This window comes from Copadichromis virginalis, linkage group LG18, assembly GCF_057382275.1.
Source record: "Copadichromis virginalis isolate Kocher_CV1m ecotype Utaka linkage group LG18, C_Virginalis_male_GT1.1, whole genome shotgun sequence".
Lineage (NCBI taxonomy): Eukaryota > Metazoa > Chordata > Actinopteri > Cichliformes > Cichlidae > Copadichromis > Copadichromis virginalis.
In genome coordinates, this window is record NC_140635.1 from 28790921 (window position 1) to 28934519 (window position 143599).

Below are 143599 nucleotides of genomic sequence, written 5' to 3' on the forward strand. Positions count from 1 at the left end.
TGCATCTAACAGAGCATGCTCAGAGGTCGTGTTGTGTTCTCAGTGAGCTGGCCTCACGTTGACACTGAATCTTTGCTTGTTCAAAAACAACCCGGCCCTTTGTCCTCACAGGACCTGAGGATAAATAAAGACACCCACTTTGGAAGATGAGAGGAGTTCTCCACACACTAACCAGCACATGCCGAACGCTCTCGTAAAAAAAAACGGACAATGCTGAAAGGAAGGATTCAGATGCTCTTTGCTTTAAATTGTAAATCTTTTTATTGGGACATGAGTCACAGTTAGACAAGGAGGGTGAGAACCTCTTACTAATAGCCTATAAGAGACAATAAAACATGAGCTTGAGGGTAAAAGCCTATAAAGAAGTATTTATGTAGTGTTACATCCCCCAGGAGGATGTCTCTTCTCCCTATTAACCCTTTGTTTTGTCCAGGCTCCACCTCCTCTGTCCTGATTGGATGCTGTGCAGAGTCCGGCTGATTGGTAATCAGCAGAGCACTATTTAAGGCCTGTGGAGCTGTGCTTCTGGGTCCTCCGGCCATTTTGGTTGCCATACTGGTGCAGGCTTGCATGCCTTTGTATTTTGTGTGAGCATTATTGTTTCATGTTCAGACTGCTTGTAGGGGAGAGCTGCCTTTTGTTTTGACACCCTGTTTTCTCCTGTTTATGTGTTGTTAGGTAGGTTATGGTTATAGGTTGTATATTTTGTTTCTTTGGAGTTAGGTAAGTTTCTTTTATTTCTACGTCAGGGATGTTTTGTTTGTTATGTTGGCCTTGGCTCTCCCTGACGTTACACCTCGGTCTGAACCCACGTCCCATCACCAGTATTAAATAAACCTTTTAAATTTACCATCTTGGCTCCTCCTTCTCTATCCACATTTATGTTCGTCCCTTCAACCCCCTAGACTAGCCAGGGGACGTAACAGTAGACTACTTAAAATAAGAGGCAGTTGAGTTGGAGTTTTAGGGCTATTTTTTTAAAGACTCTTGAAAAAAAATCTCAAAAATACAGCTATGACTCTTTATTTCACATTACTTGAAATATCTGTAAAAGAAAAAAATTGTGGGCTTGACAAAATAGCATCGAATTTGCATATTTAAACTAATAACCAGGATAATTGAAAGCACTTTAAATAATATTAATCAATAGGAAAGTTTTCTGATGTTACCTATCAAACCTTTGTTTTTTGTTTTTTTTAAACCGCTAAATTATTTTTACAAAAGTACAAATGTATGGAGTGCAGAGAGATCTGTTTATGCAGCACTTACAGCCTGACTTGTAAGAATATGAAAACAACTGTGCAGAAAATGTACTATTTTCATCTACTTATGGTGATCTCTGTTTGGTTTTTTTTATCCTGTTTACTTGTTGCATCCCCTGATTTATGCAATATTTTTCACTTGACATTATTTATAATTTATAAAGCGCTTTGAGTGCTCAGAGTAGAAAAGCGCTATATAAGAACCAGTCCATTTACCATCACTTGTGAGATTGTGATATTACTTAAACAAGTAATTTCATTGTTTCCCTAATTATTCAAAGGTAGAGTTAACAAGTCATGCCACTTATCATTTAATTTATTATCACCACCCAAGCTCTGCCACCTCCTAACTGTCAGTTCCTTCCCTCAACCTCAATCTGTGTGAGTCCTGGTAGTGGTACCGTGGGGTAAACTGTGAAAGCAAGCCAAGTAAGCACAACATTCATCTAAGTCAATTTGGAAATGAGCAGGAGTGTGTTCTTTGTGGTATCTAACCAACTGTGATCAGGGGACTGCATATGCGAAAACCCTCCTCACATGCCCATTAGAAAATAAGCTGGCAACCTCCTGACAGCAAGAACAAGAACTCCTTTATTTATTGTGTTTGGCTCAACATGAGAAGGTCACAAAGAAACAAAACGGAGTGTTCAATGACTTAAAAGTGATAAAACCTAACATGTGTGATACAGTGTAGAAATATTCCCTTTGTATATGTTTCTCCTGTAATGGGTTTAAATTGTATTTTATGGTTCATTGTTTTTTAATGGCTAATTTAACTTCGGCCCAAGAGCTGGGAAAGGAAGGGAAGTCTAAAGTCCAGTCACGGTAAAAAAAAAAAAAAACAAACAAATGATTTTTTTTTCTGCCAGTTTGAACAAAAACTAAGCCAAAATGCAACATTAGTGTGTAAAAAACACAATTCATGAGTCTTTTTCAGTCATTCCGTTCTAGATTTACAGCTGTTTTCAAACTCATTTAACTGTGGCAAGACCAAAATTGGGCTAAGCTTTGGCTGTTAAACAGACGGCCTCACATTTGACCCTAGAACACTTTGGTATACCGAGCAGTTCATGGTCGACTCAGTGACTGCAAGATGTCCAAGTTCTGTAGCTGCAAAAGAAACCCAAATCATCAGCCCTCCACCACCGTGCTTGACAGATGGTATGAGGTGCTTGTGCTGATATGCTATGTTTGGTTTTCACAAAACATGCCACTGTGCATTGTGGCCAAATATCCACTTTGGCCTCGTCTGTCCAAAGTAAATTGTTCTACAAGTTTTGTGTTTTTATTCAAATGTAACACTTTTTTAGAGGCTTTCTCTCTGCAACCTTTCCAAACAAGAATTTTGTCATGAACTTTAACATTCAGCATACCAACTAAGGATATGTGAAAGTGAGTGTATTTTCTATTTACCATGGTCCCTCTAACATCTTAAAAATTGAGACTTATCCAATAATTGTCAGTTACCGTGTTCACTTCACACAGGGTATCACTCAATCAATATTTAACCAGATCGGGGGTTTTTTGGGTTTTTTTTTTTAGAAATTAATAAAGAAGTGGAGGAGTGACATAACATGTTTATCCTTGTTAAAGAGAAAAAGCAAAAACAGCCGGTGCAAATGGGCTGATATCAGCATAGGATGGAGGGTTTGGGTGGGAGCGACACACAGATGCACATAACTGATAAGTAGCTACTTAAACAGACAAATTTAAAAAATAATAGGTTCAACCACTAAAACTGGAGCACAAGCTTCTCACACGGTCTGTGCCTTACAGCAAGTCACATTACTTACCATATAATTACATGTAATTACATGAAAATGCTCCGAAAGCCACAAACACCATAAACAAGGTCAAGAAGTCATGTTGAGTGACTCGTGTAAGTGGAAGTAAGGCCTAGTATGTCTATCAACAAAAACATGTCAATCAAAGCAGCCACACCTTCAACTTTATCCTTTAACAAAATCCAAACGGCTGAGCCACAAAAAATTATGAAAGGGGTACAATATCAGAACTAAATACTTTTTGTACATTTGTACATGTCAATGTGGAACAACTTGCTTTAGGTCTCATGTGGCCACTCCAGGAACTCTGGGAATTTTTCACAGATGGAAGTTGGCCCATGGTGGCAATATCAAGACTGGTATCAAAAGGTGTCATACAGACAGTGGTTTTATAAGACTACTAGCAACATCTTTATCTCATCTTTACCCTCAACCCATCAGGATGGTGTTTAAATGTGACAAAATTTAACTTAAAACATAGAACTACTGATCTTAAAGTTCAAACTGATATTAAAATACTTTGTTTTGGACACTAAATTACTTTATTATGTGTAAACGTGTGTGGCAGTTCTCAACAAATTTCACTGGTGAAAGTTTGAGACTCGTGGAACCATTTTTTGGAGTTTGTGTGCAGACTCTTAGCTGTCTGATAGTATGACAGGAATATAACTGTTGGGGACATATATTAAATGAAATACCTTCATGTCAGATATTGATAACTTGCACAGTTAGAGGAGAAATCGTTTAAACAGGCCAGATAAAACTGTGATGGTGAACCTCTGTAGGAATCCTAATGAATGTATTTTTTATTGTGAGACATAAACTACCACAAAACCACAGCGTGAACAGTTCACTCCTGTGAACTGATTTTACCACGTTTCTTTCATTAATGCTGGTGCACTTTGATGAATAACGTGAACATCCTGCCTATCTTCCCTCACTCCCTCCTCTAAATAAAAAGAGGAGGGGTTGGGGGTTGCGGGGTGTGGAGGAGTGGGGCAGGGATCAACCCTGCAGACTCTTGAGTGTACACCCAGACTCAGCGCAGTACTGGAGAGGAGAGCACAAGTAGAACTGCTGACTGGAGCCACTGAGTCACACAACTGTAAGTTTTTTCATTAACTTTGGCCCCAGTGACAGAGAGGACTGCTGCTGTTGGAGATGACTGAACTGTCACTGTTGGAACAATATTCCTCTGCTTTAGGAAATGTTCTCTGTTCTGAGAGCCTGAGAGTTACTGAGGAACTTTAAACTAAGAGACGCAGATATCGGAGAATTCCCACTTCAGAGTTTGGTAAGTAAGAACTTTAACAAGAGCAACTGGAGAGCATTAACTGACTCATTTAGGGACTGTGTTAAATTAACTGTTTAATCGATAAAAAGGGGGAAACCTACAGCCTTAGTCCGTTGTTAATTGAATAATCTAACAGTTGTATTTTCCTTGTTCAGGGTAGGAATTCTAAAAACAGCCTTGTAATTTACCCCTGAACATTTAGTACAATGATGCACAAACATCCACGAGAAGTGAAACTAACCAAAAGGCATTTTTGAATCTAAGGGGACGTTGACATCCTTCTACATTAGATACAAAGGTAAGCTGAAATAAAAACTCTCTCTCTCTCTCTCTCTCTCTCTCTCTCTCTCACTCTCTCTCTCTCTCTCAAAAAAAAAAAAAATGGAAAAAAAATGGAAATAAAAATGATCCTTTAGCCAAAGTTAAAATGTGGTGTGGCCCCACTGGTAGGGTGCAGAGCCCCTGAAGTTGGGGTGCCAGATGAAAAATATGAAGTAAAAATGATTTGAATTATTAATTCATTAAGGGGTTTTTTTTAGGGGGAATTTAAAAAAAACCACACACACACAAATTTTTTAAAATTAATTTCTGATCAAAGAAAAACTTGAGGGGTGTGGAGTGCAAACTGTTTTCAGCTTCTGAATGCCAAAAAAAAGTCTAAGAACTGCTGCTGTAGTTCAACACCAGGCCTGTTCACAGTGTTTCTAATCTGTGTTCCAGGAGCTCTAAAGAAGATCAGCTGCAGGCTGTTTCTTGAATAAAATCCACAGTCAAAATCAAAGGATGAGGACTCATCTCCTCTGCTTGGAGCTACTCGCTTTGGCAGTCCACATACTTGTGGCCAGTGGACAGCTGGAGCCAAAGAAACAAGTGCCCCAGGAGCCTCTCACCGTTACCCAGAAACAAGGGCTCGTGGAACGAGATGTGCAGGGTGCGGTGCGGCCCAACAGCACCATGCCCCGCCGCCGCCTGCCACCCATGTGCACCGGACCCACAGAAATCCGAGACACTTTCAAGTACATCAACACAGTGGTGTCCTGCCTGGTTTTCGTTGTCGGTATTATTGGGAATTCCACTCTTCTGAGGATCATCTATAAGAATAAGTGTATGCATAACGGGCCAAATATACTGATCGGCAGCCTGGCACTTGGAGACCTGCTACATATCATCATCGCCATTCCCATTAATGTTTATAAGGTGAGAAAAACTGCAGAATAGCATAGGAACAGTACTTAAGTCATAGGAAAGCATGAGCTGCTTAACATTATTTTTACTTAACTGTAACTTTGTGAGGTCATGCACAAATATTTAGCTACATCCCAGACAAGTACTCAAATATTCCTATTAAACTCGTGAGCACACATACACACACATGCTTGTAAAAGCAGGCTTCCACATAATTTTCAAAATGTTATTACCTTACTTAATTCTGAGCCCCTCCATATCCCCTTATGTCTCTGGTATGTTTTAATCTGTTGGGCTCCTTTTGTGTGAGTGAGTGAGTGAGTGAGTGAGTGAGTGAGTGAGAGAGACAGAACCAAGAGCGTCTGTATATTTGGGTAAGGGGGCAAGCATGTTAAAACAACTGGTCACAGCCGCATACCATAGCAATGACAGGACAGACGGGGTGGTACGGAGAGAAACATGTTCACATCTGATTTTAATAGGTTTTCAATCACATTCCAGACACCCATCCAAAGACAGCATGAAAGGTTCCATATCTTTCATGCTTAGCAGAGTTTTCTTCTTCTCTGCGAGTGTTCTCACTAGGTCACATTGCCTGGAGTTTAAACCGAGGCAAACAGGACTCGTGGTTTTAGGGAAAAGACCAAAATGTTAAACCTGGCAAGAAAAGAACGATAAGTTCAGGTTCACACATGCCTGGCCTGCACTGGATGCCTGAGGCTAAGTAAAAATGGGGGATAGTAAATTTGCTTCCTTTCCTACCATGGTTTAAGTCTGTCATCAACTCTTTCTCTCTCTATACAGCTCCTGGCGGAGGATTGGCCATTCGGGGTGACTCTGTGCAAGCTGGTGCCATTTGTGCAGAAATCCTCAGTGGGGATTACAGTGCTGAGTCTGTGTGCGTTGAGTATTGACAGGTAAGCATGAAGCCATGGCAAATGAACAACAATCTTTGCTTTTTTGTTTTTTGTTTTTTCAATGCTGCAACTGCAATTAAAAAGCAGTGACTTTTTATCCTCACTTTTTCTCTTGTTCCCACTGGCTGCTGTCTACTTTGATGCATTAGTAAACTGACATTTTGTTAATGCCATTATTGAACGGTGAACATAAAAAGGGCTCAAATAAACCAAAACAAAAAAAAAGTGTATGAAAGACACCTTGGTGATAAATCCACAATTTTTCTTTTAAATTGCAAAAACAAAGGAATTAAAACAGTAACTTATGTCACACTGTATCGCAGTCACCATGGCGATGGTTTCTGGACTACTGTTTGGAAGCCTCAGGTTTAGCATTTTTGCCATTACAAGTAAGCAAGTTCATGTGAGCAAGCTGCAAACATATTTGTGTGTCATACAGATACAGACAGTGCTAAGCACAGACCTAATGGGTAGATCACTTAACTACACAGGAAGCCACTGTGTTTCTGTTAAAAATGCCAACACTAAAAATGTGGTTGAAAGACCCAGTTTAGTGGTGGACCTACCTGAGGTAAGGCTAACAGGTAGCAAGTGGCTCTAGCTGCATGAGTCATGCACTTCTAATGCAAAACTTTAAGAATAAATACATTTTAAACAGATGAGTTTTTATAATTGCTTTATTGTACAATGTAGTCACCATGTAAATATACCAGTGATAGCCATCTTATGAGCTGCCTCTCAATAAAAATACAACTAAGTACATTTCCCGAGCCATCAAACTCTTCCATTAACTAACTGACTCCACATGTCACACATCTTCCAGGTATCGTGCCGTGGCCTCATGGAGCCGTATCAAAGGGATCGGAGTTCCAAAATGGATGGCTATCGAGATAGCGCTCATCTGGATAATATCCATCATCCTGGCTGTGCCAGAGGCGATAGCCTTCGACATGATCACCATGAACTACAAAGGAGAACATTTGAGGATCTGCTTGCTGCACCCCGTGCAGAAAACCGAATTCATGAGGGTGAGCTGTAACACACCGACTTTTAAAGGCCTGTGGTTCGCTGTGCAGAAAAATAGTACGTGTTGACATAGCTGTATGTCGTATAACACATACTTATATGGACAGAGACGCAGAGGTGAATGTGTACATGTGTGTGCATACGCTTATACGTACACTTAAAACCACAAGCACTCGTAATCAGACTGTGACAGCTTCCCCGCTAGATCGGGGTTAGGAAGAGTTCCCAGAAATGAAACACTGTCAAAAAGAAAAAAAGTCATGGATCATAAGAATTAGAACATCCCCCACTTGGGTGACAGAAAACACTACAGCGGTTGATTATGTGTAGCGTAATAGCTAATGGATTAATATAATGTATTTGCCATTACATTCGTCTATCTTCATGTAAAAAGAATAATACATTTATTCCCACTGGGGCCTTATGATAAATTGATTTGTAAAACCATGTCAACAGCAACTTGAAACACACCCTAGAGTCAACCCGGTCAGACCGTGGTTACACACCATTAAAATCCATCTGCTTCTGACATACTTCACCTTTAACTAAAGATTTCCAGCACAGATGTTTGTGCCTAATCCAGTGCAGTCCTGCTATGTTCTCTGTGCAGTTTTATAAATCAGCAAAGGACTGGTGGCTGTTCAGTGTGTATTTCTGCCTGCCGTTGGCCTGCACTGCCATTTTCTACACCCTGATGACCTGTGAGATGCTGAGGAAGAAGAATGGCATGCAGATTGCGCTCAGCGACCACTTAAAACAGGTAAGATGGTGAAAACTCACTTTATTAGGCCTGTTTGTTGACGACATATTTAGTTGAGTTAAAGTGATATTTTTCCTGATGTAATAGGACGATAAACAGACAATGCTATTAAAGTAATGTTCTGCACTGTTTTCGGCCTAATTTGCAACTCCCATTTCCTACTGAATTCAATTTGATTCCTGATAACAAATGTTTTACATTTTGAGGGGAAAACATGTTTCCAATGATGCCTAATTCCTTTAAGGCTTAAGTTTCACCACAGCTACTTCGGTGCCAAACTGTAATTTATGTGTTTTTGTGTGTGTTCAGCGGAGGGAGGTGGCGAAGACAGTGTTTTGTCTGGTTTTAGTCTTTGCTCTGTGCTGGCTGCCTCTCCACCTCAGCCGTATCCTGAAGCTCACCATCTATGATGAAAAGGATCCAAACCGGTGTGAATTGCTCAGGTATGGAGGGGAAGTCATGATAATTTAGTAGATAAAAAAAACTTGCCTCGAAGACAGTGTGAAGTGGAAGACTAATATACCACTGTGACATATTTTAGTTTCTTTTTGGTGTTGGACTACATTGGCATCAACATGGCATCTGTCAACTCCTGTATCAACCCCATCGCCCTCTACATGGTCAGCAAGCGCTTCAAGAACTGCTTCAGGGTAAAGTGTAACTCACTCAAAAAAGGCTTTACTTTTTGGTTATTGTGCTAATGTATTTTGTTTATTGGTGTTAAACTGCACCCACACAGGAAGTGATTCACATTGACTTCCGAAATGTGAAGTGACTAAAGGCAAAAAAGATTCTGGTACCTCAAAGTAGGCAGGTCCCGAAATAAAATATTCTCAACATAGAGACAAGCAACTGAAGCAACTACCAATGAGTGTGCAGAGCCCCTTTTCCAGTAGTACCTACTCAGATGGACTCAACTTGGAACACCTGGTTTTCCATTACAATCTAGTACCATGGTCATCATTATAGCAACGCGGCCGAGCCTCCCATAACACGAACGCTACAACAAAGGCGGACACCGAGGCAACAATATACCTGCTGCTCGATCTGTGGCTTTTCGTCAGACTCGTGGGAGTTGCTTTCTGTAACCAATTCCCTCGATGTCGGATATCAAAAATGGCAGTTTTGATTTCTGTGAACGAGACTCTCTCAGAACTGACCAGCCATTCGGTGGCATGCAGTCTGACAATGTCACATTTTAGTACATGGTCAGATTGCTTTGAACTCCATCTGAGCAGGTACCATTTTAGTACCTGATACCAGGTACTATCACTTAATGGAAAACCCTGAAAAAACCTGATCTGAGTAGGTACAAATGGAAAAGGAGCTTAGGATACCAGTGATCACTACATCCTAGCCAATCGACCATCAGCTCGAAAGCAATGCACAATGAACTAATTGCTCCCCGTGTGGACACAGATTTTTGTCTTTACAACACAAAATTAAGCCATCTGTTAGGCTACGTTCACACTGCAGGCAAAAGCGCATCAAATCCAATTTTTTTTGACCCTATATCCATATCCGATCATGGTATGACAGTGTGAACGGCACAAATCCGATATTTTCAAATCCGACCTGGGTCACTTTCGTATGTGGTACTGAACCCGATACATATCCGATGTTTTAGAAAACGACTGCTGTTTGAATGGTCAAGTCGCATTAAATCCGTCTTTTACGTCACTGACACGAGACAGACGCCAATTATCAGCTCCCGAGAAGCACCCGATAAGACATCGCAAACGCTTCCTGGCCATCCAGCGTAGATGTTAGTGAAACTGTTGGGAAGAAAACGTTGGAGAAACGTGAATATTTTATTTATACTGTATAATCTGCAGATTCTGACAGAAATCTGCAACTATCCTTTGAAGCACCGCTCCTCTCTAAAACAACAATAAGGATAATTATTAGGTTATTTTTACATTATTATGTAAATAACAAAAAAACTTAAAGCAAAAATTGGGAAACGTAAAGTCCGAAGTCTTTATATTAAGGGCCATCAGTCAAACAATACTGTTTGGTCTGGGTCTAAACAGAGCGCGTTGTGTGTGACGTCTTCTTTTGCACATGTGGGCCGCTTTGAGGGTTCACACCAGAGCGCGTTTGCTGTCGCATTTTATTTGTAGTGTGAAAAAGCAAACAAAAAATCGGATTTGATCAAAAAATCGGAATTGAGCATTAAGACCTGCAGTGTGAACGTAGCCTTAGTTAAGTGATGACATATCACTCATAGTCATTTTTGGCCTCTTCTTACTGCTATATGATGCTGTTTGTCTCAGCCCACCAGATATCCTCAGTATGAACTTTTACTGAAAATAGTTTAATCCTCATGCTACATCTTTACAGTAGTATTGTATTTATTTTAGCTTAACCATAGCTCTAAGGCTAGCCACCAGATAGCACACTATTATATATCAACTAACCCAACTTCACAAACCCTCTGAATGATGTTCATGTTTATTTTTCTGCTTTTGTTTACTTCCAATGTTATACAGGTGTGTGTTTTAATTTTTTGTTTTTTCAGAAAAAAATTCATTCAGAAAATGTTATTTCATATTTAAGTGGAAACCTGCTCTGCCTAACCTTCCACTAGAAGGATGGCTACACTGATCATTTTATTGGAGATGAAAGAGCATTTAGTGATTTTAACTCTCAGTGACGCCTCAGTGTTTGGTCCCAGAAATTTTTCTTAATTTTTACTAACTTGGACTATTTCTAGACAAGGCTTACATTTCTGTGCCAAGCTAACTAGCTGCTGGCTTTAGCTCTACCATAAAGAAAGTAGTAGTGATACAACAAAAAGAGAATAAGCTTATTTCTTACAGTGATGAAATATTTCTAAGGCTGCAACAAAAAAAGGCTGTAAGAATCAGTCACTATTTTGTCAAAGTGCGAACAGTGTTCACACTCTTCCTCTTTTCTCGCAGCCTAAGCCTCACAGTTTCTTTTCTTCTTTAGTCCTGTCTGTGCTCCTGGTGCGTAACGACAGAGATGTTAATGGACGAAAAGCAGTCGTGCATGAAGCTTAAAGTCAGCGACCGAGGCTCCGAACAGAGCAACTCTCGCATGACCAACAAGTCCTCGACAGCCTGAGGAGAGGCCCAGAAGTGAGAAACAACCAAAAAACATCGAAGTATGCCTGCGTAAATGAGGACAGGGACCCATTTGTTTTTATCTACAGCATAATATGAAATGTCCTTAAACTCTTAAGATCTATTACATACCGCCGGAAATCAGCTCTCACTGCAACTCAATCTAACCTGAAACTTTTAGCACTTATCATGGAGTGCCACACTCATTCTGTCCAAGAATGAAGTGTCAGCACACCTCCAAAGCTGCACTCTTGGATAGGAAGTATCAAATTTATACAGGCATGAATAACATTAAAAATGGAGAACTGAACAGGAGCAAAGTTCAACTATGTTGTGTAAAATTGGGGGTTAAGGGTTGATAAGCTAAGACAGCTTGCCAGGCTTGCAGCCTGGATAGTGTATGCATTGTAGTGTATTTGTTACATACTTCAGCATCTTGTAAAACAGCCATTAGAGCAGGGCGATATGGCCAAAAATATTTATCACGATATATATTTGAAAATTTGCGATAACGATATAACCGACGATATAATTGATGCGAGACAAAATACAACTCCACAACATTACTAGTGCAAAAAGACAACCTTCCATTTATTTTCACTTAAACAAGAAGCTGGTTTTTATGTACATTAAAGCTTTATAAAAATGTAACAGTGCAAATGCAAATTCCTTGCTGAAAGTTTAACCAAAAGGCATTTCCAGTAGAAATGGGCTGACATATCCTGAGCATAACCATGTATAATATCCACTGAAGTTAAAAAGAGGTGCTTTGCAACATTAAACTGCAGTGTGCAGTACACATTTTTCGGACCATAAGGTGCACAGGATTATAAGGCACATTAAGCGAAACAAAGCAGTCAGATAAATCAAACTTTATTAAACTCATTCTTCTTGCTTCCTCCACTTCTGTAACATTGATTCATTAATGTTGAATTCTCTGCAGCTGCTCTATTCCCATGTTGTTGCAGTATATTAATAACTAACCTCGTATTGTGGATGGATTATCTCAGTTGTTCTCCTGACTGAAGTTTGGTCCGTTTACAGCATCCTGCCATGCGATTGCATTTGTCTCTAACCATGAAGAACCTTCACGTTAACTTTTATAAGTGGAAAAGTGTTAGTGTTTGTCCTCCAGCTTCACTGCTTATGTTATGCTAACATAGCTGTGTCGCTAGCGATCACGTAGCACATCATTATATACCAGCTAGCCCAACTTCAGTAACCCTACAAACGTCACTGCTGTTTAGTTTCCTGTCTTCATTTATGTTGGAAGTGATAGCAGAGCTGTACGTTTGATTTTTTTTCAGAAATCTCTCAGTCAGAACATGCAATATCATGCTTAGGTAACTAGCGAAACTAGCGAGCTAACTTCCGCTAGCTTCCTGCTAACTTCTAACTCCGTTAAATGTAATAACTTTTGTTTTCATGGATGCCTGGAAGTTAAACTTTATAGTTACACCTGGTAAAGCAGCAATGCTGATCGTTTTATTAAAGATGAAAGAATTTAGACAGTTTTTAACTCTTAAGTGATGCTGCAGTGTTGTTTGACATGAAGCATACGGAGCTTAGGACCCAGATTACTCCCAGATTTAAGCGCATCTTAGTCCGACAAATACGACAATAACGATGGCCGCTTGCATGTTCTGCAAAAAAATGTGCTTTGCTGTGTATCTGACGGACAAACACCAAACCAGTTCCACATCACTGAAGTTGCACCATTTTTACAAACCAATTCTGGTTCATCTGTTTCACTCAACAATCGGCCATGTGCGTATGAAAACAAAGGCACTGCGCATGCGCGTTTTACTCCCATTCTATCGCGATATTTCATTTTCCTATCGTTGCCTAACATTATACCGGTATTATCGTGAACGGTATAATATGGCCCAGCCCTAACAGCCATTTGGGGATTTTGCATGTTTTTTCTGTAAAAAAAATGAATGTACATGAGCATTTTACATGCTTTTGCATACTTGTTAATGCTTTGAAATTTATTTTCTTTGTGTATTCTCACTAGCAACAAAACTACTGACGCTGTGTGACTTCAGCTGTGATACCGTCAGCTATTGTATCATATTGTTCCATACTTGGCCTGTTCCTGAGGCTTTATGCATTTTGTCATTATATTAGTGCCTGATTATCTTAATTTGACTCCTTACCTTTGATGTAGGGTTTCTTTTTTCAATAAATATAACACATAAAATCATGACTATATTACAAAAAGAAAACAGTAAATTATTTTTATATTAATTTTTAAAGATTTCTTTTTAGGTCTGTCTGCTGTTGGCTTAAGTGTATGGTGTATTCTGTGTTTGTGGGAGTGTGTGTGTGTTAGTGTATGTGGGAGGGTGTTTGAGCATGTGGCCTCGATTTAAGTGTGACAGCAGGCAGCATCATGTGATGGCGAGTGCCAACACAGAACATTACTGTGATCTCTCTGTTTTTCTCCCCACTTCTTTGCCCCAAACACACACATACAAACACACACACACATTTCTGACCTGGGAATGTTGCTTGAGGCTAAACCAGTGTCACGCATGTCACATTAGCTGTCAAAGAAGCTCTCTGTCCTCTGATCTCTCACCACCCTTCCTTGTTTCATTTCTTTATCCACTCTCCTTGCCATCACTGTCTTTTTTATGTCTGTTTTTCTCATCTTTTTTACTACTTCTTTGTCCTCTCCCTTACTTTTTACTTCCTTATCTCTGCACATTCCTGTTTCGTCTCTCTGCCATAACCTTTCTGCCTTTGTTCCTCCAGCAAGTCTTCAAACAATCCAGTGTGGTTTGACATCAAATCAAACCCACCACTCCTGTAACTAGCCCTAACTGAACATAATCACATTCAGTACATTCCTCTTTGAATTACTTTTTCATCTGTTTCAAACAGAGGGTAAACTGATTTATCTGGTTTTGGATAATGCTGGCCCTCTTACTGGTGTGATTGATCACCTCCTAGATCAGTGCTACATAAAAAAATAAATAATTAAATAATCTGCTACACAACTTGGATAACAGAGCGAATTTTGTTCAGTGAGCTACTTATCCAATATTCTATAATCAAACCACAAAAGTACTGTTTAAAACTCATTTATTGACCCAGGCAAGTTTATTTTGGTAGTTCAAGAAGCTGTAAGAAAAGCTGTAAATGTAGATTTATGTGTCAAATTAGAAGTAGTCTGGTACTGCCCAGTGGTAAAAGAATCCTTTCCACACATTTTTTTTACATTTGTACAAAAAGGGTTCTAAAAGGGTGTAGCTGTACAAAAGCCTATATGAATATCCCCTGGTGAGCTATAGCTTAATGTAATGTATTGCTTTTCTTTTTTAGCTGGTTGGCTTTTTACAAATTCTTCCAGCTTCTGGGGGTGGATGGGGGAATGAAGCTACTAAGTGCCGTAAATATAGTTCCAATACTCCTTACCTTGTACCATAATGTCGTGTGTGTGTGTGTGTGTGTGTCTATATATATATATATATATATACATGTATATTACAGATGGGTAAATTTTTTAACTGGAGCCCTAAGTTATATGTAATCTAAGACCTGGCTATCTTAAAGGACTAACAGGTATAACGTTTTATAAGTTTTCCAAAATAACACACTAAGGAGTTGGCCATTTAGTTTTTTAACTTTCTCCAGTAATTTACCCAGAAACTTTTTGATTTAAGCCTGTTGTGCTCTAACCAAAATTAGCATTTTATTTAAAATACCTCGCTAACCAAGCTGCTAGCCACCAATAGAATTAGTTGATCATTTCCCACCATTTGCTCATCCAAATAAACATCAAGGAGGGGACAGTCAAAATAACAAACCTGACATACTCTACAACCAATCCAGTCTTTAAGTGATGACGTATGAACTCTGCTTCCAGGTCCAAACTACTCTACCTTTATTAAGGTGTTGTGTTTTTAACATGTTGTATTGTATCTTGTTCTATTTAATCTGAACACGCTCCTAAAAAAAGGCAGTGATCACTGTCAGCTCTTTCAGTTTTTATTATCACTATTCATTTTAAAGCTCAGTTTTAAAACCTTACGATGTAATTACAGTCCAGCCCATGCAGCAGTAAATTAATGACTAACCTTGTATTGTGGATGGTTTATCTCAGTTCTTATCCTGACTGAAGTTTGATCTGTTTACAGCATCCTAAAATGCAATTACATTTGTCCCTAACCCTCATGTTAACTTTTATCGAGTGGAAAAAAGCGTTCATCCTCCAGCTTCACTGTGCTAATGTGTTTTATTATGCTAACCATAGCTGTGTAGCTAGCCACCACATAGCACATCATCATAGCCCAACATCAGTAACCCCACAAATGTCACTGCTATTTAGTTTCCTGTCTTTATTTATGTTGGAAGTGATAGCAGAGCTGTACGTTTTAAATTTTTCAGAAATCCCTCAGTCAGAACATGGTATATCATGTTTAGGTAGAAACTATCGAGCTGTTTTCATGGATGCCTGAAAACTTAATTGTTACACCTGGTAGAGCAGCAACGCTGATCATTTTATTAATGATAAAATAATTTAGACAGTTTGTAGCTCTCAGTGATGCCACAGTGTTCGTTTGACTTTGGGACCTGAAGCGAAGTTTGGACCCGGAAACGGCTAATGACCTCAGACTTAAAGATGACATCATTAGCTGTAGATAGATGATGTCACAGGGACTACATCATAAACAGTGGCTTTAAGGTGTATCAGGATTTATCATGTTCTTCACTCTAAATGTGTGCATAATTTGCAATAAGAATTGCTACTGTACATTGTAAGATAAAGCCCTTACAAATTAAAACAAGCTATTGAGTCCATCACCCAATAGCTTGAAGAAGGATTCTGGGAAGTAGCTAGCCGGTCGTCACGGCAAAGCTACGAGAGCGTCTCTCAGCATGGGCCCGAAAAAAGTTCTGTCAGCCGAGGAAGGAGACGATATTAAGAAGTCGCTGGAGTTTATGACAGAGGAGATTTCTACTGTCAAACTGCAGCAGAAAGCCATCCTGGACCTGGTCGAGGAAGTTAAGGCTCTCCGCATCCAGAACGCCGAGAAGGATCGGCGGCTGGCGTACCTGGAGAACAGAGTGGCGGATTTGGAGCAGTACACCCGGATGAACGATGTTATCATCACGGGGTTTCGCATCAAACCCCGGTCATACGCCCGGGCGGTCGCCACTGACAATGTAGGAGGGCCAGGAGAGGAAGATGTCAACTCCACGGAGCATCAAGTGGTTACCTTTCTACGGTCCAAAGGTGTGGAAGTGGATTATAACAACATTGAGGCTTGCCACCCTCTACCCCGAAAAAATGACAGTAACAAACCAGCCATCATTGTGAGATTTGCAAACAGAAAACAGAAAACAGCACTGTTAAAACAAGGAAGGAAACTGAAAGGATCCGATGTCTTCATGAACGAACATCTGATAAAAAGAAATGTGGACATTGCCAGGAAAGCACGTTACTTGAGGAAACAGGGAAAAATTCAAAATACATGGACCACCAACTGCAAAGTATTCATTAAACTCAATGGAACACCGGAACAAGCCAAAGTGTTGGTCATCAGAAATATGGAGGAGCTGGACAAATACTGAGGTCAACTTACTCTGGAGGTATGAATACACATGTGACGTGACACACAACACAACACATGGCACAGTCCAAAAGAACTTCATCTGCATCCGGCAACAATATCAACATGACTCATTGGAATTCTCTTTATGATAATCTGGAACTGAGAACATTTCGATACACAGACCATAATGTTCTAGACTTAGAAAAGGATATAGACCCGGAAAATAATTTCTTCTACAACATCAGCTGTAACTGCTGCTACTTCACTGATGAAAAGTTTAAGCACACCATCAACACGGAAAATAAATTATCAATAATCCATTTTAATAGCAGAAGTCTGTATGCCAACTTCAACAATATAAAGGAATATCTAAATGAGTTGACAAATCCATTTGGAATTATTGCCATTTCTGAAACATGGATCAATGCGGAGAAAGGAATGGACTTTGGACTGGAGGGATATGAAGTGAATTTTGTAAATAGAAGGAACAAGAGTGGAGGGGGAGTAGCTGTGTATGTGGATAAAAACCTAAACTACAAGGTGGTAGAAAGTATGACAACTGTAATTGATAATTTACTAGAATGTATAACAATTGAAATTTATAAGGAAAAAGAAAAAAATGTAATAATTAGCTGTATATATAGAACACCTGGCTCTAGTATTCAAGTATTTAATGACTTCATAGAGGAAATATTCTCTAAAACAAATCAAAAAGTTATGTTTATCTGTGGTGATTTTAATATTGACCTGTTGAATCCAAAAAAGCATAAAATGACCGACGAATTCCTAAACACTATGTACAGTTTGAGTTTACATCCTAAAATAACCAGGCCTAGCAGAATTACACCACATTGTGCCACCGTACTTGACAATATTTTCACTAACAATATGGAAAACAACATTGTGAGCGGAATATTAATTAATGACATCAGTGATCACCTACCAGTTTTTGCAGTTTATGACACTAATTATAAGAAAAATCAGCATGAAGAACAACTGAGATACAGACGTGTAAGGACAGAAGAAACTATGACTGCATTTAAGAACGATCTATTAAATCAGGACTGGGACAAGGTGTACAAAGAAGCTGATATTGATATTGCATATGGCATATTTTTAAGAATATTCATGGAGTTGTACGATAAAAACTGTCCAACAATAAAATACAACAGAAAGCACAAATATTCAGATAGACCATGGCTCACTAAGGGTTTACAAAATGCATGTAAAAAGAAAAATACACTCTATAGGGAATACCTAAAACAAAGAACAAAAGAAGCTGAAAATAAATATAAAAAATACAAAAATAAGTTGACCAATATTATACGTGTATGTAGAAAGGAGTATTATAGTAAAATATTGAACAACAATAAACATAATATGAAAGGAATATGGGATGTTTTAAACGGTATCATTAAAAATAATTCTGGACAACAAAGTTATCCACAATACTTTATCGATAATGGCAATATTATGGAAAACACTGCTGATAAGGTCAACAGCTTTAATCATTATTTTGTAAATATTGGACCAAAACTGGCAGAACAAATTCCTGAGTCACTGCCATCAGTAGAATGTAGTGAAAACCTGATTGATAGGAACCCTAACTCAATGTTCCTTACATCAGTGGAGGAAAAAGAAATAATTGACATTGTACACATGTGTAAATATAAAACATCCACTGATTGTAATGATATTGACATGAAAATCGTCAAGAAGGTCATTGAAGGAATTGTAGGACCTCTAACATATATTTGCAACTTATCATTTCAGACGGGAAAAGTGCCAAACAAAATGAAAATAGCTAAAGTTGTGCCGCTGTATAAAACCGGGGATAGACGCCACTTCACAAATTACAGGCCTGTTTCTTTACTACCACAATTCTCCAAAATCCTAGAAAACCTGTTTAATAAACGATTAGACAAATTCTTAGATAAATATAAATTACTCTCTGACAGTCAATATGGATTCAGATCAAAAAGATCAACATCTCTGGCATTAATCGAATCAATTGAGGAGATTACGAATGCTATAGATCAGAAACAGTATGCAGCTGGAGTATTTCTGGATCTCAAGAAAGCATTCGACACAATCAATCATGACATATTAATTAATAAACTGGAACGGTATGGGATTAGGGGGGTTGTACTGCAATGGGTGAAAAATTATTTAAGTGACCGGAAACAATTTGTGAAGCTGGGTGTCCATTCCTCATCATGCTTGGACATTGCTTGTGGTGTTCCACAAGGCTCTGTACTGGGTCCAAAATTATTTATTATTTATATAAATGATATTTGTAAGGCATCTGATATATTAAAATTAGTATTATTTGCAGATGACACAAATATTTTTTGTTCTGGGGGGAATCTAAAGGAGCTGCTGGATACAATTACTTCAGAAATGTGCAAAATTAAAAAATGGTTTAACAGGAACAAACTATCGCTAAATCTAAGTAAAACTAAAATTATCTTATTTGGGAATTCCCTTAGAAATGCACAAGTGCAGATTCATGTAGATGGTGTGGAAATTGAAAGAGTACTTGAACATAAGTTTCTTGGTGTGATTATAGATGATAAATTAAACTGGAAGTCTCATATAAATCATATACATAACAAAATTTCAAGAAGTGTCTCAATCTTGAGTAAAGTAAAACACATTCTGGACCACAAATCACTCCACATTCTCTATTGTTCCCTGATTGCACCGTATTTGAATTACTGTGCAGAGGTTTGGGGCAATACTTACAAATGTTCGCTATCATCAATCTTTATATTACAAAAAAGGGCCATAAGGATAATCCATAAAACTGGTTACAGAGATCATACAAATCCACTATTCTTAAAATCAAAAATTCAAAAATTCACAGATCTGGTTCATTTTCTCACAGCACAAATTATATATAAAGCAATAAATAACCTGCTTCCTGACAATATTCTAAAAATGTTTTCTAAAAGGGAACGGGGATACAATTTGAGGGGGGAATTAAATTTAAAACATCCTCGTATCCGTACAACATTAAAAAGTTTTTGCATCTCTGTGTGTGGAGTGAAGCTGTGGAACAGACTAAGTAAAGATATGAAGCAATGTCCAAGCATGGCGCAGTTTAAAAAGCGGTTTAAGGATATGGTTTTTACAGGGTACAGGGAAAAGGTAGAGATTTGATAGGGTGTTCTTGTCTAATATTTTCATGTGTGTGCGCATGCACGGGTTTGTTGGTATGGGTATATATGTATGTGTATATGTATGTATATGTATGTATGTATGTATGCATGTATATATATATATGTATATATATATATATATATATGTATATATATATGTGTATGTGTGTGTATGTATGTGTGTATATATATATATATATATATATATATATATATATATATATATATATATTATATATATATTATATATATATTATATATATATATATATATATATATATATATATATATATATATATTATATATATATTAAATATATATAAAATTGTAGGTTGTGTATCCTTCAGGTGTTAATGGGGTTATTGAAAATGTGTATATGTGCGTATGTGTGTATATACGTAGGTATGGATAGATAGAAACATATATGTGTATATATTAAAAAAATAAAAATAAATAAAAATAAATAAATTACACATAACATATAATGTAATTACAAGGAGGTATTTCTGTAGTCTATTGATACTAGATAGTGGAAAAGGGGTGGGATTAAATAAGCTTATGCTTCTTCCTGCTCCTTTTTGAACATGGACGTTATTTGGAGTTGTGGTTGCTCGTTTTCCTTTTGTTTGCTTTGTTCATTTGTCTCTTTTAATTCTATTTTTTTTTTTTTATACTTTTTCAACATGTTCAAAATAAAGATTCAATCAATCAATCAATCAAAATGTGTTTACTGTTCTAAAGTAAGAATTGGGGTCATTTTCTTTATACACTGAGTTACGTCAACTGGCTATGAGAAAGACTGCTTTAAAATAGTGGTTTCACTTTTCAGATCCAGAGGTTTTATAATATTCAGGTTGATCAGACAACATAAATGTGGTTGTGTTTGTTTGTAAGACAGATTGTTTTTAACCATTAGATAAGGCCAAGGTAGTTGTTCCCCCGTGCAAATTCTTAAACATCTTTATTTCCAAGAAAGACAGCTTCATGAAATACGTTCACACATATACAGAGTAAATGTGGACACCAAATAATCATAATCAAACCTACACATACCAGTGCAGTTTGTCCTTTTCTCTCCACAGTGTGTTGGATTGCAGACTTTATTGTTTCGAGTCTGGCTCTCAAGGGCTGGGGTGTGAATAAATCTGATCTGGTCCGTCTCTGTTGTTTTTTTCCCCTCCAAACATTCTTTTGCATTTTTCTACCCAATTCCATTCGCCGTTGTGCATATTTACACAGCATGTTCAGCAAGACTGCGCCAGCGAACTGCATTCAGAAACAATTAGGAGCATTTATATGATCATGATGTTTTGACTTCACTTTCAAATGTTTGAGAAGAGAAGCTTTTTGGCAAATTCTGGCCTGAGAGTATGGCAAACATCACTGCTTGGCACTTTTCAAGAATTTGAACCCATATAGGCATTTTCATCCAGAGCTGTCATACACAGCTTCTGACAGATGTCTAATAATCTAAAGGTGTATTCACACTTCTTGATGTATATGTCTTGCTGGCCTCCTTCTTAGTCATCTAATATTTGTTCAGGATTTATAGCACAGGGAGGAGAGCTTTCAGTCTGGTACAGATTCTGCAAACATTTGGGCAGAACAAATAAAATATGCTTTTGTTGTGAGTGTGAAAACGTGTGTGCAGTTGGAGCCATGGAAGTACTTCAAGGGAAAAATGTTAAACCAAGTGCAAACTGAGACCCCCGTGCTGGCTGCGAGAACACAAAACGAAGATATGTGAGTAAGCACGTGCATAAAAACAAAACAAAAATGCTTTCTGCACTTTTTTTTACATTTGATATCTCTTTTGGTCGCACACCACTGACTTTGCACTTCAAGGAATGGCTGATAAATGACACAAAAACGCAACTCATCAGTCACTTTCACATGTCACACACTTGAGCACATGCATAGACAACACAAGCACGCCGAGCAACAGAAGACGCGGCAGAAGGTGAGCAGACGTGGCCAGCAGAAGGAATTCATCAGACTGACGTTCCATGGACTCTGGAGCTTTTCTTTCCTTCTATTTCCTCCTCAGTTCTACATCAGGGGACATTCAAGCGTTGTGTCACAGTCTCTCACTGTTAGCACACTTCCCCCCCTCTATTTTTTTTTTTGCTTGTCTGACAACGTGATGACAAATCCATGGGGCTAGAGTACATGATAAAGAACGATTCATCAGTCACAGATACGCATATGGCGAGCAGGTTGGATTCCAAATGCTGGAAAAGTGAAAGTTGTCAGTGCGCAGCTCACATCAGATAAATCTGCAAATATAGTATACTGGGGTCACTGGGCTACAATTTATAAACCATAATTGAGTCTATACAGTGTGGTTAGCACTGTCACCTCACGGCAAAACGCCCCTGGGTTCAGATCTGCTGGGTTGTTTCCGTTTCAAGTTTGTAAGGTCACCGTACATTTCTCTCCGAGTACTCCGGCGCCCTCTCAAAAACAATCATGTTAGTTTAATTGTTTTTTCTAAATGGACCATAGGTGTGAATGACTGTCTCCATTTGTTATTTAATGTTGATATGATCCACAAGAGGATCAAATAACCTTCCTTTTAAATAAAAGGAATATACGGCCTCTTATCCAGCCCTCTTAAAATGTCCATTAAACTCTAAATGAATTATTGGCAGTCTAGCTGGACTGTGGGTAATGTATACACTGCATTTTAAGAGCAATGCTTGAAATAAAACAGAGGATATCCATGTTTAGGCTGCATTCCTGCACACATGCTCATGTGTCCGTGGTTTTCTTGCTAATTTTTCCTTAAGTTAAAAATGTCAAAATGTTCTTTTTTTAATCAGTCTGTGTCGTGCTCGTTTAAAATCCTAAAAATCTAATGTGCATCACCCCTAAAAACAAACAAAAAAATGAAGCAAAAACAATGGAAACATTTCTTGAACCCAATATTTGAGATTCAGTGCATTAACTGTCAGTGACAATAACAATGACCCCTCCTCTCCCCGGTCTTTCACACAGATAAACACAAACCCATATTGTAATAATCAAATCGTGTGCTCTACTACTTTACAAAAACATTATGGGAGTGAACCTCGTTTTTCAGCCAAACCAGCACATTCCTCACGAAGCTGCCCGCCGTTGCAGAAGTTGGGAAACTGAGTGAAGAAATAATGGAATGAAAGAGAGGCCTGATTTATTCCATCTTATCAGTCCAACCAAACCCAGCCCTGTGAAAGGTATAAAATGTCCTGACATGTGAAAAAAAATAATTAATTTAAAGAAGGCAGCTGTACTGTGTAAAATGGGGTGGGGGGGGGGGGGGGGGGGTGTCATTCTCCAATCTTGAAAGCAGTGGCACAGTCAGTGGGACTGGGTGCAGAAGGCCGCCATCCTCAAGAGAAAACACACTGCCAGCAATGGTGAGCCTCACTCACAGATTTATAGGCTACAAGCTGTCTCTGTTGCCGTTGTTGTGTATTAACAAAAAAGAAAGGGCGGGAAGGAAATGAAAATGTGGATCAGATGGGTTTTTTATTTTGAAGGCTGCTGATGCTGAGTTTAACCACTGGGGAGCGTCTGGGACTGGATAAAGTAGCTATAACAACCCCCTTGTTTAAACTCTATTATTCAGACTACTTTTCACTGGGATGTTATTATTAACTGCACAAAGCAACAGGTAATAATAATCTGAGGTCAAATTTAGTGATATCATCAGCACACACATATGCCCTCTGCGTCCACACAGCTGTTGCAGATTGGTTGCTTGGCTCTCTGCTGCTTTACATTGCAAATACACCCGTGTTTACATTTGCTCTGCACTGACAATGGTCACTATGGGTTACCTTGACTCACAACACAGGTAACCAATGAGATCTCGCAGCATGGGAGGGGAGGGAGGGGTGCGTGTGTTTGGGGGTGGGGGGGGGGGGGGGGGGGGAGGGTGCTCAGTTCTCTGGAAAAAAGAAAAGAGGAAGCGTGAACTGACAACGACTAGAAAAAGAAGAAAAAAAATCACCATGATCTACGCTGATCTGTGATCTCACGTCTGCGTGACGCACTCTCTCTGGTGGCTAGACACTGACAGGAGGGAACTGATCCCACGCCTGTAAGCAGATGAAGGTTCTGTGTTTGCCAAAAGTAATGAGAACAATTTCCGTTTCCCTCTTGGATCTTGCAGGCAGCTGCTGCTCTGTCACATACAGGCACGAGCTGTAAACACAAAGGTAAGCAGACTGCTTCTTATTCCATACAACAGGCCTACTACTCTGTATAGTATAGAAAGGAGACACAGAAAAAAGACCAAAAGAAAAAAAGAACTAAATATAACAAAAGAAAATGTTAGAAGACGTTTGGGTGTATGACTGTATGCTGCATGACATGTGCTGAAGAGAAAGTGAAAGTACTTTTCAGAGAGTGTAGGGTTTTGAGCGCGGCTGTTTGACTCTCTATAAATGCTGTGCCAGAAAATGTAGATTAAAAGAAAGAAAGAAAGAAAGAAAGAAATACCTTTCCAATGATTTACTTTCAGTGACGGCTAAACCACTCACGTTTGCACGCGAGAGAGATTGTAAAAACAGTATTGCGACCACCTCTGCTGTTCTCTGGCAGACCATATTTTACTGCATTCATTTAACAAGGCCTGGTTACCCCAAGCAACAAGAGGGGCTTATCAGCTGCTGCCTCTCTTACCATGCTGTTATCAGCCTGGCCTAGTTCACGCACACACATATATATAACACTGCTCCTTTCTGTCAAACACACCCGCACGCTTTCTATCTCAGTCTCTGACTCTCTCTCATGCGCACACACACGTAAACTGGGGAATGAATGTTATGGGGGGCTTATCAGTGTCCTTAGGGGCCTGGCAGCCACTTCACAGACTCAGATCCCAGTGCAGAGGCCACAGAGACAAACCTATGTGACCAGAGTGCTGATGAACACCACATACTGTGAGAGACTGCAGGCTGCAGGGCACGGTAACAATGAACGTATACATGTGGCAGCACAAAGGCAAGGCCCTGGTGGCTACTACTAAAAAAAAAATAAAGAGAGGAAGGGACAAATGTTTCTTTTAATGTGTTCTGTTGGGGTGTGACGAGTGAAACTTCACCGCCTTGTTTACTTCAATAGAACAGAAAATGCAAGCTGCAGTCTTCATGTTTTGTACTTTGCACTTGTATTCACTGGAACTACGCAAGCATGGCAACTTGCCATGCTGTATAACCAGAGCAGACTTGCAGGTTAGGACGTACAAAAAAGCCATTAGTTATGTTCATTATGCAGTTTAGCTTGGCTACAAAAGGCAAAAAAAAAAAAAATGTAAAAAAAACTAATCATAGTAATAATAATTTGAAAATAAAACCATCTTGAAATATGTTAGAGAATGACTAATTCAACTCGCCATTAACTACATTGCATACTAAAATGTCCATTATCAAAAAAACATTAACTTACATCAACTATATTACTAATATATGTCATAATAGGACATTAAACTCTATTTATTCTGCTTAAAATGATATTAAACACAATGGAAATGTTATTTATAAATGGCATTATTTTAGACTGTTACTCTGTTATTCTGCTAATTTACAGTATAAAATTATAGCACCGAGTGCTACAAATGTCTGTTCAAAGTAATTGTTAATTTAGTCATCTTACAAGTCAACAGCACATGCTATGCAACCATTAGATGGCTTAGTGATCAAAGACACAGCAAGCTTCTAAGATAATATTGAAATGAGGCTTAATGCTATTGCAATTGTGTTTGCATAAAAAACTATCTGATAACAAAATTTGTATTGGTAACTTTGCCAAGACGTAACACTATAATAAAACAGGATACCACAGTCAAATCCAGACCTCAAAGTATCATATTATTGCTGTTCTCACACTGCAGGCTTACTTGTGGTTCCTACAGGTTTGATGTAATGAGCATTTCTTCTTCACTCACCTCTTTCCTCACCCTGAGATGAGTGCATTTAATCTAAAATTAATGCATTCAAATAATTAAAATATTATTAAACTCTGGCACTTTCCACCATAGTCTGTCTCTTGCGCTCTCTTTTCTCTTTCCCCTCATCCAGTTGTTCCAGATGGCTGCCCTTCATTGCCGGAGGTTTCTTCCTGTCAAAAGGGAGTTTTTTGTTTCCAGTGTTGCCAAGTGCTTGCCACTAGGGGGTTGTATGATTGCTGGGATTTCTTTCTAATGCTGTAGGGTCCTTAAATTACAGGACAGAGTGCCTTGAGGTGACTGTTGTTGTAATTTGCTCCTATATGAATAAACTTGGATTGAATTGAACTGAAATGAACTCAGGCACGGTCATTAAAAAGCCACAACAACATACCATGTATGATTTACTGTAGGAAAAACACAGTACTAAAATTTTTTTACAATTCACAGAGTGATACTGGTGATATTAATTTTTTGTTACTAAACTGCTGGTTCCAGCCCTAACATCAAGTGATGCATATTACATATGAACAAAAAAGGACTACTTTTCCTTGCTGACTTCTTCTTGAACTTCTCTTGGTTTTGGGAGTAAACTATCCCCCAGTTTGCTAATGTCCCACCTAAATCATTGAGTGCCAAGTGGCTGCAAACATCACAGGAAATCGAAAATGAGAGGACCACTGCTGGCAAAGACATGCTGGCAGTGGTTTGGCGCAGGAACTCAGGAAGCGGTGCCTCCTAACTGAGCTGTGCTTCCTGCGTGATAACTGACCCAAACATATTTTGCCTCTATCTCTCACACGCATACACCAAGACAAAGAAAACCCACACGCTCTCCATCTATTTAAAAAGGAAAAAGAAAAAAAAAAAGGACCTGCGATACTATTTAGGTTACAGAGGATTTACAGGGTTAGAATGTTTAGAATGGATTATCTTTGAAGCCATTTGGTCACAGTGCCACAAAACCTAAATGTTGGGATGATCTTCAAAACAATGATGCTGAAGGTAAGTGACGGAGTGGCAACAGTGTTCGGAGCCCACGGTAGAATTTTGCAGGAGGAGGCAGCTGTACTGCTAAATTCGCTTAAAGGTTAACCGAAACTTGGGAATTATTAAACAGCGAGTACTGAAGAGAAGGGGTGGCATTAGAAGCAAAGGGAAGACAAAGGAATTCAAGGGAATTAACAATGTTGTGATGGCCAGATACAAGAGGAGGGACAGAAAAACAAGCAACTGGGAGAGAATGAGAGGGAGTAATGCAAAGGAGTTGAGTGGGGGGTTGCAATTTTGTGCTAAACGTCCCCTTCACGGTCATGTCGTGAGGAATGTGCACAAAATGGCCCTGAAAGCCAAAAGCTGAACATTGTGCAAAGACATGATGTTGTCACCCACCCAACCAACCCCCTCGACTCACACCGCACACACAGCCCAGACACACATTTCACTGCAAACGCTTCCTTCCTGTTGCTGGTTTAGCCCAGTTTAGAAGACAGATAAGAGCAAAAGAATGAGACGTGTGACAGAGGGGGGAAGCAAATTACGATGTTCATTTCTCTGCATCTGAGACCAGAGACATTTCAAACACATAAATAAATAAATGTTCGGCAATGCCCAAAAAAGTAAAATTGTTCACAGCCTAATTTTAGCGTCTGCAGGTGTGGTCATGGTGTTTGTTTTTGACTCTAACAGCTCTTCAACTCCCCCACCTCACCCACATATTTTTGTGTGTGCCTCTCTGTTCTTCTCTGGCAGGTTCAGTCAGACCACAGGACAGTTTAGCACTTCCTCATTGAGAGCCGGTGCAGAGTGAGCGGGTGAGCGCTTCCTGTGACGCCTCTGCATCTCTGGTCAATAATTACACTCACATCACTCTACCACTACCAAGCCTCGCTGCATGGAAGGACGCAGGCTGCATCCCATCCAGGGGGAAGTTCTCTGACAAGTTATCTGCGTGTTCATCGGAAGGATTGTCTCCAGAAACGGGACCTGCCTTGATTCGACAACACATCAGACCTCTTCACTTCTTACCAGACTTCAAGGAGACGCTGTGATGCTATCCTCGCCCAGTTAAGAGTTTGTACGTGTGCTTTGGGACATTCAGCCATGCTGCAACAGTCAGAGCTCATCTTTGACTTTGCCAGTGACCACTTTAACATGTCACAGGTGAGTCAGAGCTAGACGGTGATGAACTTCTTTGTGTGGAATTGCTGGCAAACTTCTGATGTCGTCTAATTTCATGCCGTTTTTGTGTCCTGCAGCTGGGGGGTTTCACAGATTGCCCTGCGGTGATTGTAGAGCAGGTTCCACATTCACACCTGTTTTCATATACAGGTCTAGCGTGTGAACAGTCACAGGATCACCAGCAGCTGGTCAAAGGTCAGCACACACACACACACACGAAGACATACGCACTCACTTCAGCCTTTCTTTACCTGTCAGGCTCACATTTCATGATAGAAGATCCCCTGTCGTCTGCGACACGGTGCAATTCTTTTTTTTTCTTTACAAAAAGAAAACGAAAGTTTCTATTCAAATTTTATTTAAAAAAATTAAAAGTAATTCGCGGTTTTGAAAAAAAAAAAAAAACAGCCTTGCTTTGCACATGCGTATTCTGCCCCTCGCGCACATGGACCACCCTCCGCTGAAATTCAGGAAGTAAAAAAAGAAAACATTCCTGGCTTGTTCCTGGGGGGGAAACAACAGTTAAATGAATCATATTAGGATGTAGACGTGGTCAAAGCGAGCTACAGCACACATGCTATAGCTTGTTCCTCACACGAACATTTGAAAAGTAAGTGATATCGCCGTGTCGGGTTATATTTCCGTCAGTGTTCAGGTTGGAGGGAGCAGCTGAATCGACGCATGGCGAGGAGGAGGCTCGGTTAACTTTAGCTCACAGTAACAGCAGCACTTGTGGATAATTTACAGACACTTTACTTGAACGTTACAACCGTTTTGGGACAGCAGCCCATCTCGTATGTTTCTCTAAACGTGGCGGTTTGTTGTGACAGGCTGTGGGTTTGCTTCTCCCGACGGCAGAAAGTGTTTTCGAGTCCACGACAAAACAGCTGTTAGCTAGCAGATGTTTTCTAGCTCACTGCTTCTTCACGGGCAGCTCATCACACACACAAACAAGATGCGCATAAAAAAACACACACGCAGATTCCCTTTTGATCATGTTTAGCCTCGAGGACATGCACGTGGGGAGATGTAAGCTGTTAGACAGCACAGCGTCGTTGTGAAGCTAACAAGCACCCGAATATGAGTCTGTCAGTGTTATTTACCTGGACGGAAAGCACTTGAGGTCAAACTGCTTGGAGTCGGTGACCGAGACTCTGTGTCATTGAGTTTACTCAAGAGCTGCACTTCACTAAGCTCTTTGTTGTCTGTAAGAATTCCAGCTTACTCTGTGCTCTTCCATCCGGCTGTGTTTTGGAGGCAAATATTCTTTGGACTTCTATTCTAGTTTTTTTTTTTAAATTAATTATAGAATTGGCTTCATTTGCTACTGATGTGAACATTAATGAAAGTGAACTAATGCTGGAAGAGCTTGTAGCATCTGCATAATAATTAAATGTATTTGTGTTTTTCTTCTTCTTTTTTCATTCCCAAAAGAAGGGAAGTGTAAAACAGAGTGCAATTATTTGCTGTCACGTAAGCCTTTTTTTATTTAACTGAAATCAGCATAGCAAAAACAAGCCAGATGTTTGTTTTTATCCAGCCATCACACATAAGCAGCACATATAAACTATAAACTTTGTGTACTAAGTCATGACTTGGCTTGAGCATAAGCAGTACTTATATGTACCCATGCTGCATTCTGCTCATTAAATATATTTTACCCTGCAAAAGGAAGCAAATGAATAAATACATATAAACATCATCAAAATTATTCACATCAGTACAGCTCAATAAATAGCTTATATTTGGATAACCAAATGCGAATTACGCAGTTCGAAATGTTGTCTTTCATAATTTACCCTCAAAATTAGATATACATCTATTATATATAGCATATATAACCATCACTCATGCATTAAAAATCTCTGTAAACATTCTGCGAGTGTTTAGAATTCACTCTAAATGTTATTGTTGTTGTTTTTTATTTGTTTGGAAAATGAAATTTGATAAAGGATTTCAGCAGTTTGATGCCTGTGTTGTATTTTAAAATGTATTCAGATGTTTTAATGGATGGTGGGTCTGGACTGCAGACGGGCCTGTTTAACAGCCACCCTCTTTTACTAGTGATCCACGCTGTTGTAACATGTGAAGAACATTGTCTGGATTGTCTCGGTGAAACAAAAATTGTTAGTCATCATGTTGTCCTTCAAAACCTGTTTATCTGACTCAGCGTTAGTGATGCCCTTGCAGATGTGCTGGTTTTTGTTGTCATGTCACAGAGGTGACTGTAGCTCAGAAGGTAGTTTTCCACTAATTGGAAGGTTGACAGTTTGATTCCTGGCTGCTCCAGTCTGGTTGCCAAAGTACCCTTGTGCAAGATACTGAACCTGAAGTTGTTGTCTGTCCAGCTAAGTATGAATGCGTGTGAATGTTAGACAGAATGCACTTTGCCATAGAAAAAAATACTTGTGTGAATGAGACATGTATGTATAAAGTGCTCTACTAGAGTAAAAAAGCCCTATGTAGGAGTAAGCTTGAACCAGAGAGCGGAAGCCTTTCTAAAATTTGCTAATATGTTGAGGGTTTTTATATATAAATATATATATATATATATGCATGGTGGTTTTAACCTTTGTGGCTAGAAAGCAGTTGAGTTTACTGACAACAGTTTCAAGTGTCCAAAAGCACATGTTTCGACTTCTACCACAGAACTGTCCAGTCTGTTTTTAATGCCGTGATGTTCATATTCATTTATGCCAAATTTCTAAACGTTATAATTGTTGCTAAACTTTGCCTGTTTAGTTTTATCTCAATAACGTTTTTGATGCCTCTCCCAACAATAAGAAAAAAAAACCCTAATAGTTTGTAAATAGAAACTACATCTGCAGTTACTAAGGAGAACCTGGAAACGCTGTTTAGTAGCTCACTGTTATATAGTTGTAACTATTTGCATTGGACACACTCCAATTTTACATCAACAAAAACAAGTTTTACTCTTTGATAATTCTTTGTGGTTGTTATTTTTTGTAGTGGAGCCATGTGAAAGTGGGGAGGAAGAGACCATGGAGACGCTTGTCTCTCCTGACTCGTTACTCAACATGGAGTGTGCTGACACCCTCTCCCTGGAACACTACTGTAAGCACGGCTGTGTTCACCTCGAGCATGCTGTTTCCTGATTATTTTGGTGCAAGATTTTATTTTTAGGCATTACAGTGCTGCTGTTTTTTTTTAGCAAATCTGTTTCTGAACCCCTGCAGCGCAGACCTTCTTACCATCGCTTGGCGATGTCATCACTACTCCTGTTGTGGGGGAGGAGCTTGTGGGAACTGTCAATCAGTCAGAGTGGTTGTCGTTGCACAGAAACAAGCCTGCGTCGCAGCTGCGGTCCAAAAAGAAAAGTCAGTAACTTTCCTGCTCAGCTTCTTGTACGGCTAGAATTTCGAGGGTAAAATGTTTGTGACTGACTTTGGACTGCTTGTGTGTGCAGGCAGGAAACCTCGACATCGAAGAGCAGAGTCTCCCACGCCAGAAATTACAGTAAAGAAGGACAAATACAACAAAGGTATTGTCAAACAGAGCAAGACCTTGTTCCCTATAAAGCCACAGCACAAGTCACCTGACTGCACCTGAAATGATATAAATGTGTGTGCACCTCACCCCTACCAAGTTCTGCAAGTAAAATTATGCAACTGTGCTTGTTTTGGGGAAGCGTGCTATGAAAGTAGGTCTTCACCAAAGTGATTTAACCCAAATCTCATCTGTTGTTTTTCTTTTTCGTTCATGCGCTTTAGGCGGAAACACCCTTTACTTGTGGCAGTTCCTGATGGAGTTGCTGCAAGATAGACAAGTCTGCCCTCGTTACATCAAATGGACTAATCCTCAAGCGGGGATCTTCAAGCTGGTCAACTCAAAAGCAGTGGCCAGGCTGTGGGGCAAACACAAAAACAAACCAGATATGAATTATGAGACAATGGGCAGAGCACTCAGGTACAACACGGCAGCTCCCAGATAGAATTGTAATGTTCTTTGAAATTTCTCTCTCTGTAATTTGAAAAAATAAATAAATAATAATAATAATAATGAACAATCATAGATGTCAAAAGTGCCTTTTAAGGTCATTTATGCTAATTTTCCTACATTTTAACTCGGGGGGGTTTTATTAAGCACAACTTGAAAGCAAAGACATAAACAGCCATTAATACGTTTCCTAGCTTTGGCTTTGTACAAGTAATGGCACATTTAAGAGTGTGAAGTAATCATTCAGTTTACAATGTTTAACAAATTTATTAGAATACCACTAAATTAGCAGTATTGTTAATTAGCAAAATTATTTTTTAATGTTTGTGTTTTAATGTTAGTCTATGAGCACACACAAGCATTAAAGCATTAAAAATGATATTTTTAATGCTGAAATACAATAATTGTTGTTAGTCATGAATTTTCAACAGAGCACAATGTTGTTACTTTTTGATTAAGATGCCAAATAATGCTTATTTACTTACATTCCTGAACATAAATAATAGTTTTAGTGCTTGAGCAATATGCCTGATTCGTTCCCGGCTTCTCAGAAAAGTCCGGTGTGTTGCCCCAAATTTGGGTATAAAAAGGTGAATTGAGTTTGCTGTTTGTCTAACACGTAACAATATCATTTGTAGTTTTAAACAAACTTTTGGCAGATTTCAAAATATTTGTGTTTTCTTGTTTTTGTGACAGGTCTAATAAATAGTAGTGCTTAATAAAATCAAATGGAAGCTTATTGTACAGTCTACTCGAGTTTGATCCTGCTTGTCAGTACTAATTTAACCTTTTTTCATTTTTAAACCAGTTTAACTCATTTAACTTTTAATTTATGCATGTAAATGCAACTGTTTATCCAATCTAGGCTAGTAAGAAAGGGGCAGGTATGGAACCTAATCACAGTACACCAAGAAAACGGTATTCTGTATTCAGTAAGACAGGATTAAAATGCATCGATAAAAAGTCAAAAATATATTTTTGACAAAAAACAAAAGGGTTTTTTTGTCATTTTAATTTGAGATTTTACAAATGAGACGTGAATAATTAAAAACTGTAGCAGGTTTGAAAGCTGTCGGTTTCTGCTTTTTCCATGCAGGTACTACTACCAGAGAGGCATACTGAATAAGGTTGAAGGCCAGCGCCTCGTTTACCAGTTCACCTCTCTCCCCAAAGACATGATTTACATCACCGATGGAGATGGCATCAAAGAGGAAGACGACGAGGACCACGATGACAACAGCGTCAACGACGAAGGCTTGAGCGACGACTCTGACAGTACCGTATCGTCTAGTGACCATTCAGCGGAGGAGCAGGAAGATTCTCAGCCACCGCCAAAGAAATCGTCCCCCGTCTCCGGCCGCACTCCCGCTTCACAGCGCACCAGGCCCGCTCCCAGGCCCTCAGCTCAGCGCGACACCGTCCTGCGTCCCACCAGCTCCAGTTTGATCCAGGAACAGCATCTGCCTATCGTGTCGGCTGAGATGCTACGCACGCTCCAGAACCTGCAAAAGGTCCAGTCTCTCAAACCCGCCGGTCATGCGTCAGTCTTCAAAACGGCTCAGCTGATGGGGAGTCTGTGCGAGCGGCAGGCCGCTGCCTCTGCCGAGGTAGCCATAGGGAGAAAAGGTGCGCCGGAGATGCCCGAGAAAAAGTCGCACCCAGGACCAAAAACTCCACAGCTTATGCCTCTGATTAGCTCTGACCAATACAAATAACAGGTGCCCACTTTCTATTGAACACACAGATGCCTGTACACTCCAATGACTCAGGACCACTTACAGGGCTGCACTTTGCTATGACAATGCTGATTTAAAAACAAAGGGACTTTTGATGTAGAATATTATTTTAGATCATAAGTACAGATCAGTGCTTTCTCGCAGCGCTGACAGGAACCAAAATCTCACAGCAGTTTACCTTCTCAGCTTTGAAATCTGATCATTTCGCCTTATTGTCATTCTGTGTAGCCCTTTGTTAAACCAACACCAAAGACAGACATGCACTGGAATCTCTGGCCTCTCTGCACTGCCTGCAGACACTTTCTCTGCTTGCACTTCAGCTCCAGTGTCCTGGAAGCAATTATCTTATCACCACACTGTGCCCTTCGTCTCTGCCTTTTGCTCTCACTTTCTCCTACGTTGTTTAGTTTTGTGTCTTTATGCTATCACGTGCTGAAGCATTCCTTTGCCTTAAAAGTGGCTTTGCACTAATGTTTACCTCTGCTGTATATTTCTTCTGAAGTGCCTGAAGATGTCAGTCCATCCTATTCCTGGTAATCATAAGGGAAAACATTCCATATTGTTATTGTTATTATTATTGTTGTTGTTTTTTAAGATTGCTGCCTTTTTTTGTCTGCATTGTGAAATGTTGAAAACAAGGGATCACTGTTATTTTTTTCAAAGTAGTACTTTAGCACTTGCGCTGTTTATTATTTGTTTATTGACACCATTGGACTCTTTTTTTCTATTTTCTTCATGACAATCACCAGTGAAGTGGCCTTGTAGCCACCCTGCCTCCTGTAAAATGACAGTGCTACTATTTAGCTTTTCCCTTGTGCACTAGCTATCCATATATGAGTGCATATATTAAACTCAGAATCCTCTATCTGTATGCGTCTATTACGCACTGTAGGGCCTCAACATTAAAACCACTGTGCTGGCTGAAGTGAACATTGGTCATTTCGTTACAGTGCAATGTTTGGCTGGCATTCACGTGGGTTTAGCATCGAGCTCAGCGTTGCAGAAGGCGCCAGCAGCGGCATCTCTGCACAAAGCAGACCTACATATTACCAGGCTGGTGGTTTTAATGTTTTGGCTGATCTTTGTGTACTGTATACCTGTGAAAGCGCCTGACTTGTTCTTTTGATGCCATTTTTTTTCCTTCCCTCAGGTTTATAAAGCATTTTTGTGCTGCACATATTATGTACTCTATGCAAGAAGTAAAAGTGAAATTGTTAGTTTATTATTTTCTCTTTGGCCGGTCTTAGCGTAGGCTCACGAAGCTGGCTTACAAACTTCACCTCACTCCAAATTAAAAAAAAAAGCGACTGAAAGTTAGGCTGGCTTTTTGAGAGGCTAAACTTGGCAAAGAGATGCTTATAAAGTAACTGTGCCTGCAGGGAACTCTTATGCAGAACTATTTTCACTTTGTTAAACCATGTTTGTTTGTTTTGGGGTTTTTTGCCCCTTGCTTTTCAGTGTGTGTCCTGGTAATGTCTTACCTTAATAGATTTGTAAGCTTGTAGCAGAGTGAGCTCTGCTACAAGCTCCCTCCATGGAGCTTGTTTTTTTTTATGCTGTATTGTGTTTGCTTTCATGCAGTCCAGTGATGTTAAAGCTAATCGTCTATTATATGAAATAAATTTACATTTGTCATTGTGTGAAATCCATCATTGTTCCTTTGAAAGACTCGGAGCATCAGTAGACATGATGAGTGTATATGTCACATTTGAGCAGTGCGTTCGACTGCTGCTTTATTAGTAAAGGCCTAATGCAATGATACAGATCTGCCAGAACTACTTCTACAGAATTCTGACACGATCAGTTTGTTTTTCTTTTTTTTTTGCTGTTGTCAGAAAGGTGTTAATTCTATTTCTGATTTGGCGAAGTTGTTTTTTGGCTTAACACATTAACACTGAACAAGCTGATGTAGGTTTTTCCAACTGATACCATAGTTTGCATCTCTGTTACCTTGTCAGAGGTCAAGCTCTGTGAAAATCTTGTGAATAAAGTAACTGAAGAAAAATGTCACATAGGCTTTTCAAATTGATACCATTGAGGAGATTGTAGGTGGCTTAGGGGTAGCAAATGGCGACCACCAGTCTTTTTAACATACCAATGGTGCTAATCTGAGGTGGCAGAAGTGCAGATACCTCTGTTAAAAAGTGCTCTGGTAAAAGTTAAAGTACTGATTTGACTTCTTTACTCAAGTAGAAGTGAAAAGTACAGGCTCTGAAATGTACTCAAAGTAAAGTAGCTCTTTGGAGGACATTTCTAAACCAGATATTTTTGTGCAAAGCTAACTGAGCTATAGTAATATAATAAAGTGACAGTAGTACATGGCAATGCAGTCTTTATTATATAATTCCTGATCTAAATTTTATTTCTAATGAATGTATTCAACTTGAATCAAGTATGCAGAACATGAACATAGAAAAAGAAGAAGTTTATTTTGTGTTGCCTGCAGTGTAGAGGGTGACTTTTCCTCTAAACAAGAAAATGTGTACAGTCAGGGGTTAACCCTCTCAGGCTCAAATTAAACTTTTTGTTGCTAATGCACAACCAAGTCCTGCAGTGGTACTTCTGAGTAAAAAAAACTCATAAAATGTGTATGTGGGGTAATCAGGTTGTTAGTTTTTAACTGTTTCAAATTGGCACTGCCTGCCTCGAGAGGGTTAAAGTGGATTCTGCACATGGGGAAACCCCAAAATCCACTGTAGAGGTTTAGTGTGGGGAAAAGAATGAGAACTCACAATAATTTCTTCTGTGAGCTCCAGCAGATTTTCTTAGTGTACCGGCTGTGATCAGTTGACCTGCTGGTCTTTGTGGACATACGCAACAGGATGTTACATGTTACACATACATAAAGCATGTACAAGGATAGATAACACTAAATACTTAAAATGTCCCAGGGAAGAGGAGTATTCTTCCGTCCAAATGTTTTCCTCCTCCTGAGATCAGCAACAATATTTTTAAACACATGCAGTGTAACTGGTAGTTATCTTTTGATCAAATAGCTACTTTACCCCTTGTTTTCCAGATGTGAACGTTAATAATGCACACGACTACCTAGAATGGATGTCTTTTACAGTCTTGCATTATTTCCTTAAAGAGACGTGCAACACAAATTTGTCAACATTACAACCCACAGCCGATTCTCTGTCTTATTTCCGTTGTTCTCTGTCTGATTACAGATCCAGCTGATGTTGGAGCATTTCATCCTCCCAATGAATCACTGGACATTTTTGTGCTCACATAATAGGTTCATTGTACCACAGCTCTCACAGGAAGTCTGACTGAAGTCTGACTGAGTTTAGCCATGTCTCCGTAATTCTTTGATATATTGTATCATTTATGTGTCCTGACAGTCTGAGAAAGTCTTAGTCTTTTGTGTTTATATTATATTAACCCCATTTTTATTTTCATTAATGGTATTATAAATTTGTTGGTGGCTGACCGTACCCAGTTTCAATTTAAACGTTTCTATTCTTTGACAGATCTGCGGCCTAATTCGCTGTCCAGAAAATCGTCTCCTTAAAAAAACAAAAAAACAAACAAAAAGAAGTTATCGCTATTTTGCAATAACTCCTCCGGGCCTTTAGGGGGAGTAGAGGCAGTATGAGCTGTGCGCAGCCGGATGTTGACAGGCTCTCTGCTGTGTTTGAGCTGTAACTGTTACCGCTATCACGTTTCTCGTAGTCTCCACATCTAGAACTTTCCTGTCACTCCAGAAACAGTGCACATCCACAGAAGCAGATGGCAACCGAACGGTAAGTTCATCGAAATCTATCAATGAACTGTTCTTATAGCAGCAGACATTTCTTTTCTTTCGGTTATTTAACGCTAACTTGCTTTTTTGTTGCTTTTAGCAGCTTCCCCGATAGCTTCATTGACGAAGATCCACAGAAAGCTCTGCAGGTAAAACACTAGTCTCAGTTAGCCACAAACAAGTTTGCGCGATGCACGGTGGCTCTTGCAGGATGTCCATTTAACGTTAAATTCAGTGGACTTACTCTAGAAAGGAAATTGAGCAATACCCGTGGTGTTTGTGTTTCTGATATTACCAACAAGCTAGCGAAGTTAGCCAACGTGTTTGCTAGCCCTATTTAGTTATGAATAAAAGTAATCCCAGAATCGCTTCGTTATCATATCAAACGGTCACCTGTTTCTTTAATACCATTAAGAATTAAATATGTCTCATGCGTGAGGAGGTATTACTACATAACGTTAGCTCGAAATAGTCTGCTTGCTGGATACTAGCCCTGTCATCCTGACATGAAGTTGTGTCAACTGTGAACAGACTAAACCAGTGAAGTTTATTTCTGCTGTTTTAAAAGCCTCTGGTGAATCTGCGGTTATTTATGTGACTAACCGGGGCAGTATTATGAAAATCATTACAGTTTGCAGGAATAACACAGATTCGAATAGATTTACGGAGAACTGCTTGTTCTGTAAAGATATCCGACTGCGAAAGTGAAAGTTGCAGATGCATAACAGCGCTACTTTCGATTTAAGCATTTTCTAGAAGTTTTTTTCTTTCCACAATTCTTGAAGCTGAAAACACGATTTTAAGCCCTTTATACAATAATAGCAACCTCGTTATTATTTTCAGGAGCTTAACGAGGCCTTACAAGGAGACTCAGACAACGCTGAGTGGTTTTGTCAGCGTGCCTATGCCCACATACTGCTCAAGAACTACAGCTGTAAGTCTGCACAGCACATGTGGAAACAGACCACACTAATAGCATTTTTGATGTATTATGAAGTGCATGAACATTATGTGAGCATTACAAATACCTGTTGTTTAGCTTTTGAGGTTTTACATTGCATGTGACTTAGCCTGGACATATGCACTGCATAAAGAAACATAGTAATTTTTTTATTTTTGTTTTGTGTCCACAGGTGCTGCTGATGACGCCAAGAAAGCACAACAGCTAAAACCCAGCCTCTCCCTTGCTTTCATGCGCACAGGGTATGGACTGTGAAATGCACGCCTTTACATAGCAGTTTTCTAGCCTGACTGACCACCCATAGGGTCAAATTTTCTAAAAGGGGCAAAATGGCAAGTGAGGACAATCCCCAAATAGTGCTCGCAGGTGTGGTTAGTTTTAAAAGCAATGTACAAATATACTTTACACTACAAGAAAAGCTTAAAAAACACTGTGGGCCTTCCTCACATCCATGGCCTATTCAGAATAACCAACCTAACCCACAGGGGTCCACCCTGGCATGCAGATGTTTAGCTCAGTTTAGACTGCACTTCATTCACCGTTTGATATGTTCATCTCACCACTTTAAAAAAAAAAAAAGTAAATTAACAAAAATAATAATTAAAACATATAGTTTAATTGATTAAAAAATTATCCCTTCTGACACAAACGCACAGCCAGCTTTATTGACAAGATGGGATATAACATGCTGTGTATGGCTCATGTTTCTGATGTTATCTGACGGTTGTCACAAAATGTCTTTCAGCTCAGTGATTTCAATTCTGAAGGCCTTTTGTTCAGTGCTCCCCCCACACCCCAAACCTGACCTCTAACATAAAGGAAAATTTTGAAAACCTGTCCTCGTCCATCAAACAAACTTCAGTTAAAGCTTTGTTTTGACACACAAGTCACCAAGGTCGTACTGTCGTGCTTTTTCACATTCTTCATGTCAAGCGGGCCTTGGAGGAGTCATCTTGGCCTTCGTCTCATCATGTTTGAACTATTGTAATCCACTCTACTCGGGTCTCAGACAAAATTCAGTCACCCGCCTTCATCTCATTCAAAACAAATTCACAGAGACAAGACAAAGTGATTTAAAGTTGAGCTGATTTGAAGCTTTTATTAAAGTTGTATTTGTTGTTACTTTAAAACCATGCATGGGCTAATCCTACCCGCACTGTCGATTTAGTTGGTTGGTATTAATTGAGCGACTGGCTGCGTTTGTCGGGTCAGACAATTCTAACGGTTCCCACAATACCCTCATTACATAGGTGTTTGAGTGTTTTCATAGAAAATCTATTTTTACTGCCCCTTTATTATTTCTTTTTGTTGTGTTTATTCACCTGTTATTCACACAGCATGTTCAGATTTTATGCCTTGTTTTAATTTGTTGCCTCTTTGTTTCTATATATTTATCATGTTTTGTAAAGCAATTTGTAACTATGTTTTATATTTTTTTTCTTTATTGTTCTTATTACGTGGTCACAATATAAGTTTGGTGTGGTTGCATTATGTAAAACTTAACGTTTTACGCCTTGCAATGTAAGAATTGTCGGAAACTTTTAAAGTTATACTAGTAAAAAGTCTGATTTCTGCGCTTCCTCAGAAGTTAATCCACAAAAACTACCAAAACATTTTGCTTTAACACGGTAAATCATACAGATGTTGTTTGTCAGATAAAGCTGCGTTTATTTTTCCAAGATTGTCTGATCTAAGTTCATGTGGCATGTTTTTCTCGCCCAACTGCAGAATAGCCGAATATCACCTGAACAACTATGAGTCAGCGCATGCAGCCTTCACTCAGGGACACCAACTGGACGGTGAGTGCAGCTCATTTTGGCCTCAAGTGCAGGTTCCTTAATTTCACTGTGTACCAACTACTGTTCGCAGCAGTGTCCTGTCCACTTTGCTCTCCTCATTGTTTTCATGGCTAAATTTTGGGCCTTATCTTTAGGGCTTTTTTTTTATTTTTATGACTTACACAGTGACGACCACCTTAGCCAAAGGCATTATGTTTTTGGACATCTTACATCCATGCGTCACATTCTGGAGAACAAACCTTTTTTTTTTTTCCTTTTTTTTTTCTCTCGTATTTGGCACAGATGATCACTTGGTCTTATGGATGAACTGCATAGGTTTTGGTCATCTGAGGTCAAGGTTACTGTAATCTTACCATAACAGCAGCATTATTTTGCGGTTTGTGACAGACAGTTATGAAACTGTGACAGTTTCATACAGATAAAATAACAAAGTGATGACCATTTGAATACAGAATGTCAAGTCTGAGTAGGCTTGGATGTAGACTGTAATTCGATGATGTGGTCAAACTCCCCGCTCTCCATTCAGTTTTTACATTAGAAAAGCCTCTGTGTCCTTCACATGTGTGTAGTTGGTGCTTGGGTAGTTCAACATATTTGCAGATGCATTGCTCCAAATCTTTGCATGTCGTTACCACATGGAGAGCAGTGGAATAGTTGGAAACCATTAGCATTAACAGGCATTACAGTGGTATCACCTGTGCTTGCCCAACGCAGTAAATCAAATGAAAACCCACCATGAGAACTGTATTAGTGCTACGTATTAGTGCTGTGAATGGCGTCTGACGGTTGTCCTTAACACACAGTACTGGGCTTTTTTTTTCCTTCTTTTTTTCTTTTTTCAGTCTCAGGGGCTTCTAGACCAATACACCATCTTAAAGAGGTGTACATACAGGAGGTGACTACACAGACCACAGACAGTCAGTGTCAGTGACATCCAGTAACTTAAAGCCATGGCTGGTGAAATAACTGCTGGCAACATGAGGTGGCTTGTCCTGTGTTAAACTATTCTCAACTTTAAGGCAACAGATCGAATAACAAAGGATCCCGTTGATGGACATATGACAGATTAGTAATAAATTTAGGGGTTACCTTGATGACCAGTACCTGGAATGACTGCTAGTGACCAAACGTCAGCTACAAGGCATACTTCACAGGCCAAACATTTCCTGTTTGGATCCTCCTTTAGAAGTCTTAAAGCAAGTGTACTTCACTGTCTCAGGTTTGTCTTTTTTAAATCTAAATCTAACATGTCCTCAGAGTTGTGGTGTATTTTTTTTTTTCCAAATTCCAGTATTGCAATAATCCCACTAACACTGTTCCAAAAGAGTGCTTGAACATTTTGGGAATTGGATCGGCTGCACATTATTTTACAAGTATTTTCCCAGTACTTGGTGACAAATGTATAACAGGACTATATGTTTAGCTGTCTCTCATTTTATGAATGAACTCGGTGCCTTCAGTTGGACTTCATATGAAAAAAAAAAAAAAATTAAATTATGCTAAACTCAGTCGCCAGTCGGCCACTATTGATTTAGCTGGTCACCCCACGCAAGTAAAGTCTTTACATGGGAAGGAATGTTCCAGAATAATTAAACTTCTCCAGCATACAGTCAGTTAAGTATAGCTGGCCTGCATAGTGTGAATAAAGTGATACTAAAGCATTAATGTTAGTTAGGCTTCAGTGTTTGATAAGCACATTGTACACAAATATTTCCTTGCAGTACAAGCTGTCATTGTGCTTCTCACAGGTGAAATTATGGAGCATTGACTGATTAGGGCTTTAGTGGCAGTTTGGCAAGTTGCCCGAGTGTCTTCAAGGAGCAGTTAGTGAATTTGTTTTTAGAAGTAAATCAGTGGGAGATGAAGAAAGACTTAAAATAATGCACAGTTAAAAACAAACAAAAAACAAACAAACATTGCTGTGATGCAAGAACTTTATTTTCCAACTACCTTCTTCGGGCATGTACAGTGTTTTTGGACATCTGCTTACCAGGTCAGATTATGAGTGATTTCCTGATTTAGATGAAATGCCTTGAAACGAATACCTTCAACCTTGACTGGCCTTAACTTCAAGGGGACATGAAATGCTACACACATAAAGGCTAATTTAACTCACGGAGCCCTGCTCTCAAAAACTGACATAGATGTAACTCTGTCTGTTAAGCTGGATTTAAGAAATAAGTGCTTAAAGTTAAAGTTTTGAGAACACGTGTAGCGCCATCCTCAGTCAGTACGAAACGTTATGTCACGTGGTTGGTTTGGTGCGGCTAATAGACTTAGTTTATGTTAACTAACAGGTGACGGAATTGATGGCTCAGAGGAAAATAAGGACACTAACAATAAAAATCATTTTAAGGGATTACATACAGCACCAAGGGCGGATAGCACAAAAGTGATCGGGAAAGTCCACCTGTTAGCTGTAATGTTCAGTTTTGTAAAGCACTTTATGAATGAGGACTGTGATATAAAGTAGCCTTTGTATGTGTTGTGTTTCATGTCCTCTTTAAAGCACTTGAGACTTGAGTAACCAGCTACTGATGCAGTTATGTGTTTTCGTAATGACTTTTCAAATCAAATCAAATCAAATCACTTTTATTGTCACATCACACGTGCAGGCACACTGGCACAGCACATGCGAGTGAAATTCTTGTGTGCGAGCCCCACAAGCAACAGAGATGTGCAAACACAACAACACAAACGAGCAAAATACAAGAATGGCCAACCTGAAACTAATAAATATATGTACAATATATAATAGTATATGCATTTCTGGATGTGTATACTAAATATTTTCCTACGTGTGTGTGTGTGTGTGTGTGTGTGTGTGTGTGTGTACACATTTTTACAAATTAAATAGTAAAAAAAAAATAAATAAATAATAATAATAATAAAATATATAAAATATACAGAGTTGAATATGTGCAAAACAAGTGGCATTTATATACAGTGTGGAGTGCATAGTGTTGCAGTTCCCATAGTGAAGCTGAGGTGTCTATGAAGTGTTCAGCAGTCTGATGGCCTGATGGAAAAAGCTGTCTCTCAGTCTGCTGGTACGGGACCAGATGCTGCAGAACCTCCTTCCTGATGGAAGCAGTCTGAACAGTTTATGGCTGGGGTGACTGGAGTCCTTGATGATCCTCCCCGCTTTCCTCAGGCAGCGCTTCCTGTAGATGTCTTGGAGGGAGGGAAGCTCACCTCCAATTATCCGTTCAGAGCACCGCACTACTCGCTGGAGAGCTTTGCAGTTGTAGGCGGTGCTGTTGCCATACCAGGTGGTGATGCATCCAGTGAGGATGCTCTCAATGGCACAGTGATAGAAGGTCCTGAGGATGCGGGGGCTCATGCCGAATCTTTTCAGTCTCCTGAGAAAGAAGAGGCGCTGCTGCGCCTTCTTCACTGTTTTGTTTGTGTGTACTGACCACGTAAGATCCTCAGCCAGATGTACTCCAAGGAACCGGAAGCTGCTCACTCTCTCCACAGCAGCGCCGTTGATGGTGATGGGGGTGTGTACTTCTCTGCACCTCCGGAAGTCCACTATCAACTCCTTTGTCTTTGCGACGTTGAGGGTGAGATGGTTGTCTTGACACCAGTGGGTCAGGGCGCTGACCTCCTCCCTGTAAGCCGTCTCATCACTGTTGGTGATAAGACGGTGATGAGACGGCTTAACCAGCTACTGATGCAGTTATGATGCAGTTATGTGTTTTCGTAATGACTTTTTGTGTTGCAGTGTTTACTTAGTGTTAAACATGTAAAAGTGTTTATTCTTTTTTTGCAGATTCTGACAAAACCTTTGAGGTCTGGATCAAGCGGTGTGAGGAGATGATGGAAAGTAAGTAGCTCTCTCTGTACTGTGCAAAAGTCTTAATCCAGCCATTGTTTGCAATGGCTCATCAGGCTTTCTGAAAGTCTTTCAAAGTTTCTCTTTGGACATTGGCTACTTTTTCACTCATTTTCAGTCCACTCCTTGTACCTAACAATTTTCAGAAGAATCAGGTTTTATTCTTTCAAGCTAACACTTGACCAGTGAATCTTTTACACATGCAAAATGCATCTAAATCAAGGGATGAAGCAGTGACATATCTACACATAACAGACAACTTGGCAAAGAGCAATTTTAACCCCACAGCCAAAAAAGGCTGATGGGGTTTGTCGTCACCCCGGTGGGCGGGTGGCATGAGCACCCAAGATTGTGAACACAATAACTCGAGAATGAGGCAATATAGGATTTTCAAATTGATATTATAGGTGCATCGTCTAAGAGGCTGAGGGATAGCACTGGTCACTGCAAGTATTTTTAATTGTCTGTAGTAGGGCTGCCATGATTAGTCGACTAGTCACGATTACGTCGACTATCAAAATCGTCGACGACTGATTTAATAGTCGACGCGTCGTTTGAAGCTTTGTAAGATCACAAAGGATGCAGGAATGAGTAGTAGGATTTAAGAGTGTAATAACGGACTGAAACAGAAGATGGCAGCACTGCATGTACAAGGATGCCAGCTGCCATTAAACCCCGAAGAAGAAGCAGCTGTGTCCCAGAATTCATGGCGCGGCCCAGCTCAGTTTCCAACAATGGCGGCAGCTAGTTAGTTTTAATATTACTCTTATTATTCTTTCTGGGTCACAAAATAAACGTTTAACATATTTTCAGGCGAGAATGTAGCTGTGTAAACCTCAAATATCTGCTCAGTTTATCAAGACACCACATATTTTCAAAAGCGCTCCGACGTTTTCAGAGACGTCTGTTACCCACTAGCTCGATAGCGAGCCGGGGGCAAGGCTCGCTAGCGCCGTGAGAACACCGGACTCTCAGAAAATCGTTTTCAAACCCACCGCCGTCTTTCGCTTCTCAGGTTAAATATATATAAGTCACTTAGATAACTTAAAAATGTTATTGTTGGCTTTTTTTTTTTAGTATTTTATTTGTTCCTGAGTAAATCGGTTTGGCTGAGATTAAAGTTATAGTTTTTACACAGCTGAATAAAAGTCAAACAGACAGCTGATTATCAGAAGTGTGAGTGAGATGCTCGAGAATATACTCCGGTGTCCCGTTATATTTTAGATTGCAAGGAGTTTATTAAACTCTCCCTAACTTATTAAACTTCACTGAAACTTTATTTTTAGTTAGCACATACCTTAAACACTTAAAGCTGTAAGCTAATGATAGTTCTATAAGAGCAGATGCATGCTGGTGCAATAAGCTGTATGTTTTACGTCCAATGGATGCATGATCTGATTAGTCGACTAATCTCAAAAATAATCGGTGACTAGTCGACTATCAAAATAATCATTTGTGGCAGCCCTAGTCTGTACGCACTTTGCCATTAGGACTCTGTAACAAAAACACATTTTATTTCCATTTCTTTAGTTGAATCTTCAGAAAATGCCAATGATAACACAGTCTGACATTTTCACACTAACAAGGTGAATCCTGAAGAGCTGTTGTCAGAAAACTTGTCATCGTGTGCACAGTGTGTTTTGTGTGTTTGATTAAAAACAGATAAGATAAAAAGTATCAAAATGTGCTGTTCCAAAGAAATAGGAAAAGACCTGACACAGGACCTGAGAGATGTGGAAATCAAATCCAATTTTTCAAATTTTTTTGAATCAAATGATTCAAATCATTGCCAGTATGTACAGCAGTCAGTGCTGCAGAACTGGAGTCATGTTGAATATCTGGAAATCTGCTTAATATTCATATAATTATGAACACAGAAAAGTACTATTTGATGTCGAGCCCCCATGCAGTAACATCTGGAAAGCATTTGATTGACAACAGCTTCATTGTATAGCAGGACACACTGTCAATGCAGTAAAAGCATGGCTGGATAGAAAAACACACAGTGGAACACTGTCAGTCATGGATTGGCCTCCCCAGAGCCCAAACCTCAACATTACTGACTTACAGAAATGACAAAAAAACAAGTTCAGGCTGTGCTGAAGAATAAAGCTGCCTTTTTCAGTGAAGGTTTCCATGTTTCAGTGAACAACTGGACCTATTTGTAGCAAAATATAAAGAAATTATAGGGGGCTCAAGACTTTTGCACAACACTGTAGTTTTATTGAACTTTGACCAGTAATAATGCATCTGAAGTTGTGGGGGTGTGGGGGAGGAATCTGTGTTGTAACACCCTAAATGTAAGTAAACAAAATTGCCTGGGGTACTTTTAGTTCAAACAAGCTTCAGACTTGCAAACTTTAACTTGTGCAGTATATCCTATTTACTGCCTGCCATCAAACGCGCAGCTAAATGGCACAGTCAGGGAGCAGATCAGCCCATCTGATCAAACAAATGAGCACGCACACGTCCATGGATCTACAGTATGCGCTCACAGTGGTGGAGGCTGAGCTGCTTAGTCCAATAAAAGATGCATGCCATGTCTGCGTGGTGTGTTTCTGTTTGCTGCTGATGCCTGGGCCCTCTGGATCATCTCAAGTAAACAAGAGCATGAGTTTTGACAAACACGCTTCACACCCGCGTGCATACGTACTCCCAGGAGTGCGTGATTCATCAGAGTTAACGTTACTGATGTTTGAAAGCCCCCGATGAGACCCAGCCTCTTTGATAAGCCGGCTTGCAGACAGCATACACACACACTCTTACTGCTCACACCGGGAACAGCCTCTTTTTTTTCTTCTTTTTTTTTTCCTGGTGACTGTTTACACTGCGAGCAAACACACACACACACAGCACCTGGTTATTCCATCACATGTGGAACCCCGCATGCATCAGAACACACAGTCGCACACAAGCAGCCCCCCCTTCCTTGTCACTTCAAGCTCGACCTCATTAAGACAACATTAACACGCCTCCTATCATCTCATCTATCTATGTAATGAAGTCTGTGAATAATGTATGACAGCATGCTGGTAAACGGTGTTTGGGCTCGCTCTGGCTCACAGGGCTTTTAATGGGCGTGGCTAGACCAGTAAACAAACTGGTGGAGAGGCTCAGAGAGTGTATGTGTGTGTCTGTTTATGTTGTGTTGTGCCTATTGTCCGTTATTCACCTATAGATACATTTAAAATTGGCGCTGGAACCTCTGCTCTTATCCAGTAATCTAATAGTCATGTTTTAACAGAGATCAGTGAAGCCAGTTATGGGTGTATTAAATGTTTCGAGCTGAAAGCCCACCTTTTTTCCTTTTTCCCCTACAGATAAGACACAAAACAACAACGTCAACACGGTGAGTTTCTCTTTGAGGCCACCTGGGGGCATTGTTGCTCTCAGCATCAGCACGGCTTTGTCCACGCTTTGGCTTCAAACAAGGAAGCCATACTAAGCTTCTTTTGTTGTTGTTGTTATGGCTTTTTTTCACCCCCCCTCCTCGTTCCTGTGCTTTTCTGTCTCATCCATTTGCTTTCCCACCACGTCCTCCTCTCTAATTGTCATCTCGTCTCGTGGGCTGAATGACCCAGCAGACACCAGCGGCTCCACCTGTGAAGTAAGTGCACAAATGTAAATACGCCCTATCTGGTATTGCTGTTTATTTATTATACAGAGTTAATATTCAACCGAGCCTCAGTGCTTCAAAGCAGCCCCTTTCTTTATAAAAATGTAAATCCCATGTACACAGAAAATATATGTTAATGAAGATGGCTGCTTTTTAAAATTATTATTATTATGCATGAAATCTCCATTTTTGTCGCGATAAGTGGATTAAGGGGTCAAATTCAAATAAGTCTTCCTGTGCCGTTAATTCTTGTGTTTTAATCGTTTGTCTTTCAGGCACGACTGGTACCAAACAGAATCGCAAGTCATTGTCACAGTGATGGTGAAAAATGTACCCAAGGATGGCGTGCATGTCAGCTTCATGGAAAAGGAGGTATAAACACACACTTGAATGCTGTGTTGAGTCTCTGTTTGCTCTGTGTGTGGAGCAGAGATGGGTTAGCTCTTGGGTGTTTCCTCAGGGGGGCCCATTAGATGGGTCTCTCTCTCTCTCACACACACACACACACACACACACACACACACACTCCCCATGGACCCAACTATGCCTCCAGTGGTGCCTTGTTAACATTGCCCCCAAAGTACAGATCTAAGAACAATTTACCCTCCCCAGCTTCTCCAACCTCCTAATTGTCTATAGATGGAAGGCATAACTGATCTAGGATCAGCTGCAGAACCCTCTAGGGACAACCTCCCTTTCTTACTCTTTCTTACTCTTTTACTTTCTGCCTTTTGCCTTCTTTCCCTCTCTCCGAGGGGTAACTGTGGGGCACCCCAGGGAACAGCTTTGTCTTTCCTAATAGAATAACAAACTGAATTTACCCCATTTCAAAAGAAATTGTTCACTCGCTTCGAATCACACAGTCACTTGTTAAGCTCCTTCCATGGTGCAAACTACAGATAAGTTCATATATTTTTTACTAGGTCAGTATACAAAAGAAATTAAAGATGAAAGGCGGCGGTTCCATTTATTTTCCCTGGTGACTGCGTTTGCAGAAGCTGTATACCTACAGACAGCGCAGGAATTCAACTTGAAATGAATATTAAGGCTTTGATAGTTTTGTGGAATTGCCCAAAAGCAACTTAAGCTAACTTTCGAAGCTTTTATCCTCAGTGAACTATTTTTTTTTTCTTTTTTCCTCATTCATTATGGGTCCAAAATCAGAAAAGTCCACTTTTAGTGAAGCGTTAGGTTGCAGATTACAGTTGAATACACTGCTGGGGCAGTGTGCTGTTGATTCGAAAGGAATGAAGTACAAGACTGCATGAGTGTCACATTTGCCAAGTGATGAGCATGTTAGAAGTGTGAGGGTTTGGGCCGTAGCTGAAGCCCTGTCCCTCTAAAACAACAAGCCGCCCACCTACCCTGCCCGAGTGAGTGACAGGCCGTTAGGAGCTGTCTGATGCCCCCTCGTCACTGTGTGGCTGAGGGGGACAGGTTGAGGATACTACTGGCCGTCACACCAGCCACATCAGATGATCATTCTGACACCTTCGACCCCCCCCCCCCCTTATCTCTTTTTTCTAAGGATCGCTGTGCCATAAAATCTGTATACTGATGCAACAATTCCAACTTGCAGATGGTTCCATATTTATTTATTATTTATACTTTGTGGACATGGTCCTACCTTTAAAACCATGTCATATGTGTATATTTCACAAATTGTTTACTACCAAAGCTAATGCCAGTATATAAAGGGAAATAACTTATATCTTTTGTGTGTGATGCCTTCAGATGTCTGCCACAATACAGCTGCCATCAGGGGATAACTACAACCTCAACCTCCACCTTCTACACCCTGTTGTCCCCCAACAGAGCAGCTTCAAGATCCTCACCACTAAGGTATCACTTTAACTTTAGCTAGCGGAGTTAATGTGCTGTAAAAAAATCTTTAACTGTTTCCCCCTTGGACACCTACTTAGTTTGGAAAATACAAACAGATTTACCCCCTGAGTGGTTTGTGTCACATTTCAAGCCTGACTTCAGAACATACATTGATTGCGTGTGATCAGAATTTGGTGAGGGTGATCTCTAACTAGGGCTACCCTTGGGAAAACCCAATGGTCAACAAACCATGTCTTTGTTGAAATTTAATGAGGTGGCAAAACCCGTCATTAAGGGTTCGAGAACAGTCGTCAAGGGTCAAATATCATCTTTGTGGGGGAAACACTTAAAATTCCCACCATTGTTTTTAACAGTAGCAGCTGTGCATAGTTACATTGAGAATGATTTTAGTGTTTTGACAGGTTTAAAAGACTTTTTAAATGTTCTCTTTTTTTAATCAAGACCGATTCATGAAGCAGAACCAGACCACACGTATCAGACCTGCAGTTGTGTTAAGGGTCCATTGTTCTGTAAAATGTACTTTGAAAATATTGAGACGTGTGTATTCTGCTTGCTTTTTGTCCAGTCTGGGGTCACAGTGACCCCGGCTGACCAACACTCAAACAGCTGAGATGATAAATGGCCTCATACGGGGTGATGATGTGCTTGCCAGAATACAGTTTATCATTGCCAGGTCATTTCTGGAATCTTTTTGAATTTTTAAAAAGGTGTATTCAAGCCACGGAGAATCCAGGAAATACTTTGAGATGCTTTCTGTACACAGCAGACTCGACTTTGGCAGAAAATAAGTCTGTGTGCCACTTTACAAATTTTTTTTAGTAGCAAAAACACAAACAAACGAGGAAGAAACAACATTTTTAGGTCATAGAAACACTTCCACTGAGTTTTTGAAAGTCAACGAAAAGTCATTGAATTTTACTCTGAATCATTGGGAGCACTGTGTTTATCCCTGCCACGCCAATAGTTCCTCTCAACAATAAAGCAGCAGACTATCAAACATGTCGGGGGACGCGTTTTATGCCGCTGTAAAGGGAATAGGACGTAGTAATGCTGCACGCTGTAGAAATGTTGTTATTGCTCTGAAGTGCAGATGCATCGGATGGCGTGTTGGTTTCTGTGGATTCAGACTTTTCTTTATTAAAAAGAAAAGATAATGAAGCGGGTGTCAGATGGCAGTAAAAAGGCAACGTGGAAAAGCGTGCTAATGCGAGTTTAAGCAGCTTAGTGAAATTGTGACCGATCATTACTTTGGTTACCACTCTGAGATCAACATCTTAATCTCTCCAGTGATTTAAAGCAGTATAAAGTAGACTGTCGCTACCTATAATTCCTTAATGCTGGTAAAGCTCACTGCAGCTGGAGCAGAAATGAGAAAATCCACTCTGGCTGTATACAGTGCGGCTCCTGCGGTTCATCTGTGCAGCTAAAAGGAGATTCACACATATGCACAAATCCTCACTCCTACACACACACGGCTGTACGCGCGGAGTTCCTCAACCCTTTTTAAGGTGATTATGGACCTAATGAGTAGGAAGGGCACTTTTTTACTATAGACTAATTAGTGTATATTATAGAAGATGTGGGTTAATGAGTGTGCTGGCTGAGTGTGTGCTGATTCAGGGTTTAGACCCCTGTCAGGCTTTAGCCTGCAGATCAAAAGACAGCCTTCTGTGTGACTTGTTTTGATTGGTTGGTTGTGTTTTCTTTTTTTCTTCATCATTAATGAGGGGATTTTTTTTTTTTTTTTTAGGGCATTGATCATTCCGGTCTTGTCAATACAGAACTCCATCAAGCTTTGCTCTTTCTCTTGACTCTTGTTTAAGAAGCATCTGTAGATGCTGCCTTTTTCAAGTTATTTTGTTTAAAGAAATCAGCTCCTCAGAATGTAATTTATACTAAAGAAATTATAGAACTATACAAATTTCTGGCATGAATATTGAACCTCAACAGTTTGAGTGTTTTTTTTTTTTTTTACCCAGCCCGTTAGAGTTAAGTTTCTCATTTTTTGATCAGTTTTCCTGACTTTTAGATTTAACGTGTGAGTCTTACATATTTGAAAAGTGGGTAAATACTTGACATTGAAATGACTCTCATCGTTTACTTACCAAAGTTAGACTCGACATGGAGAAAAAGTTTATCGCTTATAGTTGATAAAATTATAATCTTCCGAAGTATTCCATCTGCAGGTAGCTGACCTTTATGGGAAATGAAAAAGAGATGAACAAAATGTACCGAAGCCACCTACAGAAGCAGAGAGCGGTGGAATGAAAATGGTATTTATGCAGATGATTAGAATACTAAAGATGAGTCTACTCATCGGCGTTATATAAATGTCTTATCAGCAGACAGAACAGCACTGATGAAGCGTGTTGTGATTTATTTATTTTTTCTTCCCCCAAATACAATTATCATTAAGTTTGCATTCAGGCTTGATGAACACACTCCACAACAACCCCGCCTCTTGTTTGTTTGATGCAAATTACTGGGCTTTGCTCAGGTCTTGGTCTTGCCTCTGTGCTATGTTTAGCTACGTCAGCTAACTTTGAGGATTTTGAACGCAAACATGTCTGTTGGAAATTGCATGACCTGAACAAAGTGAACGCTAAGAGACGTGTAAACCTGCGTTAAGATGTCATTTAACAGCCTTTTCTTAAATGGAGTTTGCGCACTTAAAAAGCCTGCTTTTTAAGACCTTCTCTAATGAAAATCAAGTCTGTGACCTTGGTGATGCGTCTATACTTTTAGTGAGTCATTTATGGGTGTGTTGGCCTCACTTTCCTGCTCTCACATACACTCGTGCAGTGAAGCCCACAACAGAAAGGTAAAATGAAATATTAATCAAGTTGATGAAAACACATCGACGATAAACAAGATGAAAAATAAATAAGAAGAAAATAACACACATTTTTTTTGTCCTGTTCAAAGAGAAAAGGAAAAACAAAGAAACTGTTTGCATTGCAGGCGCGAAATACATCCACACTGTCAAACCCTGTGCTGTTAGCTTCCTCGATGCTGTGTTAGCTCGGCTGTTTGAAAACCGGCGCACTGAACACATCAGCTTGTTCTTAGAATATCTGATATTGCTTTTTGGTCCAGCGTCGGACAGATAGCCGATCCAAGTATAGGATTGGAACGTTTGTGATATACACCCAAGAAGGTAAAAGTCTGACTTTACCTGGTAAAAAGGTGTCACCCATTGAGATGAACCTACCTCACTCCCATGATGTATAATCCTGTTCTCTGTGAACAGGACTAAGCTGCAAAGCAATTCTGGTATAAGTGACACAACTACAGTTATAAATTTTCCATTTTAGAGGCCCAGCAAATGAAAAACAAAAAATAAAACCCAGCAAACAAACTCAAACAAAATCACTGGAAAAGGAGCAACTCAGAATTAGATCGGTAATGTTCGGAAAGTGTGAAATGTTCAAGAGACGCTCTGACCCAGGCGTCTGACCAGCATCAGTTTGTCTCAAACTCTGTCAAATCTTCACCCTCACCCATTTTTCCTGCTTCGAACACATCAACTCTGGCTATTAAATGTTCACTTGCTCCCTAATATAGCCCATCACTAACAGCTGCCACGATGAAGAGATAATCTGTGTTATTCACTTGAGCTGTCAGTGGTCATAATGTTATGCCTGATCAGCATATACCCAGAGTACTGTGAGCATCCAGGTATCTTGTGGAGGAGGCTTGGAGACGTTCTCCAGCATATACAGAGGCGGCGTCTTCTAATGTGTTCAAGTGAATCTTTTAAACAGATCAACTTGATGCACACAGCTCGTTTCTTCAGCCCCCAGTTGATTGATCGAATTAAGCCTGTTTTTGTCTGTTAGATCAATACTTATATATAAATATATATATCTCACTAGCAAAAACGAATCAAAAAAAGGTTTGTCTCACAAGATATAGTATTATATAAACAAAACAAAAATCTTTAAGCAAGCTGAGCCAGAGCGCATCTGAAAGCAATGAGGGGAGTTATTTAAGTTTACTTTGCAGCAAGGCCACAGGGGGACTGAAAGGGCAGTAGACGACGGTGAGTGCTGGAATTACATACTGTATGGTGTCAAAGAAGCAAAAAGCATAGAAATGGAGCACCACATAACCTGTATGTCTCTCTATATATATGTGATGTCTGTATTGTGAGCATCCACTGGCTCCACTGTGTCGAATAGAAGCTGACCTGCACAGAAACTGCCCCCTTTCAAAAAAAAGCCACATTTCCTCTTACTCGCTTTCTCACTTTTCCATGGCAACAGCAGACACTGCATACCAGAGGTGCACGTGGGTTGCAGCTTAAACAAGGGCTCAGTCTTAGAGACACCGCAGCTGAAGATGGTCTTAGACTCCCTCTCCACCCACTGTTACTGTCTTTTTTTTATTTTCAGGCCTTTTTTCCCTTTATCCACATTTACCTCCTTTTTCTTTTGCTAATTTCTTTATGGCTCTCTCACAGACAAACACACCTTCTGTCGTTCTCTCCGTGTGTGTGTGTGTGTGTGTGTGTGTGTGTGTGTGTGTGTGTGTGTGTGTGTGTGTGTGTGTGTGTGTGTGTGTGTGTGTGTGTGTGTGTGTGTGTGTGTGTGTGTGTGTGTGTGCGCGTGCGCGTGCGTGTGTGTGTGGATAGAAACACAAACACCGCCCTTCAGGATAACAAGAGAGGGTGTTCTCAAACCTTCCTGCTGTCCCACAAAGACCCAACTGTTCCCTGGTCCAGTAGGCTCCTCGGGCACACACGGCCCCCTTCCCCATGCACACATCACTCCAACAGTATAAGCCCTCATTGGCGATTCAAAAGTTTAAAATGGCATACGAACTCCTAACTCTTTATAAACTGGATGTGTGCGAGCCCATGCGCATGACAGCGTGAGAAAACCCTGAAATACTGAGCAGCTTTCTCGATGCATGTCTCATTTAAATATTTTGGAGCCGTTTCGTCTTTTGAAGCCAGGAAGCCACTGGGGGGATAAAAACATTCAAATGAACAACGGCATCAGCAAATCAAGTTTCTCCAGATTGGCATGCATCCCTAATGAGCGTTTAAAAAAACGAACTGCATTTCCCTCAGAGCTGTTGACTCACAACCAATGTTGGTCGGTCTGACTGTCTGTAACAGGCTGCCCTGCACTCTGTGCTCCACAGTGTTTACGCTTCATCTCCCCGCTGTCTTTAAAGACAACTTAGCAGGGGGAAGCTAAGCTGGGTGTGCACGCGTACACACACACACACACTCTCACTCACTCTGGTACAATGACAGAGGCTGAACAGTAATCTTTCCACACACTTGTGCCATTTAAAGGAACTATTTGAAGTGTGCACGTGTGCGCGCGTGTCATCTCTAGCACATTATCGTCAGTGCGACCTCGTCCTGTCCTCCATCACGGCAAACATTCCAACCGCAGGGGTCACCGCGACAACGGGGAGCCAATTACACACCAGTGTGTTTGATCAGAACAGACGGCTAACGCGCACACGTGGGCGTGCACGCAAACACGCCGAGCGGTATCGGAATGAGCGCTCGCTCCTTCGTTCAGCTCGAAACTCATCTCTTTTGGGCGAACGGCTAAAGTGGCGTCTCCCCTCTTTAATTTGCACGCCTGTCAACGTCGAAGAACGTTTATGTGTATTTCATTTGTGTCCTTTTTAGCCGAGCTTGTTTCAAAATCCGCAGGCATCTGGGGAAAAAGAGGGAGAAGATGCCGGCCCCCTAGCAGGAAGGGGGGGGGGGGGGGGGGGGAGCGACGATGGCTACAAACACATGTGACAAGCGACATGGGACCTCAGTGCCCCTCTGTAAATAGCATGTGTGCGTCTGTGTAGCACAGGATTGTATAGTCCAGCCTCTGGGGTCCTGTGGGTGGTGGCCCCTGATTGTGGCTCTGCTGTCACATCCCTTTACAAGCCTGTCATACACACAGAAACACACACAGAGAAACACACACACTGCGCCTGGCCTGCCATGTCCCTTAAAAGCTAGGAAACGCAGATGTGGCAGCAGATTAATGTTGTATGTCCTAGGAGCACACACGGAAACACACACTGTCAATTCGATGCACATCGCTACAAAAATATTATGTCTGGTAATTCCAAGTTAATACATTTAATTCTCTCAGCCTTTGATCCTTTGCTTTCACTGTCTTAGAAACTTAGAACTTTATAGGTTTCTAATTTAATGACAGAGTGTTTAATATGCCGTGGGGAGCTTTTGCAAAACCTAACTGATCGGCAAGCTTCAGTAAATAACCGTAGAAACATCTCCGGGATCATTTAAAAATTCTTTACGTTGCATTTTTGGCCATATGTTTGTGTTTTTGAGGAAATTATGTATGACTGGTAGATCTTAAATTACTGCATTTCCAGTGAACTGGAGCTGATGTCTCAGTGTGCATGTGTGTGTGCAGCCTTTTGCAGACGAAAAGCTGTAGCACTCAGCATGCTTTAGTTTTGCAGTGTGGAGGGCAAGTTCGCGGTTCTCCATCCGAGAATGATCTAGAATGCAAACACAAGCTAATTTGATGAGTACATCATCCAGCTTTTACAGTGCGTGAAGTTTCCGCTCGGTGTTGGAAGTGAAGCTCGCTAAATTGAAGTTTTTAAACAAAAATGCACACTGGATAACTGTAGCTATGCTTTCTAAAAGCAAACCTTTTTGGATGCTCAGAAAATTGATGGCAGTCCCTTTATTTGTTAAAGCTGAAAGTCTGTGATTGGTGTACAGAAGTAAAAATGCCAAAACTGCGTGTTGGCTCAAACATGTGTGGAGCTACGTTGAAAGTCCTTTTCTGTGGAGGTCTTGCTTATTTAAGCAATGCAATGACAAAATACATTTTACATGTATTATTAAGGCAGCAGACAATTCAAAATATGACACAGTTTCTCGTTTTTGATCTTTTAAGATGTTTTCTGTGTGCGGTTTTTAATTAAACTTGGGCTTTTAAATAATTACCAAATGCCTTCATTCTGTCTTTATTTTCTATTTCACACAGCGTCACAGCGGCTGTGATTTTTGAGAGAATCAGATATCTCCCAGCACAGCTCTTCATGTTCCTACTGATAAGTTGATTAAGAGTTACATGCCAACCCGAGGATTAAGCTGCTCCACAGATGGTTGCGTAACATGCGCGAGATGAGGGGCGAGACACAATGAGCAATTTGCATATGCCGAAAACAATGCACGTTTTCAGGCTGCCTCACTTCACTTGGAAGATGTTCAAACTGTTGCAATTCTTTGCAGTGACAAAAAGTGAAGAAAGTAACAAAACAGAATCGGCGCTTGAATCGTGCGTCAATATTAAATTGACATTTTTTTCCAAAAGAAATTGTGGGATGCGAACCTCTTTTTAATTCTTAGAAACTTTCTGACAGGCACTTCTTTTGAAGCATACCAGCTTTTGTGTGTGTGCGAGTACCTGGGGGTGAGTAGACGGTGTACTAGAAATTAAGAATTCTCCCTTTTCGCACAATCCGGCTGGTCTGCTTAAAACGGCAATGAATTATTCCAGCAGTAACCTGTATTCTCAGGGGACACCTTGTGTTTGGGGTTTGTTTGTTTTTTTAAGCTGTTCAGCCCTTTGCAGCTGAGCCCAAAAGTTAATTTCGGACACTGCACAGATGCCTCGCCGTGTGCACGAGGCCCTTTGTGGAGCAGAAAGCGCTGACACACACCAAAGCGATCTATCAGTGTAAAGCCACTCGCACTAGCTCATCACCTCGGCGGAGAAGCTAGCAGCGGTCGTACTGTCTCATTTCCCTCAATCTGCTCCCCTCGCTCACACCTCAGTCCGTGTCAGTCAGCCTCCCTGCCTCCCCGTCCCTAACCTCCTCTCTTGGCACCCTCATAAATGAATAATCACATCGCCTAGCAGAGCAGAAATGTTCCTTAATTGCGCCGACATCACCAGCTCTGTCTTTCACATGCACACATATCAAACACACGCGCCATTAATGGGTGAAAGTGGACTCTGTGTGTGTGTGGAAGGTTTGTGGGAGGCGGGGGGACGCATGGAGCTGCTGCTCGCGTGTCTTGCTGCTATGTGCCCTGTCAGTGTGGCTCAGTGTTAAAAGCATGTGTCCATGTCCTCTCTCCCCTCATTGTTTTCTTCCTCTACCATGTTCTCCCGGTGTAATGATTCGGATCAGATGCTGCTGTGTGGAATTAGGATCTCCCGCCCTCCTCCCCCCCACGCTCCGTCTCTCACACTGGCCCCTCTGGCTGACAGGCATCTCGTTAGTGCAGTATGTCTGTCAGTGAGGTTTGAGATTGAGCTGTGTCCCCGCATATCCCTGATGTGTCTCTCTCTCCCGCTCACACACACACACACACACACACAAAGTTGACGGCGGCGCTGAACAAGCCGGTCTCTCCGGCCTCAATAATGATCTGATGTCCCGAACTTTTAAGCTGCCACTTTAGTGGAAGAGTTATTTTCGTGCTACGCACCAAAGACAACGTTTTTTTTTTTCCTTTCTTTTTGCTTCTTTTTAAGAATCGTTAACTCCCTTTTTCTCCTCTCGTGTCTTCCTCCTCTTCTCCTCCGTCAGGTGGAGATCAAGATGAAGAAGACGGAAGCCGTCAGATGGGAGAAGCTGGAGGGAGAAGGACACGAGTCCAGCGTCAAACACTTCAATCCAAGTCAGTCCGCAGCTTCGACATTTGCCCTCTTCCACCCCACCTCCCACCACCAGACTGTTCTCCTGTGTCTCTCCTTTTCTCCCTTCTTATTTCTCCCTCTCTCTGCAAAGATCAATATAAGCTCCTGTGTTTGTCTGTTTTGCACTAAAATGAGAGTGGGCAGTCGAGCCCTGCTTAGAGTCTTTCATTAGTCTGACGGCGAAAGTGGGCAGTGAGAGGGAAAGGTATGACAGCGGAATATGACTCAGTATTTTAACCCACACATTCCTATTACTGACAGGATTAATTACTTATGTAAGTGTGTGTTTGAAGGGGGAGTAAAAGTTAAGTGGGGAGCCAAACTATGTTGTTTTTTTTCCCTCCAGCTCATTCTCTTGGACATCTTGTTTATTAGCGCTTGCTTTTAAATTGGACTGCGGTTTCATTTAAACATCATATTTGACATTTTATTTTTATGGCACTGCATCTCAGTTTGTCCACACTTGGCCTGAATCTGTCTGCTGTGCATTTTGCTGCTGTATTTATGTAAATCTGCGTCTGGATTACATTTCCTGCTCTCCCCCCCATCCCGCCATCTCTTGTTGGGATTATGGTGGGTGTATTGCATCCAGAAAAATATAGAAATCCAATCACAATGGGATTCTTCGCCATCTAAGTCGGATGATTCGGTGGCAAGGAGAGTGAAATTGGTTACGAGCTGACAGTTGAGTCTGTGCGCTGTGATTGGATGATAAAAGTCAGCGTATTTAATTAAAAATGTTAATGAACATTTGAAGTGTTTTCACAAAAGCAGTGAGCTCTTTTTATTTTGGGCTCTGATGGAATTTAAAGATTTCTTTCTTCATCAGACCAGTACCCCACATCGTCCCACTACACCTGCAAGTGGGACAAGTTGGTGGTGGAGATAAACGAGGAGGAGAAAAATGAGCAGGTGGAGGGAGACGCGGCACTCAACAAGCTCTTCCAGCAGATCTACTCGGACGGTTCAGACGAGGTCAAACGAGCCATGAACAAATCCTTTGTGAGTATTATGTTTAACTTGCGTTACGCGTGTTTCACACTGAAAACAGTCGTACACGTGCGTGGTCGCAAAAACGATCTCTTCTCAGTTCTAAAAGGAAAGGTTTAATTTTCCTTCCTCACCGCCTCCATCGTAGAATCGGTGTATTGGTGTCTGCCTAGATGGCCACCTTTTATTTGAAGTGGACTCTGAGACGCATAACAGAGGTCAATAAGTTCAATCTTTGTAGCCTGAGCAGCCCACGTCTGGCCCTTCCTGTTTCATTTTTAAATCAGTTACACTTTTAACCTAAATCGATCCAATCTGTTAGCTGCTGCCACAGGACATCATATTTACAGGCTTTTGCAGTCTAATGTGTTACGTTTGCACACATTAATACATGTAAAAACCTGTTTTAATGTGTGCTGTTATTTGTATAATTTAATGATAATTTATTATTTTGAATCAGAATTAAAGTCATGAAGAGAACAGAAAAACATTTCTTTTTTTTTGCACTTTTCTTTCTTTTAATTAAAAAAAATCTTATTTTAAACACTTTCCACTGACCGACAACAACACAGAGCTCTGGTCTCTGGAAGCAGTTGAAGGAAATTAAGAGTTTATGCTAGCTGACAGCTCTGGGACGGCTTAACTAACCCAGACTAGATGTAAAGTCGGCCAATTAGCAAATAACATATCAGGTCTTTTGAAGAAAAAAAAATCGGTTGAATATTTCAGTGTTGTTGCTGTAGATCCTCAACCGATCATTTGCATTACTGGGGTATTGTTTCTGTTTTTAAAGAATGCCAGTGATCTACCTCATTGGTTCCTCCAGTCCGTGTATAGACTCGCTCAGCTCTGTTAGGTTTTGGAAAGACAATGGCCCAAAATTGTAATTGGCAGGTCAGATGTTTGGCCCCCCAAAAAAGCAAAATCATTAATTGGAACTGACCAAGACAATTATAAATTTGACTTTTGGCCCCTCAAATAAACTTTTGTTGTTGACTGTTAGTTTTCTAGCATGCCTAATTGACAGCAACCCACAGACTTACACAAACATCTAATTGGGGGAGCTCGCAACAATTATCAGAATAAGTTCCAGATTTAAAAAAAAAATGCTCTCATTTTCTTTAGTTAAAGCTTTAGCGGTGCTATGAAAATGCAAAGCTCCATCAGTAATTATTTACACAATTCTCATTATATTGAGTGAACACACACACACACACACACACACACACACACACACACTGGGTTGATTGATGCAGCAGGAACAGATTGTCTCGTTAATGAGCGTGTATTAAAGTGTAATGAAGGAAGTGTGTATGATTGCAGCCAAATGTTGATGGATGAAGGCACGGATGGGCATTCATTAACGATATGATCTCATGATGCTGGAGAAAAAAGTATTTACTGTCATTTCCAGCATACAGCCTGAAGCCAGCCGTGCTTCGGTGTGATCAGTTGTCATTTCTGCATTTAGCTTAAACATCTTAAACACGAGTTCTTGTTACAAAACATCAGGACAATGAAAAGTTAAACGGTTACCAGTCACCTTGTACTTCAGCTGTGCTGCGGTGGACTTACCTGAGGCTCACTAGCAGAGAGAAAGTGTTGCATAACTGCTACTGAAAACCTGTGACTTCTCCTCTTTGTGCAGATGGAGTCAGCTGGTACGGTCCTGACCACCAACTGGGGAGATGTAGCCAACAAGAAAGTGGAAGTGAAACCGCCCGATGATGCAGAGTATAAGAAGTTCTGAGCGTCCCCTATTTCGCCATGACTCCCCCTCCCCCACCTCAGTTCATCATCTTTCTTGACGTCTGTCCACCTGAGCTACAGCGGGATTCGTCGTCGCCGCCCTGCAGCCTGCATGGCTGGCCACTGCTTCGCCTCTTCTTCGTGTTTGTCACTAAGTGCAGGGAGCCAAGCATTCCCACCATCACCCAAGCAAACTACATATGGCCTCTTCTCTGCAATATATATTCGGTTAATTAAGATGATCTGTTGAAAGGAATGATCAACATTACCTGATTTCTTTTAAAGGCCAATGAACTCAAAAGGGAACTGAGATCGGGCTTAAAATTGACGCGCTTCACTTCAACTTCCCCCCGCCCCTCCTAATCACTCACAGCCTTTATATTTGGGAGCCTTCTGTGACTTTGCAATATTAGTACTTGTATAAAAAAGTTGCTAAAACATTTGTGAACACTACCTTTAAACCAACTGATTGTGTTTCACAGATCATGCTTTTTTTGTTTTCCTCCTCTTTTTTGCACTCTGTAAAAACAGCAGTCCTCTGCAAAACAACTTATCTGGAAAGTGTGCGACATGTCTGGCTCGCCACCGGTCTCTCTCTCTCTCTGTGGGATTCAAGCTTCGGTGTAAATAAAAGATTTGGCTCACAAACTTTGCCCCGTGTTTTATGGTTTCTTGTCTCCCGGAAACCGTTTTCGAGCAGCTCGGAAAAGTCTCGCTCAAACACAAAAACGGCAATACATTACAACAGGGATCCGTGCTCTGTGATTATGTGCTGGGAGCGATGAAATGTGGTATTACTGATATGAGCTCAGGCAGTTGAGATACGGTTGACAGCTTGAGGATATGGTTTATGTATTGCGGGTTTCGATTGGTATCGAGTGGAGGAGCTCGGAGCTGCAGGTGAGGATGCGGCCCTGAGGTGGAGCGGTGATTTACAGAGGGGAGATGTGAGGGGAGCGGGCGCCTCCCCTGTCCTCCTATCGCATATATGCGGCAGCCGAAACTGTGAGGGGGCGTCCTGCCGAGGCAAGAGAGCATTAATATGGATCAGCCTCCTAACCACATCATCAAGCCTCTCACACTGAGTTAAGTGTTAAATTCATCACACATCGTTTCATCTCTCGTGACGATCAAACGCCCATTTGTGACTCTGGATGGAACTCTTAGCTTTGTAACACTTTTTTACACACTCACACTAACACACTCCTTCGCTATCCCTGACACACACACAAATACACCGCCCCCATCCTTACCCCCTACCCCCGCCCGAGGCAGCTCCGTGACATCAAAAGGAGCTAAGCGCTTTGCATCGTGGGTAAGATCTGGGAGCGTGACGGCTACAGAGTCTTTAGTCTCATTAAAGAGTTCTAGAGCTGCAACTCTCACATTAAAGAACTCTGGAAACTTCTTTCTGCTCATCCCTTTGGAGCAGCTGCCAGACGTGACACTTCTCAAAACTGTTTTTGAGCGGAAAAGAGAAGAGAGGGTGATCCCGAGTAAACTCGCCGATGTGAACGCCGTGTATTTACAAACGGGCTACAAAGTCATTTGGTCAATTAGAGAAGGAAAAGAGAAGGACGCCTTTAATGTTTACTTAAAAAAAAAAAAAAAAGTTTATTCAGTGATATTGCACTTCGAGATCACTTCTTCAATGCTTTACATGGAGATGAAAGTTTCTGAGACGATACGTGCAGTACATTGTTTTAATGAGAGCTTCTCATGAAGGCGAAAGAGAGATAAAGGGTTGGAAAACATGCGTTTAAGATGCAAGTTAAGACTGCTATTATTGGCTGAAGGCACATTTATTTACAGAAAGCAAAAAATGAATGAAAAAGGCTGCTTATCAGCGCTAAAAATACAAGCTCACCTTGCTTTTCCTAAATGCGGGTAGTTTTACATGCTTCCTTTTTATGTGGTGTAGAGCTGCACATCATAAGCTGTGTGATCTTGATGGAAATCAAGAGTGTGTGTGTGTGAGGTCATGACTGCCCTAGATTCTTTACCATGCATTGATAATGTGTGGTCACAGCAACCTGCTGAGGATGAGAAGCCACCATCTTCCTTTTCTAAACTTTATCCTTCTCCTATCTCTCCTCCCCCATCCCTCCTGCACTCTACCATCTCTCACGTGGGGGGGGGGGAGGCTCACACCAGACCCAGGATGCGTGCCACCCACCAGTTGCAGGGCATGATAACTCGGCAGGCCACCCTGCAGCCCCTGTAGTGGTAGGGCCATGGGTGGAAGCCTTGGAGAGGCTCGCAGATCCTCTGACAGTGGGTGTAGCCGCGGCGGCACTCTCTGCAGCACACGCCCTCGTGGTCCAGCCTGGGGTCGATGTTCATGTCCTGCTCGCCCTCGAGGCCTCTCTGAGAGGAGGGAGAAGAGAGGAGAGCGGTCAGAGTGAGGCGTTCTTCGGCAGGGCGGCAAAAGCTTGTTTTAAACCAATTAAAAATGGATTTCCGACAGGCTGTGATGGGGGAGGAGGGGATGTTGTCAGATGTGGGTTTTTGTTGTCAAATATTTTCTTTTTTCAGAAACAGCGCTTGCTGTTTACCCCGTTCTGTGGTTGTCAGGAGTGGGTTTGGTGGGGTTTGGGTGGAGGATTAGAGAAAAAAGAAAGTGGGGCCTGTAGTGAAGGGGTGAGGATGCATGTGTGTATACATGGGACTCTGTGTGTGCTTAGCAGGGGCAAAGGGGCTGCTGAAGAGGAGGTGGTGGTGGGATGTTGTGGAATTATTCATACAGCCTCAATGCTGAAAGGAATGCTTTGGACAGCCACACACAGAAAACCGCACGCACAGACTACACGCCCACGCATACACTCAGATTTGCAGTGACAATCCGGGCCCCTCCACCGTGACCCCGGCATCTGCTGCCGCTCGCGCAGCTGTGAGAATCCCTCGCTGGGAAAAGCCGTCTCAGGTAGGCCTCAGATCTGATCGGACAGCTGCGACGCCGCGGCCCAACGTAAACACAAGAGAAGAAGAAAAAGAGGAACCGTGTGAGTCACGTTTGTGTGTGTGACTCACCTGATAGGGGTTCTCAGGGTTGAACTCCGCTTCCACGTCCTCCTCCACCTCCTGACCTGCGGCTCCGGCTGCCTGGCGGCGCTGACGGGGGGCAGCCCTCCTCTTCCTCTGGCCGCCTGCACACATCACACTCTCAGTAGCTGACAGAATCAGAATCAGAAACTTTATTGTCATTGTCATGAGAACAACGAAATTAAGAATGGTCCCCGATCATTGCATCATCCCTAGCAATATCAACAGCAGACCAAATCTAGGAGCAGAATGGCACTAATGTGGCACACAGCCGTTTTCTCAGGCAGCATTTTGAAGTCCGCAGCTGAAGCAGAAGGAAAATTGTGTTTTGAGAACTTTTGACCTCTCAGCGCCCTAAGAATTCTACACTCAGCAGCTCAGAAACTTCAAAAGGATTTCTGCCTTTCTTTCTTTATAGCCTGTTTTTCTCTCTCTCTCTCTCTGTAGCTTAAACAGCTGCGATGTTAAATGAGAATGCTTGAGACTGTTTGACCCATATTCTCTTTGTTTTTTGTAAAAACAAGAAAAAATGACTGTTTTCTTGTCTTTTTAAAAAAAAAAAAATCCATACTACTGAAAAATCTGTTTGCTTACTACTCGAGAAGGTGGGACGGAGCCAGAAGATTGGCAGGTCGCCGCACAAGTCCTTGATCTTGTTGCTGAGGAAACCAGAGTCCGAGAGGGGTGTTTCAGCTGCTACCCAGATCAAATCATCGTCGAACTTGGCCGGGATCACTTCATCCTCCTTTTGTGGGTGGGAAAAGCAGATGAGACTGATATGCAAGTAAAAATCTTTCAAAACACACACACACGGCTGCCAAAGGTGTAACATCACACTTCTTGTATCTTGTTATGCTTTAAACAGTCCACACTCTCTGCATCCTGCCCAAGTCTAATCTGAATTAATGCTGCGCTGTTAGTGCTTTTATGTGAACATAAAACAGAGTAGTAAAAAGGGAGCCCTTGAGGCTTTAGTGTACACATTTCCCTTTTGCGCTGCCGTCTCGTTGTACACACAGTGTCAGAACTCATCAGCTTCTGAAGAGAAGAGACTGGATGTCCTAAATTTGCAGGTTTCTGCAGATCAACTAATGAGGTTTGCAGAGGAGACACTGAATAAACATACATACTCTGTATCCACAGCCTGCCAGGTGAGGCACGGGTGAGGGTGGGGTGGAGGCGGCTCTGTGGGGATGAATTTGCCCAGAGGCGTTTGTTCCTGAGGGCTGCGCTACACAAGCCACAGACATGTTTATGGACTGTTATCCTCCAACCTTTTAGAAGCGCTGCTCTGTGTGTGTGTGTGTGTGTGTGTGTGTGTGTGTGTGTGTTTTCTCTCTCAGCTCAAATGATTTGCTGGAGGGACAAATAAAAGCGGGGGTCCTTCTTCACTGTTCGACTGACTGATAAGAGTTTATCTGACCCACTCTCTCTCTCTCTGGAAGGAGATGTGTGTGTGTGTGTGTGTGTGTGTGTGTGTGTGTGTGTGTGTGTGTGTGTGTGTGTGTGTGCTTATCTAACCCATACTTGCCATCACTCTAAATTATAGCAAATGACCAGCCCACGGCAACCATTATAACAACATCTCCATGTCTCCAAATGCATGCACACAAACACGCACACACACACACATACACAACGTCCAAATAATCATTTATGAGGCAAAGAGAGGCAATAACGCAAACGCGCACAAAAGCGCAAACGTGAAATAAATGATCGTTTATGAGGCAGATAGAGGCAATAAGAGCAGCCCTGCGTGATAATTAATTGTGTTTGTGCACGCCAGTGTGCACGTGCACAGGCGAGCGTGTATGAGCCGCGTGCTCACGAGAGCGATTTGGTTGATGTGGATTTATGTGGATGTGAGGCTTATGCAGAACTAAATGATTTTAATTATCAGACAGCCTCAATTGAACAATCACAAGCTGTGGCACTGGTGATTACAATCCTCATATTGAGTGAAGACCTGCTGGGTTTATTTCTAAATCTTAATAGAGTCCAAGTTATATGATGGGAAGCCACACACAAAAGTCGCATATGTGGCTTGGAGAGCGCTTCACGATTTTAGCATCAGATCAAATGAACACAGCGTGCTAAACAGAGATACTTTATGAGAGCTTTTTATAGTGTAACTGGTGACATCAGTAATAATCTTTGCTTTGCCTGAGTTGAACTGATTCAAAGCAGGCTGAGTGAGAAGGCAGTTAAAGCGCTTGAGAATAAAGTGTTGTATGAGTATGTGTGAAAAGGGAAATGTTGCTTGTAGTAAAAAGTGCTTTGAGTAATTCGAAATATTGCTTTAGCATATTATCCCGTAAAATGTTTCTTATTTTAGCTGTCATGTTTTAAGTAAGTAAAAATAATGCAGATCATTTCAAGAACCAAAGGGGCAAATTTGTTTGCTCCTGTCTGATAAAACAGTGTGCTGACTGTAAGTCTGCTCGAGCAGTGCTACTTTAAGTTAAATGCTAAAACGCTTGACACAGTAAAGTTTTGCAACTTTAATATTAGTAGCGTTAGCTTAACATTTTCCCCATCTATCATTTACTAATTAGTGTACTGTTTTGTATGCTAATTACTTTCCTATAACTAAGCAATGCTATTAATTTAACAACATTTTTACACAAATGTTGGTTACACTGAAATTCAGACTCAGTGACGGTGTTTTTTGGAGAAGTGAGCAAAAAAGCTATAACTGCTGACCCTGTGGGAGACCTCAGGATTGCTGCTGTATTTTGTGGTTGCTCATATAACAGAGGAGCTCTCAAATTTACAAGGAGCAAAGAAAGCCCTTGTAATGTTTACACTAGCTTTCACTGCTTTGGCTTTTTGCTCAGTTGACTGTAACAGCTGATTCAAATATTTCTCCATACCTGTCCACTAGCTTGCCTGCTAACTGGCTAAGCTACACACCACAGCATGATGTATCTGTGATTAAACTAGACATATTGTTTTATCACAAACTAGCATGATATGTCACAACTGTGATGGCTCAAGGATGAAGTGAGAGCAACACAATATGTTGTGTTGTTGTTTATATATGCAGTTTTTGTTTGGTTGGTTTTTTGTCAATGATTCGGGCTAATTTTATGATATTTCAGATTATATCGAACACCCTTTAAATATGGGTCAAGACCACTCTTTGAGAACTTGAAACCTCACCCATCTCATGGCATGATTTAAAATTTGCAACAGCTGGTACTCCAAAGAAAAACTTGGAGATTACTGAAGGTCATAAAGGTGTGGCCATAATTTCATGGGAAAACTGGAGTTGCAATACAGTAGCATGGACCAATGTGATGGACCAGCACACGACACTGCCTCACTATTTGAATGAAGGAAAAGAGAGGAGTTTTTGTTTGTAAAGGAAAAATAATTCACTCTAAATTATTATTTGAAAAAAAAAAAAAAAGCCCAAAGAAGCAAGTCCAAAGTGACCGCTGACATCTGGAAAATATGGAGGCATAACTAAACACAAATTCTTGAGCGTTTCAGTTAAATGTAGGCCTGTACTGAGAAAAAAAGTGCTGTTGGTAACAAAACATACAGCATAAAATCAACCCACCAGCTCAAACGTCATCGATTCCTTGTTCAGAGCCTCCACGTCTGGTAGATGAGCTTTCACCTGTGTCTTGATGTAACACTTCTCTCCTGCTGAAAACCGGATCCCTGTGATTCCCTGGATAAAGAATTTGAAAAACCAGGGAATGGGGGACACAAATTAAAAGATGTACACTACACCTCACTTAACTTCTGGGGACATTAACCTATTTCCCCCCTTGACAGTCTGAAGGTTTCCATCACAAACATATCACAAATAAAATCTGTCAGGTTTTGATTGAATTTAGGGCAGTCATAAATGTGAGCACTCTCTCAGATTGAGAAAATACAATCACAGGGGACACTGTGATTAAAAAGGTCAAAATTTTAATACATAAAAGGCTAAAACTGCTGCTTCACTAGTCTGATTGGCCTGGTTGGGGCACTTTAATTAAAGGTCAAAAACCACCAGTCTGAACGTAATGAAAATTGGAGGGACAGTGCATCTCGACACTGATTGCCCCTGAGGGGATAACTCGCCTGCTTGTTCTTAATTTCTGCTCCGTGATAATGAGCTGATGGCTTCGACCAGTCTGATCGACTTTTCCTCTGATGCTTTAAACAGCCTCCTGATACACATTAATATATATATATATATATATATATATATATATATATATATATATATATATATATATATTCATCTGGTTACGTTGACCTGAACTCACAATCTCGAAGTCATGGACCTCCACGGCCTCGTCTGCTCCGCTGCCGGTGCTGAATCTCTCCATGTTATTGGCAGTGTCGATCTCCATTGAACCTTCTTCCACTTTGCCATTGATGCTCATGCTGTAGTGGACATTGTAGACCTACACACACACACACAAGCTTTTCTGACTGGCATGTAAGGTATGAAAGTCCTGAGACTCACCCCACCCCAGGCATTCGCTCTTTCACTCTCCCTCCATCTCTAATCTTACCCTGTGACTTCTCCTCGCACATACCACCTCATTTTTTTCCTTCTCAAATGCTCATCAGAAGAATAGTACCCTCACAGCTCCCCAGTAATGTAATTACCCGCCTACAGAGCCTCTCCATCATGCGTTAATAACATTTTCTAACTTCTTACTGGGAGAAAAACACACTCAGAAAGCAAAATTTGGCCTCTCATTTCTTACACCTCTTGCCCCCGGAGCATCAGCTGGACCCTGAAAACTCTCCCACAACCCCACCCCTCATTCCAACCCAGCCAAGGGTCCTCTATATACACCACCCACACACACACAGGCACACAACGCCTCCATTCACCAAGCTCTGCCTCAGACTGTACCATGAAATGGGAGTGTTTCATTTACATTTTTACTGTTTGCCTACACTGCAAAAATAACCCATCTTGAAGAAGTGCTTTAGTCTGCAGAGACTTTTTTAAATTTAAACAAGTTTAAAAAGAAGAAGGAGAAGGAGAAAAAACTACCAGTGATGACTACGTTTCACTTGTTCCTAATTTCAAACAGCTTGTTTCAACAATGTCTTCAGTTAAGGGATGTTAGTTTTATAGAGTGTGGGAGCTGTTTTTTTTCTTTGGTAGCAGGGACTAAATGGGTGTTTTGTGGCTGTGCATGGATAAAAGAGGGAATGGTCTTTGGAGCCTGTGCTGCACCCAGTCCCTAGTAATATATAAATTTCTGATGAATACCTAAATAGATCTTGGAATATGCAAATAAAAAAAAGTAGATTCTGAGCTGGAATGCTCCATATATTCACTTGCATGTTAACTACATTTGAAAAATAACTTTTAGGTAGTTTAAGATCATATTTTCATACAGTTTAAAAGTTGATATGATAATATATATATATATATATATATATATATATATATATATATATATATATATATATATATATATATAAATAACAGCAGTGAAGTATCACTCTTACATGGCTTTCATTGTTGTTCCAGAAGTAGAAGGCTCCGACGGCTCCCAGCAGAAGCAGGAGGGCTCCGGTTATGAGCACCGCGACCCCGGCCTTCAGTAGGCGGCCGGTGGCAGCGGGTTTGACCGCCAAGGCGGAGTACGCCTAAGGTGAAAAAACAAGCAACCCTCTAAAAATGAGAGCATGGTACAACAGCACAGCTAACTCTTGATAACACAGCGTTACGGCTATGCAGCAGTTATGGGATTCAAAGTTATCTATCCAGCTTTTGGTCTTGAACACACACACACATGTCTGGTTTGCTATGTTTGTGGGGACATCCCATTGACATAATGCTTTCCCTAGCTGCTTGCCCTAATCCTAACCATTAAAAATGAATGCCTAACCCTAACCCTAAACCTAAACATAACCTAATCGTAACCCTGACACTTAAACCACATTTTGAGTGTGAAAAATGCCTTCAACCCCATGTAAACCTGGATTTTCGTCCCCACCACAGCTGTTGGTCCCCACCAGTATAATAGATTTCAGATTTTGGTCCCCACCAACATAGTAAGAACCCGTACACACACAAACACACGTAAGACAGCCTGCATCATGGAGCAGAGTGGCGGACTGGACTGTACAACTCACCGGAGGCATGAACTGATGTAGGTCCTCTGGTCCCGCCAAGGCAATCGGTACTTTCTCTGAGTTCTCAGCCATGACTGAAGCCAAACACCTGAGGAGACCCCAGTCCACTCTCTCTCTCTCTCCTCTCTCTCTCAGGGGAGGGGGAGGATAGACACTCCTCAGTCACGCAGGCACTCTTTTCTGTTGCTGTCGTGCTGAAGGTTTCCTGACTTTACAGATAAAACTAAAACTTCCAGCTGATGACCATCACATGCAGTAACCTCTTATGAGCCAGTTGTTTTATACCTTCTGTCAAAAAAAATAAAAAATTAATGATCCCCCCCCCCCCCCCCCCTCTTTGAAGTTCGTATAGGCTGCTCATGCAATTTGCATGAGTTTGATATGACTTTGTGACAACCTCAGACCGTGAAATCTATTCGGCAGGACGAGGGAAGCATAGGGTTGTCTCCCCGTATCACCGTACCCTCCTCCCTCTCGCTGCTTTTCAAAGCTCTACAGACTGTTTCGGGGTCAAAGGTGACTCTGGCGGAATGTCGCATGGATTTTTTTTTCTTTCCCACCCTGGAGACGGTGTATTTACATGGCACTGTGCAAAGGCAGCAGCTTGTTGGACAGATTCCCACCGCATTTTCCCCTGTCTGCGTCCAGGGCTGTGGTTGCTGTTATTAAAAAAGAAAAAAAAGGAAAAAGAAAAAAAAAAAAGCCCCGAATCCATGAATGATAATGATGGGATTACGTAAGGGGCGCACGGTGCTCATTTGGCAGATCGACAAAAAACATCGTGACAGGATAACAGGAAAGCTTTCCCCCACAAGGACTTCATGTACTTTGACAAAAAAAGAAAAGAAAGGAAAAAGCACAGGTGCTCTTGGATTCCTGTGTGCACCGTCAAACTTATTCTTAGGCTCCTCTGATGTATGGAAGCTCAGAAGACAAACAGCAGACGCGCTTTTACGCGTAGCCCTTGTCAGTATGAGCCTCACACATAAGCGCGCTCTCCAGGTTTTAATGATTTATATAAAGGAAACCTGAACATATCTTTAATTCATGTGTGCTATCAGCATGCAGGTCCCGTGAAAATAAATGTAGTTATTAAGTGCCTGAAAGAGTGCACAGACTAACGATGGAGGTCTTTGCTCGATATGCATGAGAGTGATTTGCTCAAAAAGAAAAAAAAAAAACCTTGGCTTCTGTTCTGGCATCTCACCAGCGAAAATCGTATTCACAGAGGGGGGAAAAACTTAACTGACCTTCTTCAGCGGGCTGCAAGGACAGAGGCTCACTACCGCAATAACAGCGACACCTGTTGGTTTTTACAAGACTGATGCTCCTGCAAAAAAACAAAACCCAACGCTTCCCCCCACCAAAAAACAATGATCCTGCTTGCCCTCATTACCAATCAACTCACACTTTTCAGAACAATTTAAAGTTTATTTCCTTTCAGCGTATTGTGATGATAAAAAAAGACTTTACAGTTATTTAATTATTGCATTCAAGTCCGTTTCCTTATGTGGTTGTCAACTTGATACATTATTGGTCACCAGCCCTCCATGAAACCAGATATTGGGGGCATTTCGTTTTAAATAGCAAGCATGCATAAAGATTGATAATTACAATTCATATGTACACATCTTTTGCTTCATTATACTTTCATTATAAAAATAAAAATCTCTCAATGTACAAATTTTGCATATTATACACATCCAGTCCAGCAAGTTGTCACAAAGTGATTGGATGGACTTCAAAGGTGGCTTTTACATTAAAACAAATGAAATTTTGGGACATCAACGTGTGCGCACTCTCCACAGCAAATAGTTACATTGTTCTCATTGTCAGTTAATCATAAATTAAAAGTCTGAACACACTATACAGTTCCTTGCAAGTGAGCTTAGGGCTGTGTGTGTCTATTTTAGTCATCATTGTTGGGACAGTGTGTTGGGGTCGGGGTGTAAACGGGGATGCTTATATCGCTGATCTCTTGCACCCTCACAGGTCTGGGTGGAGTGACCAGAACATAGTCGTACTCCCTATGCAGCACCTTCTCGTACACGCTCTGCAGACCCACAGTTTTGGGGATGTGGGCCTGGTAGTAGTTGTCCCTGCGGTGAGGATCCCGGGGCAGAGAGGCCGTTTTGGAGAGACTGCTAAAGGAAGAGAGGGTCGGGGCCGGAGATGGGGCTGCGTTGGCTCTCACTGCTGAGGGGCTCCAGCAGCGATCTGAGTGACCCAGGACTTTACACTCATTGGTGCAAGCCCACAGAGCTGGAAGAGAGGAGGGTAAGAAGGTGGGGTTAGATTAGGTGCACACCACCTAGCTCACATCTCATTTGCTGATAATTTGAGCTTGAGTTAATTTTGTTGCTCTTACCATTTTGGCCACCCATGGGAGGAACTGCTGCCCCTTCTTTCTTCAGGCCAGTGTCTCCACTCACATCACTGTCACTGTCATTGAAGTCACTGTCCCCTTTGCCACTGTCTTTGCCACTGAAGGCTGGGTCCCTGGCAGAGATGGTGGTGTAAGAGTTGCCCTTCCAGATGGTGATGGGCCTCACCGCCTCTTTGCCATTCCCATACCCGGGTAGAGTAGAGTAGCCCTGCAGGAGACGGGGGGGGGGATAGAAAAACAGAGGTTAGTGCCTGCTTGTTGTGTGCAACCTCCTCCTCCCCACCCTCCCCCAGCACGCTTGTCCCAAAGGTGCATCTCACCTCGTGTTTATTCCCCCGGAGCTTGCTGTTGTTGTCTGAGTCATACACGCAGGGCACTTCACTGCCGTCCTCCGAGGCCGAGCACATGTCGCTGCCCCCAGGGTGAGCCGAGGTGAACGCCCCTGGCTGGCCACTGTACGACTGTCCGTCAAAACCCGCCTCTCCCCCGGCTCCGTGGAGAGGCAGGAGCGGGTTGTCCACCACGTGGCTCCTACCCCGCTCCAGAGCGCCCTTCTCCCCGTACGAGTCGCTGTCATCTCCGCTCTTGTCCCGCTTACGCCGGTTGCAGGTGGTGGCGATGAGGATGATGGCGAGCAGCAGGAGAGTGCAGCTCCCCGCGAGGACAACGATAATCACCACCGACAGGTCCCACTGCGCGTGCACCTCCTCCCCGCCGCCTGGCTGGTACACGGTTCTGTCGCTCGGCGGGGAGCCCGCGATGATGAGGAAGTGGAGCGTGGCTGTGGAGGTGAGTGCGGGCCTCCCGTTGTCACTCACCGTGACGGTCACGCTCAGGGTTTCGTCCACGTTTTGGCTCAGCACCTGGTTCAGGTAGATCTCCCCTGTGGCTTTGTTAACGGAGAACACAGAGGGCTCGCCGGTGGCCAGTCCGTAGGACAGCTCCGCGTTCACGCCCTCGTCTGCGTCCCGAGCCTCCACGCGGGTAATGACGTAGCCGCTCGGTGAGTCCCGGGGCAGGAGGACTTCAGCGGAGCCGTTGTTGAGCGCCGGCTGAGTGATATACGGCGCGTTATCGTTCTGGTCCACTATCCTAACGTACACGCTCGCGCTGCCGGACAGCGGCGGGGAGCCGGCGTCGCTGGCCGTGATTCGGAGCTCCAGCTGCTTCATAACTTCATAGTTGAAGCTCCGGAGCGCGTAAAGCGAACCGCTGGCAGGGTCTAGAGACACAAAGGTGGAAATGGGGGAGCCCATGAAATAAGTGTCCGCCAGTTTATAAGTGACCTTCCCGTTTGACCCCATGTCGACGTCCCGCGCCACTACTGTGGTGATGTACGCGCCGGGCGCGTTGTTCTCCACGACCGACACTTCGTACACAGGCTTGCTGAACACCGGCGCGTTGTCGTTCTCATCCGTCAGTCTGATGGTGTACTGAGTGATGGTCCTGAAGGGAGGGGAGCCCAAATCCTCCGCCACCACTGTGAGGTTATACTCGGGGATTTTCTCACGGTCCAGTGGGCTGGTGCTCACAATCATGAAGCTGTCCTCGTACGCCTGCTGCAGTCGGAAGTGATCGTGTCCGTACAGCGTGCAGTGCACCTGCCCGTTAGCGCCCGAGTCTCTGTCCGAGGTGCTGACCAGAGCCACGAAACTCTCTCTGGCTGCCGCCTCAGTTATGTACGCTATTCCCGCCGTGATGGACGTCATCGGGGTGATTGAGATCTCCGGCGCGTTGTCGTTAACGTCCTGCACCTGCACGACAATTTTACAGATGGCCGGGCTCGGGTTCGGACCCAGGTCAGTGGCCTGGACGTCAAACTCGTACGTGGTCTTACTTTCAAAGTCAACCGGGCTCTCCAGAGTGAGCCGCCCGCTTTTTCTGTCCACTCTGAAGAGTTGTCGTATTTCCGGGGGCACCTGGTGACCGAACCCGTACACCACCTCACCATTCAGCCCTTCGTCCGGGTCCTCGGCGTTCAAGTCCAGCAAGAGGGTGCCCACAGGCGCGTCCTCGGGCAGGTCCACGGAGAAGCTGCTCCTGTCGAACACCGGGCTGTTGTCGTTGTAGTCTTTCACCTTGATGTTTATGCGCGTCGTTCCGCTGCGGGACGGGTTGCCGCCGTCCATGGCGACCAGCTCCAGCGCGTAAGAAGCTTGCGTCTCCCGGTCCAGCTCCTTCATGAGCACCAGCTCCGCATATTTAACCCCGTCGGCCCTGCTGAGCACGTCGATCGAAAAGTGGCTGTTAACAGAGATCTGGTAGCTTTGGATGTAATTTGTCCCAACATCCTCATCCACGGCAAAGTCCAGGGGGATCCGGGTGCCCACCGCTGTGTTCTCGGAGATCTCCAGACTCGACTCTTTCCGGGGAAACTCGGGAGAGTTGTCGTTGATGTCCTTGACCTCCACCTCAACGTGAATGAGCTTGAACTGCTCTTTGGAGAAGCTGACCACGTCGAAAGCGATGAGGCAGTGCAGGGTGTGTTTGCAGATCCGTTCTCTGTCTATCCTCTCTCCGATGGTCAGCTGCCCGTCGCTCTCTCTCAGACGGATGAAAGACGAGTTGAACTGTTTCATCATCCTGAAACTGTTCCTGGAAGAAGAGGCAGAGGAGGAAGTGTCCTTGGCTAAGTTTCCAATCACCGTCCCCGGTGCGTCTTCCTCAAATGTCTGATATTTCACCGTCTTTCCGTGCGTGACAGCAGCCAGGCTTATCAGAGAGGCGCACACTAGCACCAACAGCCCGTTCCACCCTGTTTCTCCCATCTTCGCACCTTCTCTCCTAAATATTCTGAAATTCAGCAGAGCGTCCTCACTCAGTCCAATTCAAAGTTTAAACCAAACGCACCTGAGAAAAAAACAAAAACAAGAGTTCTTCCCGCCCTCTAATCAACTCTCCGGGGTTGTTTTTTGTTCAGATAAAGCCCACAATAAATATTCCATATGTCTTTCAATGCGCACTCTGGATGCGCTCCGCTCTCTCTCTCGACTGGAGGTGTGCTGCTCTCTCAGCGCAAGAGGGCTGCAGTGTCTGCAGGAGGGTTTATACGGCGAGGCATGCAAATGAGCCTCACTGTGACCAATCCGGGCTTTGAGATAGAGGGGGAAAAGAGAGGGGGGACTTCAGAAAGACCTCTATACCCTGTTTAGAGATTCCTGGACTGTGCGGAGAAACTTGGCTCCCAATATGTGGGCTAAACGCGGGGCTTGATTTAATACTGCTATAGTTTCCTTTGCTTGTTTATATTCCTGGGGCTGTTAAATGAGTCTGCGCACCGACACGCGGGGAGGGGGGCCACGGAGATGCGCAGTGTCCCTGAGCTAGAGGACAAAGCATTTGAATAGGAGTGTCTGCTCGGGATGCTTTACCTCTACAAGCCTTATTTCAGTATGAACAGATTTATGTTCAAACGCTGTTTGCTCGGATCATCAGGCACGCGTGTCCTGTGTCAGTGTGGAAGCAGCCACTGGTGGTGGTGGTGGGGAGGGGGAACTGCCCCAGTGACCTCTCCATCTCTGATACAGTACAATAACTTAACACATGCAGGAAACATGACACCGTTTGTTCTGTGTTGGCACTGAGGGGCTCAGATGGATAGAGAGGATTTCACGTAGTTTACTTTTGATAGACTCATTATGCTGACACAGCTCAGCGTGCCGAATGACTCAAAAAGAAATGTGGCTTAACTGGAAGTAAGAGACTCGGTTTTTTTTCCTTTTTTGGGCTCTTTTTTTTAAAAAAAATTCTCATTAACCCAAGAACACTATCGCTGGGTGATTTACACCCGAGAAAATACATTTACATCATTTCTCTCTCCTGCAGCTGTTTGCGTGTCGAGGAGCCTGTGCCATCACCAGGGAAGTCTCAAATGTCCCAGGAATGGGTGGACCAAAGACCAGCTTTCCAGAGTCATTATTTTGTTTTAGGAGTTTTATTTTTCATTTTGTTAGACATGGCACAGTTGAAAGTAAAAGACGACCACTCTAATTTGTCATGTGTTGTCATATTTTGATATATTTGATTACTTTTCATTGGTTATATTATATCGGGTAAAAATCACCCGGCATTAGTGATCGTGTTACTATTTATAGCGATAGTGTTCCAGGGTTAATAAATTCCTTAAATTTCCTCTGCCCTATGTTCACTCATCCCCCCTGTGTGTTGTAATCCAGTAATTGTTTTCCTATCAGATCATATCTGAGGCGGGAAACGGACTATATCCACTGAAGCATCGATTTTTATTCTAAATCTGTCTCAGCTCGGATCTTCTCACGAGATGTCTTGTACGAGAGAGCGGGGGATTTTTTTTTAATTAAAGCCAGTGTAACGTCCCGATTTAATATACGACTCTCTTTGGCCTCGGCTGCCAGAACAGAGAGGCGCAGGTGAGGACGACACACACACACACACACACACACACACACACACACACACACACCCGTTACAAATGGGATTTGGCTGTAAACGCGGGGGGGGGGGGGGGGGGGGGGGGGGATTTATCAGGATTTCAATAGTGAGATTATATCAAAGGTCCATGAAGCCCTCGTTAGTAGCGGTGGGATAATGGCATGGCAGGGCCTCCCTTTTGCAGGCGTCCATGCCGGTATTGTGGCCCCCTGAGCCGGTTGTGGGGACCCTAACCCCCTGCAACCTCCACACAGCCCTCGCCTAACTGCAGCATAATGAGGCAAAGCCACATGTAGCCTTTGTACCCTCCCCTCCACCCCCCTTTCCCCACGACTCCTTTCATTACATGGAGATGGGAGATGAATTGCCCTGGACATCAGGGTCCCTTCTATTAAAATACATTTAGAGAGTGGGACCGGGCCCCGTCACGGATCTTTAAGGGGATTTTCTCATTCTCGCCCACTGGACTCACTTTCCCTCTCTCTCGCTCTCTTTTCTCCTCATTCACCCTCCTCCTCCTCCTCCTCTCCCCCTCACGCCTTTTCAGTGGCAACACTTGCCTTGCAGTGGAAGCTAATATCACTTGGCATGTTCTATAAAGAACCCATCTGCCACAGAAAGTCAAATAGAAGACACCTGAATGGACAACATCCAGTCAAGCAGCTTGCAGAGTTAGACACAGTCAGGCCTGTCCTAAAAGATAAGCGCACATCACTCTGTGATTGATGAATTACTGCAAAGCTACATGGCTGTTACAGAAATATTGGTAACACTTTCCAATCAGGCACCAACAACACCCAGGATGTGCTAAATTCCTTTGACTGCATGAACCCTCTGGGACAGATCAGACTCTATAAAAGGTCTGGACAAAATTAGGCATTCACTTTTTTGTGTAATAAGTGCATAATCAACCTTTCTAACTACCATAAAAAGGTTTTATTCAAAGCTTTATAACTCATATTGTTCCAGTTTCTATATTGTAAAGGTTCTTTATAGATGACAAACATCCTGAACCTTCACAGAACATTAGGGACGTTTTGCAAATTACTTCCCTATTAGTTCCCTATGCAATTTTAAGAAGGCATTGCAGCTATGTTACTTTGAAGTTACATAAAAACATTATGAAGAGGACATTTATGCCATCTAGTAAACTTTCCCATTAATGACACTATCAAGATCATATGAGTCTATTTTTGTTGTAGGACAATCCTTTTTGTTTTATTTTGTAGTTACGGTGGAATAGGTAACATCTTCACTGATAAGAATATTATGTTGAGGAAGTAATAAGAATGCCAGTATATGAGTTTAGGTTTGTCACGTGATAAGGAGCCCTTTATGAAGATGTTCCAGTTTGGTTATGTCACGCTTACATTGCAGCATTACACAGAGCACATGTGGGACATTCAGATAAGATTCCCATATTTTCCTCTGTTAGTTGCAGGGAACACAGGGATGCTCGAGAACTTATTAAAAGAACTTCTGTGGGTTTTCGAACAGCGATAACTCCCTCATGTACATTTATGCATAACACATAGGACATGTAGACTTGAAATATGACTGCACTATGCTGCTGTCCTCAAAGGAATTCCAGCAGTACTTGGTGTTGACTCCAGTAAATTCTACAAGACATGCTGTGTAAGTAAATACAAACAACAACAGTTTAGTCTGCATTTCTTGAAAGATCATATCCCACAAACTTAGTTTAGAAGTTGAAGTGAAATTTATTTTCTGCCCAAATTATTCTGGAGATGAAAGGTATACAGATACCATGTAATTAAAATAAAACACTGACTTCGTTTTACATCTAGAGGGAAGGCTTTCAGAATGGAAAGTTAGTGGCCATGTTTGCATAGTTTTTAAAATTTGCTTTCATGGCATTATTGTGTGTTTGGTGGCGATCAGGGTTATCAAGGCTGACGAGCAGGACATTGAATGTTACCTCGGGGGATATTGGGGAGGGAGCCTGTGTTAGTGTGTTTGACCTCAATAAATAGTTTGGGTATGTGCAGCTGTATGTTCTGGAAACCTGGCGGAAGAGAGGAGCTGAGCTATCAGCTGATCACTACATTGTGGTGGGTTGGATGAGGTGGTGGGGGAGCATGCTGGATGAGAACGGGCTGGCTGGATATTCCTGGCACACCTAAAGATATAGTGAGGGTGGACTGGGGCGGCCCCAGTTCAGGAGATCTTCAACTCCCAGTTTGAGGAATGGGACACTGAGTTAGAATGGACAATGGTCTGCACCTCCATGGCTGAGGCTGCTGCAAGGAGCTCCGGGTGCAAGGTGGCTGGTGCCTGTTGTGATGGTAAGCCCAGAAGAGAGCCATCAATCTGAAATCTGAAGAAGGAGTCTTATTGGGCTTGGTTAGCCATCAGGTGTTGGCCTCCAGCTCGCAATGGAGAAGTTCACAGCCGAGTTTGAAGCGGTGGGAATGAGAATCAACACCTTAAAATCTATAGCCATGGTCCTCAGCTGGAAAATGATGTAGTGCCTACTCTGGGACAGGAACAAGTTGCTACCCTGGAGGAGTTTAGGTATCTCGGGGTCTTGTTCATGAGTGAGTGAGAAGCGGAGCAAGAGATCCACAGATGATTGGTGCCAAAGCTGCAGTCATGTGGACGCTCTACCGGTACATCATGGTGAAGAGAGAGCTGAGTTGATCTACGTCCCTACCCTCACCTGAGGTCATGAGCGTTGGGTAGTGACTGAAAGAACGAGATTTCAGATGCTTAGGCTACTGCCCCTGTGACCCAACTGCAGATAAGTGGAAGAAAATGGATGGATGGTATAATTGTTTAAGTCACATTTACAATATTTTTGGGCAGCAGTGTAATAATGCAGCTTGATTGTCTATTTTGAAGTCTGTTCTATAGCAAATGCAGAAAAAAAAATGTTTTAAGAAGGGCAAATATAAAGAATCCAAAGAATATGACTGTTTTTCTTTGTAGGACACCAGGAGAGATGAGTGCTCTGTCACAAATGGTGTGGTCAGTAAAGATGGTCACCTGCAGGTTCAATGTGATAATATTAAAAAATATTATTAAATAGCACAAGCTGCAATAGTGGCAGTATATTTGTTTGTTGTACTTTTTTGCATTTGAAAATAAAAGTTGGTCTGATTTTAACTCCCTTGCAGGAAGTGTTGTTAATTATTATTATTTTTTAATTACACTTACATACAGTGTTTATATTGATTAAGTGTTGTATTAGAAATCTCTCAAGCTCAAGGATGATAAAGCATATTGTGATTCAGCTGCATTTAATTTGTTTGTTAGGATAATTAAAAACAGTAAGTGACCATAATTTTTTAATGTAGTTGAACTTGTATAAACGTTTGCTCAAGTTATTTTCAGTACTGTGTTCATACAATGAGTAAGATGTCAAAACTTGGTCATCTTAAGTTCGCTTAACTTACATAATTCTTTAAGTTACGGGAAGTAATTAGATTGTACAGCTTACGGGAACTGTACAGTAATGTAACAGAAGCATTATGGTAGATAAAAGATAATGGATTAAGATTAGTGATAATTTACTGTAGGACAAAACAGCATTATCCCAGCTTTAATAATGTTGCAGCGTTTTTTGTTTTTTTTTTTTATTTATATTTTTGTGCAGCTTGGTGAACAGTCTGCTCCGCCCAGACCGAAGGCAGGGAGGCGTAGTAATGCTGGGCTGTGTGTGGGAACCGTCCTGTTTATTCTCCTTTCTCTCCTTTAGGTATCTCGGCGTCTTGTTCGTACACAGGACTTCTCTCTCTTTCTCACGCACACAGAAGGACAGAGAAATCAAATGATGTCGAGTCTCGCCTCGTGGATTAAACGTCTCTGCACGTGCGCGTGCATCATACTTTTTTGTTGTTGCTTTAAACAATGTTGGACAGACTCATGCATCCTCACGCACTAACGATTCACACACACACCCCAGAAAAAAAAACAGAAACGAAAACAAAGAAGTCTCTCACGTGGTCACCGTGTCAATCTCACACGTCTGCACGCGAGTTTAACAATAGCAGTATTAGATTGAGTCTCCGAAATCCCCTCCATTCTTCACGGGACACATTAGCATTTTCTTTAACATATATAAATGTGTCTTTAGAGGACCACTCCCCTCCCCCCTCCCTCTGCCTGTGCCCTTTCTTTCTTCTCCTCGGCATTGTGCTTCCATTTGCTCTAGTGATCGCCGGGTATTTGGGGTCTGAATCCGGTCGCCCGATCCGTGCCTCTTGTTGGGGCTTAACTCTTTGAGATGGAAATAGGCGATTTGGTCGCTTTTGTCCACCAGATAAGCGGTGGAAGGAGAGAGAGAGTGAGAGAGCAGGAGGTGAGAAAGAAAAGATGTGCGTGCCTGTGTGCAGGAGGGAGAGGGGGTCTGAGATAATCGATCAGAGCTCTGACCCCCCCTTCCACCCATCCTCTCTTAGTGCTAACCTTTGCTTAACTCGCGTGCCATCACAAGCACGGAGCCCTAATTGGTTCCCAGCACTAATTATCCAATTATCGCCTCTCCACCAGAGTAGCGCACTCCAGGCGCTCTCCGGGGTAATGGCCTCACTGTCTATTGATGGAAATGATTAAGAGTGAATGCGTCCATCACGCTCCGGTCTGCGGCACTCGAGGAGCTTGTGTCACCGGCCCTGCAGAAGGGTCTTAAATTGAGGAGCGCACTTTAGTTAAATGTCGCCAGTGAATGTGTGATGCCCGAACTGTTATCGAAATGGCTTTCATGATAAAGGGGCGTGCGGTTGTATTTCAGCTCGTCTTTGCTGCTTCTTTGTTCCGAAATTGTGAGCTATCTGTGTAAGTTTTTAGTTTGGGGCTCAGACAAGTATTTTTGGTAAAAAAACAAAAAATTGAGTTGCACCTCCAATTTTTTGGGCTCTTAGACTCACCGGTTCATTAAGAATGACACAACAGTGTTTTGCCCTCAACCCACCTTTTTTAATCTAAACCTTAAGATCTTAAAGGGACTTCTCGTGTGCGCCACTTACACTGGAATAGTAGGACAATAAAAATCCTTCTCGCCATGCCCCAACTTTATAGACCTGTTATTAAGTGAATGGTTAATTAATGATGGTCAGATCTAAGTGCACAAACCGCACAGGCTGTGCCTTTTCTTAATTGATTCAGTATAATCGATAATGTAGGCTGTTAAATGGACACGCTGGTAACTCCTGTACAGGCCACAGTTAAGGCAGTGAGTTACATGTAACTACAGCTGCGGTAATAGACTGGCACCAGAACGCCACCGGATTGAAAACGTCCAGTATCATAAAACCTTCTTTCTGCCCTTTCCGTCCCTTCCTTTCCTCTTTCTTCCTCTTAGTTAACTTCTGCGCACATCCATCACCTTCCAGCCCATCTGTTGCTGATAGCTGCAACACTTTGAATAAATTCCTCCCGACGAAACAAAACGGTTAACATCTCATGAATACAGCTTTTACACCCCGCACACAGATTGTGGGGAAACTTTAGGGCCAGTGGAGTAACTAGTGTAAAGAAATCTGTCCACGAACACTCCCTCTTCGCTTCCACTTCATTACCGGTATTGTGCTCGGGAGCGCGCAATCTGTGCGGCCGTCTCCGCCCGGTCCCGCCAGCTTTCTAATGAGTTTCCAATGATGATTTAAAAGCTCACACCACTCCCCACAATTTCCCCCCCCCCCATTCCAAACTCCTCCCACCTCTCCCTTTCACTGCTTTTCAGTTTCATCCGCTTTTGTCTCGGAGTGTTTTCCATCACTCTGCAATTCTGAGGCAGGGGATTCAGGGGAGGTCAGGAGGAGCGCACATAAACATTCACACATCAGCCTCGAATAAAGGAACGATATATGGGGGCCTACATGGGACCGAGGTCGGCCCCTGACTCAGTCTAGTAGAGCGGGAGAATCTGGGGGTGGGGGGAATTAGAGGCTTGTTTGTGTGTCTCCTCTGAAGATGCTTCGCTAATAAAAACTTCTTCAAATGCCTCATTCCCGTCTCGTTTGAAGACAAACAGGAACTAAAAGTTAGAGATTGGGGGAGCTCGCGAAAAGCTCGAGGCCTCTGTTTGTGCACACCTGATGGCTGCACGGAGCCAGATTGTGCGGTGCTTTACAGGAACAGATGGGAGCTGATGAGTTAAGAGAAGCATGGAGGGAGGGAATGGCAGGCGTCTGGATATCACTCAAGTGAAGTTATGACTCCCCTATACCTCTCTCCTCATTGCGTGGTCCACGTGCGCTGAAAACACAGCATACAGATGAGCTGACCGAAAAAAATAGCAGTGGTAGTGAGATTTTGGAATCTATGGAGGCAGAATATATTTGTAGGATGGCAGCACTGCTTCAAAAAAAAAAGAAAAAGAAAAAAAGAAGGAAAAAACAAGTTTTTTTAGCTGCTTCAGAGACAGATCAGCACGTGTTTATTTAGAGCTGACACGTGTGAGACTCCACTGAAAATAATAACAAAATCAACATGTGACAATGTGCAGCATTCACAGCTTTCTGTCCACGCAGCGTGGCTACACTGATGTGCAACGTCACCTCACCCACTGCTGAATGGATTATTTGGAAGTTTTGACAGAGAGAACAAATTTAGTCTCAACCAGGTCAAAATAAACATTTTGTTTTCTTATTTACATGCGAACAGAAAACCTTCTAGCATGTTTCACGTGCACATCAAACACATAAGAGCTGCGTGTGTGCATGTGTGTTCACTCAGCAGGAACAATATTGTAGAGAAAAGTTGTGAGTGATTATTTGGAAGCAGTGCAGTGTGCCTGAGAGCCTCCTGCATTATAATGCAGGATATGTGTAAAGTTTAGGTCGAGCTTTGGTGTTTTCCCTAAGATCTTGCTAGAACAGCCTGGTGCTGGTAGAGGTACAAACTGGTGCATAAAAAACAACTCACCAGAAATGGAAATTAAATGTCCGAGGCTTCAAATTTCCTGCGGGAGACTCACCAGAGTGCAGCTATTCATTGACACACTGATCAGAAGGATGAAGATCCTGTAGCTAGATATAATAGCTACAAGATGCTGTCATTAGTAGCACCCGTGTTTACAGAGCATTTCATGCCAAAATAGCCTCTGTGAAAAAGTTTTTTTTTTTCTATTTAAACATCTAATGAAGATAGAGTTGCCTGCATTTCTGTGCATTTGGATGAACACTGTTGGCTTTTTCTCTAATTGACATTTGGATTGATTAGTATAATGCCTTTGCTTTCCTATAAAGCACTGCAGATCTTTAACATTACTCAGTTTGGTTATTTAGTTTCAATGTTAGCATGTTAACAAGCTCTTGTATGAGTATGGCAAATAATACTTCCTAAACGTGGGTGTCTCAGGATTGCCACTGGGAGTGCGTTTGTTAGCATTTAGCACAATCTTAGCACACCCTCACAGCACAAAAGATTTTGGCTGTCCGTGTGACAGAACAGATTTGAATCAATCCAGCTGTCCACACAGGCTCGTGCTTTAGTCTTGCTATATTGCCTTAAACGCAGTCTGAGGCTGTTTTGATGCATCACTGAGCTGTGTTACACGGGCAGTTCCTGTAGATTTCTTGAAAAACAGCATGTTTCAGAGGGAAAGTTATTTCTTTGCCACATTTTATGTAAAATAAAGTACCCCCCTCCAGCTTTTAACTGCATTTTAAAGTCTCTGCTCAGGGAGTGGAGCTGGCTCAGGTTGGCGTGATAACAGTGCTGGTAGTTTTCCGAGTTCACGCCTTGCTTTGCCGCCCATGCGTTAGATTCCCTCATCATGACAGACTGTGACCTGCTGCTTTTGTCATAACACGGGCGCCACTCTGCTCCAGTGTCTTCTTCATACCGATCCAAGACATAAAATGCTCAGATTATCAGTTACTTTGTACGAGATCAAAGAACTCCACCCGCGGTCTAACAAACAAGTCATTTGTGAACTTCCAACATTTAATTTTAATGATTCCTTTCATTATCATATACTAACTTTGCTGCAGAATGATTCTCATCATGAAGAAAAACATGATTTTTTTCAGGCTTATTAGCTCTTATACTTTAAGCAATAACCCACTAACCTACTTTATGGACTATGAGTCACACAAGACAATCAGGCAGTGCATTAGCAGCCAAGGTGGAAATGCTTCTTATATTTGCCTGTTTGATAGGCAACAGAACTCCCACATACACTTACATTGTAATTCCTCTCTTTTATCCCTTTCTCCCACTCCTCTTCCATCTTATCCATTCCTAGTTCTCCCTCTCCGTTCCTCCACTTCTTCTTGCTGTTTCAAGTCCCCACAGTGCTATTTAGAGCATGGCACTGAGCTATATTAATGTGACTAAAGAGGATTGTACAGGTAACACACAAGTCCAGCTGGTGCTACGCTCAAGCGATGCAGCTCCTCACCGAGCATTAAAGCTCCCCTGTTTATGGAGTCGCCCTTCATAAACAATACTATATAATTCTCTTTGAACAGTACAGCACATGGCTCATATAAAAGCACCACAAAATATGAGGGGACACCAACACGCACCCACGCATAAAGTGGAAAGACTCCTAATGCACGGCACGCACACACACAAAGAAGGCAGGCTGCTCTGCACGTGCACACAACCACAGTGTTGTGTGATCAGTGTGTCCTCTCTGCATGTGCCAGCACAACTTTGAAGGGAAGGCATTGTTTTCCCTTGAGAGTAAACAACTGCACAAGAAAAATAACTATATGCAACAAATGGTGTCTGTGCACCAGCAATCCCCTCCCCACCATGCACGCATAAAAAAAGAAGTAGAAGAAGAAGACATATCTTTTTGCCCAGTATAGAACTAATCAATATTTCAGCAGCCCGGCCCTGATTGTTCATGCAGGCCATGAGAGGGCTAATGAGGCAGAGCTGCAAAGACAATGCGCTCACCAACGTGGGCTATCTACTAAAGGACAAAATTACCTTTCAGATCCCTGGGATCATTCGCGCTCTGCCTGGGGTGAGATGCTACTGAAGTGAACCACTCGAGACCCCGCGCTTGCCTGACAGCTTATGAGCAGGCATATCTGTGTGAGTGAGCGAGCACAGATGTGGTTCACTCTGATCTGCTGTGTCAAAGCCCTCACACCTCATATGCTGTTTGTTGTCAGCGCACTTTGAATTGTACTTTTTTATGGGAAACGTGGCGTGCCTGTAAATGATGCTCGATGGAACGAAAATAACCAAGGTTGAATGTTTAAACAAAAAAAAAAAAAGACAATGTGAACATTAACTACAAGGGCTTTGGTGAGGGGCCGTGCAAAAAAGAAAAAGAAAAAGGTTAGACGACAAGAAAAGTGTGATGTATTTGTTGTTGCGGGGTGCTCTAACTCGTTCACCTGCTCTCCTAACACAGTTTGAGTTTCCTAAATGTGTTTTCTTTAGGCAACGGTGACATTTAGAGTTCTATCAAAGGCACAGCTGTCACTTGCTGTGTGATTCATAGCTGTGTCATTTGCAGAAGATGAACAAGTTCCAAATTAAACATTTTCCACACCCTACAGAGTGACAGAAGCATTTACTGATTTCACGCCTTGGTGACAGTCAAAGACTTTCAAAACTATTAAAATTCATTTTAAAAAATGGCTTTATGACTAAACACAGAGCTGTTATGGATTTGGTTAACTTTAGCCACGAAGATGTGATTGTGGCTTGGGGCAGAAATGAATGGCTGAGTAGTTTCACTGGCATGTACAAATCCAGTTATGAGCAGTATGCACTGACTGCAGAAGGTAAATGTTCCATCTAAGGACAAAAAAAAGGGGGAAAAAATCCCAAAATGCAATCTTGCTGCCTTTAACTATCTTCTATTAAGCTTGATGACACTAATCAATTAGTTAAACAGCAGGTATGTGTCCAAGGATGGGATTTCCTGTCATTTTCTAGTCCTAGATTCCCCCCCAAAATTAGGTTTTTGTACTTGGCCCTAAAACAAATAGAAACATGGTGTCTAACCAGGCGTCTACTGTGGATGGCACCTTGACCCACCTTCACCTTTAGGACCACTGTGAGGAATCTTGGTGTCATTTTTGACCAGGATATGTCCTTCAATACACACATTAAACAAATATGCACGACTGCTTTCATTCACATCTCTAAAATGAGAAACATCCTGTCTCAGAGTGATGTGGAAAAACATCACTTTGTTCATGCATTCATTACTTCTAGGCTGGACTAGTGTGGTTCTTTATTATTAGGTTGTTCTAAAATCTCCCTAAAACGCCTTCAGTTGATCCAAATTCTCCTGCAATCCATCTCTATCCCGTCGCAGCAGATGTCTGCTCACCTATGAGCCTGGTTCTGTGGGAGGTTTCTACCTGTTATGGGCGTTTTTCCTTCCCACTGTCACCAAGTGCTTCTCACAAGATATCATCTGATCATTGTTTATTTGTTTCTAATTACAGCATAACAGAGATTCCAAACTCATTTTAAATCAGGGGCCACATACAGCCCACTTTGATCTTAAGTGAGTCAGACCAGTGAAACTCCTCTTTCTGTCAATTTAAAGAACTTTAACTACACAACTGATCCCTGAGATATCTCAGTATGAGAAAAAGAACTATGGTTTCAACAGTACATATCAGCTTTTTTTCACATGATAAATGCTGCAGTAGTTAATGAAAGAAATCAGATTTCTTTCATTGATGTCCTGTCAAATGTCCTGTTTTATTTATTTGTTTGTTTTGCCCTGGATACATTGTAAATAAACAAATAAACAGACATGATAAAAAACAGGAATTTTTTTGTCATTTAATTGCTTGTCTATTACTTTATTACTCTAGTAAGAATGGGTGTGGTAGATATCTTTATCAGCAGGACAAGCTATAGAGATTTATGAAAATACAATTAAAAGTCCAGATTTTATGCCCTCCTTTATGTTTTCCCAAATATGTTCAGCAGATTGGAGTCTTTGCTGGGGCGATTCTGGCCCCTGAGGCGTTATACTTGACACCCCTGCAGCAAGGTCTTAAATTTACAATTTAAAGCACCTTGAGAATGGTGATTTATTTATGTCTTGTGATGGTTATATACACCAGAACCTCCCAAAATGAGCCACATATTAGTCTTTGGGTTTTCACATTGCTGACTGCCTGATTCTCGCTGTTAAACCTGTTCTGGTTCTGGTACCTGCTCTTTCTGCTCTTAGCTCTCTACATTTCTGACAAACAGCCTCACACAGACTGCTTGGGTGTCTCAGGGACTTCGGGGGCTTCGTCAGATTCATTCAAGGAGCAGAGCAGCAGTACAATCTCCACTTGCTGAAGTGTTAGGCTGTGGATGTTACTCCTAAAGCATGTGTTATTTTTTATACTTTTGTGGTGCAATTAGCATCCACAGTTGGTTGAACTTTGCTTACTGTATAAGAGCTTCAAACCATTAAACTTAACTAAAACAAATCTTGATTCTATAAGTTTGCAGCTTTATATCGAACGCTGCCAACAGCTACATTTGAATGAGCTTATTGTTTTACATCCACTCAGCACGAGTATATCAAGCTTGTGTGACACCCAGTACATCTATGGGTCTGGACTTGGTTTGTATCAAGGAAAAAATCTTAAAGTATTAAAATTGAGTTTTACAGTCCTGCTGTTACACTAATAAACAGTTCAGCATCATCTTTATTTATTACACTGATTCTTTAAATAGTAAAACACAGAATTAAGCTTGCCTCACTACTAAATGTAGTTTTTGTTTGGTTCCTAATTGTGCTGTTAAATCTTTGCTCCTAAATCTGCCCTCTACTCAGAGAGCCCCATTTTTTTACGCATGAAAAGCTGAAATAAAGTCTCATGGCTGCAGGACTTTAAATTCGAGTGATAAAGTTACGAAACACTATTAGCGCGTGCCGCATTTTGGGTCTGCCATCAAAGAGGAGAAAAAAAACCCAAGCAAAGTAAACACTGAGATCTTTGCAGGCACACAAACACACGCAGCAGGCAGCACCCAATTATCTCTGCTCACAATAAATGAGGAATAGTCAAATGAGTACTGGGTCTAGGAAGTATCTTCATAGATTAGAAAATAAAAAGCAGGGGAAAACATCCTCACTCACAATTCCTCACAGGCCCTCGACACAAAGCCAAATGTAGGCTATTTCATAAAACTACAACCCCGTGTCGTCAAAGCTCTCCCAGCGGAGGCGGTATTCTTGATCGCTCCTCCCGTCTAAGCGCCCTATTTCTCCACATAGTCATCTTTGTTTGCAACACTTGTCTCGCGTCACAGAGAGGAAAAAGCCCGCGTTCGATTCATCTTAACAGTTTGTGTGTCACTGGGAAAGAAAAAAAAGAGGGGGGGTGAAACTTTAAAAAATTCAGTCTTTGTTGCCAGAGAACAGAAGGCTGACAAAGTTTTATAGAGGCAGCCATGAAGTTCTGCCTCATTAGATAGAATAGCTGTTCTATATTCAGGGTCTCTGTGGGGCTAACAAACGCAATGAGTGGGCCAAACTTGGTTCGTTCCGCCAGAGCAACGGCCTTTTTTGTCTGCTTTCTGTGGGTGGGGTACAGGGGCCGGGCCGGCCCTCCAAAACCTAGATTTTCTTTATAAATGAGCAGACGTATTAGGAGGTGAACGTATGTAATGGTCTACATTGGAAAGCCTGTAGGATTTCAGGTTCCACAGCTCATCCTTAAATGATCTAATCCAGCTGGTTACATCACTGCAGAGACCTGGGCTGATCTAGCATGAAATGCAGATGTCACATTGTTATTTTTGCCACACTGCACCACAAAGGAATTACAGTGCTGGCTGTGACTGAATGAATAATGTCTTTATCACAGGTGCTGTGATTTGAAAACTCCACTCCACAACAGCGTCCACTGGTCAGACATTCATTTATTTCAATTTGGTCTCATTTGTATGAAGAGGGCTGTTATTTCTGTCAGTTGTGACAGAAAATCTGCGCACATGCATATTAAAAGCTGTCAAAGCCGAGCAGGAGGTCTGTAAAGCGTGGTGGGTGCGAGACACAGTTTGTGTAGTCGTTCTACAGCGTGGCTTTACTTTCTCTGTTATTCGGCTTACTCTGGAGGTTTGTTTACAATCCGTCTGATCCTCCCATTTCTTGCCAAATTGCTCTTTAGTTAAGCCAAATTGCTACATTTCCAAATCTCGGCAGTTAACTACTGAGCACATTTTGTCATAATCAATAAAACAGGCGAATAAACCCAAAAGAGGCTACAATTAATATTTTTATGCTTCCACTACTAACATGGCTGTGCAATATAGTGAAAAATTCTACTCCAACTCCCAAACTGGAGGATCAGGGGACACCCTTGGAGTCTAGTGTCTTGCCTGAGGATACTCTGGCACTGATGGAAAGAGGTCAGAATCAAACTGCCAACCCTGCACTTAGTAGACAACAAGCTTTGTTAACTGCATCACAGCCATCCTTGCCGTGAGGAGGCCACACTGAATTAGCACCCTTTTCTACAGTTCCCATGGAGCACCGCATTTGGCACCTTTTAGCTCACTTTTGCTTTTAAATGTGACATCTTTATGTTTTAGCAACTGTCATAGCAGCGCTGAGATATTTTTAGCAAAACTTCGTGCTGCCTCATGCTGGCTGCTCAGCACATATCAAATCGTTAAAGAACTGATTTTTTAAAATCTCCTGCAGGTGGAGACCAAAACACACCTCAGAGGGAATAGCCTACTTGCAGAAGCTGCGCGAAACAGTGAGCATGGCTTTGTAGGGGACTGTTTGCTGCATGATGAAAACTGGCCACATTGTATATGTTTACTTATAAAAAGTCAGTTAATGCAGGCTTGATAACTGCCTTATATAAGGACTGCAAACTTTCTGCTGCAGTTTGTTTCTGATCACCATGATCACCATGTTTTTGTCTTTCTGTCCCGTAAACATGATAGCTCAAAATGTTTTGAATGAATCCTGATAAAACGTTGTACAGGTATAAAGTGGGGTCACGTTAGTGCTCCATTACAACCCACCAAGGTCTTCAAGGTCAACTTAATGATTTATTCATCAAAAACAGACAAAAAGCCTTTTGATTTAGAAACTATCATTCTAACAGTTGAGGTATGTGTCATCAACATATAGGAAGCACTGTATAAAGATTTAAAACATCGTGTCACATTGGCCATCTGACCTCTGCTTCAATGTCAACAAAAGCCCTCACTTTGCACTTGCTTTTACTACACTACAAATTTCCTGAAGTACACGTCACAGTGCTTCATGTTGTTATTGATACCCAACTCAGTAAGCTGATCAGTGATGCTTAAGTACAACAAAAGCTGTTAAAGAGGAAATCAAAGTTTAAAGCTAACCATCAAATAAACTGCCTGTCATATCACAGTACCAGTTTAACCAAGCTCATGTTAATGGGGAAGACAAATTAGCAGGGAGAATTTTAAATGTTCTCCAGGACGTCATCACACCCACTCTGACCTCATTATACTCACTAATAAAATCATATTCTCACTATGTAACAGCAGCTTTGTAAAACTTGAAATTATTGCAGGGTGGTTGTGATGGATAGCATGAGAGTCTTCCTAATTAAGTGGTTAGTGTGTGCATTCCTATCCTGGCATCATTATCTTACATCTGTGATGGCTGTGATAACAGGATCTCTCATCATATGCATGTTGCTCTAATTAAACAGTGTCGAATACTTGGGTTTGAATAAGCCTCCCTTCATTAAGCACTTTAAAATCACAAATGTAACTATATGCAAACAATGCATGATTGGTGTAGTTGAAAAGAGGCTATACAGCACATCCGTTTATTTTTCAAATGCATTTATTGTTTAAAGGAAGTGGGTTGTGTGTGTTTGTGTGTTGGTATATTTAAAAAACAAACAAACAACCTACTTAGTTTAAGGACACATCTCAGAGTTGTCCTTCTAAAAAAGATTAGAGGATTAGGAAACCATCTCGAAGTTGCTGTTTCATGTCTGTGTCCTAGATTCAACTTGATATCCTTTGATTGCGCACAGAAAGCCACTCAGGCTGTGGAGCTGTGGGCCAAGATAATGGAGAGAAATTTGCACTGTGTCATTATTTTCATCTCAGCCCGCAGCGATTCCAGGCGGTGTTTCATTGATAACGTTATAGGAATATCCTCTATCCGCGTCGGCTCGCTCGTTATAATGCAAATGTGATACAGGCTATTAGAGGTGTTTAGCAGGCTTGTGTCTGAAGACGTGGGTATTTGTTGGGCAGATGGACGCAGCTCCGGGGTCGCCCTCACCCCTGACCCCCCCACAGATGTCCCGAAAGCCAGCCAGAGCTCCGTCACGAAGCAGTGGAAAATCAGTAATACACCGGAACACACTAGTGAATACCCGGGACAATTAGGCGCATTCGAGCGCCACTTCTGACTGCGCAGCGGCGCTCGGTGCAGCGATTAGAGCTTAGATGAAAGAGGGAGAGGGGCCAAGCAGTGCCTTTTGGTGAAGGCCTGTTTGACCGATGGCTCTTGCCTGAATGAGATTCTGGTGGTCATACATAAATTAAGAGGTTAAGTGAGCCATCAGGAACAAATGTTTGCATTTATTAACTAAGGACAATAGCTCCCAGCGTGAGCCTGCAGCCTGCGTGTGGGTTTCCCTTCGGGCTGGCTTCTCTTACACAAGTTTGAATTTACCTTCAGTTTCCTGCATTAGTTTAGACTTCAGGCCGACCTAATAATCTACATCAATCAAACCCAATTACCTCTTCAAAGCTCATTCTTATTATCGTACAATATAATAACGGGGATGCTGCAGGTCAAGGGGATAAAAAGAAGAAAGAAAACGCACTAAAAGCAGGCTGTTAAATACCCACAGCACACACAGCATATCTGGAATATTACAGCCTGTCTTCCTATTAAGGCGCTCACAGTGTTCCAAATGGACAGCCGGCGACGACATATATATGATATTCAAAAAAAATGTTGAAAAAACCAATAAGCTGCGACTTCATTAAGACATCAGAGACTGAAAATGCTCGAAGCAAACATTCCCACTCACACGTGAGGAAGGATCCCGCAGGAATGCGTGAGGCAGGTGTAAATTTAAAGTGTTAATGAGGCGCATCAAAAGCATCAAAGACACGTCGTGCTGAGCCATTCTGCCATTAGTTCATACTAGACAAAAGCCATCAGAGAGTTTTCCTCGCTAAACGGTGCAGAATGGGCGCAAACAGCGGGAGTTATATTGTAGCCGCAAAACCCCCGCGGACTGCCCCAGGATACCTCACCAGCCAAGTCCTATGAGTTTTACTAACGAGACAGATGAACCCTCTACTATTGGCCACAGCATAATGTGGGGGTCTATAGGCCATGATGGGGACAGCGATATGGAGCTATACTGGGGTAATAGTTAAATAATAAATGAAGATGTGAGAAGTATGGCTTCCTGCATATGGCGTTTGACACAATAGCCTACTTCATTTCATTTCGTTATATTCCATCTCATAGACTTTATATTTAAAATACACTATGTTATCTTACAAAAAACAGCTGTTCCATCTATTCAGATCATTTAAAGAGTCAGGTTTTGCTCCAGGCTCATCACACTGCAGCAACCTTTCACTCAAATGTTTGAAAAGTAAGGTTTCCCAAAGCAGAAAAAGTTCTCTTGTGAGCTGTAAACAAAGCCCACTATTATATGGAATAGTTTGTGTACTTCATTGGAAGCCAAGCTGACCAACATGGAGCTACTTTTGATTTATATTACATTTTTGAAACCAATTTTTCCTCAAAGGTTAACCATCTATTTAGATCAAGCCAGTCTAGCTGTAGTTCTTCCACGTTGGTGCTGGGTTGGTTCTTTGTGGAGCTGATGACTGCTCTCCCCAGCCATTAGCTGTATTTTTTTTGTATTTCTCACAGCTTTGGTATAGTGGCTCCCTTTACCACTCAAGCCAACGTCTGAACCCATCAGCATTCAGCCTACGCACAGCGCAAAGGTGATGCACTGTTGACTTGATAAGCCAGATCTCCGTCAGCAGCAGGGTGTAGCACTAAGGTCCTAGCGCCATGCTGGGATCTTGAGAGGGCTGCACATGATTTAAAATGCATCCTCGTAGTCTTTGAATTGGTGGAATTCCCATAATCCTTTTCTTTCTCTGTACAGACACCAACTGGGGACCATAAATCAGCCTTAACCCAGCTGTAGATATGAGAGTGACAGTCTCCTCATAAAGCCGAACTCTCAGGAAGAATATCATTTTTTAAATGTTGAAATTCTTTGACTACTTTTGGGTAGATTAATCATGACACTGGATTATACTTAAAAAATATCACCAAAATGTTAAACTGACAGACAAATAAAACTCACTGGGTGTCAGTTTACAAGAAAAAAATAAATGCATGTAATCAAACACAGGTACCTTAAAATCGGCACATTTTATTTAGTATAATTCAATATGCACTCATATTTGCTGTCCAACCTGGTTACGGCTACAAAAATCCATCTCAATAGGAACATTTGACCTTAATCTCTAAATTCACATTAGCCCTCAGCATCAATCAATTTTAAATCTGTACAACTCTCTGCCAAACCCTGAAACTTCAGGAGCAGTTTTTCTGCTACATTATAATAGAGCAGCATACCTCTTGAAGCCACGTCCTTGATGAGGCGCAGGAGATACTGACTTGGCGGAATAATGGAGTATCTTTTCATCTGAATGAAATTTACATCATCTATCACTTGTGAAGCAGAAAATACTCTGTTATCTGCAGAAAAGAAAAATTCCTCTTGCATATTGCCAGAGTGACCTTCCACTTTATTTTCCTACATCAGTGTGAACTTACCGATGCATGGGAGTGGAAAACTTTTCTATCTCGTTTCTGGCAAAGGAAACAATGTTCACTAATACAGGGCAAATTGTCCTAAGGCGTAGGAATAACATCTTTGAATGATGAAATCGAGCACGGTTCCCTTTGGCAGGCAAATTCCCTTAGATCCTTGCATCTTACCAGGCATGTAGGGGAAGGTTTTGTGGGTGTGGGTGTCTCTGTGTGTGTCTGTGTTTCCCTGAGGGCTGATGGGAGGCTTGCGTGTGCATATGTACGCTTGCTGTAGGTGGTTACGTGTGTATATGTGTGTGGTTTAAATGAAAGGCAGCTTATGCAAATTAGCTCATGTGACCAACTCATGGGACAGGCGACAGTCTCATGCGGAGTTTTAATGCGCTGCTCTACCAGTGTTTTACCCAGGACTAACAAGGCACGGCGCGCCATCAGGGGCTGAGGAGCGGTGTTCACAAGCTAGACAAGTCCACGGGTTTCATGCAGGGCGACACAGAGGGCCCCACTGAGCATGGGGATGAGGTGCGGCGGGAAGAATTAGCAGCAGTCAAGTCTGTGGCCCACTTCTTTCCTTTGGGGACTTGATGACAACCCAAGTGCGTGACACACTGGCATGGCAGTCTGCTGTTTGTGTGGATTGTCAGGGGGGATAACAAACAAGCGGGATGGGGGGCGTCTACTTCTCCTCTCCTGGCTTGTCAGTCATTTCTCATCCGTAGGACAGCGAAGGTGGCGTGCTTCCAAAGCCTGGCCTACTTTCCCGCTCTCCGACAAAATGGAAATGGGCTCAACTTATTTCTTTGCGAGTGTATGTCGGGATTTAATTAACATCACAGTCGTTATCATAAAACAGCGCTCTGTCTATATCTTACAGCAACGCAATCACACATCCTCCTGCCTTCTGAGTGTGTGTGTGTGTGTGTGTGTGTGTGTGTGTGTGTGTGTGTGTGTGTGTGTGTGTGTGTGTGTGTGAGGGAGTGACAGAAACTGAGGGCTGAAATCCATAATTTAACCAAATGCCCACGAGCTTCACACAGCAACACTGATTTCAAGACACTCCTCTCAGGTCTCAAATGAACAAGAGCTGCTGTGGGTGTTTCCTAACACACACACTCTCACACACACATACAAACATGCTCAACCTACTACTGTATTTTTAATTGTTGTTCATGTTCTTCACTCCCCCAAACATATAGCAGCATACAGTTGGATGTTTTTGTAGCGCGACACTCTCCCTCTTTCTTTTCTCTTTCTGTGTTTTTGCCATGAGAGTATTTATAGCATATTCTGTCAGACAATGTGCTGCATTTGTGTGTATTCATTTGGAAATAATAACATTGACAACTGCTTGAGAGATGGAGGGGTTGCGAAAGGGAGAGGGACTCATTTTGAGCATGTACCCACTAACGAGCTGTATTGTGCTCCAGGCGATGTGTATGATAGCTTCAAGCTGCTGTGTTTGTGCATGTGTGTGTGCGTGTGCCTACTTATTGGCAGCTGAGGGATCTTAACAGTCTTATTTTCTCTAATTTTTATATGCTACTCTCCTGTTTTACGTTCTTCATGCCTCTTGTTTCCCATCCTTTCTTCCCATCTCTTCCTATGCCCCCTTTCCCTCCCTGTATCTCATCTCATCATTTTGTCCCTTTCCCCTCTCTTTCCTCTCTCTTCTTCTCTTTGTCTCCTCTCCTCCACCATTTTTCACACTCAGAGCAGGTTTTGTTCTATTACGGCCCAAAAAAATCTCTCATCCGTACCATTGTTTAGAGTGTAATGCATTATCCATCTCCATTCCACTTTGTTCACTCCACTTCACTTCAAGTGGCTGCGGCTTACGAGCAACTCACGGTCACGCCGCACACGTGCACACACACGCATGTTGGCGTTCACACGTACACAAGCACGCAGTGCCACAATCCCATTAGTGTAAACATTTCAGTGGCGTCATAGCGTTCACCAGCAGCCTTGTCACCGCCTGCTCCCTGGGGACTCAGATCCTAGATCAGCCGGCTTCTCCTCACCTTGTAAAATCACCACCAGGACGGGGAAAGCACTCAGCTGACCTCGGAGGATGAGCTCCCGCCATCATGCTCAGCATTCCCAGGAGTCCCCCACAGTCACCACTGCTGCTGTCATCTCGGGGGAAGAGCAGATAGAGGGGAAGGGGATAAAAAGAGGGCCGGAAGGAGGGGAAAGTGGAAGTATGCATAAGGTAGTCTGTGGGAGTGGGGGAGAGGGAATGAAAATAAGATGAGCAGAAGAGGGAGATACTGAGAGAGGCTGTGTGGGTGGGCTATGGGTTGCTGATTAGGCCCTTGGTTTAAAGTACTCAGCAGCTTACCCTGGATGCAGTGACACACACACACACACACACACACACACACACACACACACACACACACACACACACACACACACACACACACACACACACACACAGTTTCACACAATCTTTATAAGTCATTCAGTGTTACAAAGGCTTTAGAAGTGTACAGTGAGGCACTTCTAAAGCAGTTCAGGCATTCTGTTAGAAATCCTCTGCTCTCTGAGGTAGAATATTTCCCTTTTGTTCTGAAATTCATGGCTATGATAAATTTTATGGAAAGGTCCGCTGCATAATAGAGCTGCTGTGTATGCGTGTGTGTGTTTCTGTGTTTTATCTGCCTTTCTGTGCGTGTGTCCATCTGTGTGTGAAGAATTGAGCTGAATATGAAGAATCGTACAGATGTGTCCGGCAGAAATTCGTCTTTGTGTTTACCTGAGGCGCCAAAATCGCGTCACGGCGTGCAGGGCTCCTTCTGTGCCCGCGCTACACCATGCCTTAACTCCCATTTCGTCAGGGTCTGACCACTCGTTAGCCATACGCACGCACACACACACACACACACACACACACACACACACACACACACACACACACACACACACGCTATGTCCTGGGAGTTATAACTCATGCATGATCACTAAATGGAAACATTTGTTATCTCCACAACAATACAGCCAGAGGAGCTAAATCTTTTATGGCTCCCTTAGCCCCCCCCAAACCCATACACCACCACCTCCCACCCGCTCAAAAGCCCACTAACATACACTGTGGCACACACACACACACAGATGCCACACGTTAGAGCTCACAGGTCATCCTCCTGTGAATAAACCCAAAGAGGATGCATCGAGGCATAAACAACCACACAACACCTCCTTCCTCAAACCTTCATCAAATATTAAACTCACAATGGGTGTGCTCACACCTGCATTAACACACACACGGAAACACGGAGACACACATGGGGGGGACACACGCCTTGCTAAACCTTACAGTTATGAAACATTAACACAAATACATCCCTCTTGTCTTACTATAAAACATTTATGTTCTTTTTCAGACTGATACATGCTCTCCATGCTCATCCACTATTCACATGGACTAAACATTCGCTCTGGGGGCTCGTCTGCCACCTTCCAACACAAATGTCTTGTTTGTTCCCCAATTTCTCTCATCTGCTTTTAGGTGAAAAACCTTGGTGTTCTGACCTACATAAGAGACTCGCAGACCTTTCTGCTGTCACTCCATGCATCCAAGTAAAGGGATGCACTGGTGGTTTTATTTTGGTAACTGCAAATGTTTGGAACTTTCATCGCTGCTGACCGTTTATCCAAATGAGACTTTAAGTTTTCTGACCAAATATTCCAGCCATCCACAGTGAGCATGTGGAGAACTGCAGTGTCTGGTGCATCTATATTTTTCAGACATAGGCTTCTGCTCGACTCACAGCATTGTTACACTGCAAGCCCACTGGGCACTAGAGACTTCATTTCATTAGAATAACAACATCCATCTTAGCATTTCTGTGAGGCTCAAAAGCAGTGCAGTGCTTTGCATGGTGCTAGTGCCAGCAATCATAACATGTTTCCATTTACAATGATAACATGTCTTCTTTCTTTTCTCACTTAACAGGGATAATGAAGGTTTACATAGTTCACATGGTTTTAATAAAGAGCATGAAACCGATGTGTTGCACAGACAGTTTATAGCTAATGCTAATTTCCAAATCTTGTCCCTAGTAAGGTTTTTGCATCCACAATACACAAATACAATTTTACATCATTATATAAAACCACAACACACAGAAGATAGAAAACTACAATAAAAACCCATTAAGTTGAAGAAAAAAGAGAAAAAAGCTAAATAAAACACATAAAAAGATATATTTATTAAAACATGATGCATTCATTATTAATATCTATTAAATTATAGTATAATTAAGTAAAATGGAAAATATCATACAATGTTACCTGAGTGGGCATGCAGTGTAAATGTGTTAATGTTGAGATTTGAACTGTGGATCTAGAATTATTCCTAAAAACAACAACAACAACAAAAACCAACCTCCTCTAGTCCAAGTTTTAATTCTTCAAGTGAATCACGTTTTCTAAAAGAGACACCCGTAGAAACAGCCTTTCCCCCCAAATTCTGTTATATCTCATCCACTGATGGACATCATTCAAATGTGCTGTTAGGGTTGCTGCTGCCTTAGTAGAAGACTTAGCTGGTACATATTTAACTACATCTGCACAAAGATGGCAGCCAGCCTATTGGCAACTGGCAGTCAGACTATTGACAAACACACCGAAAAGCAGTGGGCCAGGGATTAGTCCTTGAGGAATACCCATTTTACCCATTTTACAGCAAAGATGATTTTTCTTGGTCGACCCTTACATAGTGCTCCCCATATTACTGCCGTTGTCATTTCCATCAATTTTGGAAAGATTTTAAATTGAAACCAAGTTGTTTTGGTGTTGTTTGGTCGAGGATGACGCCATTAATAGAAATCATTTGGGAAACTTGAGTATCCTTGAAATGTTGTTCCACACCCAAGATGGCGGCGCCTGCCACACCAGAGGAGACAGGACTTTAGACCATGTGTATTCCAACCTGGCTGGAGCCTACAAAGCCACACCCCTCCCCCACATTGGACAATCGGACCATCTCTCCCTGTTCCTTACACCTAGGTATTCACCACTCATCCAACGTGTGAAACCTGCTGTGAGGACAATTAAAGTGTGGCCAGAGGGGACAGACGCAGTGCTCCAGGACAGATTTAAAAACACAGACTGGAATATGTTCACCCACACAGACCTGGACCAGTACGCCTCATCTGTACTGGATTACATCTCCGAAACCACAGACAGTGTCACCACCCAGAAACGGATCACCATGTACCCCAACCAGAACCCTTGGATGAACCGGGATGTTCGTCTCCTCCTGAAGGCCCGCAACACCGCCTTTAGGTCAGGAGATGCACACGCCTACAGTACAGCCAGGGCTAATCTAAAGAAGGGCATCAAAAAAGCCAAACACCATTACAAAAAGAAGGTAGAAGAACACTTCTCCAACTCCAACCCCCGACGCATGTGGCAAGGACTCCAGACCATTACAGACTACAGGACCACCAAACCCTCCCCCGCATCCTCTGATGTCTCCTTCCTCAACGAGCTCAACAACTTTTATGCTCGTTTTGAGCGAGGGAACCCCACAACCACAACCAAAGCAGACGTGACGCCAGACCACCAACCTCTGACTCTCTCCCCCACCGATGTAGAAGCGGTGCTGAGCAGGATCAATGTCCACAAGGCTGCAGGTCCCGATGGCATCCCCGGGCGTGTTCTCAGAGCGTGTTCTGAGGAGCTTGCAGGAGTGCTGACAGACATATTCAACCTGTCCTTGGCCCACGCTGTGGTACCGGCCTGCTTCAAATCCACCTCCATCGTCCCGATACCCAAAAACTCCAACCCATCTTGCCTCAATGATTACCGCCCAGTAGCACTCACCCCCATCATCACTAAGTGCTTAGAGCAGCTGGTCCTAGCACACTTCAAATCCTGTCTCCCCCCCACCCTGGACCCCCACCAATTCGCATACCGCCAGAACAGGAGCACAGAGGATGCAGTCTCCATCGCACTGCACTCTGTCCTCTCACACCTGGACAACAACAACACCTACGCCAGAATGCTGTTTATAGACTTCAGTTCAGCATTCAATACAATCCACCCCTCACAACTCATCAGGAAACTGACAGACCTGGGCATCAGTTCCCTCATCTGCAAATGGTTACTGGACTTCCTGACCAACCGCCCCCAACATGTCCGGCTGGATAACCGCTGCTCATCTACCATCACAATGAACACCGGTGTACCACAAGGCTGTGTGATGAGCCCTTTCCTCTACTCCCTCTTCACCCACGACTGCAGACCTGCTGATGGTTCCAACACCATCATTAAGTTTGCAGATGACACCACGGTGATTGGCCTCATCAGTGACAACGATGAGGCCGCCTACAGGGAGGAGGTGGATCGTCTGGCTGAGTGGTGCGACACAAACAACCTGCTGCTTAACACCGAGAAGACCAAGGAGCTCATCGTGGACTACAGGAGGAATGCTGACCCACATCCACCCATCCACATTAAAGGGACGGCTGTGGAGCGTGTGAGCAGCTTCAAGTTCCTGGGAGTCCACATCTCCGAGGATCTCACCTGGACGACCAACTGCTCCAAGCTGGTCAAGAAGGCTCACCAGCGCCTCTTCTTCTTGAGGACTCTGAGGAAGAACCACCTGTCCTCAGACATCCTGGTGAACTTCTATCGCTGCACCATCGAGAGCATCCTGACCAACTGTATAACAGTCTGGTACGGGAACTGCTCTGCCTCGGACCGGAAGGCGTTGCAGAGGGTCGTGAAAACTGCCCAGCGCATCGCCGGAGCACCACTTCCTGCCATAAAAGACATCTACAGGAAGCGGTGTCTGAAAAGGGCTGGGAAAATCATCAGAGACCCCAGTCACCCATCACATGGACTCCTCACCCTCCTGCCCTCTGGGAGGCGCTACAGGAGCCTCCGGACTAAGACCACCAGGTACCAGAACAGCTTCTTCCCCACAGCTGTCAGACTCCTGAACTCTGCCTCCTGACATCTGACCCACGTTAACTCATGGACTGAACATACACACACACACACAATGGACAACTGTACCCTCAAACACACAATAATAACATGGAGTGAACCACCACTCACAACCACTAGCACTTTATATAGCCTCTGTAGAAATTATCCACACCCTCACTTACCTTAACTGCACTACTGTATAGCCCTGTGTAAACAATCATTCTGTACATACGATAATTTTTAACCCTACAACTGTTTACAACTTGCATAGTTCCCATTTCTGTATAGCTGTATATCTCAGATTCCTGTAAAGTTATTTATTTCATATTCTGTATAGTTTTTCATATTTATATCCTGTCCATATCCTGTACATAGCTTGTACTCACTACAGCCTGTACATACTTATAGTTATAGAATATTCACAACATACTTCATACCGTGTACATTATAACATAATAGACCCATTTCTGTAATATACTTACATATCTATATCATTGCTAATATATATTGTAATATATCTATATCACTAAGCACTTCTGGATGGATGCAAACTGCATTTCGTTGCCCTGTACCTGTGCATGTGCAATGACAATAAAGTTGAATTCTATTCTATTCTATTCTATTCTATTCTATTCACACCCTGATATATTATAAATACAAATACAACATAACTTACAAAAAATTCAATTCAATTCAATTCAATTTTATGTATAAAGCCTCAAATCACAGCAACAGTCGCCTCAAGACACTTTACATTGTAAGGTAGACCCTACAATAATACATAAAGAGAAAAACCCAACAATCACATGACCCCCTAATGAGCAAGCACTTTGGTGACGGTGGGAAGGAAAAACTCCCTTTTAACAGGAAGAAACCTCTGGCAGAACCAGGCTCAGAGAGGGGCGGGGCCATCTGCTGCGACCGGTTGGGGTGAGAGAAGGAAGACAGGATAAAAGACATGCTGTGGAAGAGAGACAGAGGTTAATAACAAGTATGATTCAGTGAAGAGAGCTCTTTTAACACATATTAAGGTGACTGAAGAAGAAATATTCAAAATCTCACCTCCTGATGGCCTGCTGATGATGACGATCACCACCAATGGTCTTCTTGGCATCGTGAATCAAAATTTAATTCAAGTGCACTAGATGTCTCTTATAGTTCAGTATGGTGGACCAACATTCTGATATTGGGATCCCTATACGCACAGTTGCTCATGTTAAAGTTGCTCGTCTCTTTAATTCAACAAACAGTTTGACCTGTGAGAAGGGCCAAAGCCTTGTAATGTTTGGAAGATTTTGAATTCTGAATATCAGCACAGCCTTGAAGATGCTTCACAAAACATTTTTAGAATATTCAGAAATAAAAGGTTGACAACATTGTGTTTGTGGTGACTTACCTATTACAATCTGTAGAGGTAAGCCTTGGTGAGAGGAATTTGATCTGAAATGAGTGGCAAACAACAGCTGTCTCAAAGCTACAAGATTAAACTTAAATCGTATGGTAAACTCTGTGAAACGATCAGCAGGAACACAAAGCGCTGTATACACAATTTGTAGTTGGTGGTCTTAAGCTTTCAAGATCCAGTGTGGACTGCTGTCACTTTATAGCGAGCTCAAAATGGAGAAACTATTGTGTTCAGATTAAAATCATATAGCGGTTGTAAAGACACTCACACTCAGAAAAGAAGCACAAAGCGGTACCGTGAAGAATAGCCGGGCGGAGAATGGTGAGAAAAGAGAGGGGCTGAATTAGCCCTTGGACACACACTCGCAAACACTTTCTCTCTCACACACACAAACTAAATCATCATTGGAAAATCATTAGAAATCTGGCGAAGTAGAGGGGCACAGATTGAGGGACAAACCCCCCATTCAAAGGCACACAAAGACAGGCCTGCGCACACACAGCAACGCACTCACAGAGAGGCAGCCGGGTGGAATGGAAGCAGGGCGGTTCCAGCGACACACTGTCACGCACACACACACACACACACACACAGACACACACAGCTACAGCCTCACAAACAACCCTCCATACTTCCCACCCCGTCCGCCTGCCCGCCCACCTCCGTCGACATTTATTGCTCCTTCTGTGTGAATATCTTCGAGTTTCATTCTCATGTCAGCTATTGTGTGTGTGTGTGTGTGTGTGTGTGTGAGACACTGTGCATGTGCTCGTGTGTGTGTCTATGTGTTTGTCCCTGTGAATGAGGGCTCCATTAGTGATTCATTTGTGTGTAGTTAACCATTGTGGAGAGAAGGCAACATTTTATTCGTCTGAACCCAACCCTGACCATATGGCTGCACCTTCCCCTGTTCGCTTCTCTTTCCTCCCCTTCACGTCTCCTCTCAGATCGCCTCCTTCCCTGGTTCTCCCTCTGGACTTTACACATTCCTCTTCCCTTCCTCCTCCTCCTCCTTCACCCACAGTTCATCTGTTCAATCCATCTCATCTGTGCTTTTCTGCTTCAAAGTTGCCTCCCTGCCTCCTTCCTTTAGCTGACTTTTTGGAGAGCCATCTTGCTGCATGTGTGTGTGTGTGCGTGTGTTCTAGGTCGATGGGGACAGGCCTCTTTGGCTGTCAGCTACAATCAGCCCTCACGTGTGCCAGTAATGTTGTGTATTGTCCGAACACATCACTAGAGGAGCATCTGAGACGTCCATTAAAGTTCAAAGCAATTTATCACCATCTCCCTCCTCCTCCTCCTCCTCACCGCATCCTCTCCCATCATCCCTCACTGCCTCCTCCTTCTCTCCATGCTGTCACTATCTCCTCCTTCTCTTCTCCTCCTCCTTCCAGTCTCATCCCTCCGTTTCCATCCATCACATCCATTCGCTCCTTCCTCTTTTGCTCAAATTAAAATTCAAATGGGATTAATCGGTATGGTTTTAATTCGCTGGCTGAAGCAGGTTGTGCAAGGTGTAACGTGGAAAGAGAAATATTGCACAGCGACGCTCCCTCTCTCTCTCTTTTCTGTTCCATCTTGTAAAGTGTCTGTCTCTCTGCCTCCGTCTGTCACAATCGCTAATGCGCGATGCCCTTGACATCTTGAGTGTGATTTGTGACAAGTTGAGGCTCCTGAAGGCTTTGAGCGTGTGCGTCCAAATGTGTGTGTGTGTTTCCAGTGTGACAGGAGCCACCCTGGAGTATGATAACTGTAGACGGCGAGTTTAAATATTAAACTGGCCTTAACAAGTGACAGCTCTCTAACACCCGTTCAACATGCATGCTCTGTTTCTCAAACACTCGCCCACACGTGTTCCAGCCGTGACAGTAAGTAGCTTTCCTCAGCAAACATGCCTGTGTGGACGTGCAAGTGCAAATTATATACGTGCCTCTCTATCTGCCCGTGTGTGTGTGTAAGTGCATATGCGACACAAGGTTGGATTTGGATTTGTTTTTAATCAGTGGGATTTTGCAAATGGCCTCGGGCTTCTCCCAGGGACTAATTAACGATGTGACTTCAGCACGATAAATAAACACGCGCGCACACGAGCACACACACCAATACGGCATCAAAACGCAAAAAAAAGAAAAAAATAAACATAAAAAAAGGAACACAGAAGAGAGCGTTAGAGTCGGGATTTACAGATGAGATGAAGAAAGCCTACATTTACAAGGGGAACAAACAAATGTGTGGATGCTGCCTGATCCACACTGATGCTTTCTGTCTCTCCCCTAATTTCTTCCCTTCCTCTCTCTTTCCCCTTTCCAGTGTGTTATTGTTGAGTTTTCACTTTGCATTTCTTTCACTCAGTCTCTCTCTCTCTCTCTCTCTCTCTCTCTCTCTCTCTCTCACACACACACACACACACACACACACACACACACACACACACACATGCACACACACACACTTAGATTCCACTATTTAATGTGTTGACAGCCTGCACCCAAGTGAGAGCAGAAGGTTGACGGCCTAAGAGAATTCCTCCGGCTTTTCTACACTGCACCTTATTACACACACACAAACACACACACACACACATTCTGGCTGTGTAAACCAGAGAGATTAGCAGCTCATTACCATACCACAGGGGGGCTACACACAGGGGACTGTGTATTTCTGTGTGTGTGATGGTGTAGTGTCTGTGTGTGTGTGTGCCAGTGTACCTCAGAGCATTGTCTTCTGGTCATAACAACAACTGTTCCATTATTTGTTCGCGCGTGCCAGAGTGAAAGTGTCTTTAATCAGGAGGACAGAAAAACAGAGGCCACAGAGAATTACTGAATATGTTTTCATTGCAGAGACAATCATCAGATTAAACAAATTCACCTCGTTAAGCAGCTAATCCATCTGTCCAATCAGCAGGGAGGACAGAGGCAGCAACACCTGCTCACCTCAGACAGATGTGGAGATGCGGAGGTGATCCACTTTCAGAGTCTCTGCGTGGATTCTGGGGGAGGATTGTTCCATCCTTTTGAAGTCTCGCATTTGGCATAAAAAGGGGGATGCAACCCAGTTTACAAAATTTCACTTACATGAGAGGCAAAGTTTTGCCTCATTTTCATACGTTGTTTTCAGTCTGTGGTACTGTAGTGCCATATCCACATTCAGGGCTATTTTATAGTTTTAAGTAGTGTTTCTTCGATATCTGTCCAGACCAGTGCATCGAATCGATCCATGCACTTTTGGCTCCCCAGAGTCAGTCTTTGGAGGTCTAACAAATTTCTTCAGTTTTCCTTCAAATAAAGCTGAAAGCAATGGACACTCTGCCTGGACTCTAGCTTAGAGACAGGTTGAAGAGCCCAGTCATTCAGGAGGCTTTCAGGTTAGAGCTGCTACTCTACTACTTCAAAAGGAGGTGGAATCACCCTGCAGCATATTATATCTGTCAGCTGGCTTGGGAACTCCTCTGGAGTAGGTGGCTAGGCAGAGGAAGGTCTGGGCATCTTTGCTGGGAGTGTTGTCCCTGCGACCCTAACGGATGGATACTGCTTACAGCTTTTGGGCACACTTATTAATTTAGATAAAACTTAAGTTCGAAGTTATGATATAATTATCTTTAGCTATGGCCTCCCAATATAATTACCTGGTACAATTATGTAACTGTGGAGGAAGACAAGACATCTTGATATATAAAGACAGGAATGTGCCACATATTCCACTTTAATTGCAACATATTTCTTCCCATAATATGCAGACTTCACATTATGATTACAGCACAAATATAATTACTTTAGTGTCAGTGTTGATGCGGTTAATAACAGAGGTTACATTTTGAACATGGACTCTTGGAATAACTGAAATCTGATGTACTGTGTTAATGCTGAAACTGTAGGTGGACACCCAAGATTAGTATCATCAATTCAGTATCTCAAATGTGAAATATGGAATGTGAATATGTAGAAGAAAACCATATGTCATGGGGAAGTTCATTATTTTACCTTGGCTAAGTGTGTGAAATGCTGTCATGAGTTAATATCAAACAGTTCGTTTTCTTGTCTTGAGGTGAGTTTGGTGTTTTGGATGGGTTTTACTGTAGTTTGGTACCCTGTACCCTTTTCCTGAGGGCATCAACTCACCGTCTTTTAAAAGGAGGTGAATTATATCCTTAGTGATTTTCAGACCCTGTTTTATCACCAACTCTTCAAATATGTCCTGGAAGGAAAATAAAAGTTGCATCCAAAAAATCCTTCCAGCCCTTTCAATCAAATTTTGAATTTGGGCTCTAAACTTGGCAGAAAAGTTACTGAACCATGAAGTAATGCCACAACAGAAAATAGATTCAACATTTGCCCTGTAAGTAGTAACACAATTCATTTATCCACTCTATGGACCCTTAGCAAACACGTGATGAGCCCAGCGTAACTGACAAAGTGTCACTTGTTTAACTAATCAAAGCCAGGCTTTGATCTCCACTAGATCTTGGTTTATAGATCTTTTCCTTATTTCTGGGACATACCCGACTCCTGTTCCAGAAAAGTCTCAGAGAAGAAGGTGTGTTAACAAGAGGCTAAATGAGCCTACAGAACTCATCGTGTCATTTGTTTTACAAATCAAAAAAGAGGCTACGAGTTTGAAGCTGATCATCCTGAACAAAGGTATCGTAAACCAGTCAAAGGCTGTGGAGTTAAAACACACTGAAATGGGATGATTCTTTTTGATACGCCCTGTACTGTGATCAAAGTACAGCCTAAATGCAACAAAAGTCAGTACATCGTTCATTATACTGTATACATACTATGTAGCATTTAATATTCCTGTCTTCATTTTTGATGTCAGATTCAATCCTCCTGGGTTTGGATGATTCTCAGAAATCTCTCGAGTGATGCTCAGTGATTCCTAACCTGATATTTTTCTCTTAGCTTGAGGGGAAAGGCTGCTTTGGTTTCAATTTTAGCGGCAGACTTGAGCAGGTCAGCATTTTCACTTCTTAAAAACTCGTGGGGTTTTTTTTTTTGGGGGGGGGGGGGGGGGGTTGCAGTCACTATGTCGTGAGCTTGGGTGTCATCATTTCATATCGAAACATGCATACAATCTATGAATTGCATGACATCATTTTTCGAGGATGACCTCTGCATCATGACTCGTCCCGTACCTCCTAACCGCTGCAGCAGCTGCGTTTTCAGTAGCCTGCTGATGCTCTCTCTTCTTTATAAAGTTTTACGTTCTAGTTTCTTACTTGTTCAGACACTTCTTTACCGTGTGGAGCCGTGTTGCATTATTCACAAGCTGGACCGAAACTGAGAAAGCTGTGGTGTTCAAAGGCTCTTTCATAGCCTCTTTCAGGCAGTTTGCCTTAATTGGAAATTACATTGCTCACTTACATTGCACTGGTTGCAGGGGTGTGCTTGCTTGCATTAAATGCGTATGTTCACTGTCGTCTGTCTGGCCTGTTCAATTTTAATCACATCTGAGATCAAACACCACGCACTTAAACTTAAGAAATATAGTTAGTAAGGTGATACTCACATTTGAATGATGTTGCACAGGGGTGCACTCAGTCTGGGGGTATAGTGTATGTACAGCAAAAAAACTGAACGCAGTCAGCTAAAATTCATTATTTGTGTCTTGTCTAAGATACCTTTCGGAGTCATTTACTGCGTCTTTGATCCCCTGTGCATTAGTTAGGCATCGCAGACGGAGGACAAAACAGACTCTTGACTCATGTTTCTGGCTGCAAGAGACAGCAGGTAGCGTTCACAACAACAGACACATCCCGGGGCAAATCTATTTTAAAGCTGACAGCCGGCAACTTTCTCCTTTAAGACAGCGGAAGTGCAACCTGAAGCCTTGATCAGGACAAAGGCCGAGATTTATTTAGACTTATGAAATGATCACAGTCGTGGCAGTGAAAGCCAGTGGAGAGGTGCATAAGTGCTTTACTTGCTCACACACACACACACACACACACACACACACACACACACACACACACACACACACACACACACACACACACACACACACACACACACACACACACCTCTTCACAATCAGAAATCAGTGCCTGGCTGCAGAGAGAAAAGAGAATTCATTAAACTCAGCCACCCACGCTGGGCCACGGCATAAACGGGGGGTAGCGAGGGAAGCAAGGCGGGGAGGACGATGATGAGAGACAGAAAGAGAGAGAGCAAAGATGGTGAGAAAAAGAGGGAGGGGGGTGAGGAAAAAGAAAAGAGAGAGAGAGAGAGAGAGAGAGAGAGAGAGAGAGAGAGAGAGAGAGAGAGAGGATGGAGTCCTCTTAGCGGGGGCCCATCAAATGAAGTGGATAGGAGGTCAGTTGAACAGAAAAGCTCTTTAGGAGCAAAGGGATGAGAGAGAGACGGGAGAGTAAAGAAATAACAGAACACTGCTGGAGAGAGGAGAGCACGACTATGTGTGAAGGCGGTGTTAGATGGGCTCTGGAGTCTGGAGTTAGTTTGAGATCATAACACACACAGAAGCAATTAAAAGTTGTCCTCACAAACTCATCAAACTGTCTCGCCTCCAGCTAGTCACACTAGGTTGTCCCTGCTCGCCAGCCGATCGGCCCTCCTCGCACCTTTGATTTTGCCAAATCTGACTGACAGCCAATCAGATAATGCGTTCCTGGTCAGCGTGGACGTGACCGGAGGCCGAAACCAGTCGCTAACCTTTGCCGCTCGGTCGTTATCCTGGGCCTAATCCGCACTGTGCTAATCTGGTTAACTAGAGCGGTTTGTGAAATTAACAAAAGCATAATCTAATTCCCACTTAGCACCAATTAAGAGATTACTGACCGCATATCCTATTATCATAATCATCGAGCTCTGGCAAACAGTCAGACTGTGGCAAAACAGAGTCAATAAAATGACAGCAGCAGTCAGGAATGAGACATCGGTGTGGAGTTAGAGATTGTGTGTGTGACAACAGCGCTCACTCAGATAAGAAGCAGAGATACAGCGGAGGAAGAAATGCCAGGTTCCTCTGTCTGCCTTTTGGACACACACAAACACACACTTACACACACGCTCTTCACCTTAAGCCTTTTACTGTCCAGAATGTCAGCAGCTATCTCCAGCACCGCTGCCTGTCACATACAGGGAGAGTGTGTGAAGCCAGTGTGTGTGTGTGTGTGTGTGGGAGAGACAGCCTGAGAAGCTGAGGAATGGAAACATGCAGGAGGGAGGGGCGTCCTTGAAAGAGGACAGAGGTGTTCAGCTGGATCTAATGTGAGGAAACAACTGGAGCACATACATACTCGCTCACGTACACACACACACACACACACACACACACACACACACACACACACACACACACACACACACACACACACCACTGTTGCATCAATCACATTCCTTTCCAGGAAAAAAAGAAAAAAAAACATTTGTTGGGATAAATTCACATGAATCTGCAATCCGTCCGGCTAAATCCATTTGTGCCATTCAAAACCTCCGCAGACCAGCCTTTTATATCACCAGTATAGGAATGGGAGCAAGAGCGGGGCCGAGCCCCAGCCAGGCTCTCTGCAATGGGCCTCAGCATCATTATCATCAGCAGCGGGCCTCTCAGATGCGCCAGCACAAGATCAAAGGAAAGCCTCTCAATCTTCTCCCCTCACTGAGGCAGCACAGAGCTGCTCTATAACTGGCATCTTGGTCCTGCGATAATCCTCCCATTGATCTACTTCACAGAGTTCAGTCTGCACTGAGGCTTCTGGGTTGAGGGTTAAAAGATGCAGAGGAATGTCTGTCAGAGTTTGCAGCACAGGGTGCCAGACCTTATTAAACCATGAGGTGGCCGGGCTGAGCTTTTACAGTAACTTGGTTTTTTTTGTTTTCGTTTTTTTAAAGTGCCTTGCTTACATGAGGTAATTTTAATGTTTCATGAGAGCTTCTAGCATTTGCATAGATTCTACTCACATCATCATTTCGCCTTTTGTAAAAGATACAAAAATGGGTTATGTATTTAGCACAAGCAATTAAAAAGCATATCCGCTGCAACATGTAGGCATGGGGTAGAGGGGCAAATTAATTCACCTTATTTTCTAGTTCCTTCCTTTCCTTTGAAGTCCATGAGGGGGAGTTTGGACTGGAAGGCAGAGGGAGAGGGTGGAGGGTGAAGATGATTACAGGGAACAATAGACCAAAGAGCCATTACCTCAGCACTGCCACTGGGCCTCCAGCCACTCAACATCTCCACCTACTGGTGGCTTGATGCAGTGCCAGCATGTCCTGCGTGGTTGTGCTGACTGGCTCTGCTGAGTTGACAACATGGAAGTCAGCTGATGTAATGTCTGTTGCAACTCACTAAACACTAAACAAGAAAAGAGTGGCTGCAGTTCGAAACTCATCAAAAGTTTAGCCCGTGTATACAAATTGGAGGGATGAGCAAAGTAGTTACTGATGAGTGTGGAGGTCAATCCAGGACATCTGTCAGACCTGTATAAGTGGAGGTGATATTTTTCCAAGTTGTGACAGATGTTCAAAATAAACATCTAAACATGCCTTTGGATTATTATTATTATTATTATTATTTCATGTTAAGCTAAGTTAACTATCATTTTCACACGATTGTTGAACAAGAGCTTTAATAATAAAATGCTACATTTAATTTGAATGATTTGGGAGAATGCTTCTTCCAAGACATGGAGATGTTTGTGCATTTGTTTGCTTTATAATCTATCAATGTGACAAAAGACTAAAGACATCCCTCACACTGGCCAATTAAATATGAACCTTCAGCTAGGCAGTTAGCTTAGCCTGACAAAAGCAAAACAAATAGATGTCTAGGAATGGGGATCAAGAACTGGTTCTTGTAGAAAACTGGTTCCCTGTAGTCCAGTTTGTTGAAATTTTTAGTCTTCCGTGGATATCGATCCTGTTTATCGGTTCTTGCATTCGCACTACCATTTGCTGATTTTAGTTTCCGTGTCAGAAGGGGAAATAGAATTGGAGTCTACAGCATGGATATGGACATTATTTTTACTGTACAAAAGGACAAGATAAATAACTGCATCCAGGACAGAAAGAACTGCATTATGCTGCTAATACAACTTTGGTTCTTTGCAAGCATCTGCCAAGACAGCATGTTAACGCTAAGCTAGTCAAGAACCCAGAGTGAGAGCTGAGTGAATGCTGACCCCAGCATTCACAGGACCGTAAAATCAACAGGTAACAAGCAGATAAGCAGTCAGGCTGCAGCATCCTTTCTACCTGTCCAGGTTTCTAAAGCAGAATCACTGTGGCGATCGCTTTTTTGTGCTGGTTTTCATCTTTGCCTTGTGCGGTCAGCTTTGTATTAGAGATGTGTGTCCTCATTAGGGATTTGTGTATGTGTGTGGGGTTGTAGCCTCAGGTTTATGTTGTTAAATGGTGATTATGAGACAGTGTGATTCAGCTATTTAACGGAGTAACATGAAAGTATGGTAACAAATAGCATACCAAATTATGTATCCAGTGTATCCAGTGAATAACAGCTGCATGGGCGGAAGTGGGAACACAGTGGCGATTTGGTGGACCGGTACCTGGGTCGAGCTCGTCTTAATGAGCCTGATGCATGGTGTCTTCCATGTCCCAGGTGATGGCTTCCACCTTGCAGGTGGCAGGAAGGATATTTGCAGGCTCTGGTTGATCAGTGTTGGTGGAAAACTGGTGGGACAAGGCATCAGGCTTGATATTCCTGGAACCTGGACAATATGAGATTGAGAATTTAAAGCGACCAAAGAAGAGAGGCCAGTGGGCTTGGTGAGCATTAAGTCTTTTAGCGATTCTTATATAGGTAAAATTTTTGTGGTCTGTCCAAATGATAAAAGGTTGCTTAGCACCTTTTAGCAGTTGCCGTCATTTTTCTAGGGCCAACTTGACCCACATCATAACTCCTCACCGCAGGAGTGAGGTGACGCAGGAAGAAGGCACAGGGTTGTGGCTTACGTTGGGGCCCTGGATGCTGAAAGAGCATGGCTCCAACTTCAGAATCAGAAGTGTTTATCTCTCCAATGAATGGCTATGAGGTGTGAGGTGCAGAGGTGAACAACTGTTTTAGCTTAACAAAAGCTGCTTCATCTTCAAGGACCAGACATATTGGAATCTTGGTGGAGGTGAGGCGAGTAAGTGGTGTGGATACCTGGCTGTAATTCTGAATAAAATTCCGGTAGAGATTGATGAAACAGAGGAACCGTTAAAGGTGTTTGCATGATAAGGGAGTGGGCCATTTTTTCACAGCTTGTATCTTAGTCGGGTCGGTCTTCACCTGTCCTCCAGCCAAAATATAAGTGAGAAATGTGACAGATGAGGAGTATAACTCACATTTCTCGGCTTTCACATGTACTTGTTCTCAAGGAGTTGGTGCAGGACGGTGTGGACATGAATTGAGTGCTACTCCAGAGTCTTGGCGAAAGTGAGGATATCGTCTAGATACATGAACACAAAGATATTCAGAAAATCCCTTAAAACTTTGTTAACTAAGGCCTGGAAAGCTGCTGGAGCATTGGTGAGGCATGGCATAACCAGATATTCAAAATGTCCTAGGGGTGTGTTGAAAGCTGTGTTCCATTCATCCTACTGCCAGATGCGAACTAGATGGTAGGTGTTGCATAAGTCAAGTTTTGTGAAGATAGTGGCCCCGTGAATGAGTGCAAAGGCAGAGTTGATCAGGGGTAGTGGGTACTTGTTTTTAACTGTGATTTAATTTAGACCTCTAAAGTTATTACAGGGACAGAGTGTCTTGTCTTTTTTGACAACAAAGAAAACACCAGCACCTACCAGGCAGGAGGATGGATGGATGATGTCAGCTGCCCTGGACTTACGGATGTATTTCTCAATGGTCTCATCTTGGACGGTGACAGGTTGCAGAGTCTGCTACAGCGCAGGGAAGGAGGTGAATAGCGCAGTCATAGGGCCTGTGAGGTGGAAGAGACAGTGCCTTGTCCTTACTGAAAACCTCATGCAGATCATGGTATTCTGTGGGAACTGGAGAGAGATCTGGTGGTGGAGAGACGGTGGGTTATGATTGGTGAGTTCCTGAGGGTATACAGGGAGTGCAGAATTATTAGGCAAATGAGTATTTTGTCCACATCATCCTCTTCATGCATGTTGTCTTACTCCAAGCTGTATAGGCTTGAAAGCCCACTACCAATTAAGCATATTAGGTGATGTGCATCTCTGTAATGAGAAGGGGTGTGGTCTAATGACATCAACACCCTATATCAGGTGTGCATAATTATTAGGCAACGTCCTTTCCTTTGGCAAAATGGGTCAAAAGAAGGACTTGACAGGCTCAGAAAAGTCAAAAATAGTGAGATATCTTGCAGAGGGATGCAGCAGTCTCAAAATTGCAAAGCTTCTGAAGCGTGATCATCGAACAATCAAGCGTTTCAATCAAAATAGTCAACAGGGTCGCAAGAAGCGTGTGGAAAAACCAAGGCGCAAAATAACTGCCCATGGACTGAGAAAAGTCAAGCGTGCAGCTGCCAAGATGCCACTTGCCACCAGTTTGGCCATATTTCAGAGCTGCAACATCACTGGAGTGCCCAAAAGCACAAGGTGTGCAATACTCAGAGACATGGCCAAGGTAAGAAAGGCTGAAAGACGATCACCACTGAACAAGACACACAAGCTGAAACGTCAAGACTGGGCCAAGAAATATCTCAAGACTGATTCTTCTAAGGTTTTATGGACTGATGAAATGAGAGTGAGTCTTGATGGGCCAGATGGATGGGCCCGTGGCTGGATTGGTAAAGGGCAGAGAGCTCCAGTCCGACTCAGACGCCAGCAAGGTGGAGGTGGAGTACTGGTTTGGGCTGGTATCATCAAAGATGAGCTTGTGGGGCCTTTTCGGGTTGAGGATGGAGTCAAGCTCAATTCCCAGTCCTACTGCCAGTTTCTGGAAGACACCTTCTTCAAGCAGTGGTACAGGAAGAAGTCTGCATCCTTCAAGAAAAACATGATTTTCATTCAGGACAATGCTCCATCACACGCGTCCAAGTACTCCACAGCGTGGCTGGCAAGAAAGGGTATAAAAGAAGAAAAACTAATGACATGGCCTCCTTGTTCACCTGATCTGAACCCCATTGAGAACCTGTGGTCCATCATCAAATGTGAGATTTACAAGGAGGGAAAACAGTACACCTCTCTGAACAGTGTCTGGGAGGCTGTGGTTGCTGCTGCACGCAATGTTGACGGTGAACAGATCAAAACACTGACAGAATCCATGGATGGCAGGCTTTTGAGTGTCCTTGCAAAGAAAGGTGGCTATATTGGTCGCTGATTTGTTTTTGTTTTGTTTTTGAATGTCAGAAATGTATATTTGTGAATGTGGAGATGTTATATTGGTTTCACTGGTAAAAATAAATAATTGAAATGGGTATATATTTGTTTTTTGTTAAGTTGCCTAATAATTATGCACAGTAATAGTCACCTGCACACACAAATATCCCCCTAAAATAGCTAAAACTAAAAACAAACTAAAAACTACTTCCAAAAACATTCAGCTTTGATATTAATGAGTTTTTTGGGTTCATTGAGAACATGGTTGTTGTTCAATAATAAAATTATTCCTCAAAAATACAACTTGCCTAATAATTCTGCACTCCCTGTAGCTGAGGTGAGGATTGTGTTTCTTTAACCATGGGTGGCGAGGATTAAGGGCGTATCTGTGGAGGCGGAGGTGAAGAACCAGAGAGTCTGCCAGTGATTACCTGGTGACCAGGCAAACAGGTTTGTTTTGGTGAGTGATTAAGGTGAAAATCTATTTGAGTGCAGTGGCTGGTATGGGTGATTCAAGTGGGAATAACCAGCAGGTTTATTAGTTTAAACAGCCTGGTGTCGATTAAGTTCCGTTTGGCACCGGAATAAATGACAAAGTGAAGTGGGTAAGTAAATTTGATTCAAACTAGAAGACACTGGCAATAGTAACCGGGGCGTGGAATTGGTCAGAGGTCTGTATCCCCGAAATCACCAGTGGGCACAACCTTTTGGCTGAACTGGACATATGGCAAGAAAATGATCCGATGCTCCGCAGTAAAATCATTTGCGTAAGTGAACAGCCCATTTGCGTAGGCTCAGGGAAGAGGGAAAGGTAACTGAAGTGGATGTTGACACGGGAAGTGGAGCAGCAGATGCAGAGATTGGAAAGGAGCGCAACAAGGCTTTATGGCACTTGTAGTTCTTTTCTGCCTCTCTCTTTCTTAGGCGATTGGCAATCCTGAGAGAGAGAACGAGATAGAGACCAAGGCTCGTGAGAGGCTAATTGATCCTTCGTTTGATCAATAAGGACTTGCAAAACTCTGCCTGGAGGACACTAGTGAGCACTGTAATAGGAAACCCTGCACTGACCCAGTTCCCCGGAAAAGGGTTGAGGCACCCTGGAAACAGCGTCACAAAGCACCAGCATGAGTTGAGGAGAGACGGCAGCAGCAAAAGAAGGTGGGGCTCCCTTGGGAGTTGAAAACGGGGTTTGCGTGGTTAAAACGGGTGGCTGACTGGGGACGGAATCGGACCTTATTTCCAAAACCTTGTTGATCTCCTTAGCCTCGCTGATCATTGTCAATGCATGACAGGTGAGCAGGGCAGGTGAGGAACCAAGCCTCCACTCAGAAGGCAAGTGCAGGTAAACACAGGAAGGAAGTGGAAAAACAGCAGATGCGTACTCGGATCCTGACACCATCACTATCTGGGTGAAGAAAACCGTAGAAAATACAGAAGTGCCTTGCATTCTGTTTGAAGGCCAACACATCCAACACATGGCCTTCAGACCTCCAGATAGCTCTGGTTGCAAAAAGACTTCCAGTTTTATAGAAGTCTGTGGGAAAACAACTTTCTGTCTGTTCTGACCTCTGTAAACACTTTCCTGATGAGTTAATGGGCTCAGTCATTTGATATGGATCATACTGAATGAAAGAAAGTCAGCTGGGACTGACGAAGTCACTTGGATGAGTAAATGTGAAAATGCTGCGTCCAGATGAGGAATCAATGCGCCAGCACTAAAGGACATCATGGCAGCTACTTTCATCTTTTGTACTGTCTGTGATTGCAACCAATGGAGTCGCACCCCGCTGGGTGGTGAAAAAAAGAATGCAGGTTTGAAGCACTTTCCCACTGGCTTTACTTTTCAGTCTTACCTACGTCTGCCTTTTACATGCAGTGTACAATATTAAACATGGGTTTTATCAGCCTTTAGCAGTGCTAAAGGGAGGAGATTTTAAGTGTTTTTTCAGCCATGATTAAATATAGATAGTCTGCTAAGCTAAGATAGCTGCCCATTGGCTGCGGCTATCAACGTGGTATTATTCTTATCTAACTCTTGTAAAGTGATTTTGCAGAGATGTCCAACTATTTCTGTTACAGCTTGATTATAGCTATTAAATTGAAAAGGCTACAGTCAAAGTGAGGCAAGCGTGAAGACTACATGCAGATTTTGTGTTAGAAATAAAGACAGAATTGTTGTCAGGTTGTTGAGCTGCTTTATGACTGTGGGTTTGGTCAGCATGCATTAATGTGAATTTTTAACTGGGAATGCGAACGTGTTGACAAGACTCATCACATGTGGTTTTCTCTTTATAAACACTCACAGGTCAGCTCTCTTTCTCTCTCACACACACACCTACTCAGACGCCTCCGTCTTAACCGCACAATTTTCCAAAGCTCGGCAAAATGCATTGATAAGGGAGTGCACACACACACACACACACACACACACACACACACACACACACACACACACACACACACACACACACACACACACACAAACACACACCGCAGTGTGAAATTGGGTCAGCAGTGGAGAGTGGGCTTTAATGCTGAGCACATACGCTCTCTAAAACTGATCTGCATATTCATGTGGGTGGCTACCAAAATGACACACACACATACACACACAGTTACAAGCACACACATAAATAAGTACATGCATGTACACATTGGCCTAAACTTATCCATCCCACACACGTGCCCACATGCACGCATACATGCAAATGCACTCACACACACACATACACACACTCAAACAACAAAGCACAAAGAAAAACCCTAAATCTCATGGATATTGTAACTGTCAGGCAGCTACAGGGGGCATTTACGCTCTACTCATTCTAATTCTGTGGCTAAAAATGAGTTTCTTCCTCTCCCAGCTGTACCATGTCAATCATTTTTCTTCTTTTTCGTTTCACTTCTCTTCCTTACTTTTCCCCCGCTGGCAAAAGCAGTGGCCATCTTTCAGGGAAAAGCAAAGTCCGGCTGCTGCCGGCCGCCCGGCAGAACAGCTCTCATTACTTCAGAATTTGTGAGTGAGTTATAACATTGTCAAAAGTCTTAGAAGTGCTCACACTTCACCCAAAAGATATTCACGCGCCAAAAACAGAAATAAATTACCATTGCCTCACATGATTCTGCTCCTGAGCCTGGAAGCGAGTGGGAGAAAGAGAGGCAGAGGTGTGAAAGAAGGAGGGATTGGGGAGAAGAAAAGGAGAAAGAGGGAGGTGGGTGGGGGGGAATGAGAGGTCTCTCCCTTAGGATATACTTGTCAAAACCCCCTACTTTGCGTTTCTGACTTTTTCGGCAATGAACAACAGTTTTCTCTGACAAAGCATTTTCCTGCTTATTTGCAGACGGAGGGAGGAGACGGGGCTCAAGTTGGAACGTGAGAAACTGAAAGGATATAACAAAGGATTCAGAGCCAGTAAGCAGATAGCTCTGAAGGCCGCTAGGGGCCAGGGGAGAGAAGGGGGACGGGGGGGATGAGGTAGAGGGTAGGGGTAGCGGTGGTGGTGGAGGTGCTGGTGGTGATGGAGGTGTGTGCTTGTGGTGGTGTCTTTTGAAGAGAGAGATGGTAAGGGGAAAGAGAGAGGAGGAGATGGAAAGAATGAGACAGAGAGTGTGTGTGTCTCCTGTGTATGTGTTTGGGGACCCACACAGTGAGGCCTGAGCATGTGATTTGTTTCAGAATACTAATGTCTCTTTGATCTCCACCGCTTTAAAAAAAACCACTCTGCTGGGACTGTAGGCACACACACACGCACACACTCTGACACGTGCACACAAATGCATATATGTATTTATATACACACTCTACCTACGAGCACACACATAGCCACATTAATATTGTTGCGTCCCCGCAACTGTCCCAGCTCATTTATGCACACACACCCACGCACACACCCACATACTCCAGGGTGTCTAATCTACTTTAACTATAATCAAATCCATAGAGATCCAATTACAAAGATAGAGGGATATTTGTTTTTCTCTGTACATCCTAAAAGACTAATTAAATTTTCATGTAAAGATGAAATTATTTGATATAACACAAATGTCTTTTCATTTTCATAATTGTAACGTGATATCTTTTAATTGGGATTCCTGTGACTGTTTCTGCCTATTTCAGCTTCATTTGTAGGCCCGTTAACCTGTGCGGAGCTTACTTGCACGCACCCACACAGAATCATGATTTACTCTTCTTACCTTGCTCTTTTTTTTCCTCTACACTTCCATCATTATTCAAAGTCAGGGTCATGGGGGCTAGAGCATATCCCAGCATGCACTAGGCAGGAGGCAGTCAATCACCTCCTGTTAGTAACTAAGGACAGGAGCAATCAAATCCTCTAACAACAAAAAAGAAAAAAAAAGAATTTTCTGAGTTGTTTGTCTTTCATTTCTTTCCTGAGTCTGAAAAGGACATAGAGCAAAGTCATTAGAGTCTACAGTCATGTATGCTTGTATTGCTGTGGGGCTTTAATTAGGCTAACAGCTAACATCACTAGCATGCTAACATATTCATAACAAACTTGCTAGGTACTGATATTTAGTTGGTATTTTTGTGTAGTAATATGCCGTCTGACAGTATTAAACTACAAGTACTTACATCCGCTGAGGAGATTATGCGTTAATAGTATTTACATGCGTGCTTGTTATTCTGTCTGTATAGCTCAAACAGTTTTGAATGAATTCTGCTAATGCTATATCGAGCTAAACTATGCTTCTTGCTGCCATTATTTGTAATTACAAATAATCTAGGTAGCTCTGTTTTGGAAGTTCAGTTAACTCTAAGAATGTGTTTTGTCTCTAGGGGCCACCACATATAAACATATATAAATAAAACCACTTTTTTTTTACATTAGTAATTCCTTTTGTGCATAATTTTATATTACTGTTAATTAATTAAAGCAACAAAACAACCTGAAGAGCCGGTTCGGAGCCGAAAGAGCCGGGTCTTTTTAGTGAGCCGGGCCGAAAGAGCCGGTTCTCTAAAAAGAGCCGGGAATCCCATCACTAATGTGGGGATTCTAAAGATCACATTACTTTGGACCCCCGACCTCTTCTTTAAATTCAAATAAGGCCAAACTTTCTTAAGATGTCTTTTATTGATAAACTTTGCTTCAAATTTGACTCAGATAATACTGGTATAGGGTTTTAAATATCACATTATAGTTTGCATCCAATGTCCCATTTGACCTCTGACCACCCTTTCTTTCAAGGGGGGAAGGCTAAAAAAAATTTTAGTCAAAAATGTCTTTCACTTGAAGTGAATTTTTCTAAATAATGAAATTAATGCAATATATTTATGCTAAATATATTGAAAAGGGTTTAAGCAGGGCAATTAACAAAAGCCTGCACATTGCACTTCTTTTACTCCACTACACACTTTTAAAGTACATTTAAACCACCACCAGTAGGCCCTCTGACCTACTGGTGGTGGTCAGAGGGCCCGGTGGCGCCAGTGTCCGGCAGCCTCGCCTCTGTCAGTGCGCCCCAGGGTGGCTGTGGCTACAATGTAGCTTGCCATCACCAGTGTGTGAATGTGTGTGTGAATGGGTGGATGACTGGATATGTAAAGCGCTTTGGGGTCCTTAGGGACTAGTAAAGCGCTATATAAATACAGGCCATTTACCATTTAAAAAGGACAAAGAAAAAAATGAATGTATACAAATTTGAATGCTATTCCCTGAAAAGTAAATACTGCCCAGAGACTGAACTGCCTTGGTGGAGGTTTACGCTCTCCGACTAATTCTTGTTTTGACTTGCAAAGTCATTTGAACTATGTTTTCTAACTTCAGTCTTTAGTCTTCTAATTATAGTTGACCAAACTACAATATCTTCTTAAGGACGCTCTGCTGCAGTTCAGCTTCATTCCTGGTTTAAAGAAATAGCCTGTTCCAGAAGCTGATGGTGAGAGTATAGTTGTCTTTGATTTTTTTGTTAAAGTCTGGACTAGAGTGACCTGGTGTGGGACTGTACAGCATTTTTTTTTTTTTATCCCTAGTACACCTGTCCCACATATTGATACAATGTTCCACATTTTACTGGCTCTAGTTTTCAAAAATCAACCCTGAAAAACAGGTACTTTTTCTAAAGTCTGCCTTGTAGCTAATGGGTGTGAAGAAAGCCAGTCATCAAGGGTTTCCTGCAGGTTAAGATTTCACTGTATTTGCTGCCTACGCTATACCCACAGTGGAAATTGCAAGCTACCAGAAAGTCACAATACACAAATGAAAAAGAAAATACCCCAAATAAAAGGAACACACATACAGTGAAAACTGAAACTTGTTGAAAGTGGTTGAAACTGGTGGAGGTCGATTCTCCGAGAGTTTTCGTTCTTTCTTTTTTTAATGTTTTTGTCAGCATCTCACAAGAAACCAGCAGCTCAGAAAGAGACGTGACCGTTGCTGGATGCACCCCCACTGAAACCCAACTGACCCAACTACGAGCCACAACAGCAAGTGAAATAACAACAGTTTTAAAGGTTATTGGGACAAAAAACCTAGATGACAGAAAGAAGACTACAGTAAAATTTTTGCTTCTGTTTATGCCTATAGTATGTCCGGATTCACATATTTATTTTACATTCTAAATGCTTCTGAGCATTAGCAAACTTCCCCACACAAACATATTCTCTGCCGCACAGTTAGCTTGCCAGGATTTGGTCACCCTAGTCAAAATAGTGTAGCAACTGACAAACCAGTGATGTTTTTTTTCCCGATACACTTCTCATTTGGAGTGTCCCTGGCATTTTTGCTCTTGGATCTGATTTTCCTGTAATATGAAAGCAGAGCTTTGTGTTAGTCGACTCTTGCATGCTACAGTGCAATCTTGTTGGAACCAGAAATGATTCAGTAAATTAGGTTGATAAATGCTCCATGTGGTGACCTACTTATTTCAAAGTTTCATGGCAATCTATTCACTTGTGCTTGAGACAAGTTTCAGTTTTTAATTTATTTTTTTCCCCCTTGGTCTGCAGTCAGCTCATATTTCTGTTTGTAATAAACCTCAACTGAATATGAATAAACTGATTGTTTGGTAAACCAGCATCTTAGTCATTTCTACAATTACCCCTTACATAAATACAATATCGATTGCCAGTTTTTGAAAAATTAGCTTATTTTCCTTTAATACTAATGGTAAAAGCTGACATTTGCTGTTGATGCTGCAGAAGCTCTAGATAGCTAAAGAGAATAGGAAAAAAAATACTATGGTGTGAAACCACAACTTGGCTCAAAATATGGTGATGATGTCTGAGTTTGGACAGTTATTTACAGTAGTGTGGGGAAACACATCACCAGAAATCACAATATTTCTAAAAAACGGAAGGTGCAATGTTAAGCACAAGTGTTTTTGGGAGTATTTTCTTTTGACACAGGATGTTTCTCCGTACTGCTCAGGCTTGAAATAGCAAGGGGTTAGAAGTTTCTTTCCCCCAGCAAGCCCCAAGTCTCAGTTGATACATGGTATCTGTCAGCTCCTCCCTGATGAACACCTCCAGCAGCAGCCTCAGGGACGTCAGCGCATGCAGCTGCTGGCCAGGCTCTTCTGGGTATCCAAGTCTTGCTTTTTTCAGGCAGCAGATGTAGCAGCTTGCTGATGCCACCTCTCATAAGGGACTGGCACAATGTAGCAGCTCCAGCACATTATGGAATCACACTTGGTAATACGTTACACATAGGTATAAGATGATCTGACCTGCTTAGAGCTAGATATGGTATCGATGTCGTCATCTTGTCAGATATAAAGCTGGAAAAATTAGATTTTCAACTGAAAGTCTAACTGGGAAAAAGTGTAGCTTGTCGTAGGAAACCCACTTTGTCTCCTTACTGTGCTGTTATTTGTTTTGTTTTATTCTACAACTTTGTTTTGTTGGATTTTGTTGAGCATGTCATCATCTTGGTATTTTGAAACTGAACATGTTATGCTGTAAGCATCTTGGTTAGAAAACAAAACAACAATAACAAAAACCCATATGTGATGAGAAGGTCAATGCTCATTGGCTCATGACTTACGGTTGACAACTCATTATTCCACAAGCATGCAGTTTCACTGGCTTCATTCTCCCAACCTGGAAACTATGAAACTACTCCAATGTTTTTATATTGCCTATGGTCATATCCTGTGTTCTTGCTTTTGTTTTTACTATAAATACATATACATAATTGACAAAATAAACATCAGACTATATTAAATAATGCTTGAGACTATATTGAGATTGTAAAGTCATCAGGAAAATGTTTACTCGAGTCATAAATGAAGGGAGAAGTAAGGTTGCGTTCTCACTCACTTCTATAGGGCTTTGGAGTTGACGTCACGCCGCAATGCATTATGGGAGCGCAGCGCCATTTTCGGGGTCTACGAATCAACACAAACACACTGTGTTGGAACGACGACTACAAGAAAGATGCTTAAGAGCCTCTCAAAAGAGAATGAACTGTATAGAGACCGATTGCGTCCAGAGGCGAAGCAGCGGTACTTGCAGAAAAGAGCGTGCATTGGAAATGTGGACCCGTATGACATACGGCCGTGGAGTAGAAACCCTGAAGACCAACCGCTACTGACGTAGCCTGACCTTGTCTGTGGAGTCAGCGCGTACAAGTCGTCATTCAAACAAAGGTAAGTCAGCTCGAGTACTGCGAGTGAATGCGTTTGATTTCCCTGCAAACATTCACATTAGTGCAGCATAAATTCATTCATGAGGGGAAATTACAGTGAGAACATGTGGAGGCTGTTAGAGGGATAACATAGTGAGTTCAGTGCATTGATGAGACACTGTCCTGAAGGTTTGTTGTTCTTTATGGTTAAAGAAATTGCAATGATTTATTCATATTTATTATAAATAATTCTAATTATACATCTTGCTTCCATGTTTGTATCCTGTGTCACTAAAAATACATTTTATTTTAGTTTTATACATCGATTAATGACCTGCAGAATCTCCTTATCATACTAAGTGATTCATAATTGTCACTTTATGCTTTCTCCATCTCTAAAGTGATGACATCCTTGCATTACATACTTTAGGTTCATTTTCTGCAGGCAGGTTTCTGACAGAGAACAGGCAGATTTAGAATATAACATGCAGCGTTCTATAGATGGACACATAAAGAAATGAAAAATGACATGTATGTGCAAACTTTCTAAACACTTTGTTACATTTATGATAAAGTAGATAAAACACATTTACCTCAGCCTTGGCTCATAGTTCTTGTCTTTAAATGAACTTTGTCTGTGTGTGTTTCAGGTCCTGCACTCTCAAAGACTGAATGAACCAGCATTGCAGCCATGGGTCACTGTGAGCATCACAGGGGAGGTTGAAGCCGCCCACTGCACCTGTATGGCCGGAGTCGCGGAGACCTGCAGCCATGTCGCTGCTCTTCTGTTTAATTTCGAAGCAACAGTGTTGATCTGTGGCACAAGGACTGTTACAGATGAACCTGCATACTGGGTTTTGCTGGGTAATATGACCAAGATACAGCCAGAGGTTGGCCATAAGATAGACTTCTCCTCTTCAGCTGCCCAAAAAAAGGCTCTCAATCAAAACATAAACAGACCGTCTGTAGTGACAGGGAAAAGGAGCCGTCCTCAAAAAAGAAAAATCCCACCTGCTACTGTGGAGGAGTTGTCACTGCTATTGGATACTTTGCTGGAACACAGTAAAGCTGTGGGTTGTGGGAATGACCCATAATCTTTTATCTAGGGGTCTAGATTTGTGCCTGTAGTGCACTGCTGTGTAAATAATTTGCATTTACTGAATATGTACTGACTGAGTCCCGCTGTTCAAAAGTTGAATAAACAAACAAACTAATTTTTGCCTGTTTTTTTTTTTTATTAAAACCACCTTATAGAACATCACATCAGTTACAATGTAGAATCCATGTCATTTATAGTTTACAAATGACAAAATGTTTACACAAAATCATGAGTGTTTACATGATATCACCCACTACTAACATTACTTTATTTACTGTATCTTTTGAAAAAATACAGCAATTTTAACAGCACAATACTTAACTCATTCACTGCCATTGACGTCTATAGCCGTCAATGGCAGTGAATGAGTCAATGGGTTTAACTCATTCACTGCCAATGGCTGGCAGTGAATGAGTTAAGAATATTTAACAGGAGCAGGTTTCATTTCCCCTGGTTTTATTATCACACTGTTCAACAAACGCAGCAAACCTTCACCATCTTATCCAGGAGAGTCACCTCTTCACCCTCACATGGAAGAAGTAATCTGATTGGCATGGTGGTATGTTTGAAGCAGGTCCCTTGTGTAGTGCTGGAACCCAGTCACGATGTTTCATCCATTTCATGGATGAAATTTGCTGCAATAATGCCAAATAATTAGCAACTCTATAAATAGAAGGTAGTTCTGCAAAATCACTCAGTAGGATGTTTGTTCTAATTTGCTATGAGCTCAGAGCGCATCGAAAATAAAACTAATAGGCTATAAAAAGTGATATGAACATATTTAGAACTTACCGGAATGAAAATGTCAGGAGCACCAACAGATATTTGGAGATGGAAGAGAACTGGATATCAGCTCGTCTCACAGCTGCTATCCAGACTAGACGCCTTCGTTTGGTAACATCGATACACGAGCTGCCTCATGTTGCTTCCAGGTTGGGAAAGAATGAAAAGATAAACCCTTTTCAAGCTTATTCTCTTGCCGGTCGTGCGATCGAGCATTGCAGCCGACCACACAGCAAATACGAACCATGGCTGTTGTGTGTGACTTCGCTCCCTTTTCACTTGCGCTAGACCCCCAAAATGGCGGATCGGGCCAAAATCCTTTCCACGCCCACCCCCGTGACATCACGCTCCAAAGCCCTGAAAGAGATTTCTTTCTTCATCCAATGCCCCCTGGTGGCCATCAGAAAGACTGCAGCTTTAAAAGTACCATTTATAATAATGCTCTGCAAATTTGAACTAAAACCTTCACCACAAATGGAGCACTGTTTTAACAGTTGATCCCTTCCACTGTTTCCTCAGGAGACTTGTAAAAAAGAAAGTTTTTCATTGTGTTGCCTAGTTAAATAAAGGATTACCTGACTTTCATGTTGTGGTACTAATTGGATGTTATATTAAAGTGCAGTCTAGCTTTAGTTCAACTTTAGTTGATATCTTCAGTACAAAGTCTGTTTGTTTTTATCTCCTGCAAGCTTTAGTTAATTTTAGAAGTTTAAAAGACTTTATTCATTAGTTGCACTTTTCAGCAAGAGGCAACATGCACCTTTTATTTACAGTCTATAGCTCTCGCAAGCTATCATCAGTATGTGTATTTTTTTAGATGCACTGGCCAGACAATTTTGGTGAAAAAGCCCCCACACAGTTGGAAACTCGCTAGTGAACAAAGCAGGTCATGCAGCAGCTTCAGAGCCAGCTATTCCTCTCTGCAAAGGAGACCAAAGCAAAGCTTACAGGAGAGCAAACATTCACCACGCATTCATTATGGGTAAATAGGTAAATATAGGCACAGACTTGTTAACCCAGTTGTTTAATCTGTTTGGTAGTCAATGTTGCCTTTACAGTTTGCTTTTAAGTCTCAGCGATTAAAGACTAAAATTTGTGAAAGCAACTTGATTTAGTGTAACTGCAAAGAAATAAATAAAAGTATCTTAGTGTCAATCTATTCTCACTCATAAGGTTTTAAATACTGTGTCAAAGCTTCAAGCATCCCTCAGATATGCACAAAGTTTCCATTGCTGTACCATATTATGTCATCGATGAGACTCTCTCCACCAACTCGTCACATATGGACACTTGGACATTAAAAATACAGAAAAGAAAACAGAAGAAAATGCACGGGGCTCAGGTATGGGCTCCAGTTTGTGGACCCGCCATGTCCTACAGCATCTACGTAGCTAGGATTATGTAGGCCTACTTGCAATTGTACTAGTAAGAAAACAATTCAGTCACCTGCAATCAACAATCTACTGACATCTAGTGGTGCAGTGTTAAAAACTGTATTTTTAATGTGTACGTTTTAACCCAGTCACGATCTTTTGTTTTTGGTGTGTAAACTTAACTAAGCCTTGGTGCTTAAACCTGACCATAAAGCAAGTGATAAAGAAAATAAATCCGGTTGTGAAAACAAAGCAACACAAAGTGCGAAACACACTGGAATAGAGAGTGATCAAAACTTACTTCAGCATCACCCGTTCGACCTGCTAATGCTGACTTGATCGCACTGTAAACGAGGACTGTTCTTCCTCAGCTTCTCATACTGCTGCAGTTGGTGCTTCAAGGCACTAACATCAAAGGACATTAAGGTGGCAGTAGAAATCCCATCTTGTTCATCCAAATACCTGGCAAAATATGTTTGCTCCTATGATGCATTCATTATTTATTTGTAATGAGGATAAATTGGCCCTGTAACGTCAAATATTTATCATCTTTTTACATTTAGAATGCATTTTTAAATAGCTGTCCCCATGATTTGATCAAACTACAGCTTCTTACTCGTCAGCTCAACCTATTTTTCGCTCCTGTAATGCTGCTGTGCGTGTTGCATGTTTCTATGGGCTATCATCAGTAATAATCTCGACTCTGTCATGAAGCATCAGCTGCAGTGCTCATGAGTCAGCCTTTAATCTTTGCATCTGTATCAGTAAAAGCTACCAACCCAACAGGATCAATGGGAACCTTTAAGGGGGAGAAAGAAATGCACAAATGAGCTCCTTTTAGATAAAATGTGACAGCTCATTCCACTAATTGTTGCGCAGGAGTAGCTTTGGCTCTTTTAAACCCTCACACTATAACTCTGGACAAACAAATGTCTGCCAGAAAGCAGTCCACACCCCAGCATGCCCTCAAGTCCCTCCCAGTAGTTCTCTGCAGGCATTTGAACTCTGTGTGACAGACACACGGATAAATCACAACACCTATTCCTAAAACACAGCACTTTAGGACCTTTGAATAGAGCCATATTTCTTGAAAGCCGCTAGGTTAGCAGTAGCAAAGTAAATGGCGCCATCTTGCGGCCAGTGGCTTGTTTGCACAAAGTGGGCGGCGCTAATGACGAAGGCGAACTCGCGCTGCTTCTGTGTCGTGTACAGGAAGAAAGTTGAAGATGGTCCGCGCGGAGCTGGCGGCTCGTCTGAACGACAGAGAGTACACAAACTGGCTGAAAGCGGGACGCTGTCTGCTCATACTGAAGGATGGCCTCCTCCCGTTTACCGACCGACACATGAGGGCTTTCCACGGAGATCTGCTTAATCAAAGCGCTGTGCTCCGGAGCCCGTGCAGGGATTCATGTAAACCTAGAGGGAATAAGGTGTGCTTCGTCATTTAATGAGCTGGTGCCACTTAAATGCCCTTACCTGTGGCAGGTGATCAACCACAACGAGCTTATTGCCACCTTTATTATAGGCCGTGTGCTCTCAGTAGATCTTCAGCTTATTTTTATTATTGTTGTTGTTGTTGTTGTTGTTGTTGTTGTCGCACTAACTCACATAGGTTTTAAACAGCAAGTATGTTTATGTTTGTGTAGCTGTCGGGATGCAAGGTGTGTTCAGAGTGGCAGAAGGCGATCCTGAGACACCACAGGCAGCCTGATGTTACAGTCAACTGGGACAACTGTTTCCCTCCATACTGGAGGACAGACCACTGGGAGGTGGCAAAGGTAGGAAGCACATAACAAAGCCAGCGTTATGAGACGCAGCTGTAATATGAGCTGCTGCCCCAACTTAGAAAGAGCAGCAGAATCTGTGAGGTGCATGTTTCTGGTATCTAACAGTAAAACTTAAAAGTAAACAAAAAACTAAAACTGTGTGAAAAGCGTGACTTAAAAAAAAGTAAGTAAAATAAAATTGAGTCTTGGTGGAACTTTGACCTGCTAACTAAGATAAAAATAAAAAATATAGAGGAAGCTTTATTTTTTGGTTAGTTTGGCTTAAAAAAATCTTATCACAACTTCCCTGATGAGGCTTTGCTGGATGTGTTTGTGAGATTCCTGATGTTAACAAGACTTAGTCAGCTTATTAAATAATTAAAAGGACTAGAAACTGAAACTAATGACAACTAAAACTCTAAGCATTTTCAAACAATAAAAAGCGAAACGGAAAGTAACTGAAATGAAAGTGACTTCAAAGCAAAACTTCGAAATGAAAACCCCCCCCCCCAAAAACTAATTAGAAAATACAAAGTTATAATAACTGTGCCAGCGCAGGGCAAAAACATACAGACTCATAAAGTGTTTAACAATGACACAGTTCTAATGTTGCTGAAGTGCAGGCTTTCAGATTTAATTTAAGAAGTTTGATAAATGTATTGTGTGCTGTTTTCTCTATTTCACCCCTTTGAATGTACAGGAAATCAGCTTTATTGATTTGCTTTTGTAGTAAAATGCACTTTTGCTCCAGCTTAGACAAAGGATTTGAAGTTGTTTGATAAATGGTTTTATTTTCTGACACATAGCCAAAGTTTGCCACTGTACTGCAGACAGTTCACCATAGTAATTATACATGTAGCCGGTGATCACTGAAGGCATCAGGAACTCTTTCCGAGCGTCACACAGGCTCTTTTGTCTGTGATGAACATGTCCTGCCTGATGTTTTCTTGTTAGTTTATGACCACATTAGGAGGTAAAAGTTCTGACATGGATTTTTGCATTGGGCAGCTGTTCATAGGAACTTGAAATTTACAGTCAAAAAGGCATTTTTGTAACTGAACTTGCAGCTCGTCAGAGATTACACATCACTGTCAAAGTCTGCAGTCAGGAGCCACCAGAGCAAAGAGAAGATGGTGAGTTTCAATGTCTTTGCAAACCATTCGTTGGATTGGAGCTGCTTAACAACATTATTCTTGTTATATCTTGAAGTACTATGTAATAACAACAATTGACTTTAAAAGTAAAAAAAAAAATGTAAACATTGCATTTTGTAGAAAGATGCAGAGTGCATGGAGCTAATGGCAGCCCCTTTCTCTCTCTCTCTGTCTGCAGGCCTTCATGCCACGAGGTCAGGCGAAGGTGAAGGGTGCGGATAAATGCGACGCCCCTGCTCTGCTTAACCTGATCAACTACTGCACGTATTTCTCATTCGTGGATCCAAAACTGGTCAGAGAGGTACTCACTGATTTTTGTTCAAACGGGCACTTTTCACGTTTTCTGTTAGTCATGTAAAAACTTTATACTTTTTTCCAATTTCATTCAGTTGTTGTCTTATAATTTTCCAGAGTTGTATTCCTGCTATGGCTGGTCAGATTGATTTGAAAGGGTGTGATGATTGTTTTAACCGGTACTCTGTAACGTGTTCGTTTACTTCCAGGTGATCCGATGCAGGAACGAGCTGATGCATTCTTCTGAGTACCGTGTGACAGATGATTGGATGCAACACTACTGGACCGCTCTGAACCACTTTGTGAATCAGTTCAGACACGTACCTGAGATGGCAACAGTTGGAAACAAAATAGACGAGGTAAGCGTGTTTGTGTAGCGCCACCGCTGGAAATGCCCTGCAATAGAAGCGAACTATTGTCTGCGTGTGTTTGTGTTCTGTAACAGTTTCTGTGTATTTTTTTCTTCCTAGATGCTGACCCTCAATTTGTCAATATATGTGTCTGGTTTGGATCAAATGGATTCTGGTGGCTTGGGCGATGGATTAGAGGCTGATTTTGTCAGCCATAAGGAGTCTGGTGCTGACGTCGGCCAATGGGAAGCTGAGTTGCTAGAAGAGATGCTGCAGGAGCTGCTGCATGCTGCTGATGAGGATACTGATAGCCAGACACAGGTGGGAAAAGGAACGAAGGCCTTCCTTCATTTCTGTTTATGCATTTTACACATAATGCATAAAAGGAGTATGTTTCATGACTTCTGCTGACTGCTTCTTTAGGACACAGAGCGGCTGAAGAGTCTGGGAGGGTTCCTGCAAACCAACAAAGATCTTAATGAGAGGTTCTCTGCAGAGCTGCAAACCATCAACTCTCTAATGGCCAAAGAAAAAGGAAGAGGAGGAAGTGAATGAGGAGCACTTTGTGTTCTGTGTCCGTGTATATACTTAAAATAGCTTAACTTCAGAACTTAATCTGAAGGATGAGGGCTTTATATCTAAGCACAGTGGGGCTTTATTTTTTAAAAATTGTATATTATAATATTTGAAAAAAGTCTTTTGAAGTCTTTCCGTTTTTTTGCACATTTTTCAGTCTTAACTTTCAGTTGATTGTAATAAAAAATGGGCACCTTATGAGTCATTGTCAAAACGGAAATACAGAAATGGAAAGCTGTAGTTCACATGACGAATAAGTGTTCTCTTCCTGTCTAAGCTAAAAACAGCTGGCAGCTGGGCAAGGGAACATTAGTTTATTTGGTGTCTTAGGTCATTTGAGCTCTTTTTCTATTTTAAGCCATAACTTTAAAAGATGTACAGAAGTAAAATCTAAATAAAACAATAGTTTTTAACCCTTAACCGTGAAAGGCTGATGCAGTATTGTCATGACCCAGCTGGGCAGGAGGTTGGTGTAGACAAACCAAGGAGAGACGTAGGATTTTAATTATTAAATTAATAACATAGTTTGCATCTACCAGGAGGCTGAGGGGTAGAGCTGCTAGCTGCTAGTCTTTTCTCTCTGGAATGTGTATATACGTACATAAAATAGTATTAAAGTGCAGTCTCAGAGTGCTTGATTAGATATATGCTGCCACTTGCGACAGGATACAAATCTTTGTATTTTATAACTTGTGTTCTGGATTTTTGTTTGATATTCTCTCTCACCAGTAAACTGGAAAAACAATTAAAATTAAAGCTGCAAGCAGCGTTATGAGGGCCCTCGCACCCCCGGCACGTCGAGCCACTGCCAACACCTCAAACCGGCACGTCCGATGTGATGTCACATTGATGGATTTCATGCTTTTAATCACCAGCTAACATTTCATCTTATTCAACCAGGATTATAGTCATGCCACTAGGTGGCGCTCTAACCATTATTGACAAATAGCATAACAAACATTTCCAAGCTCGAGTCTCATCACACCTGCGACCTTTGGGAGAGATTGGACATTGTGTTTTTTAGTGACAGCAGATTACTGCTTTTTGCGAGTGATTGGAACTCTACGTGCCGCCATGACCACCCCGTTTCCCTGAACGGAAAAAGCTTCGCAATTTAACATCACAAAGGTCTTTAGATTCTACACACTGAAGAATGCTTCAATATGATGAAATCCCTTGGAGGAGTTCGTCAAAGTATGAGGCCTGAAAAGGGGGGAAAATGTCATCAAAATTACACATTAATTTTAAAATGGCTGACTTCCTGTTGGATTTGGGATATTGCTCCAAGAGACTTTTTTGTACATCTTGATATCTTACACAAGCTTACCAAGTGTCAGACTCATAGATGAAACACAGAGCAGGGGCTGATGTTTTGAAATATTGTAGGGGGCGCTGTGGAGCCATTTTGCGCTATTCAAGGAAAATGGTTACATAACAACAATGCCTTCATCCATTTGGAGGTGTGTGCCAAATTTAAAGCCTCTATAAACTTTCCAAGCCCCTCAAAAGCCACTTCATCTTTCATGATGAACCGCGTTGCCACCAGGGTGCGCCGTTCAGTTTAAAGTCACAATTTTTGCACTGAAGCATCACGAGGGACTGATGGTGATATTCACCGCTTTTGAGGTGGCCACGATCAACCTGTGAAAATCAGTACAACAAAGTTAAAGCCATGACATTTCCTGTTGCCACTAGGTGGCGCTGTCCGTATTTCCGACAATGGGCACATCAATCTGTTCAGGGCGGGTGTGACATCATGCCTGTAAAGTCTGGTACTGATCAGACTGGATTTCATTGAGTTATACTAATTTGTTTCTTCATGGCGTGACATCAAAGTTCGCCATGCCGCTGGGGTCACACCCTTTTGCGAAAAGTCACAGTTTTCACTGTAACCCAAGACCAACTCCTTAAGGCTTTCCTGGAGAAATTTGAGGCTGCAGATGTCACCCATCACAATACTGTACCCCAAAGTGTAAAACATGACATTTCCTGTTCCCACTAGGTGGCGCTGTCCCTGGTGTCAAATATGGCAGTTGAAATATGTTCAGGGGTGGAGCCTTATCATATGTGTGCTCTTTGGTCCAGATCGGAACATGTATGACAGAATGAGAGGCAATAAGATTTTCATGGCGAGTCATCGAAATTCGCCATGGCGCCACGGCCTCATAGTATTGTGAAAACTCAAAAGCTCCGCAATTTAACATGGCACAAGGGTGTAGTTGACACTGTCCAAATTTGAAGGTTATGAAATGAAACCCCAAGGAGGAGTTCGCAAAAGTTCGAGGCATGGAAATGGCAAAATTAGAGCCAAAATGTCACCTTCTCTTCCAAATGGCGGACTTCCTGTTGGGTTTGCGTCAATGGGCCCACAGACTTTTTTGTTCGTCTTGGCATGATACACATGTGTGCCAAATTTCATACATGTAGCTCAAACGATGTGGTCGTAGGGCTGCATTTAACAAGGCATAGGTGGCGCTGTAGAGCCATTTCCCAGTGCTCATATGTAAAACCATTAAAATACAAAATTTTTCACCAGACCTGGCATGTGTGCAAAATTTCATGAGTTTTTGAGCATGTTTAGGCCCTCAAAAAGGCCCTTGTTTGGGGTGAATAATAATAATAATAATTAAAGCTGCAAGCAGCGTTATGAGGGCCCTCGCACCCCATCGCGTCGAGCTACGCCCAACACCTACAACCAGCACATCCGATCTGATGTCACATTGATGAAATTCATGCATTCAACCACCAGCTAACATTTCATCTCATTCAATCATGATTATAGTCATCCCACTAGGTGGCGCTCTAACCATTACTGACAAATGGCATAACAAACATTTCCGAGCTCGAGTCTCATCACGCCTGCGACCTTTGGGACATATTGGACATTTTGATTTTGTGTGACAGCAGATTACTGCTTTTTGGCGAGTGACTGAAACTCCACGTGCCGCCATGACCACCCCGTTTCCCTCAACGTAAAAACCTTCGCAATTTAACATCACAAAGGTCTTTAGATTCCACACACTGGAGATTGGTTCAATATGATGAAATCCCTTGGAGGAGTTCGTCAAAGAACGGTGCCTGAAAAGAGGGGAAAATGTCACAAAAATTACACATTAATTTTAAAATGGCTGACTTCCTGTTAGATTTGGGATATTGCTCCAAGAGACTTTTCTGTACATCTTGATATCTCCTATAAGCTTACCAGGTTTCAGACTCATACATAAAACACAGAGCTGGGGCTGTGGTTTTGAAATTTTGTAGGGGGCGCTGTGGAGCCATTTCGCGCTATTCAATAAAAATGATCACATGACAACAAAGCCTTCATCCATTTGGAGGGGTGTGCTAAATTTAAAGCCTCTATATACTATCCAAGCCCCTCAAAAGCCACTTCATCTTTCATGGTGGACCGCGTTGCCACCAGGGTGCGCCGTTCAGTTTAAAGTCACAATTTTTGCACTGAAGCATCACGAGGGACTGATGTTGATAGTCACCGCTTTTGAGGTGGCCACGATGAACCTGTGAAAATCAGTACAACAAAATTAAAGCCATGACATTTCCTGTTGCCACTAGGTGGCGCTGTACGTATTCCCGACAATGGGCACATCAATCTGTTCAGGGCGGGTCTGACATCATGCCTGTAAAGTCTGGTACTGAACAGACTGGATTTCATTGAGTTATACTAATTTGTTTCTTCATGGCGTGACATCAAAGTTCGCCATGCTGCTGGGGTCACACCCTTTTGCGAAAACTCACAGTTTTCACTGTAACCCAAGACCAACTCCTTAAGGCTTTCCTGGAGAAATTTGAGGCTGCAGATGTCACCCATCACAATACTGTACCCCAAAGTGTAAAACATGACATTTCCTGTTCCCACTAGGTGGCGCTGTCCCTGGTGTCAAATATGGCAGTTGAAATATATTCAGGGGTGGAGCCTTATCATATGTGTTCACTTTGGTCAAGGTCAGAAAATGTATGACAAAATGAGAGGCAATAAGATTTTCATGGCGAGTCATCGAAATTCGCCATGGCGCCACGGCCTCATAGTATTGTGAAAACTCAAAAGCTCCGCAATTTAACATGGCACAAGGGTGTAGTTGACACTGTCCAAATTTGAAGGTTATGACATGAAACCCCAAGGAGGAGTTCGCAAAAGTTCGAGGCATGGAAATGGCAAAATTAGAGCCAAAATGTCACCTTCTCTTCCAAATGGCGGACTTCCTGTTGGGTTTGCGTCAATGGGCCCACAGACTTTTTTGTTCGTCTTGGCATGATACACATGTGTGCCAAATTTCATACATGTAGCTCAAACCATGTGGTCGTAGGGCTGCATTTAACAAGGCATAGGTGGCGCTGTAGAGCCATTTCCCAGTGCTCATATGTAAAACCATTAAAATACAAAATTTTTCACCAGACCTGGCATGTGTGCAAAATTTCATGAGTTTTTGAGCATGTTTAGGCCCTCAAAAAGGCCCTTGTTTGGGGTGAATAATAATAATAATAATAATTAAAGCTGCAAGCAGCGTTATGAGGGCCCGAGCACCCCCGGCGCGTCGAGCCACGCCCAACACCTAAAACCAGCACGTCCGATCGATGTCACATTGATGGAATTCATGCATTTAACCACCAGCTAACATTTCAACTCATTCATTCATTATTAGCTAGTCGTTCCACTAGGTGGCACTCTAACCATTATGTACAAATGGCATAACAAACATTTCCGAACTCGAGTCTCATTATGCCTGCGACCTTTGGGTGAGATTGGACATTGTGTTTTTGAGTAACAGCAGATTACTGCGTTTTGGCGAGTGATTGAGAGTCTACGTGCCGCCATAACCACCCCGTTTCCCTGAACGTAAAAAGCTTCGCAATTTAACAACACAAAGGTCTTTGGATTCCACACACTGAAGAATAGTGCAATATGATGAAATCCCTTGGAGGAGTTCGTCAAAGAACGATGCCTGAAAAGAGGGGAAAATGTTGCCAAAATTGCACATTAATTTTAAAATGGCTGACTTCCTGTTGGATTTGGGATATTGCTCCAAGAGACTTTTTTGTACATCTTGATATCTCCTATAAGCTTACCAGGTTTCAGACTCATACATAAAACACAGAGCAGGGGCTGTGATTTTGAAATTTTGTAGGGGGCGCTGTGGAGCCATTTTGGGATATTCAATGAAAATGATCAAATAACAACAAAGCCTTAACCACATTGGAGGTGTGCGCCAAATTTCAAGACTTTTTAAACTTTCCAAGCCCCTCAAAAGCCACTTCATCTTTCATGGTGAACCGCGTTGCCACCAGGGTGCGCCGTTCAGTTTAAACTCACAATTTTTGCACTGAAGCATCACGAGGGACTGATGGTGATATTCACCGCTTTTGAGGTGGCCAAGATGAACCTGTGAAAATCAGTACAACAAAATTAAAGCCATGACATTTCCTGTTCCCACTAGGTGGCGCTGTCCGTATTCCCGACAATGGGCACATCAATCTGTTCAGGGTGGGTCTGACATCATGACTGTAAAGTCTGGTACTGATCAGACTGGATTTCATTGAGTTATACTAATTTGTTTCTTCATGGCGTGACATCAAAGTTCGCCATGCCGCTGAGGTCACACCCTTTGGCGAAAAGTCACAGTTTTCACTGTAACCCAAGACCAACTCCTTAAGGCTTTCCTGGAGAAATTTGAGGCTGCAGATGTCACCCATCACTATACTGTACCCCAAAGTGTAAAACATGACATTTCCTGTTCCCACTAGGTGGCGCTGTCCCTGGTGTCAAATATGGCAGTTGAAATATGTTCAGGGGTGGAGCCTTATCATATGTGTTCACTTTGGTCAAGGTCAGAAAATGTATGACAAAATGAGAGGCAATAAGATTTTCATGGCGAGTCATCGTAATTCGCCATGGCGCCACGGCCTCACCGTATTGTGAAAACTCAAAAGCTCCGCAATTTAACATGGCACAAGGGTGTAGTTGACACTGACCAAATATGAAGGTTATGAAATCAAACCCCAAGGAGGAGTTCGCAAAAGTTCGAGGCATGGAAATGGCAAAATTAGAGCCAAAATGTCACCTTCTCTTCCAAATGGCGGACTTCCTGTTGGGTTTGCGTCAATGGGCCCACAGACTTTTTTGTTCGTCTTGGCATGATACACATGTGTGCCAAATTTCATACATGTAGCTCAAACCATGTGGTCGTAGGGCTGCATTTAACAAGGCATAGGTGGCGCTGTAGAGCCATTTCCCAGTGCTCATATGTAAAACCATTAAAATACAAAATTTTTCACCAGACCTGGCATGTGTGCAAAATTTCATGAGTTTTTGAGCATGTTTAGGCCCTCAAAAAGGCCCTTGTTTGGGGTGAATAATAATAATAATAATAATTAAAGCTGCAAGCAGCGTTATGAGGGCCCTCGCACCCCTGGCACGTCGAGCCACGCCCAACACCTCAAACCGGCACGTCCGATGTGATGTCACATTGATGGATTTCATGCTTTTAATCACCAGCTAACATTTCATCTTATTCAACCAGGATTATAGTCATGCCACTAGGTGGCGCTCTAACCATTATTGACAAATAGCATAACAAACATTTCCAAGCTCGAGTCTCATCACACCTGCGACCTTTGGGAGAGATTGGACATTGTGTTTTTTAGTGACAGCAGATTACTGCTTTTTGCGAGTGATTGAAACTCTACGTGCCGCCATGACCACCCCGTTTCCCTGAACGGAAAAAGCTTCGCAATTTAACATCACAAAGATCTTTAGATTCTACACACTGAAGAATGCTTCAATATGATGAAATCCCTTGGAGGAGTTCGTCAAAGTATGAGACCTGAAAAGGGGGGAAAATGTCGTCAAAATTACACATTAATTTTAAAATGGCTGACTTCCTGTTGGATTTGGGATATTGCTCCAAGAGACTTTTTTGTACACCTTGATATCTTACACAAGCTTACCAAGTGTCAGACTCATAGATGAAACACAGAGCAGGGGCTGATGTTTTGAAATATTGTAGGGGGCGCTGTGGAGCCATTTTGCGCTATTCAAGGAAAATGGTTACATAACAACAATGCCTTCATCCATTTGGAGGTGTGTGCCAAATTTCAAGCCTCTATAAACTTTCCAAGCCCCTCAAAAGCCACTTCATCTTTCATGATGAACCGCGTTGCCACCAGGGTGCGCCGTTCAGTTTAAAGTCACAATTTTTGCACTGAAGCATCACGAGGGACTGATGGTGATATTCACCGCTTTTGAGGTGGCCACGATCAACCTGTGAAAATCAGTACAACAAAGTTAAAGCCATGACATTTCCTGTTGCCACTAGGTGGCGCTGTCCGTATTTCCGACAATGGGCATATCAATCTGTTCAGGGCGGGTCTGACATCATGCCTGTAAAGTCTGGTACTGATCAGACTGGATTTCATTGAGTTATACTAATTTGTTTCTTCATGGCGTGACATCAAAGTTCGCCATGCTGCTGGGGTCACACCCTTTCGTGAAAAGTCACAGTTTTCACTGTAACCCAAGACCAACTCCTTAAGGCTTTCCTGGAGAAATTTGAGGCTGCAGATGTCACCCATCACAATACTGTACCCCAAAGTGTAAAACATGACATTTCCTGTTCCCACTAGGTGGCGCTGTCCTTGATGTCAAATATGGCAGTTGAAATATGTTCAGGGGTGGAGCCTTATCATATGTGTGCTCTTTGGTCCAGATCGGAACATGTATGACAGAATGAGAGGCAATAAGATTTTCATGGCGAGTCATCAAAATTCGCCATGGCGCCACGGCCTCATACTATTGTGAAAACTCAAAAGCTCCGCAATTTAACATGGCACAAGGGTGTAGTTGACACTGTCCAAATTTGAAGGTTATGAAATGAAACCCCAAGGAGGAGTTCGTTAAAGTTCGAGGCATGGAAATGGCAAAATTAGAGCCAAAATGTCACCTTCTCTTCCAAATGGCGGACTTCCTGTTGGGTTTGCGTCAATGGGCCCACAGACTTTTTTGTTCGTCTTGGCATGATACAAATGTGTGCCAAATTTCATACATGTAGCTGAAACGATGTGGTCGTAGGGCTGCATTTAACAAGGCATAGGTGGCGCTCTAGAGCCATTTCCCAGTGCTCATAAGTAAAACCATTAAAATACAAAATTTTTCACCAGACCTGGCATGTGTGCAAAATTTCATGAGTTTTTGAGCATGTTTAGGCCCTCAAAAAGGCCCTTGTTTGGGGTGAATAATAATAATAATAATAATAATAATAATAATAATAATAATAATAATAAGAAACGGAGCAGATACAATAGGGCCTTCGCACTCTCGGTGCTCGGGCCCTAATTAAAGCTGCAAGCAGCGTTATGAGGGCCCTCGCACCCTGGCGTGTCGAGCCACGCCCAACACCTAAAACCAGCACGTCCGATGTGATGTCACATTGATGGAATTCATGCATTTAACCACCAGCTAACATTTCATTTGGTTCAACCATGAGTATAGTCGTCCCACTAGGTGGCGCTCTAACCATTATAGACAAAGGGCATAACAAACATTTCAGAGCTCGAGTCTCATCACGCCTGCGACCTTTGGGAGAGATTGGACTTTGTGTCTTTGAGTGACAGCATATTACTGCTTTTTGGCCAGTGATTGAAACTCCACGTGCCGCCATGACCACCCCGTTTCCTTGAACGTAAAAAGCTTCGCAATTTAACATCACAAAGGTCTTTAGATTCCACACACTGGAGAATGGTTCAATATGATGAAATCCCTTGGAGGAGTTCGTCAAAGTATGAAGCCTGAAAAGAGGGGAAAATGTCGCCAAAATTGCACATTAATTTTAAAATGGCTGACTTCCTGTTGGATTTGGGATATTGCTCCAAGAGACTTTTTTGTACATCTTGATATTTTCCATAAGCTTACCAGGTTTCAGACTCATAGATGAAACACAGAGCAGGGGCTGTTGTTTTGAAATTTTGTAGGGGGCGCTGTGGAGCAATTTCGCGCTATTCAATGAAAATGATCACATGACAACAAAGCCTTCATCCATTTGGAGGTGTGGGCCAAATTTCAAGCCTCTATAAACTTGCAAGCCCCTCAAAAGCCACTTCATCTTTCATGTTGAACAGCGTTGCCACCAGGGTGCGCCGTTCAGTTTAAAGTCACAATTTTTGCACTGAAGCATCACGAGGGACTGATGGTGATATTCACCGCTTTTGAGGTGGCCACGATGAACCTGTGAAAATCAGTACAACAAAATTAAAGCCATGACATTTCCTGTTGCCACTAGGTGGCGCTGTACGTATTCCCGACAATGGGCACATCAATCTGTTCAGGGCGGATCTGACATCATGCCTGTAAAGTCTGGTACTGAACAGACTGGATTTCATTGAGTTATACTAATTTGTTTCTTCATGGCGTGACATCAAAGTTCGCCATGCTGCTGGGGGCACACCCTTTTGCGAAAAGTCACAGTTTTCACTGTAACCCAAGACCAACTCCTTAAGGCTTTCCTGGAGAAATTTGAGGCTGCAGGTGTCACCCATCACTATACTGTACCCCAAAGTGTAAAACATGACATTTCCTGTTCCCACTAGGTGGCGCTGTCCCTGGTGTCAAATATGGCAGTTGAAATATGTTCAGGGGTGGAGCCTTATCATATGTGTTCACTTTGGTCAAGGTCAGAAAATGTATGACAAAATGAGAGGCAATAAGATTTTCATGGCGAGTCATCGAAATTCGCCATGGCGCCACGGCCTCATAGTATTGTGAAAACTCAAAAGCTCCGCAATTTAACATGGCACAAGGGTGTAGTTGACACTGTCCAAATTTGAAGCTTATACGCCCAAATCCCAAGGAGGAGTTCGCAAAAGTTCGAGGCATGGAAATGGCAAAATTAGAGCCAAAATGTCACCTTCTCTTCCAAATGGCGGACTTCCTGTTGGGTTTGCGTCAATGGGCCCACTGACTTTTTTGTTCGTCTTGGCATGATACACATGTGTGCCAAATTTCATACATGTAGCTCAAACGATGTGGTCGTAGGGCTGCATTTAACAAGGCATAGGTGGCGCTGTAGAGCCATTTCCCAGTGCTCATATGTAAAACCATTAAAATACAAAATTTTTCACCAGACCTGGCATGTGTGCAAAATTTCATGAGTTTTTGAGCATGTTTAGGCCCTCAAAAAGGCCCTTGTTTGGGGTGAATAATAATAATAATAATAATTAAAGCTGCAAGCAGCGTTATGAGGGCCCGAGCACCCCCGGCGCGTCGAGCCACGCCCAACACCTAAAACCAGCACGTCCAATCGATGTCACATTGATGGAATTCATGCATTTAACCACCAGCTAACATTTCAACTCATTCATTCATGATTAGCTAGTCGTTCCACTAGGTGGCACTCTAACCATTATGTACAAATGGCATAACAAACATTTCCGAACTCAAGTCTCATTATGCCTGCGACCTTTGGGTGAGATTGGACATTGTGTTTTTGAGTAACAGCAGATTACTGCGTTTTGGCGAGTGATTGAGAGTCTACGTGCCGCCATAACCACCCCGTTTCCCTGAACGTAAAAAGCTTCGCAATTTAACAACACAAAGGTCTTTGGATTCCACACACTGAAGAATAGTGCAATATGATGAAATCCCTTGGAGGAGTTCGTCAAAGAACGATGCCTGAAAAGAGGGGAAAATGTTGCCAAAATTGCACATTAATTTTAAAATGGCTGACTTCCTGTTGGATTTGGGATATTGCTCCAAGAGACTTTTTTGTACATCTTGATATCTCCTATAAGCTTACCAGGTTTCAGACTCATACATAAAACACAGAGCAGGGGCTGTGATTTTGAAATTTTGTAGGGGGCGCTGTGGAGCCATTTTGGGATATTCAATGAAAATGATCACATAACAACAAAGCCTTAACCACATTGGAGGTGTGCGCCAAATTTCAAGACTTTTTAAACTTTCCAAGCCCCTCAAAAGCCACTTCATCTTTCATGGTGAACCGCGTTGCCACCAGGGTGCGCCGTTCAGTTTAAAGTCACAATTTTTGCACTGAAGCATCACAAGGGACTGATGGTGATATTCACCGCTTTTGAGGTGGCCACGATGAACCTGTGAAAATCAGTACAACAAAATTAAAGCCATGACATTTCCTGTTGCCACTAGGTGGCGCTGTCCGTATTCCCGACAATGGGCACATCAATCTGTTCAGGGCGGGTCTGACATCATGCCTGTAAAGTCTGGTACTGATCAGACTGGATTTCATTGAGTTATACTAATTTGTTTCTTCATGGCGTGACATCAAAGTTCGCCATGCTGCTGGGGTCACACCCTTTTGCGAAAACTCACAGTTTTCACTGTAACCCAAGACCAACTCCTTAAGGCTTTTCTGGAGAAATTTGAGGCTGCAGATGTCACCCATCACTATACTGTACCCCAAAGTGTAAAACATGACATTTCCTGTTCCCACTAGGTGGCGCTGTCCTTGATGTCAAATATGGCAGTTGAAATATGTTCAGGGGTGGAGCCTTATCATATGTGTTCACTTTGGTCAAGGTCAGAAAATGTATGACAAAATGAGAGGCAATAAGATTTTCATGGCGAGTCATCGAAATTCGCCATGGCGCCACGGCCTCATAGTATTGTGAAAACTCAAAAGCTCCGCAATTTAACATGGCACAAGGGTGTAGTTGACACTGTCCAAATTTGAAGGTTATGAAATGAAACCCCAAGGAGGAGTTCGCAAAAGTTCGAGGCATGGAAATGGCAAAATTAGAGCCAAAATGTCACCTTCTCTTCCAAATGGCGGACTTCCTGTTGGGTTTGCGTCAATGGGCCCACAGACTTTTTTGTTCGTCTTGGCATGATACACATGTGTGCCAAATTTCATATATGTAGCTCAAACGATGTGGTCGTAGGGCTGCATTTAACAAGGCATAGGTGGCGCTGTAGAGCCATTTCCCAGTGCTCATATGTAAAACCATTAAAATACAAAATTTTTCACCAGACCTGGCATGTGTGCAAAATTTCATGAGTTTTTGAGCATGTTTAGGCCCTCAAAAAGGCCCTTGTTTGGGGTGAATAATAATAATAATAATAATAATAATAATAATAATAATAATAATAATAAACAGAGCAGATACAATAGGGCCTTCGCACTCTCGGTGCTCGGGCCCTAATAATAATAATAATAATAAACAGAGCAATTACAATAGGGCCTTCGCACTGTCAGTGCTCGGGCCCTAATTAAAGCTGCAAGCAGCGT

At 42.3% G+C, this 143599-nt stretch overlaps 6 protein-coding genes across 15 annotated transcripts; 4 read left to right on the forward strand and 2 right to left on the reverse strand.

Annotated features, from left to right (window-relative positions):
* The first annotated feature begins 4089 nt into the window (after nt 1-4089).
* LOC146688191 (endothelin receptor type B-like) lies at nt 4090-13526 on the forward strand. 4 transcript variants are annotated; one of them, XM_085439154.1, is made up of 10 exons: nt 4090-4151; nt 4251-4340; nt 4496-4638; nt 5061-5537; nt 6330-6442; nt 7266-7470; nt 8079-8228; nt 8538-8671; nt 8770-8878; nt 11184-13526. In XM_085439154.1, exons 4-10 carry the CDS (start codon nt 5124-5126, stop codon nt 11316-11318), a joined length of 1260 nt encoding a protein of 419 aa, XP_085295280.1. In that variant the 5' UTR covers nt 4090-4151; nt 4251-4340; nt 4496-4638; nt 5061-5123; the 3' UTR covers nt 11319-13526. The 4 variants fall into 4 exon arrangements, with proteins under 4 accessions (XP_085295280.1, XP_085295281.1, XP_085295283.1 ...); XM_085439155.1 differs by having other exon boundaries at nt 4098-4340; nt 4501-4638; XM_085439157.1 differs by having other exon boundaries at nt 4098-4340; nt 4543-4638.
* A 10462-nt stretch (nt 13527-23988) lies between these two features.
* On the forward strand, nt 23989-34204 carry LOC146688192 (ETS-related transcription factor Elf-1-like). 3 transcript variants are annotated; one of them, XM_085438996.1, is made up of 8 exons: nt 23989-26979; nt 27727-28137; nt 28233-28350; nt 31126-31230; nt 31353-31493; nt 31583-31657; nt 31887-32082; nt 33209-34204. In XM_085438996.1, exons 2-8 carry the CDS (start codon nt 28078-28080, stop codon nt 33825-33827), a joined length of 1314 nt encoding a protein of 437 aa, XP_085295122.1. In that variant the 5' UTR covers nt 23989-26979; nt 27727-28077; the 3' UTR covers nt 33828-34204. The 3 variants fall into 3 exon arrangements, with proteins under 3 accessions (XP_085295122.1, XP_085295121.1, XP_085295123.1); XM_085438995.1 differs by having other exon boundaries at nt 23989-24244; XM_085438997.1 differs by lacking the exons at nt 23989-26979; nt 27727-28137; nt 28233-28350 and adding an exon at nt 28569-28765.
* A 3242-nt stretch (nt 34205-37446) lies between these two features.
* Nucleotides 37447-61704, forward strand: sugt1 (SGT1 homolog, MIS12 kinetochore complex assembly cochaperone). 3 transcript variants are annotated; one of them, XM_085438353.1, is made up of 13 exons: nt 37447-37597; nt 37700-37745; nt 38440-38530; nt 38730-38799; nt 40286-40356; nt 44132-44185; nt 47515-47543; nt 47776-47801; nt 48086-48182; nt 49545-49652; nt 58203-58293; nt 59142-59314; nt 60951-61704. In XM_085438353.1, exons 1-13 carry the CDS (start codon nt 37584-37586, stop codon nt 61050-61052), a joined length of 972 nt encoding a protein of 323 aa, XP_085294479.1. In that variant the 5' UTR covers nt 37447-37583; the 3' UTR covers nt 61053-61704. The 3 variants fall into 3 exon arrangements, with proteins under 3 accessions (XP_085294479.1, XP_085294477.1, XP_085294478.1); XM_085438351.1 differs by having other exon boundaries at nt 37448-37597; nt 37697-37745; XM_085438352.1 differs by having other exon boundaries at nt 37449-37597; nt 37697-37745; nt 47779-47801.
* Nucleotides 61705-62648: 944 nt separating this feature from the next.
* LOC146688194 (leukocyte cell-derived chemotaxin 1-like) lies at nt 62649-70385 on the reverse strand. Of its 2 annotated transcripts, none has more exons than XM_085438882.1 (7): nt 70202-70385; nt 69572-69712; nt 68362-68502; nt 67659-67772; nt 64688-64838; nt 64082-64197; nt 62649-63418 (listed from the first exon to the last, which is right to left on the reverse strand). In XM_085438882.1, exons 1-7 carry the CDS (start codon nt 70271-70273, stop codon nt 63197-63199), a joined length of 957 nt encoding a protein of 318 aa, XP_085295008.1. In that variant the 5' UTR covers nt 70274-70385; the 3' UTR covers nt 62649-63196. The 2 variants fall into 2 exon arrangements, with proteins under 2 accessions (XP_085295008.1, XP_085295007.1); XM_085438881.1 differs by having other exon boundaries at nt 64082-64221.
* A 1238-nt stretch (nt 70386-71623) lies between these two features.
* LOC146688195 (protocadherin-8-like) lies at nt 71624-75803 on the reverse strand. The gene is made up of 3 exons (XM_085439633.1): nt 72908-75803; nt 72570-72795; nt 71624-72463 (listed from the first exon to the last, which is right to left on the reverse strand). The coding sequence occupies exons 1-3, from the start codon at nt 75353-75355 to the stop codon at nt 72111-72113; spliced, it is 3027 nt and encodes a 1008-aa protein (XP_085295759.1). The 5' UTR covers nt 75356-75803; the 3' UTR covers nt 71624-72110.
* A 52578-nt stretch (nt 75804-128381) lies between these two features.
* On the forward strand, nt 128382-131753 carry LOC146688196 (uncharacterized protein CXorf38-like). Of its 2 annotated transcripts, XM_085439738.1 has the most exons (7): nt 128382-128623; nt 128840-128971; nt 130027-130092; nt 130292-130414; nt 130617-130766; nt 130878-131078; nt 131181-131753. In XM_085439738.1, the coding sequence occupies exons 1-7, from the start codon at nt 128420-128422 to the stop codon at nt 131310-131312; spliced, it is 1008 nt and encodes a 335-aa protein (XP_085295864.1). In that variant the 5' UTR covers nt 128382-128419; the 3' UTR covers nt 131313-131753. The 2 variants fall into 2 exon arrangements, with proteins under 2 accessions (XP_085295864.1, XP_085295865.1); XM_085439739.1 differs by lacking the exon at nt 130027-130092 and having other exon boundaries at nt 128383-128623.
* The last annotated feature ends 11846 nt before the right edge of the window (nt 131754-143599 follow it).

Bases quoted from the DNA above. Each gene is read 5' to 3' on its own strand.
- LOC146688191 (XM_085439154.1), top strand. From the start codon at position 5,124: ATGAGGACTCATCTCCTCTGCTTGGAGCTACTCGCTTTGGCAGTCCAC. The intron at 6,443-7,265 runs GTAAGCATGAAG...CACATCTTCCAG, and splicing joins TGTGCGTTGAGTATTGACAG to GTATCGTGCCGTGGCCTCAT. The intron at 8,229-8,537 runs GTAAGATGGTGA...GTGTGTGTTCAG, and splicing joins TCAGCGACCACTTAAAACAG to CGGAGGGAGGTGGCGAAGAC.
- LOC146688192 (XM_085438996.1), top strand. From the start codon at position 28,078: ATGCTGCAACAGTCAGAGCTCATCTTTGACTTTGCCAGTGACCACTTT. The intron at 28,351-31,125 runs GTCAGCACACAC...TATTTTTTGTAG, and splicing joins TCACCAGCAGCTGGTCAAAG to TGGAGCCATGTGAAAGTGGG. The intron at 31,231-31,352 runs GTAAGCACGGCT...GAACCCCTGCAG, and splicing joins CCTCTCCCTGGAACACTACT to CGCAGACCTTCTTACCATCG.
- sugt1 (XM_085438351.1), top strand. The intron at 37,746-38,439 runs GTAAAACACTAG...TATTATTTTCAG, and splicing joins ATCCACAGAAAGCTCTGCAG to GAGCTTAACGAGGCCTTACA. The intron at 44,186-47,514 runs GTAAGTAGCTCT...TTTCCCCTACAG, and splicing joins GTGTGAGGAGATGATGGAAA to ATAAGACACAAAACAACAAC.
- LOC146688194 (XM_085438881.1), bottom strand. From the start codon at position 70,273: ATGGCTGAGAACTCAGAGAAAGTACCGATTGCCTTGGCGGGACCAGAG. The intron at 68,503-69,571 runs GTAAGAGTGATA...GTGTGTGTGTAG, and splicing joins GGAACAACAATGAAAGCCAT to GTCTACAATGTCCACTACAG. The intron at 67,773-68,361 runs GTGAGTTCAGGT...TTCTTTATCCAG, and splicing joins AGGTCCATGACTTCGAGATT to GGAATCACAGGGATCCGGTT.
- LOC146688195 (XM_085439633.1), bottom strand. From the start codon at position 75,355: ATGGGAGAAACAGGGTGGAACGGGCTGTTGGTGCTAGTGTGCGCCTCT. The intron at 72,796-72,907 runs GTGAGATGCACC...CGTCTCCTGCAG, and splicing joins TCCGGGGGAATAAACACGAG to GGCTACTCTACTCTACCCGG. The intron at 72,464-72,569 runs GTAAGAGCAACA...CCTCTCTTCCAG, and splicing joins TCCCATGGGTGGCCAAAATG to CTCTGTGGGCTTGCACCAAT.
- LOC146688196 (XM_085439738.1), top strand. From the start codon at position 128,420: ATGGTCCGCGCGGAGCTGGCGGCTCGTCTGAACGACAGAGAGTACACA. The intron at 128,624-128,839 runs GTGTGCTTCGTC...ATGTTTGTGTAG, and splicing joins GTAAACCTAGAGGGAATAAG to CTGTCGGGATGCAAGGTGTG. The intron at 131,079-131,180 runs GTGGGAAAAGGA...CTGCTTCTTTAG, and splicing joins ATACTGATAGCCAGACACAG to GACACAGAGCGGCTGAAGAG.